This window comes from Camelus bactrianus, chromosome 9 (assembly GCF_048773025.1).
Source record: "Camelus bactrianus isolate YW-2024 breed Bactrian camel chromosome 9, ASM4877302v1, whole genome shotgun sequence".
NCBI lineage: Eukaryota > Metazoa > Chordata > Mammalia > Artiodactyla > Camelidae > Camelus > Camelus bactrianus.
In genome coordinates, this window is record NC_133547.1 from 77,787,749 (window position 1) to 77,918,912 (window position 131,164).

Here is a 131,164-nt window from a genome sequence, read left to right on the forward strand (position 1 = left end):
ACCGCATCAGCCCCCACCCGTATACCTCACCCACCTACCGCCTTTAAGGCTAGCACCACTGGGTGGATGGAATAGAGTACTGAGCTATCTGGTGGCCATTCCATCTGTATGCTTTCTGAGGACAGTGGCCGCATCTTATTCGCTTTTGACTCTCCATTCCCTACAAGTCTGTGACTCATACTGGGTCCTTATCGAACATTTGAAGGCTTTCTGGGTGTGATTACAGCAAACTCCATACCAAAAATAGTCTAGTGTGTATAACTTTCTTAACCTTTATCTACTTAATAAACTCTTTGTATAATAAACTATACCAAGTTTGCTCCCTAGACGAAGAGATGTAAATGTTCCCAGGTGTGTGTGTGCGTGCGTGCGTGTGTGTGTGTGTGTGCGTGCGTGCGTGTGCACGCGCGCAATCAGGGAAGATGCAGAGAGCATCTCCAGTCCCCTTGGTTATTAACCAGTAATGACTCAACCTACCTTGAACACACCGTCTCATCCCCAGTCCGTCTCCAAAGAGTTCCCTGTGGTATATGAGGTTTGTAGGTGCAGTACCACGTCCAGCCCTTTCCTATGGGAAACAGCTTCTCCTCCAATGGCCCCGGTGGGGCTGGTGATTCTAGGCCCTTCCCTACCTCCACTCATGCACAGGGCCAGCCAAAGGACTCCACATTGCCATGGAGACTGGTTCAGAGAAGGGCACACGGACCAAGGCAGAGCCCTCCCATGGGATTTTTCCATGTACAGCTGGACGGACAGGCTTTGTACTAACAATGCATGTAAGAACCAAAGTCAGCATCCCTCCAGGATTTCAATTAATTCCTCTTACATGAGGCAATAACTTCTTTTGCTTAAGCTACTTTGAGTAGGTTTCCGTATCTTCCAACTGAAAAAAACCCTACATTTCTTCTTTTCGTATTTTCCAAATTTTCTTTAATAAAGACACAAGTTTCCATTTCAAGTGAAAAATAAAGGTTTGAATTCCAAAACTACACATCAAAATTGATGTGAATCTGGGAAAGCCTGGGGCAATGAATGAAATCCCTTGCACAGGCAGCTTTCCTTTCCCCATGGACCCCACTGACCTCAGGCCTGCGATCTAGTCCTTGTTTCACTCCCACTAGGAAACCAAGGTCTGTATTCATTTGAACAACATTTTATTTCAGAGAATCCATGGTTTTCCCACCTCCGGTAACAAAATACAGCTCAGGGTCCTTGGGGTTGACACCTAAAAAGAAATGGAAGCTGAAAAGCTGTGACTTTAGTTTGTAGTATTTGGGAGGAAGGAAGGAAGGGAGGGAGGGAAGAAGGAAAGGAGGGAAGGAGGCAGGGAGGCAGTGCTTGCAACATTAAGTTACAAAGAATGAAGATGTAGGATCAGTGATGTCCACTCGATGTTTAGATTTAAACTACAAAGAGAGCTAAACAGTCACCATTTTGGACATATATTTTATTGTTTAGAAATTTCCACCAGAGTTATCATTAAGTACCTTTGTCAAGAGATGCCTATGAGAATCTAGATTGGAAAACAAGGACAGGCTGGCCTGTCAGCTCTTCCTGCAAATCCACAAACACTGGGACAACCAGCCCGGCCTCAGGGTACAAGGTGACGGACCGCCCAAGGTATTCAGCCCAGCATCCCCCACGTGCAGATCTAGATCTACAGCAGAAAACTTGACAGGTGTAGGTTTAAAGTGTGACCTCAAATGACAAACGACTTTCTCTGGCGGTGCCCCAACACGACACCTGGATCTGCAGAAAATCAAATCGATCACGATCAGCATTCTGACCTGCACGAAGTTAACCAGCTGACCTTATTATGCTTTTATTCATTTATTTTAAAAGCAAACCAAGTGTATATGGCATCTTTTAAAAAATCATGTAAACGCTGCAAATTTCCTAGGGGTTATTTATAATCTGAAGATTTATTAAAAAAAAAACCTACTGGACTTGTTAAAACTACAAATACTAAACCCTCCTCCCCCCATGAAAAAAGCAATTGTTACAAAAATATAAAAAATATACTAGCTTCTACTATTCAACCCTTCCACCAGAAATCTCACCGCTCTGGGACTCATCCTGCCTTATACACCATCAACAAGCACAAGTGCAATTTTCTCAATTCTTTTAAGGAAGAAAAAGTTCCAGAACATTCCCTTTGTTATCTGAGATCTTGGCTATTTCTTCATAGGGACTGTGACGCCAGTGGGCAGGGCAGTTTGAAGTTTCCTATTACATCCCCTGCATGGACCTGGCATGGGTACGCTTTCAAAGCCCACTCCTTTAGCCTCTTTAGAGTTCCTTCTTCAGCCCCTTCAGATCACTTCAGACCCACTTTGGGACTTGCTGGGCCCCCAGACTCCTGAGCTGGCCCTGGCTTCCCTGACCACCCACCCAAGGAGGCTCATGGTAGGAGAGACCTGCTGCCGCCCACAGGGCCCACTTTCTGGCAGCGTGGGCCGGGACTCCATGCAGGTTTGCTCCTGCTGGGGAGGCTGCCCTCTTGGTGGATTCCCCCCCACCCCCAGGAGACGACTGATGCTACAGAACAGTCTGCAGAGCCTGGGAGGGGAGCCAGCAGCAGACGTGGAGGGAAAACACTTTGCATTAAGTTAAAACACTTTTATAAACTTTGAATCGGATCACGTGTACACAGCAGCCAAGCTACCAGGCACTTGGACTGTTTAAGAGCTAGGAAATGGACCAAGTTCAGCTTGAAACAACTCAACAAACACTACAAGAGTGGTTACCTGTCATCAAGTTCATAAGGATGCCCCTCCCTCGCTAGGACATTTTCAGGGTTTCCTTGTCCCTGCTGTCACCAGGGGCCATGTGTATAGAGGCTCACTCAAGTTCTTGAGTGAGACAGGGTGCTGGGTCACAGTGGATGGATGCACACACCACCAGGCAGGACTCCTCCATGTGATGGGATATTGCTGGGTGGCCCGCTGTGCCCCTGGCATCCAGGGAGACCTCTGGACAGGCATCCCAGTCTCGGCATGCTCAAGAGAACCCTTCAGCCTGAAGCCCTCCTGTGTGCAGTCCTCACTACCTGCTGTGTGCTCCCGGGTGGAGACCCTGTTCATCCTGGAGCCTGGCTCACCCCACGTCCTCCCCTGCAGGACACTCTGACCATGTCTGCCACAACCTAGCCTGGCCCCCACCGTTCTTGTCTGAGAGGCAGGCTGCCTGCCTCCAGCTCAGAAGGGCCCGGCCTCTCTGAGCCACCAGCGGACTCCAGGCTCTCGGGCTGGAAGGACTAGATTTTCACACCGCGATGGGTTTTATTTCACAGATCACGGCGGTGAGTTGGGGATTTCCAGGCCTTCGCATGATGAAGTTACACCTACTGTGACACCTTCTTGTTTCCCAGATCTAAACCATCTCACCCAACACACCCTGGTTGTTTTACACCCCAAGTTAATTTTCTGAGAGCAACAATAACAGATTCAGAGAGCACCGCCACGTGTGCTGAACAAGTCCCCTCTACTTTGGCTGCATCGAAAACAGGGCTTCTGAGACATCCCCAATTCACATTTGCTCAGAAGAGAGGTGCTCCCACCATCAAGGCACAAAGAAAGAAGTCTCCTGGGGCAACATGACATGAAGGCGACCAGTGGCCTTTGGGAGGCCTGAGGCAGAGTCGCAGGGGAGCGGAGGAGAGTTCAGTCTGTGCGGGGCGGCCATCAGGACGAGGGCTCTGGGGCCTGAGGAGTCCTCACGCGTACTTCTCCAGGAACTTTATGTGAAAGTCCTTCACCTTCTGTAGAACCGTCTTTAGCTTCTCCACCGGAGGAAGAATGGTCATTCTGTCACGAAAGAGAACAGTGTCAGCCGGACACAAGATGCTCTGGAAAAGGGGAGAGGAGTGAACCCAGCAGGCCATTCCTCCACCTGAAGCTGTGGAGACCAGGAGGTGCAGGGACAGGCCTGTCTTGTCCATTGTGACAGCCCCAGGCCCTGGACAGTGCCTGGAATGTCCCCCACCATTCACACATTTATTTTTTTACCCAGCTCACTAACACATCCACCAATCGTCAGAGGAGGCCTGCCCACACTGTGGCAGGTGTATAAACCTTCTCTAGAGCGTGACTCTTGGTATTTCCCACAGGTACAGAGCGAGATTTCACTCCTGCTCAGGCAGGCTTTCTGCATCTCCCTCATCAGTCAATCTCACAGTGAGAACCCCGTCACAAATCTCCCTCCTAAGCAATTCCCATGTTACCATGATAACTAACTCCTCCTTCCAATGCTGTCAATCTGCTTCCCTGCCCCAAGGGCAGCCCTGGGGATGTAACCACTTCTTGAACGAGCCATGAATAGCCAAAGGGAATCTACCTAATTAAGGCAGAAAGGCCAACCTTACACGTTCATCCATGGGGGTGGGGGGTGTTACCCGACCTTCACTGTGTTGAGACATGGCCCGTAACATTTCCTTTTTTAGCATCTATTGCAGGAGGCATCTGAGAGCACCTCATGGAGAGGTTGCTCTTTGGAACAGAGCTGGCCTTGGTGGGGACACCCCGGCTGAGCTGCTCCAGCTCGCCCAGCAGAGTAGCAGGCCTGTGAAAGGCAGCACAGCGAGTAGAGAGAGCCAATTCCACTGCGTCTCTTGGGGCTTTCAGTGCAGTGGGTGAGCTACTCAGCTGGATGCTGTATGACGCTATCACGGAGTTGAAAAGGGAAAGGGGATAAAACCACAACCCCGGGAACATTTCAGATGGCGTGTGACAGATGGAGGCAGCGGAGGGGGAGACTGAGTGGTCAAGGAGATGACCCTGGAAGTCCAGTTTTCCTTGGTCCCTGGGCTGCAGGGTCTCAGCTTGGCTCTGCGGCAGGACAGAACAGGGGTGGGATGGGGAGGACAGGGGCTGCACACATCTCTGTCTCTGTAGCCGCCTTGGTAAGAAGCACGAGTTTTCCAAGACAAAGCTGGGACCAGCCCCCGGTGCAGAGGCCGTGGTACCTGAAGTGGTGGGTGCCTTCCTTCTGCCCGAAGCCGCTGCCAGGCACCACACAGATGCCGGTCTCCTCCAAGAGCTTCATGCAGTAGAACATGTCGGGGGCCATCTTATGGGCCTGTGGGAGTGGGAAGAACTTAGGATTCATTCCTGGTTTCGCACCGCACAAACACACCACTGAAAACTCAAAGCCAAATACACTCGAAATGACAGCTTCTTTCCCGTGGCAGGGCCCTCTGCCCTCCCTTCCTGTGAGAGCCAAGGCAGGACACTGGGCGCTGCAGGCAGCTGGTGCCGGGGACAAGGAACCCAAAGGTGACTCCAGGACGGCCGGGGGCTGCGGTGACCCTGCACCCCCCACAGGAGTGCCAGCCTGTTTCCCGTGCAGCCCGTCCCCGGCAGCAGCAACCCAGGCACTGGCATGGCCTTCTGTTCACCAAGCTGCACAGTCCTCTGACTGCGGGGCCCTGCGGCTGGCGCCCGGGAGCCTTCAAGGAATAAGTCTCTGGGGCCCTGCTAACAGTGCTTCTCACACTTCGGTTTGCACAACCAGGCTGCCTGTTTAAACAGACTCTCGGACTCCAACACCAGGGATTCTGATTCAACTGGGGGACCAGATTTTGCATGTTTAAGGAAGCACTGAGGAAGTTGGGGATGTGAGGACACTTTCAGAAATACCGCTATGGCCCTCAATCCTCAGAGTAGGGTCTGTGGCACCACCTGAGAGCTTACTGGAAATGCAGAATCTCAGGCCCCGCCATGGACTTCTTGAACGAGAACTGACATTTCTAACAGGACCCTAGGTGATCACACACACGTCCAAGTCTGAGAGAAGCGCCCCCTCCAGGGTACAGAGGCCTTGTGGAGCAGACAGCTCTTGATGCTGCCCCAGCGACCATTCAGTTTTAAATGTACCACATCACACCTGGCACCTGCCTTCAGAGCACCGGTGTTAACAGAGTCCAGATGGGCTCTGCTCACCTGGGGCCGACCTCACGCCCGCCCCACCTCCACAGCACACGGCAGGGCTGGATCTCCCAGAGCCCGGCATCTTCACACACTAAACACCATCTGACCGAGGGAACCACAAAGTCCAGAGCCTCTGGGGCCAACACTTCTGCTCCCCAGAGCAAGAAGCCGTCCCAAGGGAACCCAAAGAGAGAGCCAGCATCCCAGACCTGAGCTGCCTCCAAGGCTTTGGCAGGGATGAAGATCCGAGGAAAGGCATACATGGCCCCCTGCAAGGGGTTGCAGTGAATTCCTGGGACTTGGTTAAACATGTCTTCTGTCAGCTTAGCCTTTTTGGCCAGGTTACCCAAGACGGACTCTTTCTCCTGATGAGACAGAGAAAGCACACGAGTCAGCACCTCTGGATCCCTTCACACTGGGCAGACGGGTGAAAGGCGAGCTTGCATGTGCACAAGCACAGCAAACTGGGGAGGTGGGCAAAACACACGTCCCTCTGCAGGAACTTCTTCCACAGACGCTCAGCCCATGAGCCATGCATCCTAGAGGCAGGGGCACGCAAGTACACAGGGAGTTCCAGGTAGGTCCTATTAGGTTCTATTCTCATACTAGGATGTCATTCCAGAAAATGAGAAAACCCAGTCCCAGCCCATCAGTCTGAATGAACGTGGCTCTGGACAGAATACCCTAGAACATGCTTCTAGGAGGTGGCCCCACCACTTCATTGTGGGGAGCCACCCCTCCCCACAATCCATGTGGTGTGCCTGGGGCACACGTCCCAGGCAAAGCACATCAGTGACAGGCTCAGAGCTGGACGTGTGTCCACAGCTGGATGTGTGTCCACAGCTGGAGCAGGGAGTCCAGGACTTCTGCAAGTGCTGCCGGAATGAATGGGGGTGAAGAGGTGGGGCCTGCGGACGAATACACCAACAAAATGCAGTACCTGCACACAGTGCAGTATTGCTCAGCCTCAGAAAGGAAGCACATTCTGACCCACAGGACAACAGGGATGAACCCTGAAGAAGCTACGCTAAGTTAAATAAACCAGCCACAAAAGGGCAGATATTGTATGGTTCCATTTCTACCTAGAGGAGTCAAATTCACAGAGACAGAAAGTAGAATGGAGGTTACCAGGGGCTGAGGGGAAGAAGTGAGGAGTTAGTGTTCAATGGGCAGAGCTTCAGCTGGGGATGATGAAAAGGTTCTGGAGATGGATGGATGGTGGTGATGGATGCACAACAATGTAAATGTACCTTATGCACTAAACTGTTCAGCTGAAAATGGCCAAGTGATCATGTATTTTACCACAATTAAAAAAGATGTGAATCTGGAACAGCTGGGAACTGACTTCTTGGTTATAGGACCCCCAAATTCCACTTTTGTTTAAACTAGTAGTTAGAGTTGGGTTGTTGTCACTTGCAGTTAAAAGGTCTGACTGAGTCATTTCAAGCTGCAAGGACATCTGGTCAAGCCAGAGGCAGGCCCACGGTCCAGAATCAATGCTGTGCTCATCTATTTTCCCCTTGCAGTTTAGTACCAGAATCCCCGCCAGGGTGTTCTCAGGCCATGGGGCCACTCCCTCTGGGTACCTGCCCATCCGTGGTGCTTATGAGTGAGAAAGAGGAAAAGACGCCCCCCCACATGCACAGTCCTCTCACTTCAGAATATAGCCCAGCTGTATCCTGAGACTGAGTCTTGTTGGGGTGGGTCAGCCACCACGTGGAGCCCTGAGCACCTTAGGCTGTCCGGAGAAAGGATGGCTTTGGAGACTGAACACACGAACACTGGCCGCAGCAGTGATGCAGACAGGCCACGGGACACAGCAGACTCACCCTGCTGAACTGCTCGAAGGATTCCTCTCCTGGCACTGGGGGGTTCACGACGATGTCCATGGCAGCCTGCCCAGACACTGGCGGGCACAGACGCACTGAGAGCAGCTTCACCAGCTGGCCCTTGATCTCAGGGTGCAGGTTGATCACCTCCATGTAGCCCCCTCTGTAGCCACACCTAGAGGGTTGAAGTGGGGAAGAGGATCCACCAGTCACAGAGAGACCTCTACTAAGTGCATCCAGCCGGCCAGAATCCTCCGTAACCAGCCCCGTGCCCAACAATGAGTTGCCAGGTGTGGCCGAGTTCTTGCCGTTGGATGGTGAATGGAAGTGCTAAGTGCAAATTGCACATCACTTCTTCAAAAGCAAGCTCTCTCCTTTTCCCCATTTCATGAGAAGTGCAGGCACCAAAGCAGCAGCTTCAGAGCTCGAGGTGCCACATGTTGAGAAGACAAACCACCCCACCAGCCCCAGTCCCCAAAGACTTCCTGGAACAGAGCCTGCTCTGGACTCCTCCGGCCTTTCGACTGTTTTCACAGACACACTTTCATCTTGTTTGAGCTACTGTATTTGGGGCTTTTTTGTTATAGCAGCTTAGTCTGAACCCTAACTAATATACCAGCCCTGCTCCAAAGGGGTACATGATCCAGGCTGGGCACCCCCTGCACAGGTTCCCCAAGTAGGCATACGAGCAGCAACCCGAGGATTTGCTGGAACTTTCTGCTACTTGAAAACAAAGCCAACCCAAAAGCGAGCAGAGCTGAGAAAATGAGACAAACCAAGAAAGCCGAGAGAGAGACCCACTAACACCTTTAAGCCTCCTGATTTGACTTTACTCCTGGACTTCTTAGCAACATGGATTTTTAAAGAAGCCTCTTTGATGTAGGCCAGTTCAAGCTGAGTTTCTGTTACTTATTGCCAAAAAGATCCTGACTGATACAGGGTCAAAACTCATGAAAATAAGCTGAGATCATACAATGAGATCATACCAAAAAACTTTCCGAACCAAATCAGCTCCATCAGCCACACTTTCTGGAGCTATGCCTCCTTCTCTGGACTGTGACTGGTAACTTTCAGACTAATGACTAAAGAAATGTACGCAGGCACCTGGTCTGGTCCTACCTTCCTCTGTATATGCACCCCCTCACCCCCTCACCCTCGGAGCACCTGATACGATGAGACACTCAATAAAACACTTTTAGGATCAGCCTGCAGAATGAACTGGCAAAGACAGATCCCCATCTGATCCCTTGATGGGCCCTTTCAAGGCAGGAAGATAAATTCTGGCATCTCAGAAAGGTTTCCTGTAGCAAAGGTTGAAAGAAGAAACCTTCTGCTTTATCCTCTGCTGATGAGCAGAAAATCAAATTGAGCAAAGAAGTCTAATCCTGGGTAATCAGAATCTGAGAGCAACAGGATACCAACTCAGGTTATCAACATCTGGGGCATCACTGATAAAAGATTCATCAATAACACAGACGGAGAGATGGATAGGTATGTGATAAATACACTTGAGTTTGAAAAATGAGTTAATAGAGAGAGAACATATTTGTTTAGGAAAAGAGCTACACAGCTCCTGAAAGTCTAGTAAGGAGGTGGTACTGCTAATGGGGTAGACCAGGAAGACCAGCGTAAATTAACTCCTGTCCACATCAAATACAGCCAAGAACAGTTGGGCAACCACCCCAAGGGGACAGCTCCCTTGACCAGGCCACAGTATTTCTCCAAGCTTCACAGTCCTACTGGCCTCCAGACCCCCTCCCCTATCCTGACACCTGGCACAGAGCAGAACCCCAACAACACTGGAGAGTGACTGCCCTTCGCTGTAAATGCACTGGCCTTTCTGTCTCAGTCTCCTTTGCAGGTCCCTCCTCTCCTCCCCCACCTTCTGAGCAGCGAGGGCCTCAGCCCAGTCCCGGGACCTCTTCTCTATCTATACTCCTTGTGAGACGTCTGGGCACAGAGACCTAACTATCTAACAACTCACACACTGACAACTCACCAAGTTAGATCTCCAGCCAGGTGTCAGTCCTGAGCTGCAGACTCACACATCCATCTCCATCTGGACGTCTAATAGGCATTTGTAAATTTAGCACATTCCAACCAACTTCCAACCTTTCCCTAAAACCTGCTTCTCCCACAGCCGTCCTCATCCATTGACGGCAACTCCACCCTTCCTATCGTTTCAACAAAACCTTGGGAATCATCTTCGACTTCTCTCTCTCTCAGCCACCTTTTCCACCAAGCAACACCTGTCAACTCTACCTTCAAACATACGTGGGATCCAATGTCTTCTCCCCACCGGTATCCTGGCCCACGATATCTCACCTGGACTGTAACAGCCTCCTAACTTGAGTCCCTGCTTCTGTCCCTGACCCCATCACACAGCAATCAGAGAGTCTGATAAAATATAAGTCAGGTGAAGTTTCATCTCTGCTCAAACCCTCCAAGGGTTCCCATCTCACTCTGAGTAAAAGTGAAAAACAACCTAAAGCCCAGGTGATCTGGCCTCCTATGACTTTTTTGGTCTCAACTTCTGCCACTTTCCCTCTCACTCCATTCTAGTCTCTTTGCTGCTCCTGTAACAGTTGCTCCTTCCTGCTCAGGGCCTTTGCACCTGCTGTTTCCTCTGTCTGGAATGCTTTTTCCTTAGATATCTGCATAGCATCCCCACCACCCCTCCCTTGGGTCTTAACTCAAAAGCCAGCTCCTCGGGGACCAGCCCCCACCTCCTGGCATTCCCGTCTCTCTGATTGTTTTCCCCCACTTAACCCATGATTTTCATTCATCTACTGCTTCGCTCCCCTCACTAGAGCATGACTCTGTGAGGGCAGGGGTTGCTGTGGTTTGCTCACTGCTATAACCTCAGTGCCGAGATCAGGACTCGACTCACAGCAGGTGCTCAATAAATAATAGTCGAATGAACGAATACAGGATTGAAACTGACTCTTTGGCTCAGAGGTCACGCAGGGCTAAGGCCAGGTGCAGACAGAACGCCTGCACACAGAGCTTGGCCCACGGGCCTGACAGCATTCGTCCACTCAAATTGCCTTCCCTGGTTGTCAGACGTCAGTCAATGTCAGAGCAATGGTGACATGGCTGGCAGAAAACACCAGCGCTGGAAGCTGCTCTGAGGTCCTGTTTTCATTTTCATCATGGTCTTATTTTGTCTGAGCCCTTGCACAGGGGTGTCCTCACACCCCTGGGCTTCCCTCGGGGAGGTGTGGCCTGTCTCCTCCTGCTTCTTAGATCAGCACTAGCCGTAGGTAAGGGCAGCTGCCTCCGTCCAGCGGGCTGGGGCTAAGGCAGGGCAGGGCAGGGCAGAGAAGCGCAGGGACCAGGCGGGCCCAGGGCAGCGGGAGGGAGGTGGGGGCCCACATACTCGCCCATGTAGCCCTTGGAGGTGGAGTGGAAGGAGGCGAGCTCCACGTTGCTGGAGTACTCGGGCCCCATCTCGTAAAGCACCTTCTTAAAGGACTGGAATTTGCAGTCTGGAGAGTACACATTATCCTGGTACACCTGCAGGGGAGGACAGGACAGGACAGGGACAGTCACCACAAGCCCCCCAGGAGCCTAAGCCACGCAGGCTGTGGCCAAGGGAGAACACAGGTGCTCTAGGCCAACCTGCAGTCAGGCTGCCTGCCGTGACACCCAGCCTCAGATGCTGCTTCCACGCCAGAAGGCACCCGAGGGAACCTTCCAGAACAAGGAGGGAAGGCCTCAGGCTGGATGCCCACTTGATTTCTTCAATGACTTTCTGAAATAAATCTGGGGACTGGGTGGGGACTACATCAGCCCCCACCCAGTCTCCAGACCCCCTCTCTACTTCATGTGCCTGTGGCGACATCCAGTACCCCACCTGCCCCAGCAGGTCTACCCCCTGCATGATGCTCACTCTGTCAGTAGGATGAGTCACGAAAGCAGTTGATGTACCCGTCCTCGGACCATCCTGCCTGAAGAGCTCGCCGTGTTCCCCAGCGCTTCACCACACTCACCCAGTTTGGAACGATTTTGTTTCCTGTCCCCACTCAGTCTCCCCCAACTAGACTGAGAAGGGCCCACACTTGCTTGCTCCTTCCCATTGGCACAGTCTAGAGCTCAGCAGGCAGGCGCCCATCTGCCCTTGGAGGTGAACTTCCCTTTCCCAGTGTGGAGATCAGGGAAACTGAGGCTCTGGGGCACTGTGGGTCAGCGGGAAGGTCAGGTCGGCTCCATCTCCAACAAACCAGCCAGAGTCGTCAGATCCTTCACTGGCTCTCACCTCCTCCCCCTCCCCCATCTCTTCCCAGACCCAGAGGGAGGGGGTCTGTGCACCAGGTCACTCTGATACCCTTTCTCTCCTTTGGAAATTAAGATTCTAGACCCATCTGCAACAATCACAGTAACAATCTGGTGGGTAAGCTGTGTGTATGTGTGTGTGTGTGAGTCTGTGTGTGTGTGTGAGTGGGGGTGGTGCTAAGGAGCAAAGAAACGAAGCTAGTGTGCTAGAAGCTACGACTGACCAGAAATCATACAGAAATGAAGACGTGAAGCTAGGATTCCACAGGTCTTTCATTTCTTCCTTGCAAAGCAAAAAAAACAAAACAAAAAAAAGAAACAAAACAAAAAACAGAACAGGCAGGCCTTGTCTCCAGAACTGGGTTCCAAGCAGCAGCAGCTGTGGGGTTAATTAGGATTCCCCTACTCACAGAACCACAGCGTGATGCCGGCACCCACGCTCCTTGAAAAAGAGCCCCTCGGTTTCCCTCAGGGAACACCCTCCTCTGCACTGTCTGGGGGTTTGGGGGCACAGGGTAGACCTCCCCACTGTGTGCAACCACTGGGCCACAGGGGCTGGTTCAGCCTCGGGTGTCTCAGCCATGCTGCACCAATGAGGCTCAATTCTGAGATTTTGCCAGAAGTGCCAGGAAGAAATGACCTCTTTCTCAGCTGGGAAGATAGCAAGCCCGTGTATGAAGCCAAGCCAGTAGGATAGAAGGAGAGAGAAGCTGGAAGATACAGTGGAAGCCTTGGATCCAGCCCACACCTGTGATCCCACCATCTTTTTACTTTTCAAGTTTAAAAGTCGACTGTTAGATTTCTGAACCTTATAACCAAGACTCCAAACCAATACAGGGATGATTTAGTTCACAGTTCTCATAGGCTGCAACACTGAATATCCTCGTTAGAATCTCTCCCCCAACACACAGAAAGTTCTCACTGGCTACAGAACAACCCGGCCTGGCTCCCTCCCCCTAGAAGAGAAAGCGCACCCTCACCTCTGAGAGCAAAGGGCGCTCTTACCTCATCAGCCAGGAGAAAGAGCTTCTCCTCCCAGGCGAAGTGAATCACGTCTTCTATGCACTTTCTGTTCTGCACCTGACCTAAAAAGTCCCCAAACAAAAGCAGAATGTAGGCTGTAATGCTGTTTACATTGTCCCTAGGTAAGAACCCCAACCAGAATCACTCTGATGTCTGTGTTCTTCATGACACTAATCTCCCTAGCTGCCATGATCGATGGGGTGTGGTCACCCCCCAGGACCGCTGGGAGGGTCAGCCCCATCCCTCTGACTCAGTGAAGCTGGGTATGTGGGAGGAATAGTGTCTCACACCCAACTTCCTTGTTATTCTTATTAGACTGTGTGTGGAAGTTGTCAGTCTGGGCGGGAGAACAGGAAGGCATGGAAACCTCATAAAGAGCAGGAAAGGAAAACTGACGGCGTTAAGTCGTTCAGCTGCGCTCCCCTCCTCACCCTACGCCAGCAGCCCCGATGGAGAACTGCCCTGGCTACACCTGCTCCCCACACGCGCCGCCGCAAGGCAGGGGCAAGGGCTGCAGGCTCAGCGCCCATCCTCACTGCCGGCACTCAGCAGGGCCCCAGTCAACGCGGGAGCCTGCCTGCCAGCATCCCTCAGTGTCCCTGCCAGGCCTCCCTTCAGGGCTCGACTCGACACTTCACCCATCTTAAAGAAATGAGCACCTGCAGCAAAATATTAAATACCCTGGGTTTAGGTGGGGAAAGGAACAAATGCAAAAAGGTGGAAACGAACCTTTTCCCAGCATTTCCTGTGACCCACTATGAGGGTGGCACTGGGAGGTCTGAGGATCTCAGATCCTCTGGAAAAGCACTAGTCAGGCTTGCTGACTTCTCACAAAAGGCTGTTTCCTTACTGTGCATCTGTGTGTCTATAGATGTTATTACGTATACGTATACGTCTACGTGTGTACGTATGTGCACGTGTGTTATGTACACACGCTATATACCCTGATACAGAGCAGTATGTAGAGTATGTTACCTTTGGTTAAAAATAACTACATTCTCATGGGGAGGATATAGCTCAGTGGTAGAGCACATGCTTAGCATGCACAAGGTCCTGGGTTCAATCCCCAGAATCTCCATTAAATAAATGAATAAGTAAATAAACCCAATTACCTTCCCTCAACAAAACAAACAAACAAACAAAAAAAACCCCAAAAAACCCCTATATTCTTGGGTGGGGTGAGTATAGCTCAGTGGTAGCGCACATGCCTAGTTCCCACAACGTCCTGGGTTCAATCCCGAGTACCCCAATTAAAAATTTTTTTTAAAATTAACTCTTAGTTTAAAAAAAAACCCTATATTCTTGTCTGTGCTAAGAATATCAAGAATAAGTCTGGAAATAATATGTAGATATACCTTATAAGAGCACGCTATGACTCAGCCAGGATTTTAGCCTTAAACTACGTAAGCAACGAACCAATCCTTTTACAAAGGGACCAGCCTGTCAAGCAAGTGCCCCCTCCCCGCGTCTTCCTGTGAAGCAAGCTCAGGGCTCTGGGAGTGGGGAAAGGCGGCAGCCCTGGATTCTACAAGGAACCAGCCACTGTTCTCACAGACGGAGGGGGGGCTGCCTATCCAGGGGGCTGAGCCTGCCTGCAAACGCTCCTAGTCTTCCCTCCCAGGGCTGCCATCCTACAAACTGTATCCTGCTAGAATGCAGGCCAAGATTTGAGCACCAAGAATATAAAAACCATGTGCCAGGGCAGTGCAGAGAGAACTGAGCAAGGACCAGGCCTCAGAAAGCCTGCAGCTCGGGAGGGGAAAATGAGACCTGCTGTACACACATAACCCCTCTGATGGGGGCCATGCAAACCGAGGATGGGGACAGAGCTTACTTCGCTCCAGTGCCTGGGATGAAGCAGTCACTCAGAACATGCCTGCTGAGCCAAGGACAGACAAACGTGCGGTGGTGTAGGAGAGTCCTATGCAGCTTTAGAGGGTCCAGGGCACAGCTGTGCCCAGCAGGGCACGACATGAGACCACCCCACAGAACAGATGGCTTTGCCATTGTCCCGAAGGCTGGGGAGGGGTCTTCCAAGTGTCCCTCACTAAAGGCCTCGCCAAAGGAATTTCAGCACTCAGCTGCCCTATGGAAAGCTCCCTCTCTTTGCACCCCAGCAGGGGACATGGAACACAAACCTGGGCAATCAGAGTCTTGACTAGGGATGGACAGGTGTCCCAACATGGGCCAATGAGAGTCTCGCCTGCAGCTTTCATTTCAACTGTAGGCAAGGATGTCTGGGGAGGATGCCCAGCTGGTGGGCAATGGCTGGAACTGCTGAAGGCCACTCCCAGGACAGATGCGTCCTGAGCAGGATTCCAACCCAGAGGAGAGCAGAGCTGGGAAATGGCCTGAGGTTGCTATGACAATAATGCTGATTTAAGTGCACTGCTTCACCCCGGACTTCACAGATCCACTTCCTTCAGTCTCGGGATGAGTTTCCGTCTTGAAACCCAAAGAGCCCTAGCTAATACCCCACTCCATTTTGACAGTTTTTAACCAGTGGTCAGTGTGTGGTCCAGACAAGATACATGGTCATCACAGCTGGGTTTCTATTTTCCATCTCCCATCTTCCAATAGCTGCTTTTCACACATTAAGACCCCTGAGAGAAAAACCAGCCTCTGCCCGTTCATAAAGTTATTCTTTAGAAAAACCACTTATATTAATATACATGACCCCCCACACACACACTTTGCCTCAAACAGGAAGTCTGCTGCAGTTTCTTCTCCCCAGACAGCCAGGTGAAACTTTATGTAAACACCTGGCCAAGAAGTTACCAACCCTATGATATAAACTAGGTAAACAGAGTACTTCATAAGATGTAAGACTTGCTACTCCAAGTGTGGGGCCAGCAGCATCACCATCACCTGGGACCTTGTTAGAGATGCAAATTTGCTAGCCTCACTCCAGGGCTCCTGTCTGGAAGTGGATCCCAGGAGGGATTTTTTTTAAATTGTTTGTTTGTTTTGTGGGGGGTAACTAGGTTTATGTATTTATTTATTTAATGGAGGTACTGGGAATTGAACCCAGGCCCTTGTGCATGCTAAGCATGCACTCTACCACTGAGCTATACCCACCAGCCAAGCAGTTTGTTTTTTTAATGAGCCAAAGTTTGAGAACCACTGTCCTAAGGTACAGTGCACCCTACGCGGATGCCTGGGCCTTGCCCCCAAGAGAGGCGTGTGGGTGTGCCCTGGCCTTTGGCACTTTTAAAAGCTTCCTTTGTGATTCTAATACGCAACCAGGATAGAGATCCCAGCTGTGTCATTCTCCTACCTCACCACGGTTAGAAGCTTCACCCTTCCCCCAAGCAGTGGGTGTAAATAAACCAGTGTGGCTGGCAGCTGCACCCATTTTCTGCACTCAGGAATTCAAGCGGCGCTTGCAGCTGATTGATGCATCATTTGATGTTCCCAAGAAGCAGATTCTACAATCAGCTCCACTGTGTTTGGCCCTGACCCAGTTTATCTCAACAAAGGAGGAGAGAGGAGCCCTTGTTCTCGGCATCCGAATAGCAACGGGGGCACATGAAGCCAGCAGCCCAGAAAGATCAAAACAGGCAGAACTGTGCATTTTTTTAAAAGAAAAATATGCAAAATTAGGAGTGCTTTTCAACTTCTGGAAACAGGTTTTTTTGGTTTGTTTTTGTTTTTAATATGGCATTTCCTTTTCAGGCATCAAAGAACACAGTAATGCTGTGTCGAAGAAAAACAAAAATGCAGACACCAGCAAGCTGAAAACTGGTTCAGAAGAACAAGTAGGGGTAAGGTAAAATGAGGCCTATGATTAATGACGACGGTTTGTGTGTAACCTGTAACCTCAAAGAGAAGATTCTTTGCAAATGCAAGAACAGGAAAGAAAACTGGCCTTAATAATTAATACAATCCTGCCCAAGAAAATGCCTGCATTTGCTCACCTCCTAAGGTGGCCTGCAGCAAATCTTATAGCTTTATGTTAGCAAATCTGGAATTAGACTGGCCACCCGGGAGCAAAGAGGACTTCACTGTTTCTTAGCTCTTCAGTGTCCAGATGATCAGTACACCGGCTGCCCCGCCCCGCCCCCGAAAGAAACTGACAAGGAAGTGAAGCGCAGACCTGTGGGGTTCCCGGGGTTGATGATGCACAGCACCTTGGGGTTACAGTGCTCCTTGGCCTCCCACAAGGCCCGCCGGAGCTCGTTCACATTCAGGGCCCAGCAGTTGTCCTCGTCCAGGTAGTAGTTCACCTGGATGGCATCGAGTTCGGAGATGACCGCCGAGTAGAGGGGGTACTGCGGGATGGGAATCATCACACCCGTCCGGGACTTGCCGCCTCCGGAGACCAGGATCTTCAAGATAGTCTGCAACCAAGAAGTCACACCTTACAGGACCGCTGCCACTTCCCAGCCCCTGGGGGCTGACCAGCAGACCAGCTGGAGGGCATCTCACCAGCCACCCCACTGCCTGCCTCCAGCTGTTGAACTTCCCTGAGTCTCACCTTTCTCATCTGTGAAATGAGGTCGGCTGTGAGAAATAAGAAAAATGCTCTCAAGTTGTCCACACAGTGCACCACACGGACTTAAAAGATTCAATACTTGTTAGTATTTTTCAAAGAGATCTTTTCAAGCAGTAGCCTTGTCTCAGAATTATTCTGACTTCACCCCTGAAACTCATTCTGCATGTCTAGGGTGGAGCCCAGGAATCTGTCTGGTCAGTGGTGCCCAAGGTTGGACAGAACCCTGAACAAAGAAGGGATTGTTGAAACGGGATAAGAACACCCAGCTACTGCCACCAGGTGGCGCTTCAACACAGCAGTTTCCAAAGCTGAGTGGGACCTGTTTTCCTACAATCCCTGAGAAACCAGGACTTGGGAGCTCTGTGGGGCTCGGGTGGAGGTGGTAATGATTTACTGAATTAATAACCCCAAACTCTCTTCTGGGAGAGTCCCCACTTTACACACAGGCTTAGCTCCTTTCTCAGGCTCAGTTCCTTGCCGCACTGGATTAAAAACCACAATGACTTAACTCTCTTCACTAAATCTTGAGGACCCCTCCTCTGGGACCTCTACCTGGGCTTCCCTGGGAATGGAGAGGGGGCTTGAGGGCAGAGCACAATGGGGGATGCCATGGTTGGGGGCTGAGTCCAGCACTAGAATCCCAATGCCACGAGAGGCTGACCTAGAGTAGGTAACCAGTAAGAGTTCAGTGCATTTGAAAGGCTGTGGGAAAGGACTGATGCTTCAACAAACATCAAAACAAGAGCCTTAGAGGTCAAGAGACATGGACCACCCTGGCACCCAGCACCGACTGGGCGCTGGGCAGCCTGCTGGAAGGAAAGGGAGGCCGCAGGTCCCTCAGTCCCAGGGTTCAGCCCCTTGTGCTAAGGAAGCCTTGATACTAGCCCTCTTCCCCTCATCCATGGCTGATCCCCAGTCACCTCTTCTCTTGCTTCCTAAACACTCCCTCACATCTACTACCCCTCCCAGCCAAAGTTAAAGCTTAAGAACATAAATCCAATTATGTGCCCCCGCCTGCTTCAAATCTTTCAATGGCTCTTAGGACCATGACCCAAATCCTCAGTCTGATCTAGCACTTCAGTACTCAGGCCTCACCTGCCTCCCAGTGCATGGCTGGTAACTGGCCCTCACCACATGCACTCGTCCCTCCAACTCTCCACTTCAAAACACGCAGCCTCCTTCCAGTTCAAGGCCTCTGCTCCAAATACTCCCCCTGCTCTGCCTCCTGGAGTACACACCTACACATCCGCCAGCTCTCTACCTGCTCAGCCATCCTGAGAAAGCCTCCTGCCCTCCCCCCAGGTCAGAGCTCCTGCTACTCCCTTCTGTAGTACTCTGTCCTCTTCAACCAGGAGAGAAACTGAAAGCTTAACGATCTGACATGCATTTATGGGATATTAATATTAATGCCAGTCTGATCTAGCACTGGTGTGTAAGCAGAGACCAAACGTGTTTGGCCCCCATGGTCTCCCCAGCACCTGGCACGGTGCCTGGGAGGAGGAAGACCGTGCCTGCTGAGAGAGAGGCCGATGCTGCCAGAAAGATGGGCACTCAAGTGCCCCGTGGCGCCTCCCGTCTGCACCTGGAGGGAGTCCGGGGCTGCAGGAGCAGCCAGGCTCACAAAGACTGAACAAGGGAAGGACAGAGGGCTACCAGGTAAACAGCAGGGACCACAAGGAGCCAGCGTCTCCTCCCAGGCCTGTCCCCCTAACGGCCCACGTGCTCGCCCTAACATGCAAGGCCGTCCGTCGCGTGGCTGAACAGTGGATCACGATGAGCCGCCTTCACACATACAGAAATGCCGTCGCTAGCTCCAGTGGTCAGGTAAATGTTGTCCGGGTCGGCAGGTACACCGCCATCTCTCCTGGTGATGTAGGCGGCCACATCTTCACGGATGCAGTTGACACCCTGACTAGCGCTGTAAGACCCTGTAAGACAGCAAGCAAGACAGTGACTAAGAGGCAAGACATCTGGCCCCATAGACTCTGTGATATCCATATAATTAGCTGACTGTGGGAGGGTGGGGAGGAGGTTAGGGAGGTCTTGGTGGGGCCCAACTCCCACTACTCTAGGCTCTGGAACTACGGCAAGCTGCTTCACCACCTATCTGGGCTTTACCCACCCACCCTCTCACCTATCCATCTACCCACGTGTCTGCCCACTTACCCATCCATCCGCCTGTCTGCTAACCATCCATCCATCCATCCATCCATCCAACCACATGCCCACCCACCCACCCATCTGCCCATCTACCCACCCACTCACTCATCCATTCATCCACCCAATGTTTACTGAGAACCTACTTATACATCAAGCATTATTCTAGACCCTGGCTTCTAACCAGTTAAATGGTGCCCACACCTGTTTCACCCACCCTCCCGGGATGTATACATGTTCCGTGACAGTATCTATCATTATAGCTGGGACTGCAATGCTTTTATCACTATTACCTACACATGATTTCAAAGAATGTGAGAGAATGGGTCAACCCAAAATGGTACCACCTGCCAGCCCAGGAGTTTGGAGCCCTAGCCAGCACTAACCACAGATCCCTGGGGCTGCTGAGCATGACACCCCTCCACACCCACCCCATGTCAACAGTATCGTCAGGCTGCCAGTTAGGATTAAAATCCAAACCACCATTTATATGAGGTTCAAAAACAGTGGTGACTACTTAGGGGTTGGGGGTATTGACTGCAAAGGGGCATGAGGTGCGTCCTGTGGTGCTAGAATGTTTAATGTCATGACCCGAGCGGGGGTGGCACACGTGCAAAAATTATTCAAGCTGTACATTAATATTTGTGCATTTTACTGAATGTATGAAAACTTGTTAAAAATGTCAGGCCACTATTTGTTTTTAGAAAGAGATTGAAAATAGGAATCTGCACATGCACGAAATCTCTCTGGAAGGAGACTCAAACTGGTGAGGTGAATTCTCTGGGGAGGTGAATGACGAGGCTTGGGGTCAGATTTTTCACTATATCCTTTTACACCATTTGAATTTCATACCACATTTAAAGAAAACCAGCCTATTCCTTCTAGGACTACCGCAAAACCACCACTAGGAGGGAGGACGGGGCTCTGGAGAGTGACTGGCTCTTGTCTGAGCCTCAGTGCACATCAGTCCAAGCCCCACACCCAGGAGGCGCTCACTGTAAGGGTCTGTGCAGCACTAGGCTCGCCCTTCCCCTCTGACCATCTGTAAAATGGACAGGGGTGGGGGGACTGGACTACTTTTCTAAGGTTCAAGTGGCAAACAGTAACACACATCAAATCAGGGTGGTGGGTACAGAGCCTTCTGTCACATTATCCGGGGTATACTAATGCATTTGAAATTTTCTGTAAATAAAAAAGTGGGGAGGTGCAGATGCTGGTGTTGGAGAATCTTTCTTCTTTGGGGTGATCTATTTGCTATTTCTGAGCTCCTGTGCTCAGAAACCTTCCAGTGCCTCCTATTTCCCTCCGCTTTCTTTCAGTGCCCTCCCCTCCACTCCATGGGGCCTGGCCATTTCCATGCCAGACAAGCCTCCTCTTTCTGCCTCTAGCTCACTTGCTTCCCTGAATTTCCAGGCCTTCACCCACTAGCAAGCTCCCTGCTCCTGCCAGCCACAGATTTTCTGCCCTCTTCCTTTAGCTGCTCTGCTATAGGTGGAACCACACTGATCCTTCATACTAGATCCTCAGATCTTGTCTCTTTCCCTAGGGCCCGATTTACTGTCTGACCTCAGCCTCTATTCTAGCCCATGATTTCTCCAGTGATTTTATTACATTCCAGTGAAGCCCTGCCCCCTCTATGTTGACATGAGGGCAGGGACCGTTACTGATTTCTGTGCATCTCTGTAGAGCATCTACCCCTTGTTGGGCCCTGCTCCACCACAGTCCTCCGTAGGACCCACTGCTCTGAACCTGACAGCAACCTTCCTCCTATGGCCCACAAACTGGCACCATCACCACTGCCAAATCCCCCGGCCTCATCACACCCAAATCCTTTCACTCAATCACACTCCAGTCTTAAACCTCAGGGCCTTTGCACACACTCTTCCCATCTGGCAGGCATTAGCAGATTCTCTTTACTCAACCTCCATGTGAATTTGAATGCAGCTTTCTCCTTAAAACCTCCCTCTATATTAGAATCCCTTGTTATAACCCCACAGCTCTCTGCTCCTTCTCTGAGAACTCATGAAAACCAGGGACTATGTTTCTGTGTTAATTCTTTTTAATGTTTGTTTCTCCCAAGTCTGACAGTGAGCTTCATGAGCACAGAAACTCCACCTGCCTTGCCCACTAGTGTCCCTCAGAGCCTGGAGCTGCGCCTGGTGTATGGCATGTGCTCAGAGAGGAGCTGGACGAGGGCATATACCTGCCATCTCCCACCTGCCCCACATGTGTCTGAGACTTGTCTCAATCCTACTCAAGATCCAGGACACAGTCTGAGAACTGGGTCACTCATCAAACAAAAAATAAAAGAAGCCCCAGTAAGAAATAATTTTAAAGATCATGATAAAAACACTTAAGAGCTCCAGGTGAGCTCTAAGACCCTGTGTGCGCATTTAATCCCTACTAGGGTCAGGGTGGCCCTGGAGCATAATGACATTTTTCAATTCCTCAATTTCTCTGGGCAGGTGCTCAGGCTGCCCGAGGCTTGGCTGACAGAGAGCACCACCCACCATTTTCCCAGTTAAGGGCCAGGACTGCACTGTCCATCCCCCCTACCTCCCCCCCCCCCCCGGCAATGGGCAGGAACCGGGAGTGACCTCTGGGGCAGGGCTTCTCCATATCTGTCAATGGGCTTTAGCACAAATGTCAACCTTCCTTGCAAGCCCAGGAGGTGGGTACAAAGTACTTTAGTTCAAGGATGAGGAAAGAGGCTCAGAGAGCACCTGCCTCGCCTGTCCTCCTGAGCTCCTCAGACAGAACCCAGTGCAGGTCCCCAAAACCCCGAAGGCCATCAGTTCTCTTGCTACAACACCTCCAGGGGAGCCTCACATGGACGTGGCCTCCCAACCCCATTCCCTCAGCCCTGGCTGACAAAGAGTTACACAAACTTGTTGGTGAGGCTTAGTACAAGGAACAGGGGGCCCCTACCCATTCCCCAGTCACATCAGACCTGCAGGAGCAACCCCCCTCCCCCACCATTGGGCTGAGGGGCTTGGAGTCTCAGGCCCACGGCCATGGGTCTCTGAGAAGCGCCTCTGTCCTCTGGGCGGGGCAGAGGGTGCAGGAGGAAAGGAGCTTGGAGGCCAGGCCTCTGGGCTGCTGCGCTGCCCTCTGACAGCCTGTGGTTTAGGCCTTGCCACACAAGGTGCTGGCCCACACCCCATCCAGGCTGACAGGCAAAAAAGTAAAGGGCAGCTGGTCCCTTCCTAGAGGGACACCGTGAAGGACACAGACTTGGACAGAGGGCTGGTAGGGTGCCCACAGCTAGGAAGGGCTCTCAATAAAGAGACAGAGCAGGACAGGGGGAAGGGAAAGGCAGGGAGGTGACAGAGAGGCCAAGTGTCGCTGGCTGATCCCCTGCTGCACAAGCCATGAGAATCCCTGTCCCACGTTCCGGAACATCCAGGCACGTGTACTAAAAAAGCCCTAAGAACAACTGTTTTCCTCAGGACAAGGGAAGCTGGATTCTTTGTGTAGGCAGAGGACAACGGAATGAGGCAAAAATAAACAGGAAAAAGAACATGAGATGAGAACAAAGAGCTAGAGGCCTGAGGCTGAAAATCCATCTCAGCAGAGAAGGGAGAGAGATTCATTTTCACATCAACAGGGGCCAAATTCCAGGTCTCGTCCCTGAGCCCTCTGGGCGTGGGCTCCGGGCACAAAGGACTGGAACACAGCAACGTGGTGGGTAGGCAGGACCATTAGAGCGAGGAAGCCACCAAAAGGGGCCCAGAGGCACCTTGCAGCACGTCCCTTCCACAACAACTGACTGCCACCTCCTGGATGATTTGGGGACGTGTGTTCAGGCTGGATGAAGTCCAGCCCTGGGCTGACCTCCTGTTCTGAGGGAGGGCTCAGCTTCAAACTTGGCTCCCAGAGGTAAACCCCAAAGGCAGCCTCTGGCGCCTGAAGTGCCCCAGTCCACCAAAAGCTGCCATTCACCCCGTAAGCTCAGCAGACGGGAGGCTAACAGAGCACGGACTGTTCATCGACTCTGCACGTCAGCCACCCCCCACACACTTGCACACTCACTCACACACAGCCCTCCATTTGGGGCCAGGGTCCAGGCCCACACTGAGAACACACGGTCTTTTCAGGCCCGCGAGGACCTGGCAAGTTGGGACCTCACCCAGACTGTTTCCGCCACAAGCCTGTAGGATCCGACGGGCTCTTTTCTTAGCATCTTCTGGGAAGCTGGGGCTGTCCAACAGGTTTGGGTAGGTACAGAGTGCCATCACCTGGAGGAACAGAGGCATGGGCTGGGCTCCCAGCACCTGCCCCCCCGGAGCCCCAGGAGGGGCACAGAGGACACGGGGCAGGAGACCGTGAGAAGATGACAATTCTGAGGGACAGTGCCACACAGGCCTCTCCCGAGGACCCCGGTAGGAGGAGGACAGTGGGCTCTCTGCAGCAGAAGGGAGACAGTGAGAGGCAGGCTCCATGATGGCCTGGGCCAAGGGTGGGCTGCCAGGAGAGGAAGCCAGGAAGAGCAAGGCTGCTACTCAGCCCCCGCTCCACCTCCTCCGTAAGGGACAGTGGCTCACGTACCCAAGGCCACAGAATCAGGGGTTCCTGAGCAGAGGGCCGAGGTTGGGCCCACCTGATAGTACGGCACAGACCCCTCCTTACTCCCAGCCTGAGCCCCCTCCCCCTTTCCTCACCATCACCCCTTTTCCTGGCCACAACTAAACACCGGGTCAGCATTCTCATCTCTGTAACAGAGAAATCGCCCTAACCTCCTCACAAATTAAGAGGATTAAGTAAGGAAATGTTTGCAAAAGTGCCAGTAAACCCCAGCTCACCGGGCAAGTCTAAGCTGGAAGCTTAGGAGTGGAGCCAGGAGCACTGAGGAGAGCGGGGGCTCAGGGCTCTGACACCAGCTGAGTGATTTCAGATAGACGCCAGCTTCTCGGAGCCTGGTTCGTCTTCATTTGTACCAAGGGCAGTGACCCAGCCTGCCCTCCTGCCAGGGGTGCTTGTGAAGATCAGAGGAGATGCATGAAGGCTGGAGGAGGCCAGCACCAGGTAGGAGAGGCTGAGCCTGCCATGGCTGGTGGCAGGGCTGGATTGGACTGTGTCAGCCAGCCAGAAAAGGCTGAGGCCACAGGACTGTGTTTACACCCAAAGCCCCAGGCATGTGTGGGGAACTTCTTCTGTTCTCTCCTCTCCAAAGCTGCGTGCTTCCAGGATGAGCTTTCAGGACAACCAGGACACTCTGACCTCCTCCTGCCTCTACTTCCCCAGACCATTCTGTCTGGTCTGATCTGCTGCCTCATCCTGGGACCAGCCTGGGGCCTCTGACATTCGTGGGGAGATGACACGCCCCTGAGGTCAGCAGCAGGGGCCACAGGTGGGAAGCACAGAAGACGTTCCTCAGGTCGTGGCCAGTCTCGGTTCTTTTCCTCCACACCCTGTGTGAATTCCCTGAGGGGCCCCAGGCTGAGGCCCCTGGTCTTGACACCCCTCTGCCCAGAGAACAGGGCAGGGTCGCCCCTCCTGCATGCCAGCCCCTACGGCAGGAGACGCAGGCAAAGAACAGAAGACTGGGGCCTCCAGCACTCAGCTTTCCTGACTGGGAACCTTACCCACACAAGGACCAAATCTTGTCCAAACAGGCCCCAGTTCTTCTCTGGGAAAAAGCTTTCTCCACATCTGGTCTCCAGCCTCTGTTCAGGAGTCCCCATGGCACTCTCCCACCTTGTCTTTTCCCCTCCAGCCCACCGATCCCACAATTTTGACCCATGCAGTATCCCTTGGCTGGTGCTCAAACTGAAATACTGAAACGTGCCTCTTGGCGGCCTTCACACTCAGCATCTCCCCAAGGTCCCCAGCAGTCCTCTGAGGCAGTGTTCTGGTGATCTCCACTTGCCTAAAGCCACTCAGCTGGTAAGCAGCAGAACCAACACTCAAACCCGAGGCATCTCACTTGGAAGGCCGCTTCTGGACCCCCAGACACCACCTCCCAGCCCACTGGGCCTCTACCTCTCCCACCTACTCTCTGATGCCCTCACCAACCCAGCTCTGAACTCAGCATCCAGGACCACGCACTGTGGAAGAGCATCCCTGGGAGCCTTGTACATTAGAGCAACCGCACGATGGGTTTAGGAATTTTAGACAAGCTGGGAAGGGAAGGAGACTGAGGGAGAGAACCAGGGGACATCAGCACTGGAGGGGGCTGCTACTTCAGTGGCACCGCCCTGTGGGATTCTGGTGCCTGCTGTGTCCTGAGGGGGCTGGACAGGCAAGGAGGCTGAGGTAACGGGCCTGGCTGGCTGGTTCCCTGCTCTCCTAGTGGCCTCTGCACTTGAAAGTCAGCTCACCTGTCGGAGGAAGGTGATTGGCTGCTGACCCATGGCATGGGCATCCCCGATGTTGGCACGAATGACCTCAGTGAATGGTTTTTTGATACCCTGGGAGGAAAAAAGGCAACAGGTGGTTACTTAGAGACTCTCAGACCCTGGATTCCAGAGGCCAAGCAGTGCTCCACAGGATATTAATAAGCTGCCCTATTCTGAGCCTTACCAGGTGTCGGGCACAGTGCCCAGCCCTTGACATGCCTGGTCCCATTTGACCTTCACAACAATCCCCATAAGGAAGAGTCAGTATCCATCCCATTTTACAGATGAGGAAATCAAGGCTTCAAAAGGTTAAGAAACTTGCCTGAGGCTACATAGTTGGTAAATACAAGTATTGGGATTTGAAGCTTAACTCCAAAATCACACTTCTTAAGCTCCACCATCTCCCACTTTCTGAAAAGGCTAGAGGAGCCCTCCTGGGTGGACAGAGTTCCGAGGCAGCTGCAGGTCCACGCTGACCCTGGGGCAGATGTGGCGGGAGGGAGGCAGGGGTGGGGCAGAAGAAGATGCCAAACACCAGGGAGAGGATCCCGCGACTGCCAGCTCCCCATCCCCAAGCAGAGACAGCCTAAGTGAACGGCCAGGGGCATGGCCAGGGGCACCGCAGCCTCCCTCCCCTTCAATCAGCAGAGACCTCTAGGGGTTGTGGTCTTCCAACCTTGGCTTTGCAGAATGAAGAATGTGGGCAGATTTTCACATCAGGATAAAAAGACTGGCTGAAGAGTAAAATTGAGGCCACTGCCTGAGCAACGTGTTTAGCACAAAGCAGAGATCGCAGAGAGAGGAGGAAATGAGAAGCTCGGACACAGGCTGCTGTAAAGGGCAAAATGCAGTTTGGATGGAGAATTGTGGGGACCTGGAACTGTGGCGATTCTACACAGCTCCCTGATAAATCCAGAATTAGCCACTGTAAGAGTTAGAATCAACAGTGGGTTCGGGGACCTCCCTGGGCAGCTGAAAGGATTATCTGAGACAAACAGTGTGAAAACACTTGGCAGAGTACAAATATCATCTTACAAAGCCTGACCAGGAACAAGGTTGCAAAGGTCATGATGGAGGAAGGAGGGGCAAAGAGGTGGCAACACCAAGAGGTGGCCTGCGTGGAATGCCTGGCCACCTTCCCGCCTCCTGCTGCCCTTTCCCCAAAGGCACCCTAAATACAAATTTTAAAGATACAATTCTATAGTTTTGACACTTGTCTCCATTTCACACAATGTGTGAATAAAACTTTAGAAAACATTTTTTCCTTTTTAAAATCAGTAATATACACTTTAAATCAAAACCAGCAGGTTTAAGGGATGAAAGCAGCTGCCAAACAGGTTTTCTGACCCTCGTTTGCTGACCCTAAGCCCCTTCTGTATAGATTCTCTAGCTGCTTCAGGAGCCAGGAGGCACAGTGGGCTGAGCAGGGCGCCCCAGAAACGGCCCTGGACCTTCATAACCAGGGCCTGACAAGTCTCCAAAAGCTATTTCTGGGGCTGGGGGGTGGGGAAGTCTCTTTAATTCCCTTGTGCCCCTTTTACCAAGTTCTTCAGGGCTGGCCAATATGGAAAGCGGCTTGGAGGGGCCAAGACAGGGGGTAAAGCACTGCCCACTGCCCAGGGAGAGGCCATGGGTGAGGGCAGGTAACCTGGAGACAGGCCCCCGGTGTGTGGCCTCAGGGCTCACCCTACAGGTGAGATGACCCAGGCCACTGAGTGCAAAGGGGCGGGCCTGACCCACCCCTTGGCACTGGCCTGGGCTCCTGGCACAGGACCCTCTGCCAGCCTGACTGAATCACCACGGCCCCCCCAGGCTGGCCAGTTGAACGCAGGTGATTTCCATGGTGTGGGCACAGCCCATTCTTCAGTAGGAGGCAAATCTGTCAAGGTCAAGGGCCAGGAACTACAACACACAGTTGCAGGCCCTCCGCCAGCCCAATGCAGGGAAAGAATAAGGCCTGGAACAGATTCCTGGATGTTCCTTTTCTGTGCCCTCCCCTTGCAGTCACTGATCAACCAATTCGGGGCCTGCCGACAAGGAGCCTAGAAATGCCAAGAATCTCCTTTCTGGGCTCTGGGGCACCCAGACCCAAGACACGTTCCTATGATGGATGAGCTGGGCAGTGGGAAACTGGCTTCTTCGAATGGGCGGGGGACCAGCCTGCCCAGCCAAGGGCCACCATACAAAGGAGACTCCTGTATCTAGGCACTCGAGGTCTATACCAGTTGGGAAACACCAAGGAGCCAGAGGCAGGCTCCTGCCCAGTGACTCATTCAGGCCTGGCAAGCACACCCAGTGGCGACCTCGCCTCCGGCCCCACCCCCAGGAGCCTGCCAGGTCAGCACGTAGCTTCCTAGTTGATTCCCAGCATTCTAGAGCCCACCTGTCTAACTCACCTGCACACACCCTGCCCAGATCTGCCTCCCTGTAGGGTACTGAGATGAGACCCATCGCAGGGGGGCTCCCTTCTCACCATTCAGCTCAAGCAGGACCCAGGGAGCAGGCCCCCGGGATCTGCGGATGGCATATTTCAGAGGGTATTAGTGGGGAGAAGGAAAAAGGAGTTATCATTGTCCTTCCCAGCCCACAGGCCCAGCATTGGGACAACAGATGATTCCAACGTGAACAAGGCAGTTTCCTCAAGGGAGAGACGGCCCCTGTCATTTCATATGACCTGTGAGCAGGAAAGCTTGGTAGGACAGTTACTCCTTGGGACCCTCCCCCTCAACAAATACTTATGAATCATGCCCTGTGACAGAAGTGGGTAACACAGGAGAGGCCACCACTTCAGAGCCCAGGCTGGTGAAGAATAAGAAGTGGGCACAGAGAAGAGAGAGAGGGCATAGCAGGCCCCAGGCCAGGAAGGCCACATGAAAAGACACTGGGGCCGTGAGCAAGACGGAGGGGATGGTGGGGGGCCAGGCAGGAAGTCCTACAGAGAGCACCAGAAAGAGACTCCAGAGACAAACTCCAACTAGTTCCCACAGTGCCTGAAAACAGGTGCATTTCATAGCTGAGAAAACTGAGGCTAGACCCTGTGCTGACTATTACAACAAGCCACGCTGGAAGAAACTGAGCCAAAGCTATACACACCTATGATGAAGAGATTAGGTGGGAGCTCCAAGGGCTGACTTTCCTAGCCACGAAAGCAGGGGAGGCTGGATGTAGGCTCCTGAACTATGGGGGTCTGGGTCAACCATAGAAATTGAGAATTGCAGGGCAGAAACAGGGATGAAAGTTGCATGAGCTCCAAATAGGATAACTGAAGACAGCAAGGCTAAGTCCCAGGCAGGAGACAGCAAACCCCAAAGAGTATGTTCCCAGACCCAGAGAGACTCAGGAGGAAGGCAAGGAAAGAGGGACCCTCGGCACTTCTCCCCAAGCTTCTCATTAGCTTGAAAACAAAGACTCTTAAGAGTCCTGTATGGCTTCTAGCTGTTCAAAGCATCATCACTAAGATCTCAAACTAGTCTTTAGAAGAAATAAATTGGCTCCATTTTGCAGAGGAATAACTGAGGCCAAGGTGAGCTGAACAACTTGTCTGAGGGCCACAGCACATAGGGCCCAGGATGCAGGTCCTTGGCAACTCAGGCAGGGCGGGTGGGTGGAGGGTTCATCCAGATGGAAGCCTACACTACAAATTTCCTTATTTTAAAATAGCACCTACATTCTAAAGAAAATGACCAATGAGATTTCACCACCTGTGCTTGGCACATCCAGGGTTTCCAATCTTAGTTCTTAGCTAACTATAACCACGTGCTTGCCACAGCACCCTCCGTTTTAACCTGTGCTTAAATGCAGCACGCACTGCTGTTAACAGTATTCAGTTTTTCCATTTGTGAATGCCTTGCCCTGAATCCGAGTACTTTTACAAATAGAAGCCATTTCTCTGTCTCCACTTATGCCAACCTCCTCCTCTGTCCCAATAAAGCAAGAAAAAAAGAAGTAGGTTGAGGAGGATCTGACAGATCTTTTCAAAACTCCTTCTAATGGCAGCTTATATTTAAGTGCTGCTCCCAATGAACACCAGGATTTGAAAAGCTGGTAGGTTCTCCCACTTGGAGCTGCTATTAGGAGAAACAGGGCCTCCCTGAGAGTACACAGACCAGGCTGGAGGAGAATGGCCCCTTTTCACGCCCACTTAGCCAACTGCTCCTCCTCCTTGAGGCTCTCCTGAGCATTCTCCTCCACTCCAATCACAGAAGCAAGACGGGTGGGACTTGCCCAGCAAGCCACCCCAAAGTCAAAAACCAGAGCCACGTGTCCAGCCAAACAGCGGGTATTGTTCTCAGAGCACCTGGCAAAATGATTCCCTAAGGCAGTTTAAATGCCTCCAGATAAATAAAGAGGCATGAAAGTCAGGGCAGGGAAAACCCTGGGCCCACCTGGCCACTGAATCTCCTTTTCTAGACTAGGAAAACCAACCCCAAGTCACTGTTCCCCCTACCAGTCCCACCCATTTCTAACCAAATCAAACCCTTGAAAATAACATAAGTCCAGTTTTGAATACTAGAATTCAAAACAGAGGTAGAAAAACCAAAACTTTGCAAAGCCAAGTCAAAAAAAAAAAAACCAAACAAACAAAAAACCAAAAAACAAGGACTGGGAAAAATACGGCTCTCTCAGAAGGGGCTATTTAAACTAGTAAATTGGAGAGGCTGTCTCCCAAGAATGAAAGGTTTAAGCAAGGCCACACTGGCCTGGCCGAGGCTACTATTTGCAGTACCTAGATTCAGGCAACTGAGACTTGGCTAAGTGAGAAGAGAACAAGAAGGGATGAGTTGGAATGAAAGCACGGGAGAAGGTAGGTGGACAGAAAGAACATCTCAACTTACTCAGGGGTAGGACATGGCAGTGCTGGGCATCTGTCCTAGAAATCACAGGGTGTTTCCAGCTCAAGTGACCAAGAAATTTGTCCACCTCAATCATGGAGCCATAGCTTGTTGGAAAACCTTCCTGGTTCCCCACTGCATACCAAACTTTGTACCATAAAGTCTGGAGCCCAGCACACAAGACTCCAGTCCACCTTTTCCATCTCATTCCTCTACCATATGCCTATGCCAGACAGTGCTCTCCCAACGGCATCAATCCCCTTCCCCAACTGCCCAGAACTTCCCAACCTTCTATCTTTGCTCACAGCCCACCTCCCACCTGGCATACTCTCACATTTTCTGTCTGCAAAAAAACAAAAAACAAAAAACAAAGACAGAAAAAAAAATAATACCCCACCAATCCTTAAAGAATTGGGGGAAGAGAGGCTCAGGCCCAGAGAACATCATGGCTTCAGTTCCCTGAAGGCAAAGACACTGTCCCGTTCTGTCCTAATCATCCTCGTATTTCGTGGATCTCATACCCAAGCTGCTGTTTAACAAAAGGTAGAGATAATCCTTGAACTCCTACCAGCTCTGGAACCAGAGAAATCAGTTGTAAAGTGGTAACTGGAGACAGTTTAACCTCAGACTTAACAGGGAGACTGTTGTCTTAAGGAAGGCCAGCTCCAGTCTGCCAGGTACCAACAAGGAGCAAAGCAGCAAAAACTCGTCTTCTCTGCCTCTGGCCTGCCCTCGGGACAGGGAGGCACAGAAACCGAGCTGGCCTCCTGTGGGCCAAGCTTCAAACTTAGCTCTGCAAGGAGTCAGAGGGAAACACTGGACTCTGACTTGTCCACCTCACTGTTTTGAGTCAGCAGAACTGGGTGTCCCAACCTGGTCTCAGCAGGCCAGGAGCTCATCAAACCCCCAAAGTCCTGGTGTTAATGGGGGCCAAGCGTCGTGGTCCCACCATGGCTTCCTCCCATGCATTCAAGAGATATTAAGTAACCAACTCACCAAGAGGTCCAGTTCTGGTGCCTATGAGAGAGAGATCAAGAAACCCTCTCCCCTTCTGGGTTAGAACTATCTTGAGCAAGCAGCTGGGTGATCATTTCATCAGTTCTTAGAATTCTTAAGAATGTTTACTTATTTTACATTACCCTTCTTGACTCCACTTGTTGAATTCCACCCCAGTTAGAACTCTGGATCCCACAGGGGCATCTCTTCCACTCACCCCAGCCACTCTGGTTGTGCGTGGCACTTTTCACGCAGTTGTGAACTCAAGTCAAGATCCCAGCCAGCTGGCCCCAAGAGTAAGAAAGCCCCAGGGCCAGCCTACCAAGACCCAAAAGGCCCGAGCCTCTGCTACCCACAAGGGGTAACTGTGTCCTCAGAGAACAAAACATGGCTGCCAGTCAAGGTTCCAGAGGGGGCCTAAAGGAAGGAATTGTGCGGGACCCTCCCCAACACCTCCATTTTTGTCAGGAAACCATTACTAGTAGAATGACCCAAAGGTCTCAGACAGAGAAAAGGCTAGGGGAGCAAACCTAGGTCTGCTCAGAGCCTTCCTCCCTTCTCCAGAACCTAACACGATCTCCTGCCCACCACTCCATCCAGAACCCCCATTCCACCGCTCCGCCATTTTACTTTCTTCAAAGCACTTATTCACTATCTGAAATTCCCGTTTATTTCCTTACTGCCTGTTGTTCCCCTCACCCACACCCACACCCCCACCCACCAATGGGTCTTGGTTCCATGCGGGTAGGACAGCCACACAGCAGGCAGTGCCTGGCACTAAGGACCGCTCAGTTACAATTGCTGAATTCAATTCAACAAGTGAACCGTATCTGAGGGCCTTACTTTGTGCCAGGTGCCGGGCACTAGTGGGTGAAGGGATGGGGGGAGGGCACTCACTTGCTTTAGCCAAGGTTGGCGGAAAGGAGTTGGCCACGCGGGTGGGAGTAAGTCCAAGCAGGAGGTCCCCAACTAGGGACAGCTGGTACTCTTCCCCTACTAGTGCTCCCTGGCCTTCCCCGGCCCTCCCTTCCCACGGGCCCCGTCGCCCGCGCTCACCCGCTGCAGTTCGAGCTCGATTTCGCCAGCCTTGAGCACGATGGGTCCCCGCACCGCGTACTCCACCGCCTTCACCTGCGGGTTCATGGACTCCAGCGTAAGGATGCGCTCCCGCCGGCTCCGTTCGGGCCGCACCTTGAGCACCGCCGAGGCCTCGGCAGCCGCACTGCTCTGACTACGGCCCCAGGGGCCTGGGGGCCGGGGGCAGCAGCCCCGCCGAACTAGCGCCGCCGCCCGTTGCATCGCGCGCCCGCCCAGAGAAACCTTGGCACAAAAAGGGAAAGAGAACAAACACGTCGCGCACAGCCCAAGACGGGCACCCGTACCCCCGCCCCCAAGCCCAGCCAAAGGCTCTTTCAGCGAGACGAGCCAGCGGCTCCGGGGTCGAGTGCCCATCCCCCGGCAACTCGGACCCTGTACCACGCCACTGCAGAGCCAAAGCGCTGCACAACCAGGTTTTACAAAGACTGCGCTCAGTGCATGCATGCAACGTGCCTGTCGCTCCCTGGCCACCCCTAGCCTTGTCGGTCTAGCGCGCGCGCCAGGAGCTGCTCCACGGCTCCCGAGCCCGCAGCTGCATCCTAGCGCCCGCGCCGCTTGGCCCCCTGCGCTCGCACGCCCACAGCCGGCGAGTCCACCCGGGGCCCGCCCGCTGGCTCCTGGGCCATGTAGTTTCCTAGTCTGTTTTCGGAGCAGGTGTGGCGAGCTGCCCAAACTACAAGTCCCATAGTGCCTCGCGCTGGCCTGATCGGGGGCGGGGCAGGAGGCGGGAGCGGTGGTCTGGCTCTGCTGCCGGCTGGGCGGGCTCTTTGTCTGGCAGAGGGGATGGAGAGCCCCGAGGGGGTCTGACTGGGAATGTCTTCTCAGCCTTCTGCGAATTTAGAGCTATATGTGGCTTCTCCCTGGAGGCGCACCCCGCATTCCCGGACACACACCCTCCCCCAACACCTGCAAGGACACAGGCTGAGAGATGGTGCAGTCCTTGCCCTAAGTTTCATCATCCACGCCCGACGGTGGCTGTGGCCACTACACGGGGGCCGCACCACGTGGGTTGTTAGGAAGTCGGGGTAAGGAGTTTAGGACTTGGCTGCCACTCTTATCCCCTCTCAACGTCGGTTATCTTGTCGGCAAAACGGAGCTCACAGCGTCTAGGGATTGTAGTGACAGTACCAGCCGCTGATGTATACTAGGTGGTCAGGCTTTTCCTGACTGCTCCGTTTCAAACCCTACCCCACCACCTTTACCTCTTTTAATTTACTTTCTAGCATCAGAAATTACCTTTAGGCACTTTTTACTGGCTCTTGCGTTAACTTTTAAGCTTCTGGAGGGCAGGGGCAGTGTTTTTCTTGTTCATCATATTCACACCACCTCTATGTGTTCCCAGCACATAGTAAGCACTCAGTAAATGTTTGTTGAAGAGTGAATGCTCAGCGCAAGGTAGCTATTCTTTTGTGGAAAGGTATCTGCAGGCAAAGGCGTCCTGGCTCACCCAGAGCGAAGGCAAGAGTGGGAATGGAAGACACCTATTACAAGACACCAAAATAATAGAGGGTGTGGGAAAAGTCACCTCCTCTCTCTTGGCCTCAGATTCCCTAACTGCAAAATAAATTGGATTAAGTAAACTACACTGTCCCTCCTGAGCTTAGAAATTGTGTGTCTAAGGTGTTTTCAGGCAGATGAACAGTCCAGAGCTCCTTTATACCAACAAACACACACACACACACATTAAATTTCTGAAAGTAGGGGTCAGGAGGCACTTTAAAACACAGCAGTGTAGGGGAGAAGGTACTGAAAAATCTGGGTTTGAATAGATACAAATAGCCACTTACCACCTGACTGACTTTGAGCATGTTACTTAGCCTTTGTAAGCCTAGTTTCCCCATCTGTGAGAGAAAGGTCAATGAGGTAACTGTAAAAGCCAAGTGTTTGGAACACAGTGCTGTGGTTCGCTCTTGTTCATCTTTGTCAAGAAAATGCCACAGATTTGGATTAAATAAACTGATTACCAATAAAAGGGAAAGGTGGATGAGGAGAACAACAGAAAACAAAGATCTTGCTGAGTATTCCTGTTAGCAAACTGGCTTGGCCCACCCAGGGCCCTGGAAAGTAATTTGGGTTCCTCATCACGGGTTCCACCCCCAGCACCTGTATCTACACTAGCTCCTTCCCAGCCTCTGTCTCAGTGGATAGGCATTCAGTCTCCAGGAAAAAGATTCTCCCCCAGGGAGAAAACAAGTTAATGTTCCAAATACGTCCTTTGCCAACCTGTCATAACCGCATGAGAAGAAAGCTCCCTTGCTTCCTTGTGAACCACACTTTACAATTTGCAAAGCACTTTCTTCCCTAGTGTTGCATTTGAACCTGATAGACATCAATGAAGGAAAAAGGGCAGGCATTATCCCCACTTTGTGGATGAGGCTCAGAGAGAGTGTGACTTGTTTGGGGGCACAGTTAAGTGTTGAGCAGGAAGTGTGATTCCTGACCCAGTGCTGCAGCCCATACATGCAGGGACTGGGCTTGTGCGGCTCTCCAGGTTTGGAAATTTGAGCTACCCATTGCAGTGCACTGAGCCCTTCAAAGGCTTTTGAGTTTTAGTTATGGTGATGATGATGATGGTGGTAATAGTGTGAACTTTGCCTTTATTTTGCCTTCTAGATCAGATCAGGGTGGGGCAGGAGGCAGTCTCCTAAATATTAAAAATAAAACCTGATTGAAATGATCACGAATGCCTCCCCTATAAGCTAGATGAGCGCTCCAAATACACGGCAAGCTCTCGATGACCCACACAGTTGGGAGAATCATGTGTTTGCAAGACAGGGTACCAGTTTGTATTCCTTTCCTCAACAGGTTTTTACTGGGCACCTACCACGTGACAGGTCCTGGCTGAACTCTGGGTCTATAGTGAGTCTCACAGACCGTCCTTTCCTGCACAGAACATAGACTTTTCTTAAGGAAGGCAGACATTGATTAGATAACTACACACACAAAAGTGATTACATAGCATGATAGCTGCTGAGTTTTATGAACACTTATAGCCCAGAGGTCTGAGTGAAGGTTTCTGAGAGGAAGCGGGCCACGAGCTGGAGCTGCCTGGCAGCCTGGCAGGATGATAAGGGACAACAGTACTGGCAGGCGTGGTAGACTCATGGATGTGCCCTCACCTGTCAAGGGACAACTTGCCTTTAACCAAGGCGTGCAGTCAGTCGACAGCCTTGCACAGCACTTGCACAGAACCACCTTGCCTGAGGTCTCCGTCACACCCTAACTGGAGAAGCTCACGGGACTGCTGAACAGTATTTGCTTCAGGGCTTCCCCAGGAGGTTGGCTGAAGTTTCAGCAGGCCTACAATCGTGGATTTTCTTTCTCTGCCTGACCCTGCTTCCTCCCACTTCCTCTTACAGGAGTGGACTCCTGATATCCATCTTGCACCTCACACTCCATCTTAGTGTCAGTGGTGAGGCAGATGGCATCCTGGGCCAGGGTTTGAGGAGCTACAAGAAGGCTGGGGTGACAACAGGTGAGACAGTGAGGGAGGGGCAGGGCTGGAAGACTGGGGTCAGAGGTGAGCCCCTGGTAGGACAGGCAGGCCAGGTCCCGAATGTAAGAATTTTGGTTCTCATCCTAAGTACAACTAGAACCCCATGGGAGGCTGAAAACAAGTTGGGGGGGTGACCTGATCACATTTATGTTTAAAATTCTGCTGTATGGAGGGTGAAGTGGAGTGGGTAATACAGGATGTAGGAGCACTAACTGTGGCACGAACAAGGTCCATTTTTGTCCAGGACTTGGGTGTGGGTGATGAGAAATGGACAGGCTCTTCTGCATCCCCAGAACCTCGAATAATACCTGGCACACAGAGGTTTCTCAGTGAATTTTTATTGGATAAATGAGGACCTTGATTCTGTGAGGTCCATGCTCTCAAGGTGTTTGCAGTCCAGTAGGAGATAGGCAGCGCTTTGTCAGTGTGGTAAAGGCAGACCCCAAGAGTGCAGAGCGGCCAGTCCTTGGAGTCAGTAAGGGCCATACCACTCAGCTAGGAGGAGAAGAGACATTTGTAAATAACCACAGAGCAGGACAGAACGTGACAGGGTCCTCCGAAGAGAACAGATGGGCACTGTGGGGCTGCAGGAAGGGACTGATGACCTCTCAGAATGCCAAGTCATGCTGGGTCTGGGTGCTTGGATGACTCCAGGGTAACTATTCATCCTTTCCTCCCAAGGACTCTTAGGAAGCTGAGTAGGAGTTGGTGATCTCAGTAGTTAAATGCCTTAGCTAATGGTCTAGGGCAGCGTCTCTAAAGTGATTCCCTGAGTGTTTGCTTAAAATGCAGATTCCAGAGCATTGGTCCAGACTTGCTTGTCCTGAAACTCCAAGGCTAGTTTTGCCCAGGGATTTTCCTTTAAATCAGGATTCTGATGTACACTAAAATTTAACCATGGGTGTAGGGCAAGGCTAGGCACTATCATAGTGGGAAGAGCCCAGATCAGGTAGTTTTGAATTCTGGTTCCAAATTTGTCACTAACTAGATGTATGACCTTGACCAGTGCTATCCCTTCTTGGGCCTTAACCTCCTCTTCTGCAGGACCACCTGCATTTCTACCTGATTTCTGAGTTACCGGCTCTTCGGAGAGCTTGAGGACAGTCCAGTCTCCCCTTCCAGTGCTGCTGACTCTCCCAGTCACAGCTGCAGTTTCTGCTCACTGGGCCTTGGTTTCCTCACCGGTCAGTGAGGTGACAACAGTAGCTACCTCAGAGGGTTGCTGAAAGGATTAAAATTATATTTTAAAAATTTATTTTCTTTAGGGACATTTGGGTAGATTAGAAAGTCTGAAAGGAGGAGGAGGGTACAGCTCAGTGGTAGAGCACATGCTTAGCATGCACAAGTTCCTGGGTTCAATCCCCAGCACCTCCATTAAATAAATAAATAAACAAACCGAATTACCTTCCCTGCCCCCCCCAAAAAGAGAAAGTCTGAAAAGATTAACACTCCATTGTTAACAGTGATTATCTTTGAGTGGTGGGATTACTGATGACTAATTTTTCTTTTCGTTTAATATATTATCACTATTTTTAAAAAAATGGTAAAACAAAAATAATGATAAAAAATAAAAATAAAATTTAAAACTATAGATAGAGAATTACCATATGATCCAGCAATTCCTTTTCTGGCTATATACACAAAGGAATTGAAAGCAGGAAGGGGCTGGAACAGATATTTGTACACCCATATTCATAGCAACATTATTCACAACAGTCAAAAGGTGGAAACAGTCCAAATGTCCACCAGCAGATGAATGGATATACAAAATATGGATAAACAAAATATAATAGACTTATTCAGCCTTTTAGAAGAAGGAAATTCTGACACACACTACTACATTGATGAAACTTAAAGACATTATTCTACGTCAAAAGGACAAAGACATATTATATAGGCAACAAAAGGACAAATATTGTGCAATTCTGTGTATAAAACAGGTACCTAGAATAGGCAAATTTATAGAGAGAAACTGGAATAGACTACCAAGGCTCTGCGTGAAAGGTGGAATGGGGGAGTTACTGTTTAAGAGGGACAGCGTTTCAGTTTGGGAGGATGAGAAAGTTGTAGGGATGGATGGTGGTGGCGGTGGTTGCACAGCAGTGGAAATGTACTTAATGCCACTGAATTGTACACTTAAAAATGCTCAAAATGGTAAATTTTATATTACATATATTTCTCCATAAAAAACTTAATGAACAAGGATTTCCAGTGTAATGCAAGAACATTTAAAAAGGAAAACAGGAGGGAGAGTATAGCTCAAGTGGTAGAGCACATGCTTAGCATGCACAAGGTCCTGGGTTCAATCCCCAGTACCTCCTCTAAAAATCAATAAACCTCATTACCACCCCCTCACCAAAATAAAAATAATTAAAATACAATGATAAACAAAAAGGAAAACAGTGTAAATCTAAGAATGCTTATCCCCTGTTTCAGAGATGGCTAACTGAGCTGTTTCTGGCATGTGAGGAGGGGCATTTGCTTGGGTCTCTCTCTCTCTTTCTCTACCACATACCAATCAGTTCCCATTCTTGCTCCTCCTGTTTTCCTTTTAAACAAGGGTCTCTCTCTCTTTTTTTTTTTTTTTTTTTTTTTTTTAATGTCAGGCTTGAGTTTTTAATGGGAAAGTTAGGGGGTTTCATTGAGATCCCACCAGCTCTGAGTCTCTTACACGCAAATGATTGCCTCTCTAACAAGCAAATATTAGTTGAGGTGACCTAATAGCCAGGACATATGCCTTGGTAAGCTTTCAAAATGACGTGCAAAGTGGGTTAAAGATAAACTTGTGATACAAAGCCAAGCTGGACATAGGCAGGCAACTGGCACATTTGACATAAGTTTAATTTGTGAAGATTGACACTGAATAAAGACATTTCACAAAAGCAGTATTTGCAGTTCAATAGTGCATCAATAACATTTCAAAACAGAGGCAGACACATTGTGGTCTTTGCAGCTGACTCAACAAAATCCAGGTATTGGAGAACAAGGAGAGGAAAGGGTAGACGGGTGAAAGAGAAAGAACAATTGTGTTTGCTTCAGGAGTGAATTCAACCTTCTTTCAGAGTGTGTTTGTTTTTCCACATTCCTTGCTTTCTTGCTTGCTGGTCTTGCAGACTCTTTGACTTAACTTCTTGCATGGAGGACACTCGCAAAAGATTTCAGAAACAATCCAAGGAACTAATTATCTTTATTATTAACTTCTTAGCAAACTCAGTGACTTCAGCTATTCAGTGCCTCCAAACAGATAAAAATATTAAGCAATGGCTCAAATCAATACTTCCAACTGGGGTTTACTCTGAGTTTTGCCAGATATTTTCTTCGTGAAGCCACAGAATCTTTCACCTAGAGAAGCTTGCAAAATAGTTTCAGGACCCAGAAGCTTAAGAGAAAAACATATTTATGCAATACCATAAACCCTTGTCCTTAGCTGTTCTCATTTATGCCTTTATTTTTTGGGTTCTAGATCTTAAAAGGATCTGTTTCCTATTTTATGCCTGGGGATACAGGCACAGATTATATTTAGCACCAGTGTGGTGTGGCACGAAGCTTTCTTTATTAGTAATAACATGATTAAAGTTATAGCTAATCATTATGAGGCATTTTAATGTGTCAGGTATTAGGCTAAGTGCTTTACTGCATCACTTCATACAAGACTCAGAACAACCCTATGACATACTGACTGCTATGATCCCCATTACACAGATAGGAAAACGGATGTTCAGAGAGATTGGGCAACTTGTCAAGATCACACAGCTCATAAGTAGCAGAGCTGAGACTTGAACTTAGGACCTCAAAGGTTAAAGGCTCAGGCGAAGCGGCTCGGAAGGGATAAATTGGGAGTTCGAGATTTGCAGATACACACTACTATATATAAAATAGATAAACAACAAGTTCTTACTGTATAGCACAGGGAACTCTATTCAATATGTTGTAGTAACTTACGGTGAAAAAGAATATGGAAGCAAATATATGTATGTTCATGTATAACTGAAGCATTATGTTGTACACCAGAATTGACACAACATTGTAAACTGACTAGACTTCAATAAAAATATCTATATACCGAGAAAAAAAAAAGGTTAAAGTCCCACAAGACTGCCCCACTCCTGTTACCAGCCACATGTGGAGTCCCCAGGCTACCTGCCCTTCTGCTCAGGTAACTGCAAACTCGAGGGACCCTACAATCCCTCACTCAAATTCAGTACTCCCCTAGAATGACAGAATTCAGTTATCAAAACTCTACTTACGATTACAATTTTATTATAAAGGCTACAACTCAGGAGTAGCCAAATGGAAGGGATGCACAGGGCAGGTTGAGAGGCAAGCAGTGGCATAAGCAGTGGAGGAGGGCGTGCTGTCCTTCCAGCACGTGGATGAGTTTGTTACCTGCCCAAACTTGGGTCTGCTGGCCCACGCTTAGCAAAGCTAACCTACTGACACACTGGGTTGTGGTGAAGGAAAACACAGTGTCTGCTGCAGGGCGCCAAAGCAAGGGAGTGGAGAGTCAAGACTCAGATTCACTCCAACTTGGTCTTGGGTTGGGATTTTTTTTTTAAGAGGAAGAACCGAGAAGCTGGGATTAATCATCTTGTGACATTGCTTTTTTTTTTTAATTGAAGTATAGTCAGTTTACAATGTTGTGTCAATTTCTGGTGTACAGCACAATATTTCAGTCATATATGAACGTACATATATTTGTTTTCATATTCTTTTTCACCATAAGCTACTACAAGATATTGAATATAGTTCCCTACGGGGGAGGGTATAGCTCAGTGGTAGGGCACTTGCTTAGCATGCACGAGGTCCTGGGTTCAATCCCCAGTACTACCATTAAAAAAAAAAAATCTAATTACTCCCCCTCCTGAAAGAAAAATGAATATAGTTCCCTGTGCTATACAGTATAAACTTGTTTATCTATTTTATATATACCAGTCAGTGTCTGCAAATCTCAAACTCCCAATTTATCCCTTCCCACCCCCTTCCCCCCGGTAACCATAAGTTTGTTTTCTATGTCTGTGAGTCTGTTTCTGTTTTATTTAGAAGTTCAGTTGTCTTTTTTTTTTTTTTTTTTTTTTGATGGTGGTTTCAGGAGTCAGGATGTCTCTGGTTACAATTCTCTGGTCCATGGCTGGGAGGCTTATCTTGCCCTGGAGAAACAACCTGAGCTTCCAGGTTAATGATGCTATTTCACGAGGTTATCTTCACAATGTTATCGGCAACAGCAACTTTAGTTATCTGACTCTTGTTGATTAGTGTTCAGTTAGCACAGGATTGAGGTCACAGGGGTCAAGAAAGTGAATAAAGTTTTGGATAGAGAGAGTGAGTAAACTCGGTAAGGGAACTCAGTTTTAGGGGGACTTGGTTTGGTGTTCACCAACCCATAAGCTCCCCAAGGCTACTTATACATGGAATCTAAAAAGAAAAAATACACATTTTATTTATGAACCAGAAATAGACTCACGGACATAGAAAAAAGACTGTGGTTACCAGGGGCAAAAGGGGATGGGGCGAGGGATAGATTAGGAGTTTGGGATTAATAGATACACATTTTATATATAAAATAAACAACAAGGACCTAACGTATAGCACAGGGAACTGTATTCAATTTCTTGTAATGAGCTGTAATGTAAAAGAATCTGAAAAAATATATGTGTATGTATATATCTATAACTGAATCGCTTTGCTATACTCATGAAACTAACATTGTAAATTGATTACACTTCAATAAAAAACAAGAAAAAAGTTTTTGATGAAGGCTTCTTTCCATAGGCATGACACAACTCATCACACCATTGACCATTGATGACTGAACGCAATCTCCAGACTCATTCACCTCCCTGGAGTTTGGCAAGTGGGGCTGAAATTTCTAACCCCTCTAATCAAGTGTTAGACTCACCTCCAGCCACCTTGTTAGCATACACTCTGATTCCCAATTCTCCCATATACACAGCAGCTTTTAAGTGTTTTAATTTCCCTGAGACTCTTACTCCTGCTTTTAAAAGGGATCTTAGCTGGTCTATTGTATTCCTTAATAAGTAATCTTTTGCCCCAGGTGGCTGGGGGTCTGTAGCCCCTGTGGCTTTTACAAGCTGTGTCCACTGCTTCCCATAGCTTTTCCCAGCCTGAGACCTGAGCAGTACTATGTTTGGCCATCTGAGCTCCAAGTTAGGTGACAGGGACCAATCAGACAACTCCCACACAGGTTAAAATGTTGAAAATTAGGTCCATTCTGCTTTTTCTGTCTCGTGGAAGAAAACTGGGGACTGGATCACTTCTTCCCCTAGCCCACTGTACGCCACGCTGAGCAGGAGGTGGGGCAAGAGCAAGTAAAACCACCTCAAAACTTCATTCCATTTTGAATGTGGCTTTTACTTAATTGGCAATTTGCTTGGTTGCTGTAGGTTTTGCATTTGTAGAGCTCCTATTAAGTTAGTTTAGCCAATTTCTAGTTGTTTATGTAATGTTTCCAAGGGGAGAATGAGGACCTAGAGCTTTCTAGTCCACATCTAGCTGATGTTACTCTAAACATCATTTTGTAACCCAAAGATTGATTTATTTTAAAATAATTTTTACAGAGCAACTACATTATAAATAATATAAACCTTCACAAATTAAGAGATTAAACATTTTCTTTAAATGTACATACTGTCACTCAAAAATTGCACATTCTAGGATATCAGTAATTATACCCTCCTTAAAGAAAACTGCACACAGACTATTTCGTCATAAAATCTTTGTTGCCAATTCAGCCATTGAACTGCCCACAGCTTCTAAAATGTTCTTACTCACAGCACAGGAAAGATGACTGATTTTGAAAATGGAGAGAAGCAAAAACAAGGAAAGCTCTGACATGGACACTGGGTGGCCTACAAAACCGGGAGGCTAACAGGCTCTTTACCAGCGCATGTCTGTAGGGCAGAATTGCTCTGTCCAACTAAAGAAGTGCAAAATAAAGAACAGCTCCTACACTTTCAAATGTTGGGGGATAAGCATCTTTTTATTTTTTTTTTTAACTTGCTCTGGGTTTTTGTTTGTTTGTTTGTGAGAGGAGATAATTAGGTTCATTTATTTATTTAAATGGAGGTGCTGGGGATTGAACCTAGCACCTTGTGCATGCTAAGCATACGCTCTACCACTAAGCTATTTCTCTCCCAGCATTTTTTAGTAATGTGTGACCATAGCAAATTCTCTTTGGTGTCCACCAGGTAGGTGAAGTGGGACCAACCAGGGTCTAGTAAAAACATCAGGAAGCTGGTACCTCTATTTCCTCCATGCTGAGAGAAGGCCAGAATGTCGGAGCCAAAAGGGTCCTGCAGTTATCCAGTCCCAGCCTCCGCCACCACCCCTCTACGAAGATAGGGGCCAATACTGCTGCTTACACCATCAGCCAACTAGGATCTGAGATGAAGTGTTTCTCTCTCCCTTCCCAAGAATAAAATTAACTGTTCATATTGAGAGTAGTTTTACAGTTTGCTAACTTCCTTCCCTTTTGTCCTGTCAATTTTCTAACCACCTTGAGTGGTGGAGGCTACTAACCAGTCGTACAGATGAGCAAACTGGGAATGAAAGAGCTTAAAATTTCTCTGGAACACACAGGTTTTCTAATGGCAGAGTCAGAACTTCCAAGTGGAAACCTATGTCTGTGCCATGATGTGATAGGCTGTCATTCTGTCTGTGGCGGAAGTGACATGTTCAGTGTGGGGTCACCTCCTCTGACTCCATGGACAAAGGGCATGCTGCCTTCTCCTGAAGATAAAGGGTGAGGGACTGGGGAAGCCAGATCCCAGGACAGGGAAGGAGTCCAGAACTTTCAGGATGATTTCTGATGTTCTTCACAGAGGGCAAGAAAGTCTCTAGGCAATTCCATTATTTCAGGGTCACTTTAATTAAGGGGGAAAGAAAGCCAAAACAAAACACAACAATTGTGGTATCCTTTTATTTACATATATATTTAGTAAACTTTTTTACATAAAAATTTTCAAGGGGGAAAGGTATAGCTCAGTGGTAGAGTATGTGCTTAACATGCACAGGGTCCTGGGTGCAGTTCCTAGTGCCTTCCTCTAAAAAAAAAAATTATTACCACCCCTCCTCCAAAAAAAATTTTTTTTTTAAATTTTCAAGTTCACAGAAAAGTAGGGAACCCATATACCACCAACTAGACTCAACAACTGTTAACATTTTTGCCATATTTGATTAATTTACATATAATGTACTTCATCAAATTGAAGATGCCATTGATTATAAGACATTCCATTATTTTATAAAACGATAAAAAGAAGAAAACACTGCCATTTAATTGTTAAGACACCACCAATTTCTAAGCTACATTCCAATTTCAGGGATATTAAAATGTGAAAAAAATGTGTGACTAAAGAGTATGCACTATATAATTCTATTATATGAAGTTCTAGATCAGATAAAACTAATATATAGTGAAAGAGATCATCAGCACAGTGGTTCCCTCCATGTAGGGCAGGAGAGGGGATTTACTGGGAAGAGCCAGGGAAACTTTCCTGGGGGAAATATTCTGTATTTTGATACAGTAATGTCATTTATCAAAACTCATTTAACTGTTAACACTTAAGATCTTTATATACTACATAATATATTTTATACCTCAATTAAAAATTATGGTAACAAAATGTGACTTGTAATCGATTTTTTTTTTTTTTTTGCTACAGCATTTTAAAGTAAAATACAGTATGGGGGAGTGTATAGCTTAATGGTAGAGAGCATACCTAGCATGCACAAGGTCCTGGGTTCAATCCCCAGTATCTCTATCAAAAAAGTAAATAAGTAAACCTAATTACCTCTTCTTGCAAAATAAATAAATAAATAAATAAATAAATAAATAAATAAATAAATAAATAAATAAATAAAGTTAAAGTAAATTCTTCAACATGCATCTCCAAAAAATAAGAACATTCTACTACAATACCATTATACCATACCTAGAAGTTCAACAATAGTTCCCTAACATCATTATTAGTCCATATTCAAATCTAAGTATAATTGTCTATTTGATTTTATTTTTGTTGCTTTTAAACATTATAAAATAAAACATATTTACAGAAAAACCAAACATGCATATAGGTTAGTGAATTATTGTAGAGTGAACACCCATAACCACCACTCAGGAAAAGAGAGAGGACTTTGCTGACCACCTCAGAAGCCACCTATATACCTCATCTCAATTACAAACACCCTCTTTTCAAAGTGACCAAAATTCTAAACAAGATGCCCAGAGTTTCTGCAGTTGATGACAAGTTGTTTGTCTGTCCTTTTATCCAGTTGCATACTCAGTTCAGTTGAATACAAAATCTTTGGCTCACATTTTCTCTCCTTGATATCTTAAAAAAAATTTTTTTCATTCCAGTTTTATTGAGATGTAATTGACATTTGCATTGTATACTTTTTTGCGGGGGGGGGGATAGGTAATTAGGTTGTATTCATTATTTATTCAAATGGAGGTACTGGGGATTGAACCCAGGACCTTGTGCTTTCTTGGCATGTGCCCTACCCCTGAGCTATACCCTTGCCTCCTTTTTGATATCTTATATATGTGACTCCATCTTCTTCATAAGGCATTGGTGTTGAAAGTTTAATGACAATCTAACTTTCTACCCATCGTAATTCACTTGGCCTTTTTACCTTGACACAAAAAAGGACCAATTCTTTTTCTTTAAAGTCTAGAATACATCTTGGTGTTGGTCGTTCTGGGTCAATATTTTCAGGTATAGCTATGCCTTTTCAATATGTAGTTTCAGATATTTATTTCAAGAAAGCTTTCTTGAAATATAATTTTTAGTGGTTGTCATATTGTTCCCTTGGTTTGATTTTCTTTTAGTTACTATGATTATAATATGTTGTATCTTGTTTACATGGCTTCAAATTTGTCACTTTCTCTTGAATCCTTTTTCTTCATTCTTTATTTTAAACTTAAAAATTGTTTTTCACCTTTTATTTCTCATAGGGCAATATTTGTATTGTGTATTCACTCTTGTTTTCTTTTTGATTTAGTTTCATTTCAGAAATAACTTTTATTTAGTCCTAATTTTTCCTGAGTTTTATCACTTAATTGCCATAATTTTCTAGATCTGATTTACTTTAATCTCTGATATCTTGTACCTTTTGAAACTAGAGATCCCTTGTACTTATCTGATACTGGAGCAGGTAAATCCCTTGTCACTTTAATTGCTTTGCTCCGATTTGAAGGCTCATTCTGCCTTCCTGTGAACACCATTTTGCGGGCCATCAGATGTCCTGTTTCTTCCCTCTGCTTTCTCCTGCATAAATGTGGATATCATGCAGATCTTATAGTTATGATGGTGGTTGTCCTCCCTTTCTTGTATTTTGGAGTTTTGAGGGGGATACCTTATCACCTGGCCTTGTAGATGTTGTCCCTAGTTTTTGGCTTTATCATCTAGCTGCTCTGCTTTTTTCTTTTTCTTTTTTGATAGAGAGAAGATTCAGGGAGATTAAAAAACTATGCTACTGCTGTGTCTTTCCAGAACTGTTAGGGAGGGAAAAAGAGTCAAGAGATCCCAGGAAGGGAATTATTATATTTGCTTTTATGGCCAGACCAGGACCAAGTGCCATGTACCTGAACCAGTTAGACGTGAACAGAAGGTGTTTCCCAGAAAACAAGCCATCATATTTTAAACTTCTGAACCAAAGAAGGAGAAAAACAACAGATGTTCATTACAGTTTTAACAAGATGTTTTATTTGAGGGGTTCCATTGTTTTAAAAAAAAAGTGTGATGACACTCATCTAAGATAATGCAATTACATGACTTTTCCTTTAGCCCTATCTACTTCAAAGTTAATTTTTATTTGTTTACAAATAATTTACAAATACATTCCTTTATAAGAGATCAACACATAAATAAGACTAAAGTCCTCTTTGGCCACTCCTTGGCAATCCAGGTGTCCTGGCTATTTTTTGATGCCTGGTTGACTTTGCCCTGTCTTCCATGGGCATCTGGTCCTTGACCCTCTGCCTTGCTGAGAGAGCATTTAAAGTCATTTTAACATTAACCAGAGTTAAATGTAATTATAAGAGTGAATCCATTAGCAGCCATTTTGGAGGATTATCTGAGGTGCAGTTGTCTTCCACTTGTACAATAAATGGTAAAACTTGAGAACGGTTGCGAATTTTAGGAACTTGGCCCTTTCTCTATTCTTAAGCATGATCAGGACCTTGAGTCATAGTTTTATTTCCGATCAGCAAGCCTACTGTTCCATCATAGCATTGTAACTAACGGGACTTTTGGCCCAGCTTTCACAAGGTTTGTTGAGGTTGTTTTGATTAGGCTGCATTATGATTCAAATTGCAGAAAACCCTACCCATATCGGCCTTATAAAAAGGGATCTACTGACTCATGGGACCAAACAATGTGGAGGTATCTGGCACTTCAAGAGTTGCTGGATTCAGGGCTCATGTCAGGTCGTGAAACTATACTATGCCCAACTCCAGGGGGCCCTGTTATATTGTGTGGCGTGAGCCCAACACTATGTATTCTTGGCAATGCCCCTGGAGTTCTGTGTTGTGGGTCCCTCTCATTGCTCTGCTTTCTCTGTTCATTGACTCCCCCTTGGCGGCCTCCCTTTACAGCAGTAAAAGAGCTGTGGTAGCTCCTCTCCCCACCTCTGCCCACCCCCAAAGTCAGAAAAGAAGAGAGGGCTCCTTTCTCCCAGAAGCCCCAGGAAAAGTCCCGTCATGACTTTGATGGGGTCACAGGCCCAGCTCTGAGTCAATCACCAAAGCTGAGAACATGGATGATTGGCTCGTACCTGGTCAAAGTTAGCTGCTTCTTCAGAACCTCCTGGATGAAGAGGGGAGGAGGAGGGAATCAGGCATGGTGAATATAGTGGGGCTGGGACAATGGACAGCTCAGCCCGGCTTCGATGGCACCCTCCCTTATGAGGCATCATATCATAGTGGTAGAGAATGTGGGCTACAGAACCAAAGATCTTGGTTCCAATATTGGCTTCACCCTTTAAGGGCTGTATGACCTTGGGCAAGTTAATAAACCTCTTTGGTCTCAGCTTCCTTATCTGAAAAATGAGAGATGACAACACATCCCCCATAAGACTGCTGTGACATAAAATTGATTAAATATGCATATAACACTTTGAACAGTGACTGGTGTTGGACAAGATCTAGAGAAGTCTTTGCTATTATTGAGAGAGAGTTAATGATCTGGAGGGAAAAGTAGGGAAAATGCTCTGTACAGCGAGTGGTGAAAAAAGGGTATGGTTCCTTTGGCCTAAGGCTGTGAGATACAGTGACTGGAAGAGACCCCTTTCATCTTAGTACGGAATGAAGAGCTTCCAGATTCCATTCATTTGCTGGGGGGAGGTGGTTCACAGAGGAGATCTGGGGGCGAGGGCATAGCAGTTGAATGCCATCAATGACAACTCATTGTGAGACCTGGTTTACAAACATTGTTCTAGAACTTTAGGTTTTGATTCATGATTTTGCTGCCAGCCTAAGGAGCAGCAACTGCTTCAATTTGTGACACAACACACTGATTTCTAAACCATTTATAACTCTCTTGTACAGTTAACACAAGCATCCCACAAGGGATTTGCAATGAGAGGGGAAACTGGGGACTGCAATTGAACTTTCTCTATAATGAAGTCCTTTTGAATAGTGCTTCCTTCATAAATCCCAGGTCTCAAACATGGTCATTAAGAGAAGCCTGAAAGACAAAAGAGGCTTGTGTTCCAGGCCTTCTTTTCAAGCCCTAAACGTTGAATTCTCTGTGCCTGTTTCTTGGCCTGGCACGTGATTTCCCCTCTGTGACAATCCCAGATACTGGCAGCAAATGGCATGTGAAGCGGGGCACATTTTTATTCTACGCAGATAGGGTTATATAAATCTTCTTGTTTTATAGTAATTTCTTTTGCCTTTTATTTCTTTTCTGTGCCTTTAGGAGTCTGCTTGGATTCTTAATGGGCCATACCCCAGGTTGGCTTTCTTTTCTGTTTTAAGCAAAACATATAGAATCCAATGACTTTCATCCAGGCATTCACACATGTGGCAGTTGCCTTGCCAGGTGCTGATATAATCAGAAAGCTTTTTTGTATCCTTTTAAGCTAATTTTTTTATCCAAAAAATTATTTTTCTTCCTTCCTTCCTTCCTTCCTTCCTTCTTTCTTTCTTTTAAGGCATTGGTTTTGCTAAAAGGCATAGTTCCTATATGATTTTCCCCTGTCCTGGTGGGTTAATCCAATGAGACAGACTGTATCAGGCTATATTTCCTTGTTTTCCAAGGTACTTCTTTTTGGGGTGGGGGAGGTAATTAGGTTTATTTCTTCTTTTTTTTGGAGTTGTTAAATCTTTTTTTTTTTTAATTGAGGTATAGTCAGTTTACAATGCTGTGTCAATTTCTGGTGTACAGCACAATTCTTCAGTCATACATATATTAATTTTCATATTCTTTTTCACTGTAAACTACAAGATATTGAATATATTTCTCTGTGATAGACAGTATAAACTTGTTTATCTATTTTATATATACCAGTCAGTATCTGCAAATCTCAAACTCCCAGTTTATCCCTTCCCACCCCCCCTCTCCTCCTTATTTTTTTTTAAAATAGAGTTTCCTGGGATTGAACCCAGGTCCTTATGCATGCTAAGCACTGCACTCTACCACTGAGCTATATAACCTCCCCCTGCTTCTGAGGGCACCCTCTTCCCTCCTTCATTTGCTTATGCCTTCTATTTTTCTAAAGTGAGGCCAACATCATGGCTCTTCAGGGAAACTTCCTGGACCCCTCTGATTTAGACATTCCTCCTCCAGCTCCCCCTGAGTCCACCATTCTTGGAGAAAGCACTGCAGTTGGACTGTGAACACTGCTTTACTTGTCTGTCTCCCTCACTAAGGTAGAAGCCAGGCAGGGACCCTGTCTGATTGGACCTACTGTCCCTGGGGTCTAACAGATAAGTATCAAATGAATGAATGATCACATGTTTGCTAAGTACCTACCATGTGTCAGTCACTGCGTTAGGCTCTGGGGACACCAAAGTCTTGTCTCTTTGAAGATTATAATCTAGAGGAAAGATACACACCGGGTTAATAATCACTTATGTCACTACATAATCTTGGACTGTTCAATGCTTTGAAAGAAAAGCACAGGATGTTAGGAGACTGTGGGGTAGGAGTCCTTGAATAAGCAGGACTTTTACCTCGGTAGGAATGGAGAGGGAGAGCTGGCAGTGCTATCAGGAGGGAGCCCCTGGGTTCACTGGGTGAGTCAATAGATAAGTGAGTGAGCAGAAGAGGAAAGTGTCAGTGCAGCTGCCTGGTCACCGTGGGCATCTGCTGACTCGGCTTATCACTGTGTCTCTTCTTCAGGTGATAATAACTTGATTTTTTTTTTTTTCATCCTTGGGAATTCAAACCTTCCTTGTTCTCTTCCTGACCTATGCTTCTTTCTAGCAATGGGCATTTGACCTAATCAAATTAGGTATGTCATCTCCCAGAACTCCTCCCATGTGATTAGTCTAGGGATCCTGAAAGAACTATGAAGAAAAACATTTCTTTCTTTCAGCACTTGGGCGTTTGTGCTCAAGAGAGAAGGAAGAGGTGGATGGAGGCAGATAGATTACTGACAATTTTCTTTCAGCAGCTGGATCCAGACATGCCTGAAACACATGTGGATATAGTTGTGTCTAAATTCCCCTATACATGGCTCTTAAGGCTACTGACTAAACAATTCTTCCATCTTTTTACTTGGCTTAAGCTCATTTTTCACAGGGCTTCAGTTACTTGTAACTTAAAGTGTCTCTATTAATACAATGATTTTAACTAATGTCACTCATTTGCTAAATCCAAGGGGGTTGGGGGAGGCCAGCTAAAGCAATTGTGGAGGTCCTTTAGCCAGGGGGAGGGGCAGCCCAAACACACCAGTATTTCCTGCACCAGGAGGGGTTCCCCCTAAGCGTCTATATTCTACAGCCTCTTCCCCAGAGACCTAGACCCTTGGGTCTGCATCGGTGTTTGAGTGTCTAGCAACAGATGTACTGAGAGAGAGCCTGTAGAAGCAGATAATAATAGGAACCTTCCCAGGCCCTGGCAGGGCAGGGAGGCCCAGGTACCCAAGGTGCTGGAAAACCACAAGCTTCTTCTACATTGAAGGAATGTGCAACAACCCTGATTTAGGAGTGGAGAGCTGGCAGGCAAACTAGCTTTTGCTGGACTGTGAATAATGAATCTGCAGGGTCAGGCAAGCGGGAACTGTTGATGGCGTCTACGAGCAGCAGCACTGGTGGGCATGACTGCCATCTAGCGCCAAATGCCACTTTCTGCAAGTTGTTTACTGGCTGTTTCCAACTGGAGGGCCTTTTGAGGGGTAAATGGAGGTAGGAGGTCATTCATTCATTACCTCTGCCTTCCCATCAGGAAGCCTCAAAATCAGACTTTCGACATCATCTCTAATTTAGCTTATTACACATACAGTCCCAGAGCCAAACTGACTGGATGAGATAAAAGGGCAATCATTCCATAACGTTAAACTTGTCTCATTCCAAGTCTCTAGGGCACTATGAATTTTATATGTTAAGAAACAGATAATATTTTTAAAAGCCTATATTTATGATTCAGGGTTCTGGCAGGAAATAGGTAGCATCCTCCCAAGGGGTGACTGGGGAAGAGTTTAATGAATGGGCTACCCACAAAGGAGTGGAAAGGGGTCCAGGGAAAACAATCAAGGATCAGGGAGGGACTCTAGAGTTAGTGATAATAGGAAGCACTTACCACCCATAGACCTAATGAAGCAAGAACAGGGAGAGGACCCAGTGGGACTGTTCCATAGGAGAGAGAGAGAGCCATTTGATGGGTGCTGTGGCCCCAGCTGCTGGTTATTGGTTAGGTGCTTAAAAAGCACACCTGCGGACGATTCCTTTGTAAGTGATTCATTAAGGAAGTGTGCCGTGGCGGATGGGAAGTGGAGGGGGAGAAGCCGGGCAGAGAAGGTGAGATCTCAGGCAGAGTCTGGTGGAGGGTGGCTTTAAGCCTGAGCCCACAGAGGAACTCTGGAGAGTAGGTTATGTCTCAGAAGTTCTGCCTGGAGGCAAGGAAGCTTGGCATTGAGACTCTTGACCCGCCAGTCACTGGACAGGTTTGGGGGAGAAGAGGGAGTTGGAGAGTAAACTGGACCCTGGCCCTTCTGAATGTTCAGTGGGGTTCACCCTCTGGGGCTCTGAGAGCACTACCTGCGCACGGCCAGAAGCACTGGCTGTTAGAAGAGCATACTGAAAATCAGTCCAAAGGGGTCCAAAGGGATCTGGGTGAGTAAGAACATCTGCTTCAAGTGGGGATGGAAGCCAGTGAGAACTGATGGTTCAGCTGACTCCTGAAGGAGGTAGACACTGAGATGGAGTTTAGGGTACAAGAGGTTTATTTAGGGGAGAGGGTAACACGTGTGAAAGATAAAGGGGAGCTGCAGAACACAATCAGATCCGATGTTCTCAGCCTACCCCATGGGAGCTCTGCAGCAAAGACTGCCCACCCAGAGGAGTCACGCATTGGGCAGAAGTCACCAGGCCCTAGTACCCCTCTCCACGTCCAGTTATTGGCTGGTAGTTGATCAGGAAGGACATGGATCCTGAAGGTGGTATAACTGGAGGCTGCCAGCTAAAGGTGCTCCTTGGAGCTGAATGGCAAGTTCTTTTAGAAGGGAGATCCAAATGGAGCATGCCCACAGCTGCCACACTTAATGAAATGTAGCACCTTTGGTTGTCTTAGCCATCTCCCCAACACCAGGAAGAACTTGCCTGAAGAGGGTACAGAAACAGGAGGCAGAGAGAGAAATGTAGCCTAATGGTGCACATAAGTACATTGATCCAGCTGTGCCTGAAGCCCATCATATACTTGGCTTTTTTGGTTACGTGACTCAATAAATACTCTTGTTGCTTATGCCATTTTGAGTTTGGGTTTTCCATTTCAGCAAAAGAAATATTCTTTTTTATCTTTCTTTTTCTTTTTTTAATTGAAGTATAGTCAGCTTACAATGTTGTAACAATTTCTGGTGCACAGCATGTTTCAGTTATATACACGCATACATACATTCCTTTTCATAATCTTTTCTATTATAGGCTATTACAAGATATTGAATACAGTTCCTTGTACTATACATAAATTTATAAATTTATTGTTTAAAAAGAAATATCCTTAATATAGTCTCTGCACTTAACTGTAAAATGTGACTCAGGGTTTGAGAAGGAAGAAGGACAATAAACATTAAGTGCAGGCACAGAGCAGTTGCCCAATAAATAGTATTAATACTATGGGAGGAGAAAGCAAAGGAAGCAAAGTAAGGCGTGGGTCATGCCTGGAGGCCCCTCTTGTCCAGGGAAGGCCAGTGGGCTGAGTTTAGAGCTCACTGAAGGCTGGTGCCTGTCTTGGACTGTTCAGAGATACACAGCTGTAAAGGAGGGCTGGCCCCCTTGAGTCACTTGGAGCCTGTGGCTTTTCTGCAATGAATGCTCCCTGACCCAGTGTGTTATTAGCCTCGCAGGAGGAAGAAAAAGTTGTCTTTCTGGCCAAAGAGGAGGATTCTCACCCTATTTCTCTTTACATGGACAGTTCTTTGCATTTATTTCTGTTGTTGTTGTTGTTGTTGGTAGACTCTTTATTTGTGGAAATATGTAAAGTTCATAACAAAATAAAAAGAATACACAGGAAATGACCACATTTGCAGCACTGTGATGATGCCAAAGCTTTTGAGGGGGAAAAAAAAAACAAGAATGAGCAAAGACCTCTAATTTATAACTCAGGAATTATTTTTGGTTTTCTGAAAGGAATGGGGAATTTTATATTTTAAGGATCTGCTGAGCTTCCCACTGTTCCTGGTCTCTCCCATCAAAAATGTAAAAGCTTTAAAAGGCTCCTTGGTAGAGACTGTGTTCTGAATGTTAAAACAATGACAAGCATAGAGGTGGAGGCTGCTACAGCTCATTTCTCCCAATCTCTTGAGGAAGCTCATGACCTAGTTACAAGAGAGAACAAAAAGTGGCTTTGAATAGCCATTTTGGTTCATCAAGTACTTAATACCTATTATTACAGAAGCTCCTGCCTGGTATAATTGCATATTGTGAGACTAGAGCACCTCCAGCCATTTCAGCAGCTCACATGAAAGATAGTAAGCAAAGTTAGAAAGGGCATCAAAAGCCAGTGGAAAGCAGACTCCTTTGGCACCTGTCCTGGTTCTTATGTTCCTTCTGTCTTCAAGTCAAGGATAGAACTAGATGACCTTTACTGATCCTCCTCATTTTTCTCAGGGTCTGTGGGACCCCAAAAGCCTATCTCTATGTCATTTCCTTTGTGGAGACCTCCCCAGCATGCCCTGACAGAATTAATTATTACTTTCCTTTGGGTACCTGTGAGCCATCTAGGATGGCTCCCACTGATTCCTGCTTCCTGGGATACATGCCCTCATTTAGTCTGTTCTCACCCTGAATGAGGCCTACCTGTGTAACCAATAGGATACTGCAGAAATGACAGAGGGTAACTTTTGAAGTTAGGCCATCAAAGACATTGTAGATTCCTTCTTGTTCTCTCTTGGGTCACCTGCTCTATGGAGGGCCAGCTGCCATGTCATAATGACACTCAAGCAGTCCAGTGGAGAAGCCCACATCCTAAGGAACTGAGGCTTCCTGCCATCAGTCACCGTGGTGGCTTTAAAAGATGTCCACAAAGTCTTTGACACATCTCTCTTAAGAGGTGGAGCTTAATTCCCTTCTCCTTGAGTATGGACTGGATTTGTTAACTCACTTCTAATAAATAGGTATAATATAGCAGACAGGATGGCTTGTGGCTTCTGAGACTTGGTCGTGAACGAGATCACAACTCTACTCTTGTCTCTCTCTTAGATCACTTGATCTGGAGGGAATCTGCTGATATGTCATGAGGACACGCAAACATCCCTGTGGATAAGCCCATGAAGCGAGGAGCCAGGGCCTCCTGCCAACAGCCATGTGAGTGAGTCACCTTGGAAACATATTCTCCAGCTCTAGTCAAGTCAGATGGCTATAGCCCTGCTGACAGCTTGACTGCCACCTCCTCATGAGAGATTCGGTGTCAGAACCACGTGGTTAAGCTGCTTGCACTTTTATAATCATTTAAGTTTTTAACTGTCTTAAAAGAATACACATGTAGTTTAATATTATTAGGTAAACTAGAGAAGGAAAATTTATTTTTTTTATTTTCTACCCTAATACAGCAAAACAAACTTTACTGTTTCTGTTTTGTTTGTTCATTTGTTTTTGTCAACAGAAGCCAAAATTAACAATCAAGAACCAAGACTGCGGTATATTATTTATGGAGGTATACTGACCAATGAAACAATAAGACTCTGGACCCTGGAAAGAGAGAGGGTCTGAAGGCTGAGTTCAGTCACTGATGGGCAATGATTGAATCAACCATCCCTATCTAATGGAACCTCCCTAAAAACCCCTAAATGATGGAGTTTGGAGAGCTTCCAGGTTTGTGAACACACTGAGGTGCTGGGAGGGTTGTATGCCAAGAGCGAATGCAAGTCTTGTGTCCCCAGCCCCGTGCCTTGACCTATGCATCTCTTCCATTTAGCTGTTACTGAGTTGTAGCCTCTCATAATAAACTGGTAATAGTAAGTAATGTGTTTTCCTGAGTCCTGTAACCTGTTCTAGCAAATTATTGAAACTAAGGAGGGGATCGTGGCAACTCCTGATTTATAGTGGGTTGGTCAGAAGTACAGGTGGCAACCTAGGACTTGCAACAGGTATCTTTAGCTGGGGCAGTCTTGTGGGGCTAAGTCCTTAACCTACAGGTAGTTAGTGTCAGAACTGAATTGAATTGTAGAACACACAGCCAGTGTTTAGGAAGCTGGAGAATTGGTTACTGTAGGGAAAAAGAACCCACGTACTTAGTGTCAGAAGTGGTGTTAGAAAACACTATAGGTGATATGATTATATTTATACAAAATGATCAGAAAAGGTAAATCTATGGAGACTAAAAGTAGATAAGTGGTTACCTTTATTAGTTTATTTGGAGTCCCCAAGAAGAGTGCTGAAGTGCTGCTGTCTGGTGTTACAAAGCACAAGAAGTCTGTGACTGTCTTATGGAGAAAGTATGTGTATTAGATAAGCTCTGTTCAGGCATGAGTTAGAGTGCCATTGGTCATTAGTTCAGTGTTAGTGAATCAACAATATATAGCAAATAAGGTGTCTTTAAATGGAAACAAACATAAAAATAGGTGATGAATTAATCAATCGAGAAAAATGTGATCAGAGGATTGCAGGAACCCGATCTTGTATTTCCCCTAGGAGCAATGATTCAGTATTCACTAATTCAGTGTTTAAGGTGACATTATGGAATTTAACTACTACAAGTAATGAGAATTAACTGTATGTCTTTGTATAGTTCCGTTTCACAGTCATTATGGCCTGGCCCTGTGTTACCAACAGAACACAGTGAAAGTAATTCCTCATGATTTTCTGAGCATGTGAAAGCTTTGTATGCCCCACCTGAACAAAGATAATACCAGCTGTGAATGGATAAACAAAATGTGGCATATCCATATATTCTTATATGACTTTTAGACTAAAGTTATATAAGACTTTAGGCTGTGGGGGGAGGGTATAGCTCAGTGGTAGAAAGTGTGCTTAGCATGAACAAGGTCCTGGGTTCAATTCCCAGTCCCTTCATTAAAAGAATAAATCATAAAAAAAAAAAAACTTTAGGCTAAAATTTTAGCCATTTTAGACTTTAAGCTAAAATTGATCAGAAGAGACAAAAAGGTTATTATATAATGATAAAGGAGTCAATCAATCAAGAAGACATAGAAATTATAAATTTTATGCACCCAATATCAGAGGATCTAAATACTAATAGAACTAACAGAACTAAAAGGAGAAATACACATCAGTATAATAATAGTTGGGAATTTTAACACCCTACTCTCAACAATGGATAGATCAACCAGATAGAGAATCAATAAAGAGACAGTAGATTTGAATTGCTGTTTCAAACAGCACTATAGACCAAATGGACCTAACAGACAACCTAACCAATCCATCCAACAATAACAGCAACAGAAAACACATTCTTCTCAAGTACACGTGGAGCATTTTCTACGATAAATCATACATTAGGCCACAAAACAAGTCTTAGCAAATTTAAGAAGACTGAAAACATAACAAATATCTTCACTGATCATAATGGTATGAAAACTAGATACCAGTAATGGGAGGAAAACTGGAAACTCACAAATACATGGAAATTAAAGAGCATACTCTTGAATAACCAATGGATCAAAGAAGAAGTTAACAGAAAAATTAAAAGTATCTTGAGACAAATGACAATGGAGACACAACATACCAAAACCAATGGGATGCAGCAAAAGCATTTAAAGAAGAAAGCTAATAGATATAAACATATACATCAATAAAATAGACCTCAAATAAAAAACTTAGCTTTACCCCTAAAGAAACAAGGAAAAGAAAAACAAACTAAGCTCAAAGTTAATAGAAGAAAGGAGTAACAAAGATTAGAGCATAAATAAACAAAACAGAGAAAATAAAAACAATAGAAAAGAGCAATGAAAATGAATTGGTTCTTTGAAATGATAAACAAAATTGACAAACCTTTACTTAGACTACCAAGAAAGAGAGAGAACAGAAATCAATGTGAAATCATAAATGAAAGAGGAAACATAGCAACTGATACTACAGAAATACAAGGGATTATAAGAGACTACTAGGAACAACTAAATACCAACAAACTGGACAATGTAGAAGAAATGGATACATTCCTAGAAACATACAACCTACCTAAACTGAATCAGGAACAATAGAAAATCTCAGCAGATCAATAATTATTAAGGATATTGAATCAGTAATTAAAAACATCCCAACAAAGAAAAGCCCAGGACAAGACAGGTTCACTGGTGAATTCCACCAAACATTTAAAGGGGAATTAATGTCAATCCTCAAACTCTTCCAAGAAATAGAAGAGGAGGGAACACTTCCAAACTCATTTTATGAGGCCAAAATTACCCTGATATGAAAGCCAGAGAAGGATACTACAAGAAAAGAAAACTACAGGCAATATTCCTGATGAATACAAATGCAAAATTTCTCACCACACTAACAAACCAAATTCAGCAGCACAATAAAGGATCATATGCCACGATCATGAGGAATTCATCCCTGGGATACAAAGATGGTTCAACATACACAAATCAATAATACATGTAACACATCACATTAAAAGAATGAAAGATAAAAATCATATGATCATTTCAATACATGTAGAAAAAACATTTGACAAAATTCAACATCCATTCATGATAAAAACTCTCACCAAATTAGGGATAGAAGGAAACTTCTTCACCATAATAAAGGCCATATATGACAAGCCTACAGCTAACATTCATACTCAATGGTGAAAAGTTGGAGCTTTTCCTCTAAGATCAGGAATAAGACAAAGGTGCCCACTTGGGCCACCTCTATTGAACACAGTACTGGAAGTGCTAACCAGAACAGTCAGGCAAGAGAAAGAAATAAAAGGCATCAAAAATGGAAAGGAAGAAGCAAAACTGTCTCTATTTACAGATGTATTTTTAATTTTTTACTTTATCTTATTTATTTAGTGGAGGTACTGGGGATTGAACCCAGGGCCTCATACATGTTAGGCATGCACTCTACCACTGAGCTATACCCTCCCGCTACAGATGGTTTTATATGTAGAAAATCCTAAAGACGCCACCAAAAAAGTGTTAGATCTAATCAACAAATTCAGTAAAGTTGCAGGATACAAAACCAGCATGCAAAAATTAGTAGCATATACTAAAAATGAATTATCTGAAAAAGAAATAAAGCAAACAATCCCATTGACAATAGCATCAAAAACAAAATACTTAGGAATAAATTTAACCAAGAGGTGAAACATCTTTACCCTAAAAACTGTAAGACATTAATGAAGGAAGTTGAACAAACAATTGGAAAGATACTCGATCTTCATGGATTGGAAGAATTAATATTGTTAAAACATCCATACTACCCAAAGCCATCTATACATTCAATGGAATCCTTATCAAGAATTCAAGGGTAATTTTACAGAAATAGAAAAAAAAAAGTAAAAATTCATATGGGGCCACAAAATTCCCTGAATAGCCAAAGCAATACTAAGAGAAGACATATGCTGGTAGTACCGTATTTCTTGGTTTCAAACCATATTACAAAGCTATAATAATCATAACAGCATGGAACTGCCATAAAAATAGACACACAGACCAATGGAACAGAATCAAGAGCCCAGAAATGAACTCATGCATACACAGTCAACTAATATTTGACAGAGGAGCCAAAAAAATTCTGTGAAGAAAAGACAGTGTCTTCAATAAATGGTGCCCTGAAATTGGATATTTATTTGCAAAAAATGAAACTAGACCCCTATCTTATACTACTCACAACAATCAACTTGAAATGGATTAAATACTTAAATGAAAGACCTGAAACCATAAAGCTCCTAGATGAAAGCAGGGAAAAGCTTCTTGTCATGGGTCTTGGTAATGATTTTTTTGGCCCTATCACTAAAGCACAAACAACAGAATAAAAAATAAATAAGTGGGACTACATCAAACTAAAAAGCTTCTGCACAGAAATAAAGAAATAATCAGCAAAATGAAAGGGCAACCTAGGAATGGGAGAAAATGTTTGCAAACCACATATCTGATAAGGAATTAATGTCCAAAATATATGAGGACATCATACAACTCTTTAGCAAAATAATAATAGCCAAAGCAATCCAGAGAAAAAAAGAGCAAAGCTGGAGGTATAACCGTTCCAGATTTCAGACTATACTACAAAGCTATAGAAATCAAAACAGCCTGGTACTGACACAAAAACAGACACATAGATCAAAAGAACAGAATAGAGACCCCAGAAATGAATTCATGCAACTACAGTCAATTAATCTACGAACAAGTAAAACAATGAAATTAGAACATTCTCTCACACTATATACAAAAATAAACTCAAAATGGTTTAAAGATCTAAAATTGAGACATGACACCATGAAACAGCTAAAAGAGAACATAGGTGAAACATTCTTTGACATACACTTCAGCAATATATTTTTAGATCAGTCTCAAGGCAAAAGAAATAAAAGCAAAAATAAATAGGACCTAAGCACACTTAAAAGTTTTTGCCCAGAAAAGGAAACCATCAACAAGGCAAAAACATAACATATAGAATGAGAGAAAATACTTGCAAATGATGTGATCAACAAGTGGTTACTATCTAAAACATACAAACAGCCCATATAACTCAGTATCAAAAAAAAAAAAAAAAAACAAAACCAAACAATCTAATCAAAAACTGGGCAAAAAACCTAAATAGATTTTTTCCGAAGAAAATATATAGATGGCCAACAGGCACTTGAAAAGATGCTCAACATCACTGATAATTAGAGAAATGCAAATCAAAACTACAATGAGGTATCACCTCACACCAGTCAGAAGGGCCATCATCGAAAAGTCTGCAAATAGTGAACCCTGGAGAGGATGTGGAGAAGAGAGAATCCTCCTACATTTTTGATGGGAATACAAATTGGGGCAGCCAGTATGGAGGTTCCTTAAAAAACTAAAAATAGAACTACCATATGATCCAGCAACTCCACTCTTGTATGTACATGTATCTGGAAAAAGTGAAACTTTTAATTCGAAAAGATACATGCACCCCAAAGTTCATACCTGGTATATAGCAGACTCATCAGATATCTATTACAATTCCTCAATATTAAACTTGCTAACGTTTACTGAAGTTTATCAAACGCCAGGATCTGTGCTAAGCGTGTTTCCTTCCACCTGCGCTTTCACTCTCACGTTCTCCCTCTTCCCGGGGAGGGGGCGTGCTCAGCACCACCACCCGCCCTACCTGTGCATTCGTTGGTCGAGCCCGACGCCCGTTACCGCAGAGTCCCGCCCAAACCACGCCCCACGCCGTCCTCCCGGCCGAGAGGAGGCGTGGCCATTGACCCGCGGGACGACCCAGGCTGTCTCCGCTCGAGAGAATCGGGACGCGCTGGAGGACCGGAGCCGTGTAGGAGGGAGCGTGTTCCGCGGTCCCGCGGAGCCGGCGCACGCCGCGCCGCGCCCCGCCCCCTCGGCACGCAGGCTCCGCGTGAGATCGCGCACGCGCGCACGCACCCGCCAGAGCCTCGGTCTGGTCTGCGGGGACCCGGCGGGCGGAGGCCGGGCCGTTGAGGTACGAGGGGCGGAGTCCGAGCCGCAGTCACCGCCGCCGCTGCCTCTGCGTCTGCCGCCGCCGCCGCTGCCAGAGAGGAGTATGTCTGCAACTCGAGCCAAGAAAGTGAAGATGGCCACCAAATCATGCCCTGAGTGTGACCAACAGGTGGGCGCTGGGGGCCCAGCACCCGCACGGGGACTAGCGGGCGGGCGGCCGTTGCCGGCGGCCGTTGGCTTTGGTGAGGCCGCTTCTCCGGGGTCTCGGCGGCAGAACGGGTGGGCGGGCCCTTGGGCTCGGTGGGCTCGGTGGCCACGGTGGGGGTCCGGAGCCCTCCGGGCGGAGCCGAGGGGTTACTAGGGAAACGCGCGGGGCGGCCGCCCGGCGGCTGCCCACCTGGCGGCGGTCAGAGGGCGAGTGTCTCGTCCTGTGGCCTGGCCGCGCGGGAAGGGGGCGTGGGCTTGTGGTGGTGGACGGGGCGCCGTGTCCGGACCCTCCCTGCGTCTCCGGGCCGGCTCCGGGTGACGGCGGCAGGATTGTGAGGGCGGCGGCCCGAGTGGACGAGCATGGCCCCCTCACCCGCTCCTGCCCGGAGGAGAATGCCCGATGTGCCCGACTCTCGAGTCCAGGCTCCTGGCTCCGAAAGCCCCCTCCTGCCACGCACGGTTGTTTCGTTCCCGTTTGGATCCCCCAAAACTGTCCCCACAGCGACCTGGGCGGATGCTTAAATGTGACAGAACGGGCCGCAGTGAAATGATGTTTTCCTCTTAGACTTGAGTAGATTGATGATCTTTATGCTTTTTCAATAATTTTAATAACTCCAATAATCATTAACTTGGTCTTTATTTTTAGAACACTTTTAAATACTAAGTCCCCATTAAAGCCCTGTTTTTCTAGGCGCTCTCCTATTAAAGTGTTGCGTAGTTTTATAACTTTTTATAAGACAGATTTGCCATTCCTACTTTGTGTGGTTTCTTGAATTTTTAATATCTGCTTTCTAAACTAAACTCATTAGGTCATGCAGTGGCTTTATACCACTAGTGGTCTAGGGTTTAGATAGACATTCAAACTCACAAGGGTTCAGCTAGGACAGAAAACACTACATGTAATCAGAACAGCATCAGAATTGTGGCCAGTAAGGATCCTCACAGCATACCAGGGGCTTTCTCTGCCTCATCAATGACAGCTTAGATGTAAAGAAGCAAAACCACGCTAGTGATTGCAAGAGCTACTGTTTTAGAAATTTCATGTTTCTTAGCTCGTGGGCAAGGCCATAGCTTCCAAGGTTTTGCAGAGAGTGGCATGATTATACTGTACTTAGGGAAGTTCAAAGCTATGGCTTCTCACCAGGTACCTTCCAGTCCAGATGCCAACAAGAGGTCTTTTTTTTTTTTTTTAACCATAAGCAATATTGCCTAGTAACGCTGCTGACATGTCGTCTTTATCAGCCTAATGGGCATAGTGATAGGTTAACCAAAGGTATTTCTTTTATGAAGGAATTTTGTTAATCCTTTATTAACATGTCATAACCCAATGGAAATTTTTTTTTTATTGTTTCCTATGTGATCATTTGATTATTCTTAACTAGGAAAGGTAGAAGTTCATTTAAAAGTCCTTCAATTAAAACCATTTGTAAGACATCTTTTATGCCAAAATGCAGACCTTGATGTGTGTTTCTTTTCAAAATAATTACTTCTCTTTAATTTCCCTCCCTTGGCAAGAGAAATTTACTGCCTCCTCTACTTTCTTTCTGCATTGTGTTATTGTTTTCAGTGTACAGGTTTTATATGTATTTTGTAAAATTTATCTCTATGAATTTAATTTTTTGGTTGGTATTGTAAGTGGAATTATTTTAAACTTTTTATCTTATCAGTGTTCATTAATTATATACAGGGGTACATTAATACATTCACAGTGTGTTACAACCATCACCACTGTCTAGTTCCAGAACATTTTCATCATTCCAAAATGAGACCCTGTTTTCATTAAGCAGTCATTCCCTGATTCACCCTCCCCTAGTAATTACTAATTTGCTTTCTGTTTCTGTAGATTTGCCTATTCTTGATATTTCATATAAATGGAGTCATACAATGTGTCCTTTGATATCTAACTTCTTTCATTTAACTCATCCATGTTGTACCATATATCAGTACTTCGTTTCCTTTTACGGCTGAATAACATTCCATTGTGTGGATATACTGCATTTTGTTAATCCATTCATCAGTTGATGGACATTTTGGTGGTTTCCACCTTTTGGTTATTGTGAATAGTGATGCTGTGAATATTCACGTACAAGTGTTTGTTTTAACATCTGTTTTCATTTATTTTTAGGAGTGGAGCTGCATGGTCATATCATAATTCAGTGTTTAATTTATTGAGGAATTTATTGAGTGTCTTCCCCAGGAGTTGCTGCATTTACAGTTGGACCAACATTGTATGAAGTTTCTAATTTCCCCACATCCTCACCCACACGTGTTATTTTTTGTTTAAAAAAAATTAGTATGGTTATCCTAGTGCATGTGAAGTGGGATGTCATTGCAGTTTTGGTTTGCATTTCCCTAATAATCAAAGACATTGAACTCTTTTTGTGTGCTTGTTGGTCATTTTATGTATCTTCCTTAGAGAAATGCCTATTCAGGTTCGTTGCCCATTTTTTAATTGAGTTATTAATTGGGTTGTTTTTCTTTTTGTTGTTTGAGTCATGTAAGAGTTTTTGTATATTCTGCATATTAGACCCTTATCAGATACATGATTTGCAAATATTTGTGAAAACACATTTGGTGGGTTTTCTTTTTACTCTCTTGATAGTACCCTTTGATGCATGAGTTTTTTGAGGTAGTCCAGTATGTCTATTTTTTCTTTTGTTGCTTTTGTGCTTTTTGGTGTCAGAACTAAGAAACTGTCACCAAATCCAAGGTCATTGAAGACTTACCCCTTTTCTCATCTAAGAATTGTATAGTTGTAGTTGTTATATCTATGTCCTTGATTCATTTTGAGTTAGTTTTTGTTTATGGGGTGAGGTTAGGGTTCAGCTTCATTCTTTGGATGTAGATATCCTGCTGTTTCAGCTCTTTTTGTTGAAGAGATGATTCTTTCCTCATTGAAGGATATTGGTACCATTGTTGAAAATCAATCGACAATATTTGCTAGGTTTATTTCTGGACTGTCAATTCTCTTTCATTGATGTATATATCTATTCTTATGCCAGCATTACAGAGTTTTGTTTTGTTTTTCTTTTTTCACTGATATACAAGGTTTTTAAAAGACTTTAAAAAAAATTGAGGTATAATTAAACTAGTAGTTACCAGTGGGGAGAGGGAAGGGGGAGGGGCAACATAAGGGTAGGGGATTAAGAGGTACAAACTATTTGTATAAAATAAGCTGCAGGGATATATTGTACAATACAGGGAATATAGCCAATATTTTATAATAACTATAAATGGAGTATAACCTTTAAAATTGTGACTCATATTGTACACCTGTAACATATCATATTGTACATCAACTATACTTCAATAAAAAATTGAAGTATAATTGACATATAATGTTACATATACTAGTTATAACATTATATTAGTTTCAGGTGTATAGTATAATGATTTGGTAATTGTGAATAATGTGAAATGATCACACAATAAGACTTTATTTATTTATAGCAGTTTTAGGTTTGCAACAAAATTGAGAAGAGGGTATAAAGATTTCCCATATACCCTCTGCTCCACACATGCATAGCCTCTCCCATATCAACATCCCCCACTGGAGTGATAAATTTATTAAAATTGATGACCCTACGTTGACACATAATTGTCACTCAAAGTCCATAGTTTCCATTATGGGTCACTCCTGGTGTTGTATGTTCTATGAGTGTGGACAAATATATAATGACATATATCCACCATTACAGTATTAGAGACTATTTTCATTACCCTAAAAATCCTCTGTGCTTCACCTGTTCATCCCTCCCTCCCCACAAACCCCTGGCAACCACTGATTTATTTAGTATCTCCATAGTTTTGCCTTTTCCAGAATAATGTAGTTGGAATCATATAGTATATAACCTTTTTATATTGGCTTCTTTCATTTAGTATTATGCATTTAAGTTTCCTCCATGTCTTTTCAGGGCTTGATAGTTTACTTTTTTTTTTTAGCCCTGAAAATATTCCATTGTTGGGTGTTCTGCAGTTTACTTACCAATTTATGTACTGAGGATAGAGTACACAACAATTCCCAAGTGTTGGCAATTATGAATTAAGCTGTTATAAATGTTGCGTGTAGGTTTTTGTGTGGATATAAGTTTTTAGCCCTTTCAAAAGGTGAATATCAAGGAGCATCACTGCTAGATTGTAAAATGTTTAGTTGTGTAAGAAACTGCCAAACTGTCTTCCAGAGTGGCTGCAGCATTTTGCATTCCCACCAGCAATGAATGAATGTTCTGTTGGTCAACATCCTTGTCAGTGTTCCAGATTTTGGCCATTCTGATAAGTGTGTACTGGAATCTTGTTGTTTTAGTTAGCATTTCCCTGATGACATACTATGTGGAGCATCTTTTCATATGCTTACATGCTGTTGGTGTATCTCTTTGGTTAGATGTCTTTTAAGATCTTTGGCCCATTTTAAAAAATTGGATTCATTTTCTTATCGTTGAGTTTTAAGAGTTCTTTCTATATTTTAGATAGCAGTCCTTTATCAGATATGTCTTTTGCAAATCTTTTCTCCTAGTCTGTGGCTTGGTCTTTTCATTTTCTTCACAGTATCTTTTGAAGAGCAGAATATTTTAATTTTAATGAAGTCTAGCTTATTGGTTCTTTCTTTCATGATTGTGCCTTTAGTGTCATATCTAAAAAGTCATCACCAAACCCAAAGTCATCTAGATTTTCTCTTATGTTATCTTTTCAGAGTTTTATAGTTTTGTGTTTTACATTTAGGTCTGTGATCTATTTTGAGTTAATTTTTGTGAAGGATGTAAGGTGTGTGTCTAGATTCTGTTTTTTGTTTTTCTTGTTTTTTGGTTTTATTGTTGCATGTAAATGTCTAGTTGTTCTAGCACTATTTGTTGAAAAGACTGTCTTTGCTCCATTGTGTTGCGCTTGTTCCTTTGTCAAAGATCAGTTGGCTAATTTATGTGTATTTATGTCTGGACTCTCTGTTCTATTCCATCGATTCTTCTGTCTATTCTTTTACCAATACCACATTATCTTAATTACCGTAGCTTTATAGTAAGTCTCCAACTTTGTTCTTTTCCTTACAGGTTGGGTTGGCTGTTCTGGGTCTTTTGACTCTCCATATAATCTGTTTGTTGATATCCACAAAATAACTTGGTAGGCTTTTGATTGGGATTGCAGTTGAATCTTTAGGTCAACTGGGAAGAACTGACCTCTTGACAATATTAAGTCTCCTTATTCATGAACATAGACTATCCATATTTTTAGTTCTTTGATTTTGTTCATTATATTTGTGTAGTTTTCTTCATATGGATCTTGTACCTATTTTGTTAGATTTATATTTTGTATTCCTTTTTTTTTTTTTTTTGCCATGCTGATGCAAATAGTATTGTGCTTTTAATTTCAAATTCCACTTGTTCATTGCTGGTATATAGGAAAGCAGTTGGCTTTTTTCTTTTCTTTTTGTATTAACCTTGTGTCCTGCAACCTTGTTTAGTAGCTTATTTCAGGAGATTTTTGGTTGATTCATTAGGATTTCTACATAGGCAGTCGTGTCATCTACAAAAAAGTTTTATTTCTTCCCTCCTAATCAGTATACCCTTTATTTCCTTTTCTTGTCTTATTGCATTAGCCGGGACTTCCAGTATGATGTTGAAAAGGAGTGGTGAGAGGGGACATCCTTGCCTTGTGTTTGATCTTACTGGGAATGATTCTTGTTTCTCACCATTAAGTATAATGTTATCTAGGTTTTTGGTAGATATCTACTATAAAGTTGAGGAAGTTCCCCTCTATTCCTTATTTACAGAAAACTTTTATCATGAATGGTGTTGGAATTTTATCAAATGCTTTTTCTGCATCTACAGGCATACCTTGTTTTACTGCACTTCACTTTATTGTACTTTGCAGATACTGCATTTTTTACACAATGAAGGTTTGTGGCAACCATGTGTTAGGCAAGTCTATCAGACCCATTTTCTCAACAGTATTATTTATTTAAAGGGGTTGGTAATTAGTTTTTTTTTTTTTTTTAATGAAGGTACTGGGGATTGAACCCAAGACCTTGTGCATGCTAGGCATGCACTCTACCCCTGAGCTATACCCTCCCTCCAACAGTATTATTTTAAAATCAAGGTATGTACTTTTTTTTAAGACATAGTGCTTTTGCACACTTAATAAACTACAGTTTAATGTAAACATAACTTTTATACGCACTGGGAACCCAAAAAATTCATTTGACTCCCTTTATTGCAACATTTACTTTATTGCAGTAATCTGGAACTAAATCCTCAATATCTCAGAAGTATGCCCATATTGATATGATCATGTGATTTTTCTTTAGCCTGTTGATGTGGTAAATTATATCAGTTGATTTTTGAATGTTGAAACAGCTTTTCATACCTGAGATAAATCCCATTTGGTTGTGGTATATAATTTTTTTATACATTCTTGGATTCCATTTGCTAATATTTCTGTTTTTCTCTGTTGCTTGCTTGCTTTTTCACTGATTTCCTCTTTTTATTATTTCCTTCCTTCTACTTTGATTTTTATTTATTTTTATTTATTTTTCTTTTCTTTTTTTAGGGAGCTGGATATTTGGTTTATTTATTTATTTTTGGAGGAGGTACGGAGGATTGAACCCAGGACTTCATGCATGCTAAGCATGTGCTCTACCACTTGAGCTATACCCTCCCCCACTTCTACTTTGATTTTAATTGCTCTTATTTTTCCAGGTTCATGAAGAAAATTCATTTTAGACCTTTCTTTTCTAATGTAAGCATTTAAAGTTACAAACTTCACTCTGGACACTGACTAACCGCATCTGACAAATTTTGATATTTTTTCATTATCATTCAGCTTATAGTATTTTCTGATCTCCCTTTTGATTTCTTCTTTGACCTGTGGGTTTTTGTTTTTTTTCAGAAGAGTGTTTAAATTCCAGATTCTTGGGGTTTTCTCAATATTTTTTATTGATTTTAGTTTAATTCCATTGTGGTCAGATAACATCTCTTGAAGATTTCAGTCTTTTAAAATCTGTAAGAATTGTTTTATGGCCCCCTATATGGTCTGCCTTAATGACTGTTCCTTGGATACTTGAAAACAGTGTATATTCTTTCAGCTTTAGCTGTTGTGTTCTATAAATTTCTATTATGATAAGATGGTTTATATTGTCATTCAGATATCTTTACTAAATTTTTTTGTCTAGCTCTATACATTACTGAGAAAAGTGTGCTAGAAATATCCAGTTATGATTATGGATTGGACTGTTTGTCTTTTTAGTGTTCCCAGTATTTGTTTCATATATTTTGAAACTCTTCCATTAAGCACATAAACATTTATAATTTTGTATCTTCCTAATATATTTACCTTTCTGTTATTAAATATCTGTCCTTGTCTCCAATAAATGCTGCTTATCTTGAAGTTTGCATTGTCTGATTTTATTGTAGCTGATCTAACCTTCTTATACTTCCTGTTTGCATGGATGAGTAGGAAAAACTCACTTCTCTCTCTCTTTTACTTTTCTGTTACTACCACTCTCACAACACTTCCGACACCAGATATGTAGGGGGTTTTCCTACACCAAACAATTCTCTGTGATACCAGCTCAGTTCTTACACTATCTACCTGGAGTTGCAAGTATTAGGTCCCAAGGACACCCACAACTTCTGTCCAACTTGTCTGCAAATTGGAGATACCTGTGACCTCCTCCCTCATGGATTAGATTACTTGCTAGAACAGCTCACAAAACTCAAGGAAGTATTGACTATTGTAAGAAAGATTATGATAAAGGATACAGATGAAAGGCCAGATGAAGAGATACATAGGGCAAGGTCTGGAGGGTCCTGAGCACAGGAGCTTCTATCCCCATGGAGTTAGAATGTGTCACTCTTCCAGGACTTAGATGTGTTGACCAAATTGGAAGCTCTCTGAGCCCCTTACTTTTGGAATTTTTATGGAGGCTCCAGCACCTAGACATGATGGATCATTGACTCCATTTCCAGCCCCCTACCTTCTCTGGAGAATTGGCAGTTGGGCTGAAAATTCCAAATTTTTAATCATAGCTTGGTCTTTCTGGTGATTAGCCCCCATCCAGCAGCCCACCAAGAGTCACCTCATAAGAACAGAAGACACTGCTATCACCCAGGAAATTCCAAGGGATTTACGAACTCTGTGTCAGGAACTGGGATCAATGACCAATTAAAATAAAAGATGCTCCTAATGCTCTTATCACTTAGAAAGTTACAAGGGTTTTAGTTGCTCCTTGCCAGGAAATTGGGGGCTGGGAGGGGGCAGAAACCAATATATTTTTCCCATTATCTCACAATGGTGTATCTTTCTTTTTTTTTCTCTTTTAACTTGTTAGTGTCTTTGTGTTTAAAAGTGTGATTCTTGTAAACAGTTTTGTGTTGGTTTTGCTTTGTTATCCATCTGACAATATCTAACTTTTGATTGGAGAATTAATTCATTTATATGTAATATAACTATTAATATGTTTAATTTTTTTGCTGTTTATTTTCCATCTTACCAGCTTTTTATTATGTTTCTCTTTTTCTTCCCTCTTTTGTCTTAATCACATGTTTTTTGTACTTTGTTTTAATTTATCTATTGGCTTTTCAGCTTTATTTCTTTGCTTTTGTGTGTGTGTGTGTGTGTGTGTGTGTGTGTGTGTGATTGCTCTAGGAATTACATTATGCAACTCTTAACTTATCACAATCTCTTTAGAGGCAATTTTGGATTAGTTCAGGAAAAAATACAGGAATTTTGCAACCATCCAGTTCCTTTAACTTCTCCCAACCTTTGTGCTATAATTAGAGTGATCAGCTTATCTTCTGTTTGCCTAGGAACTTCCTGGTTTTAGCACTGGAAGTCCTATCTTTCGGCAACTCCCTCAGTCCTGGGCAAATTGGAAAGGTTGGTGACCTTTGCTATTGTTATCATCTTTGTTACATCTATTAATGTTAAAAACTCAACAATACAACGTTATACTTTTTGCTTTAAGTGAGAGGTGGGCAAAATCTGGCTCCCATACCAAATCTGGCTCCTGGTCTGTTTTTGAAGGACTCACAAACTAAGAATGCTTTTTGCATTTTTAAGGAGTTACTAAGAAAACGGAAAAAAAAAAAAAAGAGAGACACAGTTATGTGACCCACAAACCAAAAATATTTATTAATCTGGCCCTTTACAAAAGAAGGCATAAACAATCATATGTGTCTTCAAAAGAAAGTAATAGAAAAAAAATACACACACATATACTTATTTTAAATTTGAATAATTTGTAAAGACTGGAGAGCCTTTTTTTAAAAAAAGAGACTTGAATACATTGGGGAGCAATCTTGTGGTCTGACCAAATCTGTATTGTTTTACACAAATATATTTTATAGACAGTGTTGGAAATGTGATCAGAGAAAGATTAAACAAGAGAAATATAGTTTATGTTGTTCCAGTGCCACCAAGCACTGCCAGTATATAGTATAAAAACAATTTGGTGAGGTTTTCCAAAGTAAAAGATTCTTTCTTTTTTAAAAAACTTTTAAAAATTGAAGTATAGTTGTTTTACAGTGTTGTGTTAGCAAAGGATTGTCTCCATTGTTAGTTTAAAATTAAATTTCTTATGTTCTGACAATTGACTTGAGTACTTGTAAATCACTTTGGAAGAAATAATTTCAATATTTAAAACATTTTCATTTATTCTGGTTAATTGAGTAAAAGCTTAGGTTTACATTGTATACATAATACCTTCCAGTTTGTTTAGGTCATAAACTGTATGCTGGCTTAGAGATGAAAAGAAAATCTGAGGACAACTACAAGTTTTCATCATAATAGCTCAATTTTATTTGGAAAGAGCTCATTAATTATGTTAAATATATTCTTTTGAATATAACACATATATAATTTGAAAATGTTTCAGTTTTTAATGTAAATACTTAAGGGACTTCATCAGGATTTAATCAAAGTTTTGTTGATTCTTAAATGTGCTTTTTTTTTTAGTAAAAATAACTGAAGAAAAATTATAGTTGAGGCTTTCTAATTTTTTAAAGGTGAAGTTTGTTTTAAACTTTATGAAGAAATAGTTCTTTAAGATATAAGCCGAAAAAATGGGAAACCAGAAAGCCTTGTTTTGTTTCTTGCTTTTTTGTTTACTACATAACATATTAGAATATTAAATATTGCATATTAGAATACTACAATGATTCTACAATACCTTATATCATATAAAATTCTTATATGTATTTTATTTGTACTGTATAGAACCTTTAAAGTTTGAAGGAATTTTTCTATTTGAATATATTATTCCTTTTAAAAAAATCTAGAAACATAATTATAGAAATACTATGCACAGTTCAGTGGTATTAAGTACATTTATAATGTTGTGCAACCATTACCACCATCCATCTCCAGAACTCTTCATTTTGCAAAATAACTTCCCTTCTGCTCTCTACCCAGCTCCTGGCAACTACTCATTGCTTTTTGTCTCTATGAAGTTGACTGTTACTTCCTTTAAGTAGAATCATACTAATTTGTCTTTTGTAACTGACCTATATCATATATCACTTAGCTTAATATCCCCAAGGTTCATGTTGTAACATGTTTTGACAAAGTTTGAGAAGGACTGGTGTTAGTTTTCTTTAAATGTTTGGTAGAAATCACCAAGAAGTCATCTGGTCCAGAGCTTTTCTTTGTTGGGAAGGTTTTGATTACTGACTTAGTCTCTTGACTAGTTGTAGTTATATTTTCTGTTTCTTCATGATTCAGTCTTGTAGGTTTTGTGCTTCTAGGGTTTTGTCCATTTCATCACGTTATCCAGTTTGTTGGTGTGAAGTTGTTCATAGTACTCTCTTTAATCCTTTTTACTTCTGTAGAATTGGTAGTAATAACCCACTTTCAAATCAAATTATTTGGTTTAATAATTTGTCTTCTCTCTTTTAGTCAGTCTAGCTAAAGTTTTGTCAATTTTGTTCATCTTTTCAAAGAAATCAACTTTGGTTTCATTGATTTTCACTACTTTTTATTCTCAATTTTGTATTTCTCAAATCTTTATTTTTCTTCCTTTTGGTAGCTTTGGGTTTAGTTTACTCTTCTTTTTCTAGTTCCTTAAGTTAGAAAGTTAGGTTGTTGATTTGGGATCTTTCTTCTTTTTTTAATGTAAGTGTTTACAGCTATAACTTTCTCTGTAAACATTGCTTTCACTATGTCCCATGAATTTACTAGGTTTTATTTTTGTTTTCATTCATCACTAAGTATTTTCTAATTTTCCTTGTGATTTCTTTTTTGATTCATTGGTTATTTAAGAATATATTGTTTGACTTCAACAAATTTGTAAATTTTCAAGTTTTTCTTCTGTTCTTGATTTCTAACTTCATCCTGTTATGGTTGGAGAAGATACTTTGAATGATTTCTATCTTTAAAAAGTGAACTTTAATTCTTTCCTTGTGCCATATACAAATAATATTCTAAGATGGATCATAGACCTAAATGAAAAATTTTAAACTATGGAACTTCCAGAAAATAGTAAAAAACAAAACAAAACTTTGTGAACTTAAGTTAGGCAAATGTTTATTAATTACACACCAAAGGCACGATCCATAGAAGAAAAAAGTGATAAATTGGACTTGTTCAAGTTAAAACTTCTACTCTTTGAAAGCCATTGATAGAGGACTTGTATCCAGAATATATTAAGGACTCTCAAAGCTCAATAATAAGAAAACGAACATTCCAGTTAAAACAAGGGTAAAAATTTGAATAGACACTTCACCAAGGAAGACCTACAGATGGCAGTAAACATGAAAAAATGTTCAACATCATTAGGCATTAGGGATATGCATATTACTGCAATAAGATCCCGCTACCCTACTAAAATGGTTAAGTAAAATTAAAGACTGAACCTACCAAGTGTTGCTGAGAATGTGGAGGAACTGTAACTCTCTTAAAACTGCTGGTAGGAATGTAAAACAGTACAACCACTTTGGAAAATAGTTTGTCAGTTTTTTTTAGAAAGTTAAACACCTACTGTATGATCCATCCATTATCTATTCATACAAGAGGAAAGAAAGTGTATGTCTATACAAAGGCTTGTACTTGCTGTATTCATAGCAGCTTTATTTGTAAAAGCTAAAAAATGGAATTAGTTCAAATGTACATCAGCAGGTTGATGGATAGCTGTGGTATATCCGTACATGGAATAGTATTTAGCAGTAGAAGAAATGAACTTATTACATGCAACAACGTGGACAGATCTCAAAATAATTATGCTGAGTAAAAGAAACTAAACAAAAAAAAAGCATGTGCTTATGATTCCATTTATATAAAACCTTAGAAAATTCAAGCTTATCTATAGTGACAGCTGATCAGTAGTTGCTTGTGGATATTGAGATGGGGTTAAGAGGGAGGGGCAGGAGGTGAGATTACAAAGGGGCATGAAGAAACTTTGGGGGATGATAGCTGTATTTACTATCTTGATTGTGGTGGTGGTTTCATGGGCATATACAGGTGTCAAAACTTTTGTCAAATTGTACATTTTAAATATATGTAGTTTATGTTTATTATACCTTAGTGAAGTTGTTAAATGATGTGATGGTTTTTTCACTTAAAAAATATGTAAAGATCATAGACTACTTCAGGTAGTAAAGAACTTTTGTTAGAAAAGTAACAAATCTGCAAGGCTTATAGGATTTGTTCGATATCTTTCCTCAAGCGGAGACTAGGAGAACCTGTGTCTCAACACCTTTTTTTGTAGTCTTCCATATTCCTTTTCTCCAAACTGGCTATTGTGAATGATCCTTTTTCTGTAATTGGTATTGACCCTCTTCATGCTTGAATTCTTAAAGACTCATTTTCAGTTCTGTTTTATTATCAGTAATCAGTTTGTGTCTAAGTTTTGTTTCTTCCTCCCTTTGAAATGTCTGTCAAATGCATCTTTTTTTTTTTTTTTAATTACATTCTCTGCCAGCATTGCAGAACAGACCAACAGCCTCTCATTCTGGAATTAATGCAGTAATTTCCTAACTAGTCCCTTTCTTCTAATCTAATCCATGTTGTAACTATTCTGAGACTGACATTTTAGGAAATAAATTTTATGCTTCACATTCTTCTCCTGGCCATTCATATATTAAACATTTACTATATGCATGGAACTGTAAAGGACTAGGAGAATGGAAGGACATGATTCTTATCTCAGTTTTTATGGGGAGGTGTTTAAATATAAATGTTATTTTTACCTTCAAGTTAATTATTGTTTAGTTGAAGAGATCACATAAACACTTGAGAAGTTTAATTAATAGTAAAGTAGTAATACATTTTTTCCTTTTTTTCCTCCTTCAGGTTCCTGTTGCATGTAAATCTTGTCCCTGTGGTTATGTATTTATTAATAGGAAATCTCTAAAAATGAAACAGTCAGAGAAATCATCACCTTTCACAGGTAATTGTGAGAGTTTACCACAAAAATTAATTTTTGTGAGTTAAAATATTTTTGCTGGTAAAGTTATCATATTAAAGTATATTGAAATACATCTTTGGCTTTTATTAGATACAATAAGTCGATTTATGATGATTTGTTCTTTATCCAATTTAAATGTTGACTCCTTCACAATACTGATAAATTTTGTAACAAATTTTAATGAGAATTTTAATTTGAAAAATGTTAACTGGATGAAAGAGAACTTTAGTTTTATTATTAATATTTTTTAAAGTACCAGTTATTTTGTTCAATTTATTGATTTAGACTAAAAAATTGCTGATTTTAATTTTGAGGTTATAGCTTTCTCTTTAAAGTTGACAAATCTTGATTTAGTCAATAAGTATAATCAGAGAATGTAGTTTTTTGTTATTCTTATTTTTTTTTCTGTGATAAAATCAGATTTCTAACAGTGAACCCAAAATAGGAATAGATTTATTACATTTATTGAGTACCTAACATGTGCCAGGTGCTGTGTATCTTGGGCATATAGCAGTAAATCTACTACCAAGACAGGTTTGGTGCTGTCACAGTGGAGGAAAAATATATATAGGAATATACATATGGAATGTATAGGAAAAATATCAGCTAATACTAAGTGCTAGGTAGGAAATTAAAATAGGGTACTGTCCTGGAGGTTGACTGGAAGGCTACTTTTGCTTGAATGGTCAGGAAATATGTCTCTGAAGAGGTAATATTTTAGCTAGGATCTGAATACATGAAGGGGCTACACATGAAAGGCAGGGACAGCAAATTCTAGGCAGAGGGAAAAGCAAGGCTGGATTTATTCCAGGAATGCAAACTTGGTACTGTGGGGGAGGGGAAATTTCCTCTCCTTCCCCTATTAGTTCTTCTGCCTGTCAAATGATGTAAGGCAGATTGACAGGGGAAGATCAAGTTTATTATGTGTGCATGGGGAATCCATATATTATAAAGAATTCCAAAGAAGGCAAGAAAAGGTGAGATAGATCTATATATTCTGGACTAAGGAGAAGGAGGTAGAGAAGACTGAAGCTTCAAGGGGAACTAGGGTAATTCACAGGAAGATAAAAAGTGTTAATTTTTGGTAAAGAAATGTTTGCTGGGCCATCCAAAGACCGTGGGACACAGAGGACTTTGATCAAATGGGCTTTGCGAGGTTTCTTACTGTCTACCATACCTAATACTTTACTATAGTTATTTATGGTAATAGCTTCTTCCTAGGACAAGCCTCCTATCTTAAATTCTTTTAGGCAGTAAGAGGGAAGCTTCTTGCTGAGTCTTGTGGGCCTTGATAGTTTTCAGCTCAAAATAATCCACATGCCAGAGTGGCACATCTTGGGGTGGCCTGCCTGTAGCCCCATCAGTACAACATAAGGAATTCTATTAATATCATATGTCATATTAATAAATATAAGGATAAAGTCTCATAAGGTTGTCTCTGTAGATGCTGAGAAAGCCTTTAGCAAAATTCAGTACCCATTCATGAAAAAGACACTCAAGAAAATAGGAATTGAATATTTTTTATCTTGATAAAGTATATATCTTAGTGTTAAAACTAGTATCATATTTAAATGAGGAAGCACTACAGGCATATCCATTAAGATGAGGAACAAGGCAGCAACCCCACTGTCTCCCCTACTGTTCAGCAGTGTATCAGAGGTAAATTAGCCAAGGCAGTTAGATAAGAGATATCAATAAGAGGCATAAGAATGAGTAATGAAGAAGTGAAACAGTAACTATTTGCAGATCATAGTATACCTGAACCCCAGAAAATCAGTAATAAAACTAACTCAGACAGTGAAAAGATTCAGTGAAGGAGCAGGATTTAAAATTAACGTACAAAAATCAGCTTTCATATACAGACATACCTTGTTTAATTTCACCTCACCTTATAGAGCTTCACAGATAACTGCATTTTTTACAAGTTGAAGGTTTATGGCAAAACCGTATCAAACAAGTCTTATGGTACCATTTTTCCAGTAGCATTTGCTTACTTCGTGTTTCTGTGTCACATTTTGGTAATTCTCGAAAAACTAGAAGTGTAGCTTGAGGATGTGACAGAACTGCAGCAATCTCATGATAAAACTTAACATATGAGGAGTTTCTTTTGTGGATGAGCAAAGAAAGTGGTTTCTTGAGATCTACTCCTGGTAAAGATGCTGTGATGACTGTTGAAATGACAACAAAGGATTTAGAACATTACATAAATTTAGTTGATAAAGCAGAGGCAGGGTTTGAAAGGATTGAATCCAATTTTGAAAGAAGTTCTATGGGTAGAATCCCATCAAACAGCATTGCATGCTACAGAGAAATCAATGATGAAATGAAGAGTCAGTTGATGTAGCAGACTTCACTTTTGTCTTATTTTAAGAAATTGCCATAGCCACCCCAACCTTCAGCAACCACTACCCTGATCATTCAGCAGCCATCAACATCAATAGAATGAACTCGCAGATGATAGTTAGCATTTTTTAGCAATTAAGTATTGTTTATTTAAAGTATGTATATTTTTTATACATAATGCTATTGCACACAATAAAATACAGTACAGTATAAACATAGCTTTATAAATATGCACTGGGAAACCAAAAAATTCATGACTTGCCTTTTTGTAATACTCACTTTATCGCCATAGTCTAGAACCAAACTTGCAATATTTCTGAGGTATGCCTGTATATACAAACAGTAAACAGAACACAATGTTAGAGAAAAGCCCATTTATAATAGCAAAATAGAAGATTAAATACTTAGAAATAAATTAAGAAGTTGCAAAGCCTCTACAAAGAAAATTTAAAACACTCCTGAAAGACACTAAAGCAGATTTAAGAAAATGGTAAAACATGAACATGTCAATCCTCCCTAAGTTAATTTATAAAATCAATGCAACCCTAGTAAAAATTCTAAGTTATTTTATTGAGTTAGATTTAAACTTTTAAAGTTCATATGGAAAAACAAACACGCAAAAATAGCCAAGAAAATTGCCAGTTGACTGTCCACAGGGTCTCAGGGAAATTAAATGGGGAAGGAAGTCTTTTCAACAAACAGTGTCAGTATACCATGCTGGATATCTACATATGAATGAAGTTGGGTTTCTATCTCACAGCATACAGGAAAATGCAAAATAGATCATAAGCTTAAATATAAGAGCTAATAAAACTATAAAACTCTTCAAGTAAAACAAAGGACTGAATCTTTGTGACCTTAGTTTAGGTTAGGCTGTTTCTTATATATGATGCCAAAAGCATAAGTGACAAAACAAAAAATAAATTGGACTATATAAAAATCAGAAATTTTTTTTGGTGCAAATATTATCAAGAAAGTAAAAAGACAGCTCACAGAATGGGAAAAACTATTTGCAAATCACATATCTGATGAAGGACTTGTATCCAGAATGTATAAAGAACTCTTACACCTCAATAATAAAAAGAGAAATAACCCAGTTTTTAAAATGGGCATAGGATATGAGTAGAATTTGTCTAAAGAACATATACAAATGGTCAGTAAATACATGAAAAGATGTTTAACAGTATTAGCCATTAGAGAAATGCAAATCAAAATCATGAGATACTATTTCACATACTAAGATGGCAATAATAAAAAAGACAAGTCTTGGTGACTTTTTTCTTTTGTGTATTGGTGAGGAAGTGGAAAACTGAAACCTTCATACACTGCTGCTAGGATGTTAAATGGTAAGCCACTTTGAAAACAATCTGCTAGTTCCTCAAATGGTTAAACACAGAGTTACAGTGTGACCCAGCAGTTCTACTCTTAGGTATATACCCAAGAGAATTGAAAACATGTCTACCACAAAAACTTGTACATGAATGTTACTAGCAGCATTATTCATAATAGCTAAAATGTGGAAATAGTCCTGATGTCTGTCAACTGATGATAAACAAATGTATATCCATATAGTGAAATATTATTTGATAGTAAAAAAAAAAAAAGGAAGTAATGATATGTGCTACAACATGAATGACTTTTGAAAATGCACTATGTGAAAGAAGCCAGTCACAAAAGATCACATACTGTATGATTCCAATTAAAGGAAACATCCACATAGGCAAATTTATAGACAGAAAATAGATCAGTAGTTTATAGCTAGGAAAGGGATAGGGGAGAATGGGGAATAGCTGTTAGTGCATACAGAGTTTCTCTTGTGGGAGGGGGAACAAAAAACATTCTAAAATTAGATTTACAACCCTGTGAATATACTAAAACCATTGAATTGTACACTGAATTTATTATTATTATTTTTTGTCCCATTTGTTTTCTTAAGCCTTCCCAATAATTCCATGCAATCTGGCCAACCATCTTCAGGATTAAATAGTCCTCTTTCAGGTAATTCTCACATCTTACAGTAAACAAAGGGCCTCTAAGATTAGTGCTGAGTGTACTCAGGTTTATTCTTTTTTTTTCCCTTCCAGTTTTTTTTTCCCTTCCAGTTTTACTGAGATATAATTTACATACAGCACTGTATAAATTTGTGTACAGCATAATGATTTGACTTATATGAGGAAATTATTACCATAATAAGATCCATTATCTCATATAGATACAAAATAATTTTCTTTGTAATGAGAACTTAGGATTTATTCTCTTAACAACTTTCATATATAATATACAGCAGCGTTAATTGTATATACCTTGTACATTACATCCCTAGTACTTATTTATCTTTTAACTGGAAGTGTGTACTTTTTTTTTTTTCAGTTCCCAAAAATTATATTTTTAATTGAAGTACAGTCAGTTATAATGTGTCAGTTTCTGGTGTACAGCACAATGTCCCAGTCATGCATATACATACATATATTCGTTTTCATACTCTTTCTCATTAAAGGTGATTACAAGATGTTGAACATAGTTCCCTATGCTATACAGTGGCTAACATTTGTAAATCTCAAACTCCTAAAATTTATCCCTTCCCACCCGCTTCCCCCAGTAACCATAAGATTGTTTACTATGTCTGCAGTCTGTTTCTGTTTTGTAGACGAGTAAAATATGTGGAACGCTTCACGAAATTTGCGTGTAGTCCTTGTGCAGGGGCTATACTAATCTTCTCTGTATTGTTCCAGTTTTACTATATGTGCTGCCGAAGTGAGCACTGGAAATGTGTACCTTTTATGTACTTCATCCAGTTTGCCCTCCCCTACACCTGCCTCTGGTAACCACAGATACCAGTGTTTTAGATAGTAAGAACTGGGTTTCTCATAAATAAGGAAAGGAGGAGGCTAAAATGAACTCTGAGTTGCACTGGAATCTGAGATATCACTTATGTATGAGTTAGAATGCATACATATATTTACTCTGTCCACTGAGAGGAGCTGTAAGTGATGACACCCCAGCGGTAATGAACAAACCTAGCATCCAATTTTTTTTTTCTAAGTATAATTCTCCAATAAAAGGAACCAGGGCTCTGTGGAGAACTGGTCGATCCCAGGACTGAGATGGGGTAAGGATGCCTGGAATATCTTGAGGTGTGCGATGACAAAATGCTTTTTAAAAAAAAAAAAAGAAAAAAGGGAATATTGTTGAACATGGGAGCCAGCCTGAAGGAGTCCTTAATGACCAAAGCTGGAACAATTTGAGCTAAAGAAATAAATGACACCATTGGATTATAATCTGTAGAATAGTAAAGTAAATACCTGTGAGTCCACACTGATATATAAATGAAAAATGGGGGGAAAGGGGATAGTTCTTCCTTATAGTAGAATTTCAGTTAATAACTGTAGAAGGATTGCAGGAAATAGAAAATCAGCATTAGCTAAACAGTAATTATTGTATACAAGATCCACTGGTGGATAGTAAAATTAGTGAGTGAAAATTTGAGGAGAAATTAAAATTTTCCCACAAAGGGAAAGACAGTAACTTTAAAGGGATGAAACCTGTCAAAATTTACCTTAAACAGTGATCAAGGTGAATATCACAGTAATAAAACATATTGACATCATGAAATTCATGATATTATGCACTGAAAAGGATACATCATTTCTTTGTATTCTTGCCAAAAATGCATAGACTTAGTCCAATCAACAGAAAACATCAGCCAAACCCAAATAATATACACTTGACAAAATGACCTATCAGTACTTTTCAAAAGAGTCAAGGTCATGAAAGGTAAGGGAAGACTGAGGCCCTGGCAGAGGCTGGAAGAGACTAAGGACACATGACAACTAAATATAATGTGGGATTTTTTTTTTCTTTTCAAATGGCTTTTTCTTGCCTAATGCAATCTATTTCTGTGTATTCTCTTTGAACATTTAAGACATGATTTAAAATGTCTTATTTTAACTTAAAATAGTCATATCATTTTATTATTTGTATGTAGTTATGAGATATGAATTCTATTCATGTGTCCCTTCACCACTGTGGCTTTCAGGTCCACCCTCTACCCCCTACTTATGCACTTGAGACATTTCTCTCTTTTGCTTTCGGATTTAACTCTTAAAACAAATTGTGTTTTTGTTTGTATCTTAACCTAGCATGTTTGTTTGAAGTGGAAGAGGTGGCTTCTTACATCAGTTAAATCTATTATATTAATGGGAAAACTCTCCCCTAATTCTATTTCATTTAGGAACAACGAGGGTAATTGCTTTCAGTATATTAGGGACTGAAATAAAGCTACTCACTTTCCTAATATTTATCTTATAGTTTCTATATATATATATTTTTTTTTTGTAACAATATATTATGTATGGGTGAAGTCAGATTTTTTTTCCGCTTTTGTAATAGAAGATTGTTGACTTATTTGAAATAGCTTAATTTAGAGTTTAAGTGAGGGCAACCACTAACCAACCCACTTTCCACTTCACCATCTTAGAATCATAGATGGGGAAAAGGGCAGATAAGTTGCTGTGGAGCAATGTGTACTTACAAGGGGCTGGAATGAAAGCTGCTGAAAAAGAAACCATCCTCCTTCACCTCAAGATTCACCCCATTGTCCATATTTGAATTCTGCTAAATCACTCTCCCTTTAAAAAAACAAACAAACAACAACAAAAAAAAACCTTTGGAGGGTTTAGGGAACATGTATATTATGGTTGTAGTTTTAAAAAATACACTAGGCAGTGGACTTAAGCGCCATTTAGAATACATGACTGTCACAGGGGGAAAATGCGAAATTAGACAATAGTTCTTTCACATCCCTAAAATACATTCTTTTTTATGCATCTATACAAAATTAAGTATGAAGCCACGAGGAGTGAAATAAAGAGGTAAAAGAAGATAAATTTGATAGTAAATAGGGATTTAGAAAACATAAAGAGGTTGTGAAGTAGCAGTCATTCAGATCAGACGAGACGGGGAAGAGGAAGACCTAAAAATACTTTGGTCCGAAAACATACATTGGGGGTGATGGACAGTCAGTCCATTATGGGAAAATCAACCCATTATGGGAGAATTTTTTTCAAAGCATTAAATTGATCTGAGATATTTGGTAGTACTGAGAAATTATTTAGTAGGCATTGAGTTCCTGGATTTAAAAGTACTGCTCATATTTTAGTTCAAAAGCATTTCTTCCATATTAGATGCTTGTAAAATTACTGGAAGTTGTGTTCGTATTGGAAAGCCAGAAGACTTGAAAGTATTGTCCACCTGATGAAAACTGATGGTATAAGAGTACAGTGATAAAATTATGTATCCTTCAAATGAAATTGCTGATATTTGACCAGTTGAAACTTGACCATGATTGATACCAGGTCTAATTTTAGTTGTGTTTAGTATTTGCAATGATATTATGCTATTCAGTTTTCTCTGATTATTGAGTTTTTATTGTTTATTTTTTCCACAGAAGTGAACAATACCATATCTTTGAAAGATTTATGAATACTTTTTTTATATGAATTTAAACTAGGACATAGTGCAGCCATGGCGAGTAGAAACATCAATTCTGTCTTTGGAGAAGGCTCTGTTAGTGAAAGGACTATCCGATGGTGGTTTGAAAAATTTCGTTCTGGGGATCTGAGCCTGAAAAATGAGCCTCGAGGGAGACCCAGATCGGTTTTAAATGAAGATCAGTTGAGAGCCATGGTAGAAGCTAACCCCAAAACAGCAATTCGAGGCCTTGCAGCAGACTTAGGAGTTTCTGCTACAACAATCTCTCGACACTTGGCTGCAATAGGAAAGGTGAAAAAATTGGACAAGTGGGTAGGTACGACACCTGTTGATGGACAATCATAAACTCAGATGGTTAGAGATATGCTCATCTCTTACGATTTGAAAGAGCAGAGACCTATTTTGGAGAGGATCATAAACTTTGATAAAAAATGAAATTGAAAGTCATCTGGACAATGATTGGATATTGATGAAGTTCCTGAATATGTGTTAAAACTGTTACTAAAACCAAAAATAGGTTGTATGGTGGTCTGCAAAAAGAGTGTTTCATTACTGCTTTCTAACCTAGGTGAAACTAATAGTAGGTTCTTACTGTCAAAAAGTTGAAATTGTATCAAAAATTGATTTAAAAGCACTCTGTTTTGGTTAGCAGACTTTTCCATGACAGCATTTGACCACAGAAGTCACATACCACCATATGGAAGTTAACTGAATTGGGCTAAGAAATTTTGCCACTTCCATCATACTCACCTGACTTTTTTTCAAGGGATTACCACCCTTCCTGTCATTTGGAACTCTTCCTAAGAAACAGAACTTGCTGCAATTGAAAACCAGTAATTGAAAGATTTGAATAAATTTTAGCAATGCTGAATTTTATAAATATGGTATATATCACTTAATATCTGGGGCAGTTTATCATTTTGGGAAAGCAGTTAATGCTAACAGTGCCTACTTTGGTTGAATAAAGCTTTTCTTTTTCTCAAAAATAAAACATTTTCATTTGGCCTACAAAAAGGCAGTTTCATGCGGTTCAACTTGATACCTTCCCCGACCCTGGCAGAACATGAAGACTCAAAGGTACCTACGGTACTGGAAAACTACATGGTGCTCCTCAGTTTTGGGCTTCGTCATTGGAGGAATGTGGAGCAACCTGGAGTGTATGTGTGTGTGAAAGATGCTTTGGAGTCAGGTATGCAAAGATCTGAGTAAAGTGGGTTCCAGAGAGATGAGCTGCCTCATCAGAGGCTCTCAGAAAATATTTTTTGACTAAAGAAATGAAAGCATGTTTCTAACACTAAAAGCCATGCACACGTGGCTCAGTAATGCTTTCGGATGATAATACTTATTCTGTCACACAGAGCCAGTCCTTTTTGTTAATATGTTTTGCATTCTGATTCTGTATTTAAAAAAAATGTAGATAGCCTGTGAGAGGTCATAATTAATGGCCTCTTTATGATTTTGTAGCTGGATTGCAGTTACTCTTTGTGGCATCTAGGAATTGAGTTGGGAAAAAGATCCTGGGATGGTCCTCTTCCTGCCTCTTTCCTTCCTGACAACCTGCTATGTCTAATCCATGAAGGAGAGGAGAGTTAAGGAATCTTGAAAGATAAGGTGTGAGAGAAGGACATTCTGGAATGGATCCTACCAGGAGGGGGAGAGAGACAGAAAGAGAGGGATGGAGGGAAATGGAGGGGAGAGAAGGAATGGAAATTCCCTAAAGTAGAACTGACTATGAACTCAAGGATTAAGGGCCCTTTACTGCAAAAAACAAACAAAAAACCCCCACACATTGTCCCTTCCTTTGGGTAGATGGAGCCGTGCACTATGACACAAGGCTTGGTGAGCAGAGCATGGGATACTTTCAGTCCTAATTTACTCCCTTGGCTGGATGCCCAGGTCTGGGGTCACCTGTTCTCTTTACTACTCTGTCTTTGGGTTTGTCAGGGTATCTACTGTGTTTCTGTGGACTCTTGCTTACTCTCTGGAGAGTGAAGCTTCTGATTTAGTGCAGACTGAGAGGGTAACAGGGCTAAGACCAGAAATGTGAGGAGGACTTAATTTCAAAGGCAGCACAAGGGTGAGGCTAAATGGTAACAGGGTGGGAAAGTTGTGTTTTATAGTTACTTAGTCTGGGTGGTAGTTGTGCTATGGCCCATGCATCCTTCCCTCCATTCTCAGACCTCTTATCAGGCTCACAGAGCTGGATGCTGAATTTTGGCCTAAAACAATCAGTGGATATCCTTGTCCAGCCCAAATGAGTGGTTCTGGGATGAACAGGAAATCCAAACAGAAGCAGTGAAGCATGATGTAACAGGAAAAGGAGCAGACATAGGATGGTGAATTATCTTAGCAGTCTTCCCTACTACCTCCAATAAAGGGTATAGACTCGAGAGACAGAAATGGGCCCGGTGGTTCTTGTGAGCCCATGGATCCAGTTGTGCCTGAGACTGGTACTGCTATTAGTGTTTTTTAGTTATATGAGTCAGTAACCCTTTTTGCTTAAGCCATTTTAAGTTGGATTTTTCCATTCTGGCAAAAGAAAGATTCCTGACTGGTTAATGCTCCCTGAGTCTTTCTTTATTTAACTGTAACCTTTGCAGGGTTTGGGGAGGAAGAGGGACAGTTAATTTAAAGTAGATATCCAATAAATAGTACTTAATACTGTGAGAGTAAAAAGCAAAGGAGGTAAAGCAAGGTGTGGAACACCCCTGGAGGCCCCTCTGTGTCCAAGGCAGTCCAGTGGGCTGAGTTCAGTGCTTCCAGTAAAGACCGGTACCTGTCTTGGACTGTCCAGAGGTTCCCAGCTATAAAGGAGGGCTAGCCCCCTTGAGTCACTTGGAGCCTGTGGTTTTTCTGCAGTGGGTGTTCCCTGACCCAGTGTGTTATTGACCTCACAGGAAGTAAAGAAAAGCTCTTTTTCAGGACAAAGATAAGGCTTTTCATCTTCTTTGTCTTTATCTTTGGCGATTATTTGTATCTTTTATTGAAATCATAGACTATTCCTTTTTGGAAATATGGAGTGTAATGTTGTGAACAGAATCAACACAAAATGACTACGACTGCATTTTCATCATTGTGATCATCTCTCCATTGCCTTGGAAAAGCAGGAACTACAGATTTAAACTTATAACTCTTTAATTTAGGAGGTACATTGTTTTCAAAAGAAGTGAGAAATTTTATACACACTAAGAATCCCAATGCTCTTGCTCTCCTTTTCCAGAAAAGAAATAAGAGCTTTAAAAGGCACCTTGGTAGAAACTGTGATTTGTTTGAGTGTCAAAGTTGTGGAGACAGAGGCTGCTAGATCTCACCCCACCCCACCCTACCCCTGAGCTTGAGTTATAATTACAAAAGGGAATAAAAATGGCTTTGAGTGGCCATTTTGGTTTCTCCAGTACATAATACCTGTTATTAAAGAAGTTCCTGCCTGGTCTAATTGCTTATTATGAGACTAGAACATCTAAAGCCAATTTAACAGCACACATGAAGGATCTTGAGCAATGTTAGAAATAGTATCGAAAGCTAGTGGAAAGTGGTCTCTTCCAGCACCCATCCTCAGTATGGTGGATTCTCTCTTCCTCTTTCTGTTGGTGCTTCCTCTTTCTGTTGGTGCTTCAGCCACAATAGCCTTTCGCTTCCTTCTACCTCAGCTCATTTGCCCATGCTGTTGTTTCTGGCTGAGTAGTTGATATTCCTCCTTACCTCATTAACTCTACCCATCATGCATATTTCCTCTCGGAATTCTTCCCTGGTTGGCCCACCCCCACCTCACCCAGGTCAGATCCCCTAGTCAGGGGCCTTAGAGCTCCAGGATGGTACTTCATAATTGTGAGCATAGTAGTTATATATTTATTTGTGTAATGGTGTGTGTTTGTATGAGATTCACAACAGCAGGAACTTTGTTTTGCTCACAAGATGGTATCCCCATCAAGAGCACAAGATCCAGCACATATTAAATGAATAAGTGTCAGGGACAGTTTCATCTATTTTGTAGAAAACCCTTGTTTTGGTATTAGCTTAAGTAAGGAATATGCTTGACAGCAAATAATTGAAAACCTAATGAACAGTAGTTTAAAAAGTAGGTTTAGTTTCCTATAATTTATGAAAATACTCAAACATACAAAATATTTGAATTTTACAGTGGACATCTGTGTACCAGCTGCCTAGATTGTACTGTTGACATTTTACTGTACTATACTTTATCACTTATCTACCCATGTAGCCATTTTTTAAAAATGTATTTCAACATAAGTTTCAGGCTTCAGCACATTTCATCCTAAATACTTCAGCATACATATTACCTAGAGTTCAGATTAGTTTAAGATTCTTGTTGAGGTAAAATTTAAATCAATAAAGTGTGCAAATCTTAGAAGTGTACTTTTCAATACATTTTGACATGTAAATACTCATGTATCACAAACCCCTATTAAGATGCACACTATTACTATCAGCCCAGAAAGTTCCTTCATAACCCTTTTCATTTTATCCCTGCCCTTAGCCCCCAAGAGACAAACACTGCTCTGATTTTTTTTTTTTTTACCATGGAACAGTTTTGCATGTTCTAGAACTGTATATAAATGGAATTACAGTATGTGCTCTTTTGTGTAAGCCTTCCTTTACAAAACATACTGTTTTTGAAATTCATCCATTTTGTTGTGTCACTTTGTTCCTTTTAAAAGCTGATTCATATTCCATTAAATGAATATACCACAGTTTGTTTATCTCTTTTCGTATTTGATAGATGTTTGTGTGTGTTTTTTTCCCAGTTGGGTCTATTATGAATAAAGCTGTTATGAATACTCTTTTCACTTTTCCTGGATAAATACTTAAGATTGGAAATACGGGTCATAGGCTATGTGTTTAGTTATTCCTAGACCTTTCCCCAAAGTGATTACACCATTACTTTCCTCTTTCACATTATAGGGAATCTAGAGAGGCATGTCAAAACTGGGATGAGTGACCCACACACTTTCTAGTTTTCTTTTCATCCTTCTCAGTGGATTGGTGGTAATTCCACGTATGGCATCTACGGTAGGCAGTCTTTAAGATGGCTCCCAATGATCTCTGTCTTGTGGTTTTCTTACCCTTCTGTAATTTCTCCTCTCATTGAGTGTGGGCTGGACTTAGTGACTTGCTTCTAATAGAATACAGCAGAAGTGACGGGATGCCACTTCTGAGTTATAAAAACAATATGGCTTCTGTTATGCATATTCTCTCATTCTTTCTTGGATCACTCATTCTAGGGAAGGCCAGCTGCTATGTTTTAAGGCAGGTCTGTGAAGAGCCCATGCGATGAGGGACTAAGGCCTACCAAAAATCAAGCGAGTGAGCTTAGAAGTGGATTTCCCCCTAGTTGAGTATTCAGATGAGATTGCAGAACCACACGTGCATTACTGACTCACAGAAACTGAGATAATGTTTGAGGTGATTTGTTACATCACAATAGATAACTACAACACCTCATTGTCTCATGGTAAGATGACTGCTGTACCTTTAGGACCTCATGTTCATGCTCCAGACCACAAGAAAATTGTGAAAAGCAAAGGACAAATACATTTTTTCTTGACATGAGTCACTTCATTTTTATCAGGAACTCAGACCCTTTCCAAAAATCCACAAAGCAGACTTTGGTTTATGTATTATTGGTCAGAAATAACACCACACGGCCCACTCCTAGTCAGAAGGTGGCTAGAAAGGGGGAATTTGGATGAAGTTTGCATCAGCCAACTATCAGTGTCTGCCATGGTAACCATTTCAAAACCCCACAGAGTTAAAGACCTCTTTCTTAACACCTGCACCAGCCAAGTGGCCTTTTGGGGAGACTTCCAGAAAAAGGACCTAGTCAAATGAAACTTTCAGAAACCTCAGGGCCAGGATTGCAGGGCCTGGGTTCCCTATTCATCCCCTACACCATTCTCCTCCAGAGAAAACTGAGGTTTTATCTTCCTCTGCTACTTCTATTCCTCCATTTCATTGCATTAGAAACTTCAGAGTCTTCCTGGACATGTCCATGACCACCCCTCTTCCCTAGAAATATAACTCCTCAAGTTTTGCTATACTATGGCCTTTGTACTTTTAAAATCCCGCTCCTCTCCTTCTTTATTGTCCATCTTCTCCCTGCGCCCCAGGTTTGTTACCGGAGGCATTTTCCTGGCCCAATCATCCTCAACTCCAAACCTAATCCTGTTACTCCCCAAATTAAAACCCTTACTGCCCCACTGCGCTCAGTATGAAACCCAAACAACTTCTCATGGTAGCAAAGGCTCTGCATAGATGAAAATGGCCCACGTCTCCAGCATCTCTTCCCTGCACTTGGTCTACTCACAACATCAAACTACTGACCCTTCTGCCTTTGTTTACACTGTCCCATCTGCCTGGGAATTTCTCACTTTGGATTGGGCAACTCCTCCTGACATCCTTAGGAATTCGGTTTTAGGGATAACCCTTCTAGAAAGCTGCCTAGGACCACTAACTCCCTCAACAGTGGGCCAGGTGACCTCCTAAGTAGCTATGTACAAATCTTTTTCCCTTTTGCAGGAGAAAAGGCCATATTAGGTTGACCTAGTAGAAAATTCAATAATACAATGGGATATGGAATATGTTTGTCTCCTCTCTCTGCCATCCAGTTCCTTTTCCAATTTCTTAATGTATTTACAAGCATAAATATATTTTCATATTACTTTTAAACAATTTTAACAAGGTATTGTGTACTTTGTTTTTTCAATTAACACTATTTTGGCGATCATTATATCACTTCATATAGAACTCTCATTCCTTTGAAGAGCATCAATATTCCATTGTATACATACCTTAACTTGTGCAGTTTGTTGATGGACACTTGGCCGTTTCTGATTTTACGCTGACAAACAATGATGCAAAGTGCAATATCTTTGTACAAATGCATCTGAGCACAGCTGGAGAATATCTTTTCTTCAAATTCTTAAGGGTGGGATTACCAGATCAAAGATGAGGTGGATTTTAAATTTTGATGTAACACACTAAATAGTCAACCGACTCACTTTTCCCGTCAATAATCCAACTCTCCTATATTCGAATGTTAGGCCGTCTACACCTCTAGACTGCGTGTTTGAGGGTAGGCACCTCCTATTATTCACATTTGTCTGGCAGAATTGGTCTTCAGTATAACGAAGACCAATTCTTAACGAATTTTATACCTCTCAGCGTAGAGTCCAGGGCTGGTATATAGCAGACTCATCAGATATCTATTACAATTCCTCAATATTAAACTTGCTAACGTTTACTGAAGTTTATCAAACGCCAGGATCTGTGCTAAGCGTGTTTCCTTCCACCTGCGCTTTCACTCTCACGTTCTCCCTCTTCCCGGGGAGGGGGCGTGCTCAGCACCACCACCCGCCCTACCTGTGCATTCGTTGGTCGAGCCCGACGCCCGTTACCGCAGAGTCCCGCCCAAACCACGCCCCACGCCGTCCTCCCGGCCGAGAGGAGGCGTGGCCATTGACCCGCGGGACGACCCAGGCTGTCTCCGCTCGAGAGAATCGGGACGCGCTGGAGGACCGGAGCCGTGTAGGAGGGAGCGTGTTCCGCGGTCCCGCGGAGCCGGCGCACGCCGCGCCGCGCCCCGCCCCCTCGGCACGCAGGCTCCGCGTGAGATCGCGCACGCGCGCACGCACCCGCCAGAGCCTCGGTCTGGTCTGCGGGGACCCGGCGGGCGGAGGCCGGGCCGTTGAGGTACGAGGGGCGGAGTCCGAGCCGCAGTCACCGCCGCCGCTGCCTCTGCGTCTGCCGCCGCCGCCGCTGCCAGAGAGGAGTATGTCTGCAACTCGAGCCAAGAAAGTGAAGATGGCCACCAAATCATGCCCTGAGTGTGACCAACAGGTGGGCGCTGGGGGCCCAGCACCCGCACGGGGACTAGCGGGCGGGCGGCCGTTGCCGGCGGCCGTTGGCTTTGGTGAGGCCGCTTCTCCGGGGTCTCGGCGGCAGAACGGGTGGGCGGGCCCTTGGGCTCGGTGGGCTCGGTGGCCACGGTGGGGGTCCGGAGCCCTCCGGGCGGAGCCGAGGGGTTACTAGGGAAACGCGCGGGGCGGCCGCCCGGCGGCTGCCCACCTGGCGGCGGTCAGAGGGCGAGTGTCTCGTCCTGTGGCCTGGCCGCGCGGGAAGGGGGCGTGGGCTTGTGGTGGTGGACGGGGCGCCGTGTCCGGACCCTCCCTGCGTCTCCGGGCCGGCTCCGGGTGACGGCGGCAGGATTGTGAGGGCGGCGGCCCGAGTGGACGAGCATGGCCCCCTCACCCGCTCCTGCCCGGAGGAGAATGCCCGATGTGCCCGACTCTCGAGTCCAGGCTCCTGGCTCCGAAAGCCCCCTCCTGCCACGCACGGTTGCTTTGTTCCCGTTTCAGATGTCTGCGGTGGACCCCCCAAAACTGTCCCCACAGCGACCTGGGCGGATGCTTAAATGTGACAGAACGGGCCGCAGTGAAATGGTTTTAAGTTTCGGCAAAATCGGAGATTTTTTTTCTCTTAAATATGTTTATTATATTTTTGGCGTAAATAATTGTGAATCCTTTCTCTACAATGTTTTAAGTGGAACATTATTGAATAACGCCCCCATTGAAGCCCTTTCTTTCTGGGCACTCCTCACTTCCCCCCACCCGCAGCGGTATCCACTGGTAAAAATTTGGCATTTCTGCTTCCAGATCATTTAAAAAATATGTATGTGGTTTTATGAATTTTAAGTGAGTTCTTTTTACACAGAATTAGTGGTGACATACCTGTAATTAAAAAAAATCTCATTTTACTGCTTCCTAGTAAAGCATGCCCCATTTTTTACTGAAATATTACAGGTTCCAGTAAACCTTAAAATCTAATGAGTTAAAACTCTGCCAGTTAAAAGCCTTCGTAAGGGCTCTTATTTGACGCAAACATGCAGATCTGGGTGTGTTTTTCTTTTCCACTGAGAGGATTTTTTTCAAAATGACTACCCTCTTCCTTTTTTTTCTCTTCCTTTCTTTTTTAAAATCAGGAGTAATTTGAAATGGCTGGAGGGCCCCCCCCACCCCCGTTTTTTTAATAAGATGATTTTAGTGCAGTCTTTAAGGAGTAAGTTTAAGTTGATCAAATCTTGTAACAGAAAATGTTATATTCAATGTCTTTTATGGGCAATGATAGAAATGCTGATCAGAGAAAGACTGCAAGGAGAATTACGGTTTATTGTGTATGCAGTGTAAAAAAAGCCGTGTTTTCCAAAATAGTTACCATTAAACTAAATTTGTTAAATTCTGAAAAAATTGGATTTTTTGATTCAAGTCTCTTTGTGGAAGATTATTTCAATATTTAAATCATTTCCATTTGTTCCAATTAATTGTGCAGAAGTATAAGGTTTGCATAGTATGCATTATGCATTCCAGTTTCTGTAGGGCACCAGTTATTGCAAATCCTGACCTTGTTGTACTTGGCATAAAGTAACCTTTTGGGAAAAATCACTTGTTTTTAATATCCTGGTTAAGAAAAGAGGAAAGGATAATAAACTTGTAGTAGTTCCTGTAACTGTTCAACAAAAGGTGATCAGCATTTTATTTGGAAAGATCACTTTAATTTTGTTGTTACACGCACAACACCCCCTCCAGCAGCCACAACAAAATTCCAGAGATTGGGTGGCTCAAACAACAGAAATTTATTTTGTCACAGTTCTGGAGGCTAAATGTCCCAAGATCCTGACAGAAAAGAGCTTTCACGTGTCTCCTTATAAGGACGCTAATCACATCATGAAGGCCCCACCCTCATGATCTCATCTAAACCTAATTTTCTCATCTCCAAATACCATCACATTGGGGGTTAGGGCTTCAGCATATGAATTTATTTGGAGGTGGGGTGGATACAGTTCAGTCCACAGCAAGCTACAACATAATTTTGAATGTTGGTTGTTTTGTCTTTTATTCTAAATACTTAAGAGAATGTAACATGTAGAGACTTAAAATTTTTGGTGATTCTTGAAAGTGATTTATCTTTAAAAGTAACTGAATTGAAGAAAATAATAGATTAACTTAGCTATCTAAGTATTTGAAGTTCCAAATTTATTATGAGAAAAAAAAATTATAATCCAGAAAACCTTTTAAACAGCATTAGAATGCTGCTGATATTCTAAGTTGCTTCATGAATATTAAATTAGAATTCAGATATAGTCTGTAAACATAAATGTAAAAATTTTTAAGTTTTAGGAGACTACCCTAGTTGAATAGATTTATATATGTCCTGTGTGTGTGTTTAAGTTTAAAGACAGGTACAGAGATAAGCAAACAAGGAAGACCTAGATTTTCAGTTGCTTTATTACATCCCTTTTACATGCCTTTATTGAAAATACAGTTCTGAAACATCTAAACCACGATGCTTTTCGTTTTCAAGGGGTTTCACATCCACTAACTCAAATTACTGAGACATTTTGAGTGTAGTAGTAGTCTAGATTTCTGTTAGTTTTCTGATATCTTTTGTGTATATTTCTGTTTTTGCCTTATTTTTAAAATTATATCACCTCTTTTCCCATCATTTATAGGAAATTTCATGTGACAGACAGCAAGTATGTCTGCTGTAGGTAATTTTGATTCTCTTAGCAACCAAGTATAAATGGATTCTCTCTAATGTGGTTATTTTTGGGCTTTTTAAAATCAGTGAAACAATACAGGACTAGGATTTCATTTTCTACAGTTTTTTTAAGCCTGTTTTACTTGCAGAACATATAAACAATCTAAATACCTGATTTTCAAGTTGATGCACAGTAAGCCATAAGTAAACAAAACCTTGAATTTTTTTCTTCCATTTTAAAATCCTGAAGGTATAGCATTAGAACTTTCATTACTATTATCTTTGGCATTACAACTGAGATTTGAAGGAAGTTTAGGGTGTTTAAAATCCAAATTATACTATAATTTAAAGAGATTAATATTGCCAAAGTTATCCACCCTATTCTTTACAGGATCTGTATTGTGGTAGCTGGGTTTTTTTTTTCCAAGTTGGTGTGGGAGGAAGGAACTTTCCATTTTAAAAAGGACTTGAGGAGAAAAAAAAGGACTTGAGGGTGAATTAGCTCAGGCACATGAATGTTTCTTGAACATAAGGCACTTTCATTAAGGGATATAAATCAACCTGTCAATTCAATTAGTCATCCCGAAGCCAAATGTACATTTGTCATCTAACTCAAGCATTCTGTTAATTCTGGATATAGGTTGATACAGTTTTTTTGTGTGTATAAGATAGAGGCTTACATTTAAATGTATTGAATTTTAGTAGCTGAAAGAACATGCATGTTGAGTAGCAGAGGATCTGTTGAATAAGAACATCATGTTTCTGTGTCTTTTGGATAGCATTAACTTAAAGCAATTTATATTACTTAGGATGCCCTTTATGATGTGTTTAAGTGTAAAGGAAATGAGTCAGTACCTTTGAGCTTGGTTTCTGTGAAGATGTGAAATTTTTAAAATGGCAAAACATATCTATTTGGGGCAGATTTTAAAATATTAAAAAATGTTACATTACATTTTCTGTCATCATTTGAAAGAATCTCATTACATTCTTGATAATGCAAACTGTTAGGCATACCTGGAGTTGGATTATTTTTACAGGATTCATTGTTATTTTTCATAAATACAAACTAGAATCCTTTGTTCATTATTTTTGTGCAAAGAAAAAGAATTCTGCCAAAATTCTAATTTAGCATATTTAAATAAAATATATTCTTGAATAGGAAGCATTCTGTACTTAAATGGATGAAAATCTTCCTAATTGTAATTAAACTTTTACATAAGCAGAACAATGGGCAAATGAAATTTATCTTACAAAGGGAATTGCAATTTTCTGACTATAATTTTTTTATGAGTACTTTTTGTTGAGATAAATTTCTCAGTTTTGGTAAATATGTCTTGAGTCCTAGGATCATTAAGGTTAATATTAATGAAATGATTATGGAGGGAAATCTAAAACTTTTCTCAATGATTTTCAATAACATTTGGCTTTTAAACTTTATATGCTTGAAATGGAGAAAAGAGCTACTTATAAAAGTATTTTACAGATTTAGAAATAGAAGCCTGAAGAGCTTAAGTGTTTTAGCCAACATCCTTCCTGGAGCTGAGACTGTAAGATCCTAGATGTCAACTCCTACTTTCTCCTACATTCTCTTTTGTTTATACTGTACTTTTGCCCCTCAAGCTGGTTGCTGTGAACTCTTTTTTCTTTTTTTTTTTTTTTTGCTTTCTTTTTTATTGAAATAGAGTCAGTTCACAATGTTGTGTCAATTTCTGGTGTACAGCATAATGATAAACTTTTTTTTTGTCAGTGATATTTGGCATCTTACCTTCTCATGTTGGAGCCTGGGTCCTTTTCAGTTCTTTCCCCTTTTGATGTGTCTGGTAAATCTACCTTATCTCCATTTCTGTTCTCACTATTCCAGTTGGGCCCTCATACTCTTACACTAGGATTGTTTTAATGACTTCCCAATAATGTTCCCTTTTCTAGTTTGTTTTATATAAACTATCAAACTAATATTTTAGGAAATGCTTCCTATTTTCCCTGACTCTGACCCTATTATGGTTTTCTATCATTCACTCACATCAGCACATTTATCATGTGTTTACTATATTCATGGTATTGTGATGAATTTATAGAATGTAGAGATGTAGAGGACATGATACCAATTTCAAATAATGTGTTGTAAGGAGGTGGGGTTTAAATAAATCCATGATTCTTTCTTCAAGTAATTTATTTTTCAGTTCTGGAGACTATGTAAACACTGAGAAATTTAACAACAGAAAAATAGTAATAATATACTGTTTCTTTTCTTTTTTTTCCTACAGGTTCCTGTTGCATGTAAATCATGTCCCTGTGGTTACATATTTATTAGCAGAAAACTTTTAAATGCGAAACACCCAGAAAAATCACCATCTTCTATAGGTAATTGTGAGAGTTTACCACATTTTTAGCTTTTTGATGTAGAAATTTTAACCTTGTGAATTTACTATATATGTTTTTGTTGAAGTTAAAAATTAAAATCTGTTAAAGTATTTGTTTGGTTTTTATTAGCTATTGGAAATCAGCTTATGACATTAGTATGCTGTCCATTCCATTTAAATATTAACTCCTTTCTACTGCTGGTAAAGCTTATAAGAAATTTTCTATTTTTTTATTTTTGGAGGATGGAGAGCCATTGAAGGTTTTTAAGGGAGTGACCTAATCTGATTTTTAAAAATTACAAAAAGAAATTTAATAAGGTTATAATTGATGTTCAATAAATTGCACATTTTTAAAGTGTATGTTTGCTAAGTTTTATCATGTTTACACCAAAAAAACTACCACAATCAAGGTAACGAACATGTCCATCATTCCCGTAAGTTTTCTGGTTCCCCCTTGTAGTCTTTCTTTCTTGTTCCCTCTCTCCCCAGATAACCACTGATCTGCTTTCTTTTGCTCTTCTAGAACTTTACATTTTATAAATGGAATCATACAGTATGTACTTTTTTGCCTGGCTTCTTTCACTGAGGATAATTTAAGATTCAGCTACATTGTTGTGTATGTCAATAAGAATTCATTCCTTTTTATTGCTTTGCATTCTTTGTATGGATATGCCATGATTTGTTTATCTGTTCACTGGTTGGTGGGCATTTGGGTTTTTTTCCCCTCATGGTGCTGGTATAATTTGTAACAACTTAAATTTTTTTTCTTAATCAGTGACTAAAAAAATATAACCTGATTTTGTTATGAATATAATTTTTGAACATATTGGTTATTTTTTGTGACTGCCTGATATGGAATACCTAAAAAATAATTCTGTTTGAATTTTATTTTCCAATTAATGTAGGCAAATTGGATTTATTCAATGAATATATTTATAAAAAGATGAGGTTTTGTTATTTGTTGATGAAATCTGAGCTTCATACACTTTTGATCCCCAAATAAGAGTAGATTGATTACAAATACATGTATTGAGTGCCTACTACATGCTAGCCACTGTTTTAAGCCTTGGGCCTAAGGTAATGAATGAATCTACTATCAAGGTAGTTTTACTGCTGTCATGGATCTTATATTCTTACGGGCAAGAAATAAACAATGAACAAGTAAGCAGGGAGGATATCAACTTGTGATGAATGCCTTGTAAGAAATTAAAATAGAGTGCTGCAGTGTGTGACTAGAAGGCTACTTTTGATTGAGTGGTTGGAGGCTTCTGTGAGAGGTGACATTTAAGCTGAGGCTGAATAGGAACAACGGGCTAGCCATGACAGGATGAGGAAGAAGAACATTCTTGACAGATGAAAGAGCAAATGCAAAAATTCTAAGACTGGAAAAAGTTTGGTGTTAAAATATTTTAGGAACAAAAAGGCCAGTGTGGTTGCAGTGTAGACCATAAAAGCAGGAGGATGTTTGAGATGAGGCCAGAGGGATAAGCAGGGGCCAGATTATTTAGGGCTTTGTAAACAAGAGTAAGATTTTGGATTTTGTTCTTACAATATGAGGAGAAACTATTCCTAGAATGTGGGATGAGGCGAGTGGAAGGTGGCATGCTCTGATTTGCCTTTTAGAAAGACCATTCTGGCTGCTGTCTAGAGGACAGTTTGTGGAGTTGGAGGGTGAAAGTGAGCTATTGCAGCATGTTAGCTGCGTGAAGATGCCGAGTTATAGAGTGGTTATAGTAGGAGGTGACTCATGAATTACTTACATTTATGTGCATGAGAGGTCTATAGAGAGGTAGGAGGAAAGTTGTTTAATTCCATTTCTTCCTCTGAGTTTGCTCTCTTTTAACATGAGAATGGACTTAATAATTCATTATTTCTTAAAGAATGTTGCTGGATCGTCTATATAGGAGTCATCCAGAGAGCTTGTTAAAAATGGATTCCTGATTCTTATTCCCTAAAAGTTTGATTTACGTATGGGAACCCTGGAATGATTCATTCACTAAATTTCCTGGGGTGGCATGTCAACTCAGTTCTGAGTCTCCAAAATGAGTAAGACATGGTCCATGCTGTTAGTGGGACAAGTGTGTTTATTTTTTTAATTCAGATATTTTTGAGCCCCTTCTATATACCAATGATTCAGGTGAGAAATGAGGTAAGGAAGAAACCCAGCAGGAAAGAGAAAAGGGATGAATGCTACATGTGTTAAAGAGTCAGAATTATTTGAACCAGAGGGAAGAATTTAGAATGACTCCCAAGTTTCTGACTTGAATTACTGAAAGAAATTAGGTTTGGATATAGTTTTAAAATATCATCCATGTTGAAGCTCAGAGAATATAGCCTCAGCTAGTGGATATAAAGGTTTTGAGCCATCACTGAATAGATGGTTGTTGACATCATGGAAATGGATGAGCTAGTGCTACAGAGTCTGTAGGGTATGAAAAGGAAGGAGTTCAGGGACTGAGCTCTGGCAAACCTCAATCTTAAGGGATGGAAGTGGGTAGGGAGGTTATGTCAACTGAGAAGAAATGTGAGCTGTAGGAGAACAATCAATAGACAGTATTGTTACATATCTGGGAGATGAGTGCAAAGCAATTCATTATTATTTTATGTTTGGAGTTTCCTAAGTTTCTGTTGTTTTAGTAAGAGTAGCCTTGTGACCTTGAAGTGAATGAAGATGAAACATTGATGCCTAGAAATCCTGGGGAGCAGGAAAAAGAACCAGCAAAATAAATGGAAAGAATAGAAAGGACAGAGAAACATCAGGGATAGACTGTGCCATGGAACCAATGGAGGAAAGGGTTTTAAGAAAGGTTAAAGAGTTTTCAAAGCCTGGAAAGCAGTGTGGTATATAGTACAGACATGGGAGCTGGAAGATCGGGCTCCAAATTCAGATTCCAGTTTGATCATTCTCTAACAAGTTTATTAACTGCCATAAACAGCTACTGTTTACTTGTGTATATAAAACAGATACATAGTACCAATCTTAGAGGATTGAAGTTTAGATGAAGTGCATATGAAAATGTGTAACATAAAGCTTGGTATGTTAAAGGTACTCAGTAAATAGTTGTTTTTACAATTATATTTCTTAAAAGTAAGGTTTTCCTTGGGTAGTCTATAGAATGTAGGGAATTGAGAAGAGTGTAATTTTAAAAATTTCCACAGTTTATCAAGTATTTGAATGTTGTCAGTGGGATCTAGAACATTTCAGTTTTAATTAGCAGAGGATTTATAGAAGAAATGAAAATGGATAACATATCTGAAAAGATAATCAACTTCACTAATCCGGGAAATGCAGTTGAAATAAAGTACTATTCTTTTGTGCACATTCTGACAAAAGATGTAAAGGATTTCTAAGTGCTTTTTATAATTATGGTAAAATGAGTACTTTCATACTAGTGGTGAGAGTATAAATTGGCGTAGCCTTTTTAGAGAGCAGTCTGACAGTAGTTGTCAAAAGGTTTAAAGGCACTTAACCTAGAAACTGGACTTCTTTGTCAATAGGTGTGTAGCCCAGAGATACAATTGTTTATAAAACACAATGAAATATTTACTGGGATTTTCAGGCAACACCAATAGCAAAAAGTTGTTAAGCCAAATGTCAGTAGGGGAATAGTTAATTAAGTATGGTAATCTATTAGGGAACACCAGTATTTGCTAATCAGAAAGAATGGTGCAGATTTTTAAGTACTGACATGGAAAAAACCCTCTAAAACATTGTTAATTTAGGGAAGAAAGTATAAAACTATACTTACATGAATTCATTTTTTACAAAAAATTTTTTTCTTGTGATAAGAACTTCTAAGATTTACTCTTAGCAATTTTCAAATATACAATACAATATTAACTATAGTCACCACGCTGTGCATTATATATGCATGACTTATTTATTTTATAACTGGAAGTTTGTACCTTTTGGATCTCCTTCGCCCATTTCACCCACCTCCCAGTTCCCGCATCTGGTCTGCCATTTTGTTTTTTGTATCTGTGAGCTCCTGGTGGGGTTTTTTTTCTGCACGTAAGTGAGATCATATGATATTTGTCTCTCTCTGACTTATTTCACTAGCACACTGACTTATTTCACAGTGCCCTTGAGGTCCATTCATGTTGTCACAAATGGCAAAATTTCATCTTTTTTTAATTGCTGAGTAATACTCTACATTTTGTTTATCCATTCATCCATTGATGGACACTTAACATTGTTTCCGTATCTTGACTGTTGTGAATAATACTTCAGTGAACGTGTGGGTGCATATATCTTTTTGAGTCAGTGTTTTTCATTTTCTTTGTATAAATACCCAGAAGTGGAGTTGCTGGATCATACTGTAGTTCTATTTTTCATTTGTTTTTAAGACTCCACGAAATGATTTCTAAGTGCAGTGTTAATCAGTAAATGCGTAAGTGGGTAGATCACTAGTTAACTAGGAGGAATCATGGAAGACTTTTATTTGCATAATTAAACATTTAAAACAAAAAAGAGAAACATCTTTAAAGCTCAGATTGCACTTAAAAGTAAAATCAAAGCTGTAACAGATCATTTTAAATTTCAGTGGGTTGAAACTTTTTAATTATTGTAACTTTGTGACCTGTATGAGGAAAATAATCTGTTAAATCAAATAGATTTATCTAGGTTTGAATTGTTGAAAACTCACATTTTTCAAATATACTAATTGTCTTTACATTTTCATAACATACATGGAAATCAGGAGGTGGGACATTAGAATAACATAAAACTTTGTCTAGCTGAAAATATATATAAATAAACAAAATCTGTTTTGGAAATTAAGATATTTTTCTAAGTTTAAAGTTAATTTTGTGAGAGGAAAAGATGAGTGTTGCAGATAGAGCTGTATTAGCTGCCCAGTGTTTTGTATGAGTGTATAGAACCTCTTTAATCATTCTTTGATACCTTTTCAAATGAGTTAGGTAGTGTTGTTTCTTTTATCCTTTTTGGGAGCCAATATTAAATGGAGATAAATTTTTAACAATTGACTGTCTTTTCCATGTAGGATTTCATTTTTAGATTGAATAGTTGAGAGAGTTTAAAGAGTAACCTTGAGATTAAATCTTAAATTGTCAATTTGGAGAAATTTCTTTAAAAAATAGATTAAAGGAAATGTTGTATTTCTTAAAATTGAGAGTATCTGTACTGTGGACTAAACTTTGAGCACTATAGTAGTAATCTATTCTAATGTTTGATTGGTTTGTAACTAGTAGTTATCTAGTCAAATATTTGGTCAATCATCAGATACTGACAGAAGCAGTTTTTGGTGAGAATAAACTTGGTTTGTCACAAATCTCTAAATTTGGTTTTCCAAATGGATATTCTGGGTAGTTAATGACATCAGTTGTGCTATTTTACATTTAGTAACCATGGATATACCTTTTCCCTTGTTTTAACTATAAAAACTATAAAGAAGACGTAAACTGAAATTCTAAATGAGGTACTAGTTTATAAAAGACTTCTAAAGGTAAGAAAAAGATTTAAAACAGTAAGAAATTGGAATAGGTTATTAGTATTTAACTGTATATTTCTCAGTGGGTATAAGGTTAGACAAATAGGTTAAGCTTAGTCAAATAAATATCAACCTCCCCATTTTTTATTGGGGAAGGAAAAAAGGGATAAAAATATTAAACCTAAAACATAATTTTCAAATTATTCTCTAAGATAAGTTAACAGGCAAAGGCTGATAAAAAAGCAAAGTAAATAAATGATATACTCACTTTTATAGTTAAGGGAAAATGGAGAAATGATTATTACCAATACCTTACAGAAAGTGATGGAAGATTAACTCAGTAGTAAGTGATCCTCAACTCTGAATTACTTGACAGTGAAGGTTTGGTTCTGTATTTTCAGGAAACATTGTTTCTTATATGCTAATCACTTAAAACTGCTGTACAGTCATATATGGAACATAGTTTTTATTTTGCCTTTTGATGAAAAAGTGCATACCTTTACCTCTGTGCTTTTAGGTGTTTAATCATATAGTTCATATAATATCTGTTTCGATATTTTAAGACATTTTTCATAGAATCCTCTGATTTCTTTTAATTAAGACTGATAGATTTTAGATCTGCTGCACAGCTGTCATATGAAAATTTCTTTCCATTGTACTACAGGGATAATCCCACTTTTTCTTATATATCATTTTTTTTTAACCCGTGTTTTTATTTCTGAAACTCACTTGTTGAAAGTATTGCTCTTTCTTCCTTGAGTCATCGTGGCAGCTGTTACTGAAAATCATTTGACCGTATAGTCAAGGATTTATTTCTGGGCTCTCTATTTTATTCTGTTCATTTGTGTCTCTGGTAAGGCAAGTACTGTGGTTTTTTTAAAAAAATTTTTTAATGGAAGTACTGGGGATCAAACTCAGGACTTTGTGCATGCTAAGCACGTGCTCTACCACTGAGCTGTACCCACTCCCACCCCAGTACTGTGCTTTTTTGATTACTGTAGTTTTGTTAGACAAAGTTTTGAAATCAGAAAGTGTGATTCTTTGTTCTTTTCCAAGATTGGCTGTTTGGGGTCCCTTGAGATTCCATATGAATTTTAGGTTGGAGTTTTCTCTTTCTGATATAATCACTCAGATTTCTCTGAAGGTATGTTTTAAGATTTTTGTTTGTTTACTGAGCTACCTTTGTTCCTCATTTTTGTCTTGTTCCTTCTCTCTGTCACTTTTGTCTTCTTCAGATAGCTGGCAATCCTTAATTGCCTATTGATATTTATAAATGAAGGACTTGCTTTATCAATATAGGTAACTTTCATGAGTATCTACACTGTTTTGAAGATCTGTTTTGACAACAGATCTCTTTAGTGTATAATTGGAAGACGCTTTATAGGCAGGCTTTTAGATGTAAACTAGGTGAGCTGGGGGATGATATTGAAATCCATGATTGCCAAAATAAGAAAGGCTTCATTCTGGGGCACAATGTGAAATCCTTTACAGTGTTTCATTTTTATGAGGCGCTACCTTTTTTGTTTCTTTCTATGTTGTGGAGGTTCAAAGTTCCCTTGAACATTGCTTTACTTCTTTCTTTATATCTGTTGCTTTGTGTACGTAGGCCCAGTGCTTCTGCAATAGTTCTGTATTCTGATGATCACCCTGTGACCTGCTCCCCTTTACTGTACTTTTTGTCCTGTCCTGGAAGTATCCTTGGGAAGTACAGTTACCTTTTCTGTAAGAGCCGTCTCTTATTCTTATTTTGAAATTTAGTTTCTTCTATTCTGGTTATTTAATCAGATTCTGTCAGTTTTCCAATTTGCTGAAATTCTGTAATTTAAGGTCATTAATCGGACCCATTCCTTGTTTCCAACATTGCAACATTGTTTTCTTTTTTCCCTTTCCTCCATGTTTATTCCCATTTCAGTGAGATTTTGAGAAGATAATGAGGTAAATGCATATGCTCAGTTTGATTTTATTTATTCAGCACTACTTAATGTGTGTAGGTAATGTTTTAGGTTGTGTGAATGAGGCAGACAAAAGTGTCCCAACTTTCATAGAGCTTATATTCTGATGGGGGAGATATGTTAAGCATACAAGTAAATAAATAACAGATTATAGTAGTAGTGGTAGTAGATTATAGAAAGTAATTTAGGCTGGGAGTCTCAGTGAGGATGACCTATATATTGATATCTGAAGGAAATAAAGCCTGTATCTTGAAGAGCCTTGGGAAGATAGCTCTAGGCAGAAGGATTAGCAAGTGCAGAGACTCAAGGAGAAGAAGGAACGTGTTTTATTTAAAGGAAGGCATGTCTGGAGAGTAGTGAGCAAAGTGGCCAGTGGTTTGAGATGAGATGCGTGAGAGGTGAATGTCAAGTCTTTTAGGGACTTGCAGTCTTTGGTAAGGAAATTTGACTATTTTAAATAAAGTGAAAAGCTAAGGAAAGGTTTTAGAAAGGAAGCTATATGATTTGAATTTTTTTTTTAAACAATAATTTTGGCAGTTGTGTAGGGAATGTATTTGGTTTGGCTGTTGCCCATGGAAGTGGGAGAAATGAAGAAATTGTGTATATATCTTGCAGAGAGTATCTGTGGACTTTTGTGCTGATAAAAGCAGAAACAAGCTGAGTCACAGATGACGACAAGTTATTTGGCTTTTGCAACAGGTTGGTGCTATTTACTAGTAGGAGGGAAAAATCGAGGGTTTTTTTTGGTACATTGAAATGCTTGTGAGTCATTCAAGTAAAGTTGTCAGGTAGGCAGTTTAGAGCTTTGGGAAGAAGTCAGAGCTGAAAGTATAAATTTCAGAACCATTATAACAATAGTGCTTAATGATTTGGGTCCATGGATTATCTAGGCTGAGTATAAGGGAGAGGGCTCAGGACAGAGTCCTGAGGCTTTAATATTAGAGATGAGAAAGAACCTGGGGGAGGAGGAGACAGCAGAGGAGATAAAGAGGAATGGCTTGTGAAATGGGAAACCTGGAGAACCTGAAAGTCAAGTGAAAAAATAATTGCAAGGAAAAGAGTAAGTCATCTTTTGTCTTTGATGAATTTTTGAGAGGTGAAATTAAAATGACTGAAGAGAATTGTCTGCTGGATTTGGTAAGGGAGGTTTTTGTCCTTCTTGATCAGTTTAATTGGGTTGGGAACTGTACTGAAGTGAATTGATTAGTGAATGGGAAGTGAGAAACTGAAGGCAGAAAATACACATATCTCTATTTTTGAGACGTTTGACTATGAAAAAGTTTGCAGAGATGGGTGAGTAGCTGGAGGAACAACCTAAATTTAGTATCAGACTTTAAAAGGCATACTATAAAAAGCTTTACCTATCACTATTTCTTCTAACTTTTTTATTTTTTGAGAAATTCTAAGCATACACAAGAGTAGACAGTGGCCAACCCTGCCCCATCCATATCCACCATCTACTTCTTCTCTTGTATACTGTTTTCAAGCAAATCTCATGTAATTTCAATTATAAATCATTTATTATATGTTTCTAAAAGATAGACCTTTAGAAACAGAAGCATAATAAAAATTAACAATAATTCCTTAATATCAAATATCCAACTGGTATTTAAATTTCCAGGTTTCTCATAAATGGTCTTAAAGTTTTTAAAAACAGATTCCAAATAAAATTCACACATTGCATATGGGTGGTATCTTTTTTGGCTCTCTTATTATTTTCTCTTTTTTTCCTTGCAAATTATGTTATAGAAACTACATCTCTTGTCCATTTGGATGTACTGTTTGTGTCTCCATAGTGTGTGTTAACACATTCCTCTAATGACTTTTGTTTTTCTTAAAAATTGTAATTTGGATCCAAGGACTTGAGATTTTATTTATTTATTTATTTTTGACAAGACTACTTAATCGGTAGGTATTCTATCAGGAGGCACATAGTCTCCTTATCTGTTTCTGTGATGTTAGTAGCTGTTGAAGTTTAGCATTTAGGTCATTCAGTTCATTTCAGGTTGAAAGTGGTGATACCCTGATTTTATCATTCCTTCTTCATTTTTTTAGCTGCAGTGATTGTAAAATGAGAAAGTGCTGTTCATCTGCCCTTGTAACCCAATGAGTGGTACAGTTTGAATAGAAAAGAAAGAATAAATGCTTTATTCTTTCCCTTTATTTTAGTTTTCAAAATAGTGAGTTGGTTCTTGAGATGTTTCAGTCTATTATAGCTATTATTTTTTATTAATGCTCAAATTATCTTACAATGATCAGTGGGAGCCTCTTCAAGTTAGCCCTTGAGTCCTTCAACAAGACACTGGTTGTCTTTGATAACTTTCTTAAAATCTGGAATAGTTAAATGTTCTTTCATCATCTGGTATATATCTAATCTGCAGCCTGAAATTAAGGATATGGTATTTGGCAATAATTATTAGTATTTTACTTTAATTAAAAAAATTTTTTTTTATAGTAGCCTCTTAAACATAATTTATATAGCCTTTTAAATTGTTCCCTTTAGTCCTTTGGATGTAAATTTTCTTATTTGTTTTGCCCCCTTACCATCATGATTTTAGGCATTTGGGAAATTCTGTTTCTTGCTTTTGAGTCCAGGTATGTATTAAAGCAATTTTTAAAAAATTGTTGTTTGTTTGTCTTATCCAACCTTTTGATCTGTTTGGAGAGAGAAGGGTGGCTCCTTGCATTAATTAAATCATCATATTGAGTAAAGTTCCCCTATTGCTATTCCATTTGGAATAAACATCCTCTTAGAATGTCAGAAATTACCTCATCTGTGGCTAAAATGAAAACTACTTACTTCCCTAGTGTTTTTATGTTTTCCCTAGATACTTTCTATTTGCTTTTTATTGGTAACCTAATAAATTATGGCTAACGTCAGTTTTGCTTCTGTGTATTTGACATATTTCAATCTATAATTTGGGTAGGGGGAAAATGGAATTTTTTTCCCTTTTGTAATACTTTATCATTTTTAGCTTGAAAGCAGAGAGAAGGAAAAAGGCAGAAAGGTCCCTGGTATTGTGTGAACTTGTAGGGGCTAAAATTAAAGGTGCCAAATAAAGAAACTCGTCTTCTGTTACAAGATTACTCCTACCTCATGTGTTAACGTGGATCTGAATTCTGCTCAATTTCTTTTTTTTTTTCACATGGATGTGAGGGACATAGATGTTATGGTTGTAGTTTTATAAAATATGCCAGGCAGCGAACACTAGTGCTATTTAGAAAGAAAAAGAAGAAAGCAATGAAAACTTGGGCAAACAGTTCTTGCTAAGCCCTAAAATATATCACTTTTATTCATTCATACAGAAAACAAGCATGAGGCCAAGAGGAGGCGAACAGAGAGAGTTAGGAGAGAGAAGATAAATTCTACAGTAAATAAGGACTTAGAAAACAGAAAGAGGTCTCGAAGTAACAGCCATTCAGATCATATCAGACGAGGAAGAGGAAGACCTAAAAGTGCATCTGCCAAAAAACATGAGGAAGAAAGAGGTATGAGTAAATCCAGCAGCTTTTTTTTTTCTCCAAGTATTAAAGTTTTCTAAGATCTTAATTAGATAATAGTGAAGAAAGTGTTTGGTAGGCATTGAACTTAAAATCCCAACTCATATTTTAGTTTATGAAAGCATTTTCTCTAAGGTATTTACTTGTTTTTAAAAAGTCACGTAAATTTATTCTTATCAGAAAACTAAAGGCTTAAATTAAGTAAAATTCACCTTGCTATAAACTGCTGATAGTAGAGTTCAGAGATAATTTTATATGACATCCTGGATAAGCCTGAAAAATGGTTGTACTTCTTCTTTTTTTAAGGTAAATCTGAATTCTGTTAAGACTTATTTCAAACTGTTATACTATGAGTTTTAAAAAATATACTATTGAAAATGTTCTTCAGTATGAATTTTTAAATTGCTCTTATTGTGTTCCCTTGCTGTGAGGCAGCTTTTGAATAGGAAGGTGAATTCTGTGTGGTCCAAACATATTCATATTCTCCTTACAGAGCTTCTCCTTTCTTCTGATAAGTAGTAGTGTGTCTGCCAAAACTTATTTTTAACCGCTAACTAAAACTTGAGCTTCTCTTTTCTTTGACTTATACATCTTTAAAAAACTTTGTATTGTGGAAAATTTCAAAGATTATACAAAATTAGAAATAATAGTATAATGAGCCCCTATATGCCCATGAATATCTTTTTTAAAGTGAGACTTTTAAGCCACTGATTAATGAAAAAAGGGATAGTTGCTTTTTACAATTCTTTAAAACCTCTATCAAGTAAATAAACTATATTTCAATTTAAAAAAAAACAATGTAGTTAGATACCCAAAAAACCTTTATTAAAATAATTTCACCTTCAATGAAATGCATTTATAATTTCTTACTTGTGAGTTACACTTTCAGGTATTCAGTCTTAGATATTCAGGTATTCAAGCATAAATATATTTTAGATATTGAGAATTTTTTACCTGTTCATCATTTCTCTCTGCTTTGTGTGCTTTTATTTGAAAAAAATTACTGCTGTTCAGGAAAATAACTTCACTGGTATAGTTTTTTATCAAAGTTAAAGATTTCATAATATTGTTTGACTAAAGACTATACTTAGATACTCCTTAATTCCTTGGGTAATTTTACTGCTTTTTCTCTTTCCTCCTGTTCTGATCTTCCAGAGACTTCAAGGGTTTTTTTTTTTTTTTTTTCCTCCAATTTGAATGTGTTTTAACAATGGGATGATTAGAAAAATCTGTGCTAAAAACTGTTTCATAAGGGAATCTAGGTAAGGAAAAGTCAACAGAGGCAAAAGAAAAGAAGGAAAGACTGCTTGGGCCAGAAAACAACATTCTTTTCAGTTGAAGTAAAGGGAATATAACCCAAAGAATGGAGAAGTTATGCTTCTGGTGGTGGGTAAGAGATGAGAAAACAGATAATGACAGTCTTTTACTTGGGGAAACAAGTCTCTGTAGTTGTGCTAGGACTCTACATATGCAAGTTTGAATATTTTATTTCATGTTAACTTGAAAAAATGTTTATTTGGCTATAAATTTTTTTCAGATATTTTTGGTTTATTATAGAAAAATTTTAAGAAAGCTGTTTCCAGGGTAAAATATGTTTGTAATATATTTGCTTTTGATGTAAATAGGAAAGTACTCAAAGCAATTTTTGTTTAATGAACTAGAATCTTTTAATGTGAGGCAGGGGCAGTTAGCAGACTTTCTCTATAAAGAGCTAGATAACAAATCTTTCAGGCTCTGTGAGCCATATAGTCTGTCACAGCCACTCTGCTCTGTCGCTGTAGCTGGAAAGCAGCCATAGAGAATATGCAAATGAATGAGCATGGCTGTACTGCGGTAGGACTTTGGAAAAACAGGTGGCAGGCCAGATTTTGACTCTGGGCTGTATGTTACTAACCATTAGGGCAGATCATATTTCCTGAATAGAATACTGATAAGAAATAGGAATTTTTGAAATGTCTGTATATTTTAGAATAGACTTCTTTGATATTCTTCTCAGTGTTAATTAACTACTTAAATTTAGTATATATTGATTTCCTGTTCATAGGGCACTTGAAGAATTTGAAGCAGGCTTTACCTTTATTTTAATAAAGAAAACCTGACAATTGTGCCTAAAAGCACATTTTTAATCGACCTTACTGTTTTCTATATTTTGTAAAAAATAGGAAGAAGAAAGACTGGAAAAGGAAAGCTTTCTAGATACCTAGATAACAACATTATCTTTATAAAATCATAAAAACAAACTGTTAAACTTTTGGGTTTTGGTTGGTTTAAAATAAATCTTCATTTCCTATATGGGGTGTATGATTATTCTGGATATTAGTAATGTAGGAGTGACATTTTGATTGATTAAAATATATCAGGCAATTCTGAATATTTTATTAATGAATATAGAATTAATGTATACTTCAAGTTAAAGATGGTGGATTGAATAAATACATCTAGCTCTGCACCCTCCCCAAATCCTAGTAAAATGTCAGGAAAGGGATTTGTTTTTAAAAGGGCAAAATCCCACAAGGACAAGGAATGGGAGAAGCAACAAAATTTTGGAAAGTGGTAACTTCTTTTTAGGAGACCTAAATTGTAAGCTCCTTTGAGGAAAGCTGAGACAGACTGATCTTTATTACACAGCTGCCTTAAGGTCAGGAATTTATGCATCAGTTCTGTCTGGAAATGTAGAGGTGTGAAGGTGAGGCTTAAAACAAGATTATTTGAAAGTATGTTTTGATAGCCTGCTGGGGCTGTTTACTGTGTCCCCCACTGCCCCCCCACCCCCACCACAAGTTTATCTTTTGAAAAAGATAAAGCAAAACAGGGTCTCTGGTCCAGGAACACTAGCAGGCATCATTGAGGCCAGGGGCACCAAATTAGATGAGGAAGATTAGATAAAAATTGGAGATGGTAAATATTGAGTTCTCCAGTCAGGCTTGTATCTTCCAGGTGAGATATTAGAGGAAGGGAATCTGAAGAGCCCAAGAGAAGAGACCTAAAATAAAAATACTTTAATTAGAGATTTCACAAACAAATGGCCCAGTCAGATGGTCCTGAAGTGATGATCACAGTCAAACTAACCAGCTTTTTTGGTCCTACTCCTAAATATAAGTATATTACTAATACCTAGATATATGAAAGGCTTAGTATGAAAGGCTAAGACCAAATCAGTAAGTCAAAAAATAACTTGGATGAAGTAAGTTTTTGTGGGGAAAAGAAAAAAATTGAAACTATCATTAATATTCTTAGCAAGAGAATTCATGGCAGTTGTGAAACAAGAAAAAGATATTAAAAAGGAAACTGCAGATGTCAAAAGGTACCTGGAAAATAAACTTTAAAATAAGAATCTCAAAATATGAATATAAATACATAAGTATATATGTGATTTACAGAAATGAAAAACTTTAACAGAAGGCGTACAGACAAAATTGAAGAAATGTGCCAAATGTAGAGCAATAGGAAAAGAGGTGAAAAAAGAGAATGGAAAAGATAAGAAATTTCGAGGACCACTTTGAGGTCAACATCTATAAATAATTGATGTTGCAGAAAAAGAACATAGAAGATGGAGGAGAAGGAAGTCATCAATGAAATAATTAAAGCAATTTTCCCAAACCCAAAGGACACTGAGTTTCCGTATTGAAATACCCCACCAATTCTCAGCCTAATGGATGGTCAAAAGTAGATGTTATGCCAAAGCATATCATCATAAATCATCTCTCTTTAGCAAAAGGGAAAATCCTTCTAAGTGTTCAGAGAAAATAATTGAAATGGTATAGGAATTAATACGATGGAATATTGCCCAGCAAGGAACAAACTACTCATATATGAACAGCATCAATGAATTTCAAAACATGTTGATTGAAAGAAGCTAGACACAAAACAGTACATACTATATGATACATTTATGTGAAGTTCAAGCACAGGTAAAATGAATGGTGATATAGAACAGTGGTTGCTGGTGAGTTGGGGAAGGATTGACTGGAAAGGAGCATGGGGAATTTTCTATATCTTGATTGTGGTGTGGGTTACATATATATAGAGATACATGTTTGTCAGAGCTCATCCAGTTGTACACTTAAGATCTGTGTATTTCACTGTATGTAAATTTAGCAATCACTTTAAAAATAACTATAAAAAAGGTGTTGGGTTTTCTTAATAGTGACACCAGTAGTTGGAAGACGGTTTTTTGCCTTTAAAGTACTAGGAGGAAATCTGTGAGTCTTTAGTACCACAGTATGAATTAGTGTGAAGAAAGACTAAAGACACTTTTTGATATTCAGGGTCTCAAAAAATTTGCTACCTGTACTCCCTTCCTCAGGAAGCTATTCAAGATGTATGCCATCAAAATGAAGAGGTAAACCAAGAAAGTATCCTGGGTCCAGGACACAGGGTCCAACTCAAGAGATAGATGAGGAGAATCTCCAACATTATGTTGAAGAGAGATCTCAAGATGATAATTGTGCAGTAGGCCTTGAAAGGAACCATTTCAGATTGGAGCAGATCAGAAGGCTTTCTTGAAGAGTTTCTTCAAGAAGACAAAATTGATAATGTGTAAACATTCTGAAGGATATATACAATCAGGAGAGAGTTTGGGTTCAGTTCTTAATGAAAACTAAGCAAATGGAAAAAATCTCTTCAGGGAAAACAATGTGCAGGAAAAGTGAAAGCATTTACATAATGAGAATAATGTAAACACAATATATTGATCTCATTGAAATTATGGTATAACTATAATGGGAAGATGGAATAAGCAGAGTGTGGCAGGGGCAAGAGACAGAAAACAATAAATTAATTTTTCACAGAAAAAACAAGGTAATGCCTAAAACCAAAAAACCAAGACATTGCATCAGATAAATATGTTATTTAGGTAAAAGCCAAAAGGAACACATGATAAAAGAAGTTGCATTTGGAGAGTGGGAAATATGCATGGAGGGAGGAGAACTTCTGTTTTTTGTAACAGTTTTGTGAAAATAATTTGACTCTAAACTGAGTCATGCATGTTTAACTATGATTAAAAAGTCAAAACAAAACCAAAGAACAAAATGAAATCATAGTAGAGCCTGAAAAAGTAATTTGGGAGAATATAGACAAAGATGTTCATTGTGATTTTAGCTGGCTCATGAATAACAGGTGATTTTTCTTTTCTTGTTTATTTTTCAGTATTTTTCAAAATTTCCACCATGAAGTTTATGTTACATTTGTAATCAAGAGGGGAAAAGTAGAAATAAATATTGGTTACTATAGCAGGGCTAAGGTGAAGAACCTAATATATTCATAAAGGCAACATTGATGTCAGAAGGGATAATCTTTAGGGTGAGGAAATTTTGATTGAGACTCATACCAGAGAGGAAAAGAAAAGTTGAGATTCTTACAGAAATGATATAGATATTAGACTGTGTGTATAGAAATATATATAGTCTCCATTTAGCCTTAGAATTAACTTCATGGCATTTCAGTAACTCCTTTATGTAATTTGAAATTTTCAGCTCACTAGCATAATCCTTTATAACATTTAATGTACACTGTAGTATTATGTATAGTATTTATTGTCATTTAAAGAAATACTTGAAAACTTTAAATGAAAAAAATTACTGCATCTGTCACTTTTTTAAAACATTTTTTATTAAGTTATAGTCATTTTACAATGTTATGTCAAAGCATCTGTCACTTTTATATTAAAAGCTTTCCTTTTTTCTTTTAACAGAGAAACAGGAAAAGGAAATTGACATCTATGCTAACCTCTCTGATGAAAAGGCTTTCGTGTTTTCAGTCGCCTTGGCAGAAATAAATAGAAAAATTATTAATCAAAGACTTATTCTCTGATATTTGTCGCAAAATGTGTTGAAACTTTCTTCAGAATTACATCAGCAAATTCTCAAGCAGTTATGGACTCTCAGGAGTATTCTGACTACATCAATAAGGGCAATTGATTGTTTTTTGTTTTTTGGTTTTTTTCCCTGTCATTTAGCCTGTGCCACACTTTGGGAGCAAAGCTGTAGGCTTGGACTGTACTGGGATTTTATTTCCTTGTTTACCAAGGAGTATTGTCAGTGTTTTGTGTTTGTAATGTGGTGTATTTATCCTTCCCCCCAGAAAGCTGGATGGCTGTTAAAGGATAAAGGGGTAGGGTTGATATTGGAAGTATGAAAACTAGAGAAGTAAAATGCTTGATAGTTTGCAGGTTTGCCACCAGAGATGCAATATTTTAAATATTTTGAGAAAGAGTGACTTTTAAAGATATATATTTCAGATTTTCAGCACTAACAGTGCATATTTGCAGTTCATTTAATAAATTGCCAATTGATATTTTATTGAATAGGGAATTAAGAATATAAACTGTAAATTTTGTCTTAAATTGATTTTTTTTCTTGGCCTTTATTTTTATGGCTTAATGTGTGAGTTATATTTTAGAAGATACCTTCTAGACAGTTTGGAAGTTTGGGTGCTATATGAAGAAAAACATTTAAGGATATATCATACTTCAGATATAAACACCTGTTTTCTTGAATGTAATTTATTTATTGGTTTAAAAAAAATACTTTTTTGCTCTCAAGATGGTGCCTGTTAACCTAAACATAAAATATATTTATTACATGCGAAATATTTCTTAGCAACTTTTAAGCAGTAATGTTCTTTCCGAATGGATGTTCATTTATACATCCTGAAAATTATTTAAATTGTTACTTAACCTCACTCTGGAGGAAAAAATAAACCTTAATATTGAAATTAATAGATTAAATAGTGTGGTATAAGCTTTTTGTTCTAGTGAAGTTTGTGAAATATATTTAAATTATTAATTTTCTAGTGTTAAATGATAATTGTTTATAGTTGATTTCTTTTATACTAAATGCTTTTGCATTTTTGTGTATTGATTTAATGCTCAATATATTTAAACTTGATAATGACTTTACTTATTTTAAGTCAACCATGGCGCCTGCCCTTCCCAGCTCCACCACCCCCGCCAAAATCTGTTTGGAAGTCCTAAAGCCTTATTAGGGGAAGTAGACGTCAGTTAGACTTAGTTCTTACTTCAGAGAATTTTCCTTTCAGTTTCAACAACAAAATTGTCAGCTTCAGCCTACATCTCCCATCACTTCCTGGAAGAAAAAAGCTTTATATATTTTTTCTACTTTATTTAAATGGTAGCCAGCAGAGGGAGCTTAAGAGGTACTCTAGGTGGGATGTAGAATTTTCCTAAGAATTCCTTTTCCCTCCATCCCCATTATTTACCTGCAAGTACTACTACAATTATCTTATATGCATTTTAAAGCCCTAGTAATAAAGTTTATTCCCAAGAATGTTAATGTGATTTTTGTCTTTGAAATATAAGAAAACTATTTTCATTTTGAGGGGAAAAAAATAAAAATGATTATTATCTAAAAATGCTTGTGAACATATATACAGGCATACCTACAATAAAGCAAATAATCACAATAAAGCAAGTCAGAATGTTTTTGGTTTCCTAGTGCATGTAAAAGTTACGTTTATACTATACTGCTTATTAAATGTGCACTAGCATTATGTCTTAAAAATACAATGTGCATGCCTTATTTAAAAACTACTTGATAAAATTGCTAACCATCATTTGAGCCCTCAGTCATTCTCTTTTTCTGGTAGAGAGTCTTGCCTTGATGTTGATGATCGCTGACTGATCAAGGTGGTAATAACTGAAGGTTGGGGTGGCTGTGGCAGTTCCTTAAATAAGACAGCAGTGAAGTGTGCCACATCCACTGATTCTTCTTTCATGAACCATTTCTCTGTAGCATGTGATGCCGTTTGATACCATTTTACCAACAGTAGAACTTCTTTCAGAAGTGGAGTCCTCTGAAACCTTGCTGCTGCTTTATCAAGTAGGTTTATGTAATATTCTGAGTCTTTTGTTGTCATTTCAGCAGACTACACAGAATATCAGGAGTAGATTCCTTCTCAAGAAACTACTTTCTTGACTCATCTATAAAGAGCAATTCCTCATCCATTAAATTTTTTTCATTTTTCAGTTTTATTACGTAGAATTGTTACAATTTGACTGCACATGTACAATGTATTGCATGTAAATACATATACACAATATACTGCACGTATTTTTTAAATTTACATATATGTACTGTTTGTTCATTGTTTCTAAGAACATTTAGAGCTTTAGGTTTTTAAACTTACATAGTTATCAAAGGAATAAAGCCAACCACAAAATAAGAATTAATTAAAAAAGATACACCCCGTTATTAATAGCAACATTATTTATAATTGCCAAGATATGGAAGCATCCTAAGTGCACATCAATAGATGAATGGATAAAGAAGATGTAGTATGTGTTTATGTATGTGTGTATGTGTATGTATATATGCGTGTGTGTGTGTGTGTATAATGAGATACAACTCACCCATAAGAAAGGATATTTTGCCATTTGTGGCCCTTCATTCACTTTTTTTTTCACTTCAAAAACCAGAATTTTATAACCGGCATAAACGTCTTCATTGCATCAAAAACAACAAAATACCTAGAAATAAACTTAACCAAGGAGGTTATCTATACTCTGAAATCTGTAGAACGTTGGTGAAGGAAATGGAAGATAATACAACAAAATAGAAAGGTATCTTGTGCTCTGGGATTGAAAGAAATGGAAAAATACCTTGTGCTCTGGGATTAAAAGAATCAACATTATCAAAATTGTCATACTTCCCAAAGCAATCCACAGATCCAACACAATCCCTGTCAAAATACGACATTCTTCACAGAACTAGAACAAACCATTCCAACATTTATATGAAATCATAAAAGCAAACTGCCAAAGCAGTCTTTTGTAGGTCTTCCCCCTGACCCCACTCTTTCTTCTTTTTATTCTCTTTTCTTATGGTTTGATGACTAGAGAAAGTCCTTTAACATTTGTTGTTAAGCTGGTTTGGTGGTGCTGAATTCTTTTAGCTTTAGTTTGTGAAGCTTTTGTTTTCTTCAAGTCTGAATGAAAGCCTTGCTGAATAGAGTATCTTGATTGTAAGTTTTTCCCTTTCATACTTTAAATATATTGTGCCACTCCCTTCTGGCCTGTAGAGTTTCTGCTGTAGAATCAGCTGATAAACCTTATGGGAGTTCCCTTGTATGTTATTTGTTGCTTTTCTCTTGCTTTTTAATATTTTCTCCTTATCCTTAATTTTTGTCATTTGATGACTGTGTGCCTTGGTGTGTTCCTCTTTGGGTTGATCTTGTGTGGAACTCTGCGCTTCCTGGACTTGGGTGACTTTCCTTTCCCAAGTTGGGAAAGTTTTTGGTTATTATCTTTCTTAACTCAGGTCCTTTCTTCTTCTGGGACCCCTATATTGCAATATTAGTGTGCTTCGTGTTGTCCCAGAGTTCTCTTAAACTAATCTCATTTCTTTTCATTTTTTTTCTGGTTTGCAGTAGTGATTTCCACTAATCTGTTTTCTAGCTCATTGATCTGTTCTTCCTCATTTAGTCTATTGGTTCCTTCTAGTGTGTTACTCATTTCAGTGATTTTATTCTTCAACTCTGGGTATTTATATTTTTCAACTCTTTGCTAAAAACTTCTGTATTTGCATCTATACCCCTCTTGAGTTCTCTGACCATCTTCACCATCATTACTTTAAACTGTTTCTCAGATAAATTACCTATCTCCTCATCACTTATTTCTTCTGGGATTTTATCTTGTGCCTTGGCCTGAGATAGTCTTCTGCTGCCTCATATTGCCTATATTTCTGTTTGTATTTTTAGATAGGTTAGTTATGTTTCTCCATCTTGGAGAGCTGGCCCTTATGGAGACATCCTATGCGTCCCAGCAGTGCACTCCTCTCTTGTCACCCAAGGTCCAGGGTCCAGCCCATCCCAGTGTAGAGTCTGGCCTGTGTTTGTGGATTCCTTCCACAGGCTTTGGGATTGTTTCTTTCTTATTTCTAGTATCTGCCCCTGGTGGATGAGGCTGGACAAGAGGCTTACCTAGGTTTCCTGGCAGAAGGAGCCAGTGCCTGCCCACTGCTGGGTGAAACTTGGTCCTGGATCTCTGGTGGGTAGGGCTGTGTCTAGAGGCCTTGTGACTTAGGAAGTCTGCCGATGGGTGTGGCTGTGTTCCCACCCTGTATGTTGTTTGGCCTGAGGCTTCCCTACAGGCTGTTGGGTGGGGCTAGGTCTTGATGCTAATGATCCAATCAAGATGTCAGCCTCCAGGAAAGCTCATGTAGATTAACACTCCCGGAATGTCCATCACCAGCTTTTATGTCCCTTAGGTGAGCTGCAGCCATCCCCTATGTCCCCAGGAGACCTTCCAAAACCAGCAGGCAGGTCTGGCCCAGGTTCCTATGAAATCACTGCCTCTGCCTTTGGACCTGGCACACTTGAGATTCTGTGTATGCTTCCCAAGAGAGTGAAGTCTCTGTTTCCCCCAGTCCCATGGGGCTCCTGGAGCTAAGCCCCACTGGCCTTCAAAACCAGATGTCCTGGGGTCTCCTCCTCCTCCCAATGCCAGAACCCCTGCCTGGGGAGCCTGCCGTGGAGCTTAGAACTCTCACTCCTGTGGAAGTGCCTCTGTGACTTAAATTATTCTTCAGCTGTGGGTCTCCCAACCTGGGGGTATAGGGCCTGATTATATCGCGAGCACACCCCTCCTACTGTCCTGCTGTGGTTCCCTCTTTATGTTTCCAGTTGCAGAAAGTCTTTTTTGCTAGGTTCCAGTCTTTTTTTGATGGTTCTTTAGCAGTCAGTTGTGGTTTCCTTGTAGTCACAAGGAGAGGTGAGCTCATGATCCTACCACTTGGTCATCTCTGCTCTCCCTCATCCATTAAAATTTGATCATGAGATTACAGCAATTCAGTCACATCTTTGGTCTCACTTCTGATTCTAGTTCTTAGTTTACTGTTTCCATCACATCTTTAGATACTCCACTGAAGTCTTAAACCCCTCAATCTCATCCGTGATGGTTGGAATTAACTTCTTCCACTCCTGTGTATTTTTACTTTTTCCAATGAATCACAAATATTCTGAATGGCGTCTAGAATGATTAATTCTTTCCAGAAGTTTTTCAGTTTACCTAGATCCATCAGAGGAGTTACCGTCTATGGTAGCTATAGCCTTATGAAATGTATTTCTTAAATAATAGGACTTAAAAGTTGAAATTACTCTTTGATCCATGGGCTGCAGAATGGATGTCATCTTAGGCATGAAAACAACATTAATCTCGTCATGCGTTTCCATCAGAGCTCTTGAGTGACCAAGGTGCATAGTCAATGAGCATTTTGAAAGGACTTTTTCTGAGCGGTAGGTCTCAATAGTTAGCTCTAAATATTCAGTAAGCCATGTTGTAAACAAATGTACTGTCATTCAGGCTTTGTCGTTCCATTCATAGAGCACAGGCAGAGTAGATGAAGCTTAATGTTTAAGGGTCCTGTGGTTTTCAGAATGGTAAATGAGCACTGGCTTCAATCTTAATGTACCAGCTGCATTAACCCCTAGCAAGAGAGCCAGCCTGTACTTTGAAGTTTGATGGCAGGCATTGACTTCTCTCTAGCATGAAAGTCCTAGATGGCATCTTCCAATATAAGGCTGTTTCACCTACAATGAAAAATCTGTTGTCTAGTGTAACCTCCTTCATTAATTATCTTAGTTAGATCTTCTGGATAACTTGTTCAGCTTCTACGTCAGCACATGCTGCTTCACCTTGCACTCTTATGTTATGGGGACAGCTTTTTTCTCCTTAAACCACACTGAACTAACCTCTCTTAGCTTCAGATTTTTATTCTGCAGCTCCTTCACCTCTCAGCCTTCATGGAATTAAGAAGAGTTAGAGTCTTGCTCTGGGTTAGGCTTTGGCTTAAGGAAATGTTATGGCTGGTTTGATCTTCTATTCAGATAGAAGATCTCCATGTCAGCCATAAGGCTGTTTCATTTTCTTACCAGTTGTGTATTCACTGGAGTAGTACTTTTAATTTCCTTCAAGCACATTCCCTTTGCATTCACAGGTTGGCTAACTGCTGGTGCAAGAGGCTGAGCTTTTAGCCTGTCTTGGCTTTTTACATGCCTTCTTCCCTGAGCTTAATCGCTTCTAGCTTTTGATTTAAAGTGAGAGACATGTGACTTCTTTCACTTAAACACTTAAGAGTCTATTCAGAGTTGTTAATTGGTCTAATTTCAATATTGTTGTGTCTCAAGGAATAGGGAGGCCAGAGCAGAGAGAGAGAGAGACAGGGAATGACTGGTCGGTGGAGTAGTCAGAATACACGCAACATTTATTAAGTTTATTGTTTTATATGGGTGAGGTTTCTGGCACCCCAAAACAATTACAGTAGTAACATCAAAGATCACTGATTGCAGATAACCATAATAAATATAATAAAATATAATAATAATGAGAAAGTTTGATATGTGAGAATTACCAAAATGTGACATACAGACAAAAAGTGAGCAAATGCTGTTTTAAAAATGGTGCTGACGGACTTGCTTGATATAGGCTTGCCACAAACCTTCAATTTGTAAAAAATACAGTATCTGTGCAGATACAGAAGCTCAGTAAAACAAGGTATACCTGCTTAGGTCCCCAGAGGAAGCAAGAACAGCTTATGGAGTAGGCATCTCTTTAAAGAATTATTGATGTCAGAGTCTATCCATTTAAAGCTGAAGGCCCTTAGAAGAAAGTCATGTTAAAAATAGTCATTGAACACAATAAGGGAGAAGACTGGTGACTAAGCTGGAGTTTGCTCTTTAGAAAACTAATTGTTTCAGATTCTCATAATGTTAGATGGTTGGTTTACTTAAAAAGTAATTTGAAGGAGGACCAAATTAGGCTTCCTCTGTTAGTAATGTAAACTATATAACCAATTTATCTAAAAATCATATTCGCTGATGACTATGTTTATAAGCTATCACATGATAAAGCTGAACTTGTCTAGGCATGTTGTATTGGTCTCAGAAAATTTCTCATTGGTGTTGGGGAAACCTCTCTTGTCAGCAGATATCCTAAAAGCATAATGATAGTAGTTTAATTACATAATCCAAACTTTGCTCTGCTTCAATATTTATAAATGATATGGTTATTCAAAATGTGCTGAAATGATTCCATTATTAGATTAGATCTGTTGCAGATATGTTCGTTCTTAAGTGTGAGAAAGATGAAATGAAAGTTATGTGAAAGCTGTTAGGTTAAACTTCACTAATTTGTATCTTTACCTCCCCACCTAATCCCATAACTAGTCCACAAGGTTCTGGGGGGCAGTTGAATGTTTGAGATTTGATTTTGTGTGCTTTTTTATTTTTAAAGCCTGAACATTTCTTATATTTCCATGGGCAGGGAAGCCTTAGGTTGTATTTAAATATAAGTTATCTAAAAGTAAGGGAAATATGCAAATTATTTCTGTAGCAATCAGTGGAAATGATCAAGCAGCTTAAGGCAGTTTATATCATGATGAAACAAAGTATTTAATTACAAATGACTTAAAAATTTAGCCAGAGTAAATTCACATTTATTTAAATTTGAGAAATACTTTAAAAAATAATGGTTGGTATGGCATGTCATCTGTGTTTCTTCCTAAATGTACTACTATAAGTGTTTTTCCTGAGATAAAAATTCCAATGGAAAAGTTCTTGGCTTTCTAAATCTGGTAATTGTACCTCATTCTCCAGTTCTGACGTTAGAAGTACTTTAGCAATATATGTAATTTTTACTTTTTTCTCAACTTGCTTTTTTATCCTTTTAATTTAGAGAAATTAAACTCTTTACATACTTCATATGAAAGTATTAATCAAATTTTTTTGATTCTGCATGCAAAATATGCTCAAGATACAGGTGATTTCACTCACACTGACAAATTTAATATGTTCTTTCCTAAAATATTTGTCTATCATTCTTGGAAATTCTTCTAAAATTATGATTTCCATTTTACCTTCTGGTTTTGGTTTGATGTCTAATTTTCTTGAAATTTCACAACCATTTTCTATCACTTTTGCCTTTGAAAATTGTAGTTTTTAATAAATGAATCTCTTATTTCAATTAATTAAAAAAATTTTGTGTTGTAGTTGGGTGTTTTTCTCTCTTATTACTGTTATTAAATGCCTTGTTTTTATATTTGGAGGTATGTATCTATATATACATATGTATATGTTTACATTTTTATTTTACTTTTTAAAGTTATTCTTTTGTGTTTTTTTAAATTAAAATTTTTTTTTCATTTTATTTTTTTGGGGGAGGTAATTAGGTTTATTTATTATTTTTATTGTTTATTTAACAGAGGTACTGGGGATCAAACCCATGACCTTGTGCATGCTAAGCATGCGTTCTACCACTGAACTATACCCTCCCCTCTTTTGTTTTGTTTTAACACACTTATTTTAGTTTATTAGTAGTATTTATTGCTCAGATGTTGCAAACTACAATAATGAGTATCCTAACATACAAATTAAACTGTCTGGAGTGAGAAGTATGAGACACATAACAGAGACTCTAGGCTGGACTGGAATAATTTTTTTTTAACCACAGTCACATATTTTCCTTTTGTATTATAAGGAATCTAATTTATCCTCTTACATTTGAGGGGTCCCCTGCCACACCCTTCATGTTTTATTAGTTTACAGCCTCTGTGCCTTTTATTTCCTTGCCTTATTGCAGTAGCAAGGAATTCAGTACAGCGTTGAAAAAGAATGGTGAGAGAGGAGAGCCTTGCCTTGATTCCAGGTTTGATGTGGGGGGAACACTCAGTCTTACACCTTTAAGTATGATGTTAATTATAGAGTTTTGCTGTAGAGTACGCATTTATCAAATTGAGGAAATTCCTGTCTATTCTTGCTTGCTGAGAGATTTTAATGACTAGATGCTGAATTTTGTCTGATGGGTTTTCCACATAAATTGATATGATTTTCTCCCCCTTTAAACTGTTAATATGATAGGTCAAATTGATTCTTTTGATTGAAGCCAGACCTGCATTTCTGATATAAACCTTACTTGGTTGTGTTGTATTATTATTTTTTGATATTGATGAATTCCATATGCTAATACTTTGTTGAGGATTTTTATGTCTGTGTTCATGAAGGGTATTGAACTGTAGTGCATTTGTAATGTCTTTATCTGGCATCGGAATCAGATAGTACTGGTTTCTTATAATGAGTTGGGAAGTGTTCTATCCTTTTCTATTTCCTGGAAGAGATTGTGTAGAATTAGTTATTCTTTAAATGTTTGCTAGAATCTGCCATTGAAACTACCGGGGCCTAGAGATTCCTGTTTCAAAAGGATTTTATCAATTCAGTTTCTTTAATAGTTATTGAACAATTCCAAGCATCTATTTCTATTTGGGTGAGTTTTGGTAGTTTGTGATTTTCAAAAAGTTGGTCCATTTCATCTAAGTTGTTGAATTTATGCATGTAGAATTGTTTATAGTATTTACTTTTTAATGTTTTGGGGATCAATGATAGTCCCTCCTTCATTCTTGATATTAGTGATTTGTGTCTTCTCTCTCTTTTTTTCTTTGTCAGTCTTACTAGGGGTTTATTAATTATGTTGCTTTTTCAAAGAACCATCTTATGGTTTATTGACGTCTTCTGTTTTTTGTTTTGTTTTGTTTTAAGTTTCATTAATTTCTGTTGTTGGAAGCTTAGGTTGTTGGTTTGAGGCTTTTCTAACAGAAGCATAGGATGCTATAAATTTGCCTTTTAGCACTGTACTTGCTTTATCCCCTAAATTTTGTTGTGTTGTGTTTTCATTTTTGTTCAGTTCAGAACATTTTCTAATTTTCCTTGTTATTCCTTCTTTAATTTCCAAATGTTTGGAGGCTTTTCCAGTTATCTTTCTGTTATTGACTGATAGTTTAATTTCATTGTCATCAGAGAACATAATTTCATATGATTTTAGGTTCTTTTAAAATTGTTATTAGGACCTAAGATATGGTCTGTCCTTGCTAAGTGTTCCATGTGCACTTGAAAAGAATGTGGTTTCTGCTGATATTGTTCAGTTTTGTATCCTTGCTGACTTTCTACTATTGTTATCTATTACTGAGGGAGTGTTGAAATCTCCAACTATAATTATGGATCTGTCTCTTTCTCCTTTTGGCTCTGTCAATTTTTGTTTCGTGTATTTTGAAGCTCTGTGGTTGGGTACATAAATACCTATGATTGTTATGTTGTCTTGGTGAATTGACCCTTTTATCATTAAATAGTGTCTGTCTATATTTCTGGTAATTTTCTTTGCTCTGTAGTACTTGGTCTGATATTAATACCTTATATAACCAATCTGCTTTCTTTTGATTAGTGTTTGCATGGTACATCTTTTCCATTCTTCTGAATTTTTCTTAAGTACAGTTTTTAATCTACCTCTATCATTATATTTAAAGTAAATTTCTTATAGAGAGCATATAGCGATTTATGTTTCAATTTTTCTGATAATCTCTGTATATTGGCATATTTAGACCATTTGTATTTATTTATATGTTTGGATTTAGATCTACCATTTTATTGTTTTTGTTATGATTTCTCTCTTTTCTTCTTTTTCCCTTTTTCTGCCCTCTTTTGGATTTCTTGAATTTTTTTTAGCATTCTATTTAAACTTATCTATTGTGTTTTTTGACTAATATTACTTTGGATAGCTTTTTTAGTGGTTGCTCTAGAGATTACTCTAAGCATTCTTAAGCTTCTACAGTTTATTTTAAATCAATATTTTCCTAATTCAAATGGAATGTAGAAAACTTATCACCACTTCTATCTCTTTACCCTCTACTCTTTCTGTTACAGAGGTCTTACAAATGATAAAACCCATCAGATAATGTTGTCTATTTTGCTTACAACTATTATACATATTTTTAAGAAGTCAAGAGGAGAACAGTGTCTTATATTTACCTGGATATGTATCATTTCTCTTGCTCCTTCTTGACTCCTCATGTTCTAAATTTCCATTGGTATTATGTCCTTTCCACTTCTTTTAGCGTTTCTTTTAGAGCTGATGTGTTGACAGTTAATTCTTATGATTTACCTTCATCTGAGAATGTTTTCATTCATGAAAAATATTTTTGTAGGATATAAAATTCTAGGTTGACAGTTCTTTTCTTTCAGTACATTAAAAATTCTATTACTTCCTTCTGGCCTCCATGATTTCTGATGAGAATTTCACAAGTTTTCTTCTCTGGCTGCTTTCAGGAGTCTTTGCTTTGTCCTTCTCTTTATCAGTTTGATTATAATGTGTGTGGGTGTGGATTTTTTTGAATTTATCCAAATTGGGCTTTGCTGAGCTTCTTGAATGTGTAAGTACATCTTTCACCAAATATGTACAAAATTTTCGACTATTCAAATATTTTTTCTATTCCACCTCCTTTCACTTCTCCTAAGACTCCAATGATACAAATGTTAAACTTTTTGTATTGTCTCACAGATCTCAGAGATTCTGTTCATTTTTCAGATTTTTTTCTCTGCTCAGATTGGATAATTTCTATTGATATATTTCAAGTTCACAAGCTCACTGACTCCTCTTTTATCTCTAGTCTGCAGAGTCCATCCAATGAATTTCTTATATTTATTTTTGTATTTTTTATTTCTAAAATGGCCACTTGATTTTTTTTTTTTTTTTGTCTTCTATTTCCTTCCTGAAAATTTCTTTCCATTTGCTTCCAAAAGTATTCATCCTTAGCGTGTGGTTATAATAGCTGCTTTAACATATTTCTCTGGTTACTCTAACATTTGTGTCATGTCATGATTGGTTTCTGTTGATTGTTGAGTCGAGATTTATTTCAGTTCTTTGTATGCCAAATAATTTTGAATTTCATCCTTGACATTTTGAACATTGCGTTTGAATCTCTGGATAACTAAGGGTACTGTTGATTTTGGTTGTTTTAGTAGGCAGTCAGTCAGGTTAGGTTCAGGCTGCACACTCTGGTGTCTCTGTGAGCTGTGGCTCTAGTACCAGTTTAGTTTCTAAGTGTTTGCAGTGCTATTTGGATCAGCCCTGCATGTGTACTACCCAGTGGCAAATCTGGGATCTGGGCCGTACTCTACCCTACAGCTCATTTCTCAAAACGTGTGCTGTGTTATTTATGGTCTGATCCATGCATCTGCAGCTCAGAGGTGAGCCCAGTAATCCGGACTTCATGACATAAGTGTCTTCATTTTCCTGCTTTTCACAATTTCCTTGACACTTTTTGGTTTCCTAGGGCCTCCCTTCCCAATCCTTCATCCAGAAAGCTGGCGCTTTAGTTTCTCCTCCCTGCTGCAGACTTTCTGTGACTGCGCATGTGGCTAAGAGGTGACAAGTCAGAGAGAGAAGAAAAGCAACGGGGATTTGCCTCTGTTCTTGTGATCATATTCTGGTCAGAGGGAAGGGGTCTGCTTACTCTGAACTCTCTGGAGTTTAGGTGCCTTTCCAGGCTGCTGTGGTATTAACTGGCAGCTTGGATGGTAGAGAAGGGAGAAAATCAAAGAAGGTGAAAAAAGAGAGAGAGACATAACCTACTCTCTTTCGTCTTTAGGAGTCGCCTTTGTCACTCTTCAGTTCAGAAAGGGAGGTCATATGTTTTCTCCTTTTGTGTGCTCTTGGTGCCACTTCTGTGTTTCAAACTGCTTTTGGGTCCAGGCCAGATGATAACGTAGGAAAAAGAACTATAAAGTTTTCACCACTTCTGTAGAATTTAGAATTCGAAAGCTTTCCCAGTTCAGTTACTACCATTTACATTTCAGAATCCTTGGGTACATGGCTTCGTGCATTCTGTCTAGGATTTAAAGTTGCATTTAGTGGAAGAGACAGATATGTTACTTACTCTGCATCTTTGGAATTGGAAACTCACAGCTTTTTAATTCAAGTAAAAGCACACTGCCATTGCCTACAGTATGTCTTAGAGTTCTTCCCACGTCTCAAAGGTTCCTTTCTTTGGAACTTTACGAAGGTAGTGGAAGGTGTTGTTGAGCTAACTAGACTCATATGCATGGATAAATGCAGCTATAGGATAACATAGCAGATTCAGGAATCAATTTCCAATTTTTCTTCACCAAGGAACTAATTATTTGACTGTGGCAAAAAATACTTATTCTGGCTCAGCCTAGAACCTCTATTATGTAACTCACATGTTTTTCATTCTCAAGTGTTTGCTTCATATGTTAGGATACTCATTATTGTAGTTGTGATCTTTGAGCAATGGACAAAATTGTTACTCTCCAATATACTTTTGCAAAATGGTGCTTGTATGATGCTGCATCTCTAACCTGAGTGTTTAGGGCATCTATTTGGTGGCAGTGTTCTCCATGGCAGTAGTCCTCAATCTGGGAAATGAAAAGAACTTCCAGGGGGATACAAAGGTACCAATATTTTTTTCAACACTTTTATGAGATACAATTCACATACCATACAATTCACCTAGTTAAAGTGTACCTTTTGGTTGTTTTTGGTATGTTATGTTATTTTAAGAAATTATGATAAAATATGCAGAGCAAAATTTGCCATTTTTAAGGGTACAATTCAGTGGCATTTATTACATTAACAATGGCAACCATTATCATCATCTATTTCCAAGACTTCTTTGTCACTCCAAATAGAAACTATGTAACTGTTAGGGGAAACTATGTAACTTATTCATTTACGATATGAAAGTCTCCAGTTAATCTACATTTGCCTACACTATAGTTCTTGGTTCTTTAGAAATATACTTTTGTAACTTTTGTCTTATACTTCCTCCCTTGTCGCTTAAAGAAATTTTTTTTTACCTTGTGTTTTCAATTTATGGGAGTTCATGGCCCTTCTCTTAAGGCTGAGTCCTAAAGACTATCCTTAGAATCTCTCTTACTAAACTAATATCAACTTTCTGGAATAGAAAAACTAGTTGCTTCAGATTGATCAGAAATCTACTCTTGGCTCAGTCAGTCATGACCAGTTGAGTGGGGACTAGAATCCCACAGTACAGACATGGCTGCTGAGAGTCTACTGATGTAGACCGTGTCAGGGTCATTCCTGGAAAAGGCAGAATGTTTACTAGCCTGGTACACATCCAAGAGGTGCTTTCTACACTGTAGACTAAAGCACTGGAAAAAGTTATGATGTTCTTGTAAACAAGATGGAGAAACATGAACTGAATCCTGGAGAATCGGGTACAATTGTAAGTAATTCAACAACCAGATCCAAGGAGGGTGAACTGATGTTAGCCTGAATGTAGGTCATTAGTGATGATCTGAAGGGCTCTGCTCACCCTGCCCTGATTTTAGCTTTTCTCTCCTAGAATGCAAGTGCACACATGAACAGAGGCTATGGTCCTTGCTTCCTTGGAGTTATCAGGCCACATTAAGAAAATGGTAGTCATTTGTCATTTTCTGGCCACCCTTAACTCCCCTTCCTGGTATACTATCCCCCATTCATGATGGGATGGTAAGTCCAGGAGGCTCCCATTGGAGCTCCCCTGGGAATGAGTAATGCAAAGATGGGGAAATGGCTGATATTCACTCATCCCTCCCCTCCCACTTCCAGCCTTTTCTCTAGTCTATTCTCCTGAAACCCTCAGTTAGTGAGCATTGTACTTTGGGATTTTATCTGTTCTTTCACATTTTTTCTTTTTATTCTATGCTCTAGGGGATTTCCTCTATTTAACCTTATGATTTGTAAACATTTTATTTCAGCTATCATATTTTAAATTTCTAGTTGCTTCTCTGATTATTCTTTTTTCAAATCAACCTCCTCCGGTTTTATAAAATCTACTTAAATCTCTCTGACTCAAGTTTTCTTCTATTGCCTGATTGTCGTTGTTTCCACCAGAATTTGTTTTTCACGTTTCTCTATCTTGGTCTTTCCTTCTCAAGCTGCTGGATCTGCTAATATCTTCAGGATCTTTGCTGCTTGTCTGGTCATATTTAAGAAAGAAGTTCCACGTAAAAGGGGTGACATCTCCCCAGTGAGAATTCTGAGTGGGTACTCTGGATGTGAGGAGTTAGGGGAGTTGAGTGGGAACTCATTTTTAGGCTGAGCCCACCTGCTGGCCAGAATAAGCTTTTGACTAAAAACGCTGGATGCTGCAATACGGATTGTTTAATTTCTTTAAAAGAACTGTCAGGGACTTGTTTGTTTACTTTTGCCTGAGGATAAATGCCAGCTGCCTGTACTTGCTGGGTGTGTGTATGAGGGAAAGACTGGGACTGGAGAGTGGAAGCAGGTGGTAGAGAAAAGCAGGTGGGTACACTTGATCCACCGTCAGAGCTTGCCTGGTTCCCCAGGCTGACTGGCAGCCCTCCCCTGCAGCCCCCGTAGCTTGTCTGGGGCCGGCTGTCTAAGGCCTTCTTTATCTGTTAACCCTGTCCCATCAACTTTCTGGCTTCCAGATACATGCTGACTATCTCATCCTCAAGTGACACCCCCTTACTCTGTTCCCATTTGGGTATGGGTTTATTCATTTTTATCCCCTGGGAGTAGGTAATTAGGTTTATTTCTTTGTGTATTAAAAAAAATTTTTTTTTGATGTAGTTTCTGGGATTAGAACCCAGGACCTCGCACATGCTAAGCATTCACTCTACCACTGAGCTATACCCTCCCTCGCTCCCTTTTGCACTTCTGTTCCTTTAATACAAAGAGTCAAGGCAGCGTGAGCATGTCTGGTTCATAAAAGTTAAAAAACAACAACATACATTTATTGTTTGTTGTCTTGCAAGTATTATTTCTAGCAAAAGATCTGTGAACTAATGTAATGTTTCCATTAATTAAATAATTTATTTCTTACTATTTAAAAGAGTATACAAGTAATATACAAAAACATGCTTGTCTTTAAAGTGCGACTACAAAAGCATGTAGACTATAAAAAGAAATTGGCTTTTCCCTGCTAGTTCTCCTCATGCTATTACTGCTCTTTTCCTGGGAAGTAACTGCTGTTAATAATTGGGTATATATCCTCGACTACTGCGAATGTATTTATATATCTGTGTCTGTCTGGTTATCAGTTTGTTTATCTTTTTTATTTAGATAGGATCAAGTTTCATATGTTGTTTTGTGAATTTTAACTTGGCCGTGGCCTTGGACAGTTTTTCATGGTAGTAGGTGTAGAGCTATCATTCTTTTCCCTACTGGTTGACATGTAAGTAATTTGCAGTTTTTCTTTTTCAAAAAGGCAAAATCTATTACTTTGCTGTTTCACTGACCTGTAGCATGATTTCCACCCAAACTGAGAAATCCTTGTCGTATCTGTAAAGAATCCCAGTGGATTAAACTGAAAAACCCAGTTGGGTGAACTATAGCAAGTTGAACAGATCATAATATATGATAATATTTAGAAGTGCAGTGCTAAAACCTCTTTATTAAAGTTCATGCTGTCCTATCCCAGCTAATGAATGGAACAGAATCAAATCACGTTTATTTTGCTAAGAGTTAAGGAGGCAAACCAGCTTGTATGTCATTTCTCAAACATATTAATAAATGCCCAGGTTTAAAAGTCCTTGTTTTTTGTCTACTGTTCTTTTCCTGCCTATTTTTCTTAGTTTATTCTCCATACTCTAAGCTTCTGATTTATTGGTCATTCTTTTTGCTATAGGTCTTGAAACTGGAGTAAATTTAATCTCAAAACAACCATCAGAGTGTTAATTTCCAGATGATCCATACTTATAACAATGTATAGGAACATCTGTTGACAAAAAAATATATTTTGGGAATATATTTTGGGCATCCAGATCCACACCTGCCCTGGAGAAAGGTCACAGCCTCTACTTCTGAAGAGCAGAAATCCTTCTGCACGGCCGGTTCTGGCAGGCCTTTGTTATCATTCCATACCAAAAGGTTTTGAGAGTTCTACTAAGCTTGGTTAGCACTGACTTCCCTTGGCTCTGTGGCAGAATGACCCCCACCCCCCAGCCACCCCTGTTTTCACATTTCTTCATCTGTAGAAGCCTGGCATCACTGGCCTCCCTTCTATAAGGTCAGATCAGAACTCCAGCATACACTCTGCTTTTAGCAACAAGGGCAGCAGCCACCATTCGCATCGCACTAAACTAAGTTTGGGCACTGTTGTATGAGTTTCACATCCACTACCTCATTTAATCCTCAAAGTAATCCCACACATTAGGCTTAGAGCGGTTAAGGTACTTGCTTAAGTGAGAAGTAGAGCTGGGCTCCAACCTGGGTCTGCCTGGCACCAAAGCTTGAGCTCTGAACCTCTGTGCTATGTATTCACCACTCAGCCAGGGAACCCTCATGAGTGCAGGAGAAGAGAGGCCTGGAGGCACTACCCACTAGATGAGTGATGTGGGAGGCCAGATGATGGCCCCCCAAAAGATACTTACATCCTCATCCGTGGAACCCATGAATGTTTCATTACATGGCAGAAAAGGACTTTGCAAATGTGATTAAGCTTATCTTGGATCTTCCAGGTGGTCCCTAAATACAGTCACATATGTCATCATAAAAGGGAGGAAGGAGATCTGACACACACACAGAAGAGTTGGTAAGGCAGTGTGATCGTGGGGGCAGAGGCTGCAATGATGAGGCCACAGACCAAGAAATGCCAGCTGCTACCCAAAACTGGAAAAGGTAAGGAACGATTTCCCCTGGAGCCTCGGGAGAAAGCACAGCCTGGCTGACACTGTGGTTTGGCCTAGTGATACTGGTTTCAGACTCTGGTCTCCAGAACTGTGAGATAATAGATTTCTGTTGTTTTAAGCTACTAAGTTTGTGGTAGTATTACGGCAATCATAGGAAACGAAATATAGTGACTCTGTGACCTCTCTAGGCCAGTTTCCTTATGGGTAAAAGGAGGATATTAATGGTAATATCTAGAGTTTTTAAAAAGTGAATATAAGTGGGGAAGGTATAGCTCAAGTGGTAGAGCACATAGCATACACAAGGTCCTAGGCTCAATCCCCACTACCTCCCTTAAAAATAAATAAAATAAATAAACCTAACTACATCCCCCCTTAAAAAAAAGTGAATGTAAATGAAAGGCAGGGTGCCTGGCACAAGGGGAATGCTGGACAGAGATAATTATTTCTCACAGGGTCCGACAGAAGTCCGGATCGGGTGCTTTGGGAGCACGTGGGAAGGGAGGGCAGCTAACCCCGCCTCTAGTTCATATTATGCACATGATCACCCAGTAAGGATAGCAAGGCCTTTTAGAAGCAAAAAATTGAAATTAATTAAAAATGACAGTGTACAGCATTTCCTGAAATGGCAGAGAGTTCACACACACACAGAATCTCCACCTCCAGTTCCAAAAAGTGACTGCAGCCATCAGAGAAACACTTTTTAGTGGTAACTCTTATTACCTGGTGGGTGCCCCAGCAACTTTCTTTTTTTTCCTGGAGGTGATTCT

General features: G+C 41.2%; 3 protein-coding genes, 2 long non-coding RNA genes and 2 other non-coding genes across 8 annotated transcripts; 3 read left to right on the forward strand and 4 right to left on the reverse strand.

Moving 5' to 3' along the window:
- Window positions 1-1,137: 1,137 nt before the first annotated feature.
- GPT2 (glutamic--pyruvic transaminase 2) lies at window positions 1,138-33,171 on the reverse strand. The gene is made up of 11 exons (XM_074370810.1): window positions 32,929-33,171; window positions 26,027-26,116; window positions 23,836-23,944; window positions 19,344-19,477; window positions 17,151-17,394; window positions 13,037-13,116; window positions 11,136-11,272; window positions 7,757-7,931; window positions 6,137-6,292; window positions 4,964-5,076; window positions 1,138-3,806 (listed from the first exon to the last, which is right to left on the reverse strand). Exons 1-11 carry the CDS (start codon window positions 33,169-33,171, stop codon window positions 3,716-3,718), a joined length of 1,572 nt encoding a protein of 523 aa, XP_074226911.1. The 3' UTR covers window positions 1,138-3,715.
- A 16-nt stretch (window positions 33,172-33,187) lies between these two features.
- LOC105065133 (uncharacterized) lies at window positions 33,188-56,913 on the forward strand. Its single transcript, XR_834904.3, has 3 exons — window positions 33,188-33,383; window positions 55,347-55,451; window positions 55,750-56,913. It is a non-coding gene; the product is annotated as an uncharacterized LOC105065133 (long non-coding RNA).
- LOC105065134 (uncharacterized) lies at window positions 36,792-61,365 on the reverse strand. Its single transcript, XR_006722964.2, has 4 exons — window positions 61,208-61,365; window positions 50,461-50,524; window positions 37,529-37,688; window positions 36,792-36,961 (listed from the first exon to the last, which is right to left on the reverse strand). It is a non-coding gene; the product is annotated as an uncharacterized LOC105065134 (long non-coding RNA).
- Window positions 59,105-59,177, reverse strand: TRNAV-AAC (transfer RNA valine (anticodon AAC)). Its single transcript has one exon. It is a non-coding gene; the product is annotated as a tRNA-Val (tRNA).
- A 30-nt stretch (window positions 61,366-61,395) lies between the features above and the next one.
- On the forward strand, window positions 61,396-87,930 carry LOC105065132 (histone-lysine N-methyltransferase SETMAR-like). The gene is made up of 5 exons (XM_074370811.1): window positions 61,396-61,868; window positions 67,899-67,993; window positions 70,702-70,771; window positions 75,179-75,275; window positions 83,146-87,930. The coding sequence occupies exons 1-5, from the start codon at window positions 61,803-61,805 to the stop codon at window positions 83,469-83,471; spliced, it is 654 nt and encodes a 217-aa protein (XP_074226912.1). The 5' UTR covers window positions 61,396-61,802; the 3' UTR covers window positions 83,472-87,930.
- Window positions 80,291-80,398, reverse strand: LOC123615401 (U6 spliceosomal RNA). Its single transcript, XR_006722967.1, has one exon. It is a non-coding gene; the product is annotated as a U6 spliceosomal RNA (small nuclear RNA).
- Window positions 87,931-90,613: 2,683 nt separating the features above from the next.
- LOC105065131 (UPF0547 protein C16orf87 homolog) lies at window positions 90,614-114,515 on the forward strand. Of its 2 annotated transcripts, XM_074370812.1 has the most exons (4): window positions 90,614-90,983; window positions 95,945-96,041; window positions 106,749-106,931; window positions 112,636-114,515. In XM_074370812.1, exons 1-4 carry the CDS (start codon window positions 90,918-90,920, stop codon window positions 112,752-112,754), a joined length of 465 nt encoding a protein of 154 aa, XP_074226913.1. In that variant the 5' UTR covers window positions 90,614-90,917; the 3' UTR covers window positions 112,755-114,515. The 2 variants fall into 2 exon arrangements, with proteins under 2 accessions (XP_074226913.1, XP_074226914.1); XM_074370813.1 differs by lacking the exon at window positions 106,749-106,931.
- The last annotated feature ends 16,649 nt before the right edge of the window (window positions 114,516-131,164 follow it).

What these genes read in the sequence shown, in the direction of transcription:
- LOC105065131 (XM_074370812.1), top strand. Translation starts at nt 90,918, where the DNA reads ATGTCTGCAACTCGAGCCAAGAAAGTGAAGATGGCCACCAAATCATGC. An exon ending in GCCCTGAGTGTGACCAACAG is followed by an intron (nt 90,984 to 95,944) that starts GTGGGCGCTGGG and finishes TTTTTCCTACAG; the next exon opens with GTTCCTGTTGCATGTAAATC. An exon ending in AAAATCACCATCTTCTATAG is followed by an intron (nt 96,042 to 106,748) that starts GTAATTGTGAGA and finishes TCATTCATACAG; the next exon opens with AAAACAAGCATGAGGCCAAG.
- GPT2 (XM_074370810.1), bottom strand. Translation starts at nt 33,171, where the DNA reads ATGCAACGGGCGGCGGCGCTAGTTCGGCGGGGCTGCTGCCCCCGGCCC. An exon ending in CAATCACCTTCCTCCGACAG is followed by an intron (nt 23,945 to 26,026) that starts GTGAGCTGACTT and finishes CTGTTCCTCCAG; the next exon opens with GTGATGGCACTCTGTACCTA. An exon ending in TTGTGGCGGAAACAGTCTGG is followed by an intron (nt 19,478 to 23,835) that starts GTGAGGTCCCAA and finishes GCTGTCTTACAG; the next exon opens with GGTCTTACAGCGCTAGTCAG.
- LOC105065132 (XM_074370811.1), top strand. Translation starts at nt 61,803, where the DNA reads ATGTCTGCAACTCGAGCCAAGAAAGTGAAGATGGCCACCAAATCATGC. An exon ending in AGTATTATTTTAAAATCAAG is followed by an intron (nt 67,994 to 70,701) that starts GTATGTACTTTT and finishes CTGTTTGCCTAG; the next exon opens with GAACTTCCTGGTTTTAGCAC. An exon ending in GTCCTGGGCAAATTGGAAAG is followed by an intron (nt 70,772 to 75,178) that starts GTTGGTGACCTT and finishes TTCCTCCTTCAG; the next exon opens with GTTCCTGTTGCATGTAAATC.